The sequence below is a fragment of the Miniopterus natalensis genome, chromosome 8 (genome assembly GCF_054644295.1).
Source record: "Miniopterus natalensis isolate mMinNat1 chromosome 8, mMinNat1.hap1, whole genome shotgun sequence".
Taxonomy (NCBI): Eukaryota; Metazoa; Chordata; class Mammalia; order Chiroptera; family Miniopteridae; genus Miniopterus; species Miniopterus natalensis.
Window position 1 is genome coordinate 46,216,788 of NC_142088.1, and position 144,179 is coordinate 46,360,966.

Genomic DNA, 144,179 nt, shown 5'->3' on the forward strand with positions numbered 1-144,179 from the left:
ACCCCCTCCCCATCTAAATTTCATATCTCTTCCTAAGGAAAAAATCTTGACTATATCTCAAATACTAGCAGGAAAATATTCCACGGACGAGTATGCAGAGACACAGGTTTGTTTTTATTAGAAGTGTAGGTAATGAAAATTTTAAGATTATAAAATGACAGATTCAGGTTGAGGTCTATAAAAGCGAATGATTCATTTTTCTTATCCAACTATCTCTTTCTCTTTCATATGTATGAAAATGTATCTAGTGATATGAATTTAATATTTTACTTTTTCTGAGATAAATTTTCTAAACATTTCAAAGTAAAATGAGATAGATGATTTTTAATAAACCACTTGGCATTTATTTTAAAGACTTGACTTTTTGTTAAATTGTTTACTAGAGAGTTTAAGTGAATATTACTGGAATTGTGTGAAGCTTTAAATACAAAATTCCAGTTATATGATGTGAATGTCATGTAAATATATTTGTTGCATGAAATTTTGAGCTGCAGTGTGTATAAAGGTACTTTTGTTTAAAAGATTATATATCATGATCAGAGCAACTCAAAGTAGAAATATGTTTACTCTGGGTGTTTTAAAAGTAATACATTTGTGGTATAGTTAATGAAAATGACTATTATATCTGTGACTGGATGATTTATTCAGATACTTTAAAAATGATATTTGTATATAATGTTGAAGTCCAATTATATAGTAGTGCGAGAATATGCTGTTTCACCCTGGCTGGGCGGCTCAGTTGGAGCATTGTCCTGCACACCAAAAAGTTGCGGGTTCGATTTCCAGCCAGGGCACATACCTAGGTTGCTGGTTCAATCCCCAGTACAGGGCGTGTAGGAGGCAGCTGATCCATGTTTCTCTCTTACATTTATGTTTTTTCTCTCTCTCTCTCTCTCTTTCCTTCCTCTCTCTCTGAAATCAATAAACATATCCTTGGGTGAGGGTAAAAAAAAAAAAAAAAGATGAAGAATATGCTGTGTCTTCTGCTATTATAGGCCAATCAATACATTTCTGTCTGAAAATGATAATAAATGACAGGTCTCTAAATGAAAGAATCAAAAGTTTCTTTTGTCACTAATTATGTTCTTTAGAGCCAAAAATCTGAAATTTACTAAATGATTAAGTCAGTCACTTAGAGGTAAATGTTATCTTGTCATTGCCCTCTTTGGGTTTTTTAATACTCTAAAACTTGGCTATTTTTTAAAAAGTATATCTTTATTGATTTCAGGGAGATGGAGGTAGAGGGAGAGAGATAGAAGCATCAATGATGAGAGAGTCATTGATCGGCTGCCTCTTGCATGCCCCCGTCTGGAGATCGAGCCCGCAACCCGAGCATGTGACCCGACTGGGGATCGAACCGAGATCTCCTGGATCCTAGGTCGATGCTCAACTGCTGAGCCACGCCTGGTCAGGTGAAAACTTGGCTATTTTTGAAAGACCAATTCATTAATTTTGAGCTCTTATACATTTATATTAGGGTACTTAGAATTTTAGACCACAAAATGCTTTTTATATTAATCATCTGATCTTATAGATGAAGAGTAGGGATCCCAGCATGACCTCCTCAGAAACAAGGATTTTACCATCTAGGAAAAGTTTATTATATAATGTAGAAATAATTCATCATCAGATTTGTTATTTAATAGTGAATATTAATTTTCTTTGTACTTGTGTTTTATCCCAAAATGGTTTATATGAATGATATTAAACATGTCTACCAGAAGTTTGAAATATATAAACTGCATATATCTTTCAATTTTGTGGCTTCTACAGAAATGTGGGAATAGCTGAAGGTTAATTATTTTCTTAAGAGTTATCAAGTATAAATTGTATTCATATCCAATTGAACTGATAGAATTTATCCTCAAGGTCAACAAAATACTGTTTTATACAAGAATGGAAATAAGTGAGTTCTTTAATGTACTGGTATTTTTTGAGGATGGTATAGTTTGATGATTAATTACAAGTGTGATCTAATACTGTCCTCTAATTTACACTGAGACTATTTAGTGAATATTATAGAAAGTACCACATTGTTTAGCTATAACGAGAAACATTGTTCTTACTTTTTAAGACTGTGAGTGAGGCAGCAAACCAGTTATTTCTGGTTGAAACAATTTCACTTTACTTAGTGATAGTCTCTGAAATGCAGTGATGTAAAAAACAAAATACTGTGGACTTTTGTGCTCTATACTTAACACACAATTTCAAAATTTTAAATACAATATTATAGCCCAGCCGGGGTGTGGCTTAGCGGTTGAGCATTGACCTGGGATCCAGGAGGTTGCAGTTCGATTCCCGGTCAGGGCACATGCCCGGGTTGCGAGCTCAATCCCTAGTCAGGGGCTTACAGCAGGAGGCAGCCGATCAATGACTCTCTCATCATTGATGTTTCTCTCTCTCTCCCTCTCCCTTCCTTTCTCTAAAATTAATAAAGATATATTTTTAAAAAATAAAAAATACAATATTGTAGTATTTTTTCTTTTTTTATGTACTTAAGTACTTTAAAAATATTTAAAAATAAAGTACTTAATTAAAAGTATTTTACTAATCTTTACTAAAGTTACACTGTATCTTAGAAAACTGAGAACAAGGAAGTAAGTAAGTAATTTAAGGTCAGAGTAGCTAAAGCAGAGGTCATCAAGTTCAAGCATTTTTTCTGGAAGGGCAGGAACATTCTCCTTATTCAAAACTTATCAGATTTCTTTTAACATTTAATCATATTAGATATGACTACTTGATTTCAAAACTAAAGTCAGGTGCTAGAAGTAGTGATTTAGAAAAACGGAGGTGAACTACTGTGAATGTGACACACTAACCAAGTAGTGTTGGCTGGAAGAGAGGAGACAGAAGATGATTAGAGCTAGACGCGAGAACGCGTGAGGGCTCATGCCTATCAGTAACTCCCAAGGTGTTACAGAATCTAGCAAGACATAGCCTTGAAAAGGATATTTACCAAGTTAAGATCCCGTAGGCATTCAAACTAAGGTAAAATGTGCTTGGTATATTTAAGAAGGATGTAAAACTAACTCTAGCGTGGACCAGAGGAAAACCTAGTTTATTTCCGTAAGTATGAACTGTACAGAGACATTTTTTGACCCAAAGATATTATTTAAAATAAAGTTCAGACAAAAACCACTCAACCATGTAGAAATAATAAATTCTCCTAAATATTAGGGTGACAAAAAAGGAATCAAAATATTAATTATAGATTAAGAAAATTGCTAATATGGTAACAACCTATACTCAGAAGCAAGTACATAATTTTAATAGTTTTCATTACTAAAGTGGAAAAATGAGAGAACATGAACTAAAAAATTCAACTTACGATGAGAAAACCAAACAAATGAAAGGAGGGGGAAGTAAATAATGCATATATAAGCAGGAATTAATGACTTAACAAATATAGAATTGAAAAACAACGTAGTTATTTTTTTGAGGGAGAGGACAACACAGATCTCTTGCAAATTTAATGAAAAAGAAAGAGAACAGAAATGCTGAAAGGAATTTCAAAGTTTTTATGTTACGAGAATAATAGATATAACGTGGTAATAGGTTAGGAATTCCAGATAAAATGGATGACTATCTAGAAAATATAAAAATTAAAAATTTGAATCAAGAATTAGAGCTGTTGAATGAGTCAGTTACAGAAAAAAATACGGAAAAGCTACCCAAGGACTGTCCTCCAGAGCCCCTGGGATCAGTCACGGAGGCCAGCTTTCTCTACAGGTTTAGAGAGCTGGGGAGCTCCTGAGTTTATTTTTACGTAGTGAGCACATCTTTGTTGACATTTTACAAAGAAATTGCACAAAATGAAAGAAGCCATTCTTTCCTATGAGTAGAGCTGGAAAAATACAAAATGAAAAAGGTGCAACAACAAATTAAACTCCTCACTTTATTACTCTTTCATTGAATGGGAGTATTACAGGAATTCAAAAATGGCTCATTAGTAGAAAACTATTCATATATCACTGTATTTTTTAAAATTTATCTTTATTGTTGAAAGTCTTACAGATGTCCCCGTTCTCCCCCCATCGATCCCCTCCACCCTGCATCCACCCCACTCCCAGACCTTTTCCATACTATTGTCTGTGTCCATGTATTCATATATCACTTTAGTAAATCAAAGGAAAAATCATGCTCAAGGTCATATAGTTTATAAGCAGCAGGACTAGGTGTCAAACTCAGTTTTGTGGTGCACAAGTTAGCCAGTGTCACTATCCATGCCTGGGAAGTCACTCTCATTTCTCCTTACAAATTAAAATATTTAACCTAGACTTCTCTGAGGTCATCTACCCTGCCCTGGCTTTGAGTTTTAGCAGATGCCCATCTCAGTCATGCTGAAATGATTCCAAACCAAGGGGCTCACAACCCTCTGAGACAGTCTAGGTCCCTGGCTTTATGGTTGTCCATTCGTGCTGTGAAGTTTACTGAGTGGCTTTATCACTGAAATCAGAAATGAGTCTTAAGGTGCCTACCATTCACCATTATTCTATAACTTCTGCTTTAAAAATTTTAGATAGTGCCATTAGATAATAAATGACATTGTGAGGCATACAAATTTTAAAGACATCCTTTCCCCCCTCCCCTGTCCCCTCCCTCTTTCTCTCTCTCTCTTACCCTTTCACCCCTTTGGTAAATAAACTACCTAACACCCTTGAGAATCAAGGGAAAACTTAAAACCAATAAAAAGTTTTAGAAAGTTGTCTGGATATAAAAGTTAATGTGCACACACCTATTAGAATGACTAAAATTCAAAACACTGACACCACCAAAGGTTGACAAGGATCTAGAGCAACAGGAACTCTCATTCTTGGCTGGTAGAAATGCATAATAATATGGCCAATTTGCAATGCAGTTGGGCAGTTTCTTATAAAACTAAACAAACATTCTTTTTAAAAAAAATTTAAATTACAGTTGACATTGAAATTATATTAGGTTTGGAATATAATATTAGGAATATTATATTAGCATAATGATTAAACACTTATATAATTTACAGAGTGATCCCCAGGTAAGTGTTACAGCCGCCTGACAGCATACACAGTTATTACAATATTATTGCCCACATTTCCTAAGCAGTACTGTACATCCCCATGACTAGTTCGTTATGGCCAATGTGTACTTCTTATTCCTTTCATCGTTTTCATCGAGCCTCCGAAGCCCCCCTTCCATCTGGCAACCATCAGTTTAAACAAGCACATTCTTAACCATATCATCCAGCCATCACACTCCTTGGTATGTACCCAGAAGAATCAAAACCTTATATTCACACAAAAACCTGCACAAGATTATGTCAGCTTTATTCATAATTGCTGAAACTTGGAAGCAACCAAAATGTCCAATAGGTGAATGGATAAACAAATCATGTTATACCCATACAGTGAAATATTATTTAATAAAAACGAGTTATCCTCCCATGAACAGATATGGAGGAAACTTAAATATATATTGCCTGATTATTTGATTTTGGACAACCTCTAGTCATGTTTTCCCTTAATTATTCATTTCTCTTTGCCTCTCTCTTTCCTTTCCTCCCTTCCTTCTTTTTTCTCTCCTCTATTTTAAGTTTGAGTGTGATTTTAAAATATTATTCCCAACTTCTTGGTAGTAAATCTGATTGAGTATTTCTCAGAGAATTGTTCAACTTTTAAAAGGTTATGTATCAAATTGTTGCTATTTCAAAGAATGAAATCATTGGAGTTAAACTTATCTCAGAATTCTACTTTAATTTGTTGCAAATTTCCTATAGTCTACATCCCTGAATGTAATTTATGCTCTGACTTCCTCCAGCCCACCATTCAGTGGACCTCACTTGGAAAGTAAGTCAACACTGTCTGGTGAATGACGCAATGGAAGCTGGGCACACAACCTTCTCTTGACTTCAGTAACCCCCATCCCTTGCTTTTTCCTGCTGCACTGGGCCAAGTGAACTCAGTTTTTCCACATTTAGATCATCCGCTGCCACAAAATTCATTGCTGGCAGGTGCATGCACACGTTTGCATGTATGAATCGTTAAACTTAGCCTTGAATGTAGAGGTACATGTTTGATCTATGGGTCTTATGTTGGATATTCCTGTTTAACCCTATTATGTGATACTTTATGGAATTATGCTGAGTGCTTCCCATGTGCCAGGTACTATGCCGAATGCTGTGAAGTCTACAAAAATACGAGTGTTTTACGTTGTTTTGCAGATTTTTAACTTTAATTTCCCCACAAATTTACTTTTTGTTTTGTCCCTAGCACTTTTTTGTGAATGTCATTCTGTTGTCTAGATAATTGAGTTTTGACTGTAAATTACAAATATAAAAGATGGTAAATTTTTATTTAGTTGCTAAACTCTGTTTTTCTCTAGGCACTAAGCTAAAATAAACTTTCACATTTATTTCAAGTGTAACTATAAGGAATCAGGAAAATACATTATTTTTCTTTTTTCCTCTTGAATGCTCAAGATATAAAACATTATTCAAATGACTCATTGTGTCTGTAGGAGTTTGTACTGTAACCTCCAATCTCCCTTCAGCCTTTGGAGCCCATCACTTTGCTAGAAATATACAGCATGTTCACAGATAGTGGAAATAAATGTGTTATTTATTTGTGCAGTTGTCTGGATATTTTTACTTTAAAGTAGAGTGGAGGCAGGAACAAACAAAATTATGTCACAGTCTGGATATTAATAAGGTCATTCTATTAACATTTTTGATTAGCATAAGTAAAGTGGACTTTTTTGAGTGTATAGTTCTAGGAATTTTGTCTTTTGCACGGATTCATGAAAATTCCACCACAGTGAGGACTCAGAACAGTTAGTTCCATCCTTCCAAAAAGCTCTCTCTTGCTATTTCTTTATAGTTAGACCCTCCCCTATCACTCACACCATGTGACTACTGATCTATAGTTTGGCTTTTTAACAATATAAAAATTGAATCATAGCCTTTCAAGACCACATCTTTCACTTAGCACAATGTTTTTGAGATTCGTCCAACTTTTATGTGCATCAGTGGTTCCTTTTTAATGTTTAGTGTAGTATTTCATAGTATGGATGTTCTGCAGTTTGTCCACTTACTCATTGCATGCTCTTTGGGTTGTTTCCAGTTTTGAGTCATTATGAATAGAATATTCATATACAGGATTTTGTATAAGCACAAGGTTTTCATTTCTCTTGTGTGTAGGAAAGTGATTGCTGAGTCCTATGGTAAGCGTATGTTTAACGTTATAAGAAATTTCCAAGTGATTTTCTAGAGTGGCTGTGCCATTTTCTATCCCACCAACAATGCGTGAGAGTTTTACTTGCTCTCACCCCCACATCACTTGTTGAAAATACTCTCCTTTCTTTGTTGACTTTGAACCTTTGTTAAAAAATAAGTTTTTTATATCTGTGGCTCTATTTCTGGACTCTCTGTGTTCCGTTGATCTGTGTGTCTATCAATTTGTCAGTACCACACTATCTTGATTACTGTAGCTTTGTAGTAAGTCTTGAAATCAAGTAGCGATTTGCATTACTTTATAATTTAGAATCAGCTTGTCAATATCTACAAAATCCTGCTGGGGTTTTGACTGGAATTTTGTGAAGTGTATAGATCAATGTGGGAAGAATTGATCTCTTTACTGTATTGCATCTGCTAATCCATGAACATTGTATGTCTCTCCATTTAGTTAGATCTACTTTGATTTATTTTCTCAGTGTCATGTAGGTTTCAGAATACAAACCCTATATACATTTTGATGGTGTTTTACCCGCGTAGTTCATTTGCGTTGTTCCGAGATTGTTCATTGCGATATATAGAAATACTTTTGGTTTTTGCAAAAAGAAACATGAAAGTCATTTTTCTCCTTCTTTCTGTGGTTTAAGAGACCCCTTCCTGCTCCTTAACCCTGAACTGCAGGGCTTCTCTTTGCATTCTCTCTTTGTATCCATTGTCTGGTTGCAGGTTTGGGGCTGCGTTAAATCCTGACTATACGTATAGTGGAGAGAAAAACAGTTAACTTGCAGTTAATTCAGTGGCACTTTGAATTCTAGTCTTCTCCAATCGACCTGCTCCAGTTTAATTTCAGAGTTGTCAAATTGTTGCTTCATGCACTCTGAATTTTATAGCTGTATTCTATTGGAGAGACAGGGTAGAGTGTTCTTACCTCAGCTCTCCTAAAACTAGACCCAAGACCAATCTAGCTGCACTGACTGAAATTAAGTTTTTTAAATCACATTTCAAATTCTGTTTGGTATTAGAAGGCAGTGCACCTGTGTGTTGAGATCATGTCGCATTTCTCCCTGGTCTACTCCCTGTCAGGAAAATTACATTGTAACTCTTTTTCCCAATTCTGAATACCCAGCTCCTATTTATAGTCTTAAAGTATTTATTAGGGGAAAATATAACATTTTTGGCTTGAGTAATTGTAATTAAATATTTGATGTCTGAGTAACATATTTGTGACAGTTTTCCTTAAATAAAAGTTATGGTTGTATCTGAAACTATGTTTGAGTTAAGACTGCTCCTGCTGCAGCCTGGACAAACTTTAGAGAGGACTGAAGGATTCATATTTTGTTTTCAAAATGTGTGTGTGTGTAAAATAAATTGTGTGAAATTTGATGCTCACACTTAAATTTTTTTATATAAATGATGAAATGTGAAGGCAGATATTTAAAAGAAGGAATAAACTTTCTTATTTTGGATAGGAGTCTCAGATTTTATTTTTTATTCACTACTTTAAAAACTTCTGATTTATCTGGCCAGAAATTCAGCAAGAGAGTTGAAACTTTTGTGTTAAAATGAGGGAAAATACATTTTTAAAAAAATTTGTTGGCCACTTTTGTGTTTAAGGTTTGTTTTAGGTATGCCAGCTCAAAGCCAATATAACCATAGATTTGTAACCACATCTCCAGTAATAACTGATCTTTTCAACATAAAGTTTAATAATTTTGTAGTTCATCATAACAATTTAGAGGTAGAGCTATATAGTTTCAGTTTTAATCTGGTTTCCCCTGAAACTGAATATACTTAGTAGCATTTATATCTGCCATAACATGTTCTCACACAGGGAGAAAGAAAAGGTTAGCTTTGGGGTAGAGGGTAAAAGTACTCACTTGCTTTTTAAAAAGTGGACAGAGTGTTCTATGTTCCCTCTTGCTTTTCTTGGAAGAAAAATGTATCATAGTCCAAAAAAATATAATCAGAACTTCTTGAAAAGACGAGCTGACAAAACATTTAAGTTATGCCTCATTTTGATGAAGGAACAGGTCCGAAGGAAGGAATGGGTGCGTGGTCATGGTAAAACGAAAGAGCATAGAATTTGGAATCAGAAAGATCTGGGTTTGAATCTAAGTTCTGTCACTAAAATGGGGGATATGTTGCTTAATAGCTGAGTTTCTTCTCTTAGGAACAATTGATTTACCTACTTAATTTGTAGACTTGTTCGATGAAGTCCAAGAACATACGTAAAGGAACCCAAAGCCATGTCTGGCATGTGGTGGTACGATCATTAGGAAATAGTGCGTTTATTGTACAATTGCTGTAGCAAAAGAGTACGTCGTTTATAAGTTTTCAGCTCTCTGAAAGATGAGTTGCTAATGTTCAACCTTCATAAATAGCAAGGACATTGATTAGCTTATTTAACTTTTTGGCCAGAGCATCCTGGTTTGCTTACATTCCTTAAGGCTGAGACACATAATTGTAATGGGTTTAGAGTAAGGCTTGGGCAGGATAGGCAGGCTCTTTATTTATTTATTATTTGTTTACATTTTAAATTTTTTCAATGACACTTTACAATCAATATAATTTTGTGTTAGTTTCAGGTGTACAGCTTAGTGGTTAGACAATCATATACTTCACAAAGTGCTCAAACTTTTCTTCCTTTAACTTTTTCTTCTGTGGATACTTGAATGCCATCTCACAGACACAAAGTTCCTGTCTCGTTTGTGTCCCGTGATGGTGTGATTAGTTTAGACACAGAGGATTAATTTAGATATTTTAGTCTTTAAAGTGAGCTTGTGAAGGTACAAGAGTCATAGGTCTGGTGGTGATTATATGAATTTCTCACTTGCATGTACCTGAGGAAACTGACCATCTTATTTGGAGTCTCTAGCTGTATACAGAGTCTAGTCAGGGAGTAGAAAGCACACTGTAGGTTAAATGGGAAATTTAATGTGAGAAATTATTAACTATGATAAATGAGTAATTATAATATATAAGGAAACAATATATGGTACCCTAGGGCTGAGGGAGAGTCACCAAGGAAGGACAAGCTGGCTAAGGGTTCAGACCTCCTTGGAGGAGGTGTGGTTCAGCCCTGGAAAGCAGAGAAGCTTGCTGGTTTTGACAGGCTGGAGCTGGTGGAAAGTTGTTGGGCAAATAGTCCACCCTCTGCAGTGCAGGTGGGGAACAGGCATGGACAGTGGGAGTCTGAGTGCTGGAAGGGCGCAGTAGTTCTTTCCAATGAATGGGATGGCAGGGATGGGAAGGGTGGGGTGGTCAAGGGTTGGGGGGTTGTAGAAGCAGTTACTGCTTGGAGTGTGACATTCTGGGTCACAGGTGACTAGGCGCAGGCTGAGAAGGGCTCTGCTGAGAGCCTACAGACACCACCAGCACAGGCAAGAGGCCTTCAGAGCACTCAGTGGGAGCTCCTGTTTCTGGGTCAAGAGGGCTTCGAAAGATTATTTCCAGGAGGCGGCTGCAAGATCACAGGGATGGTGTGCTATGTCCGTGTTCGGGGCTGGCTCTACTAGATGTCTTCACTCCCACCCCTGCACTGCCTCAGCCCCGGCCTGGCATTCTAGGAAGCCCCTTCCTCTGCAGTGTCCCTCCAGTGCCCTCTATAGAAAAGCTTAATGTCATGTCCACTTTAGAGAGGGCTGCTTAAAGGAATTCCATTGTTTATTACAGGGCCTGCGTTGGAGGGTGCATTCAGATCTGAGAGGCAGTCAAGTGATAACTCACACAGCATCTTTCATTTTGAAAAAGGGAGGCATTGTCCCAATTTATCACATCTATAAACTGTAAAATGGAAACGTGATATTCATTTCGCTTTGCGTAGAACTTCTTATCAACTGAAGGAATGATTGATTTATAAAATGAATGAGAAAATAAATCATACCTATGGTACATGAAAGACTTTGATTATAACATCCTTTATTTTTATTTATTTATTAAATATATTCTTATTGATTTCAGAGAGAGGAATGAAGAGAGAGAGAGAGATAGGAACATCAATGATGAGAGAGTCATTGACCGGCTGCCTCCTGCACGCCCCCGACTGGGGACCAAGCCTGCCACCCGGGCACGTGCCCTGACCGGGAATGTGCTCTGAACTGCAATCTCCTGGATCCTACACAGGACGATGCTGAACCCCTGAGCCACGCCGGCCGGGCAGGTCATAACATCCTTTAAATCTGCTGGAAGCTGTTTAGGTTTGCTGCAGATGGTCTCAAGGTATTAATGGCCATCTTGGTGGCAGAAAGTATTTGGGGTTGTAGTTTAAGGGGAGAAGCTGCAGGTCCTTTTTTCACCCCCTCTTACTCCCACCCCCATTTCCCTCCTCAGCTGGCAGATTTCAACCAGCAGGGACCCAGCATAGCCTACCTTAGCAATGCCTGCACATGAAAGGGCTTTCAGTTAGTACTGACATTTACCTGTAACTGATATCAACAAGAGTCCTAAAAATGCTTCTTTTTACTTCTAGTCTGTGAATAGCATTGACTTTTAGAAGCTTTATGTGAAATAATGTCAATTAATTTTTTTCCCATTAGATAATTTTATTACTAAATCTTTCTCCTTGTTTTGGAAGGCCAACAACTTTCATCTATCATCATGGACTATAAAATTTTATAAGAGATTGGTTGCCTGGACAGAAACCCAATCTATTTTTAGGGTTTTTATTAATTATAATAAATTTATATTAATATTACTTTATTATAAACAGCACATACTCACTGTAAAATGTTAAAAAGATATTAAGCAAAAATAAAGCAACTTTCTCGTATCTAGAGATTATCCTATTTACACTCCAATGTGTAGAATTCTAGATTCTTTTATTCCCATATACATTTGTTTTTGCCAAAATGAAAAGCAGTTGGTTTATCAACTGCTCTTTTCTGCTAATACTCTTCACCTTTCCATGTCAATATATTTTTATTTTATGTAATACCCAGTTCATTCTCACATTGGCTCAATTGCCTGTAAAACATTTACAGGTAGCCCTGGCTGGTGTGGCTCAGTTGGTTGTGTTATCCTGTGCACTGAAGGGTCGCCAGTTTGATCCTGGTCAGGGCACGTGTCCAGATTTCAGGCTCGATCCCTGGTTGGGGTGCATGCGGGAGGCAGTCAGTCTGATGTTTCACTCTCACATCGATGTTTCTCTCTCTCCTCTCCCTCTCTCTCTCCTTCCCTGTCCCTCTCCCTTCCTTTACTTCTCCCTCTCCCTTTTTTTCTCCCTAAAAAATATAAAAATACATTTTTAAAGTAAAACTTTTGCAGGTACTTTATCCTAGTTAGGATCTAATCTGGGACTTTGCTTTGCATCTGGCTATGACCTGTAAACTTCTTTCTCAAGCAATGACAGTGACTATTTGAAGAGACAAAGCCAGTTGTCCTTTAAAATATTGGGCTTTCTGGATTTTTCTGTTGCTTCCTTTTGGTGGTGGTAGCTTGTTCTTAAATCCCTGTATATGGAAAAGTCAGAGCTAGGCAACATGGATTCAAGTTAAATGGTTTTTGACTAGGACATATTGTAGGTGGTGTCATATATGTATTTCATAATATATTATGTCCGAAGTACACTATTCAGAGGAACCACCATTCATGTGGCCCATTCTTCGGACCATAATGTCAGTGCTTTCTAAGTCTGCCAAGCCTGTATTTCTTACATCATAATTTTTCATCCTGGTAAGAACTTTATACATTTCCTGTAAAAGTTTTTTTCAGTGTCTTTTGAATGAAACTTTGAAATAATTTTTGAAGAAAATGCACATTTTAAGGTTGTCAATACACTATTTCTCAAAAATTAAGCAAGTATTATTTTGACTTAGTGTAGAGATCTTTGGTCTCAAGAAAATAAATTATCTTGGATATTTAAATTTTTTATATATATATATATCTTTATTGATTTCAGAGAGAGGAAAGGAGAGGGAGAGAGAGATAGAAACTCCAATGATGAGAGAGTCATTGGAGATCGAGCCTTCAGCCCGGGCATGTGCCCTGACCCAGAATCAAACCTCGATCTCCTGGGTCCTAGGTTGATGCTCTACTGCTGAGCCACACCTGGCTGGGCTTGGATATTTTAGATGTATCCTCTATATGATATGTTTTTAAAAGGCAAAGTACGGCGATTTAAACCCTGTAAGAGGCTGTGTTGATGTTGCATATAATCCTAGAGAGAGTTAATTTAATTGGGATGGTTATTGGTCAGTCTATCTACTCCACAGGCAAGAAATGTTTAGAGGATATTTACAATGATATGTTTAATAACACATAGTGAATAAGTGAAAATGATTAGTAGTAATTCCTTGAAAAAAATTAAGTGCCACTTAATTTTCAAAACCTTGAGGAGATTGCATATTTTTATCGAAAGTAAAAGGTATCATTTTCCCATTGCAATTTCTTTTCTATGTCTCTGTCTCTGATTCTCTCTCTCTCTCCACACACATATATCATAACATTCCTTTCTTGTTGAAGTATTTTTAGTTTATATATTTTTAGCTTTGTGAATGCTTCAAATTCTGTATTGCTTTAAAAAATTTTTTAAAGGCTTTCCTTTTAGAATGTTATAAGGGAGTAACTTTGAAAGAAACATCTAGGGTAGTTTCCCTTTCAAAATAAACATATTTGATTACTTGATCTGTGGAAGCAACTTTCCCCTAGAGATGAAGATGAGAAGAGTCCTAGAAGGAAGTGGGGTTAGTGAAGACTGGCAACTGTGATAAGTATTTCTCACAATTCACTTTTGTTTGTGTTGGCTTGTGCTGTTGGCATTGATTTAGAAGCCTTAACAATTCATATTCTCTGCTTTTCTTAACAATACTAGGTTTAAAACACTGGTACTTGTTGGGTGCGGAAAGGATTTGTGGGTTTAACAATGTCTTTTGCTCTTACATATAAATGGCGCTGACTTAATAGGAACACACTAGAGCAACCGAGGGTGGGGAGGGTGGGGGTGTATGTCTTTGTACCATCGGCCTTTGTGTAGGGGGTGAAATTGCTTTGTGGTTCTGGGGAGCTCAGGTAGTTGTGCCATACATGTGCTGAGCCCCAGTTAGTCCTGTTCTTTCTGCTCCCTCCTGCTGTCTGCATTGTTTTTAGCCGCGTCCGCCTGATTGAACAGTGGAATTTGCCAGATGATATGAAATTTGCTGGGCCATTGCTGTGCTTAGTAACGAGTCACTGAAATGTCAGAATTTTAAATACGGCGTTGTGTAATTATTCATGGTGTGCTGGCATTTTCCCGTACCTGATTTCTGCCTTCCCTCCCCTCCTCACTCCATCCCCCTCCCCCAAATCACCTGAAATGAACTTGTTTGTATACTTCTGAAACTTTTACAGGACCTCCTCCAGGCGTAAGGCATCTCTCACACTCAAGGTCATTCTTTTTACCCTTCATAGGTAGCATTTAGACAAGTTCAGTTTTCTTTGATCTTACCTCTGTGGAATGATTTACGGTGTGCATAATTTAAGCCTTACAATAACCCTGTAAGAATAGGTACTGCTATCGCCAGGATACAGACGAGAAGGCTGTGGCTCAGCTTCCAGCCTTTCAGTTTCGAGGTCTGGATTTTTCCTTTCAAAGAGATTTGCCACCTTAAAAGGCAAACAATTATTTTGCTTAACACAGAGAGCTCTGCTGTTACTTCCCTCAAATTCATTGTTCCTCTTGTAAATATATATGACTTTGGGCTTATAAATAGGAAACCATATCACTTGGGAAGGGGAAGTGTGTCCTAATTATGATTAAGTAATTAAATAACTTACCTAAAGGCTGTTTTAATCATCTGCAAAACTTTTCATAATATGAAGTTTAAGACACATACATACACAAATCTCAAATCTGTAATTGAAAATTGCTTTTCTAATAAATGTCCCTAATGATTTTCATACGACGTGTTTGGTTTTGAAGTGTTGAATGGCTCCTCATACACATGCCTTCCTTATTCTTTGATATACTAGGATAATTTTTTTTTTTTTTGCATTTTATTTCTTGTGACATGAAGACCCATTAATTTTGGAAGAGAATGTCACTTAGAACTTAATATGGAAACTATAAAAACAAAAGTCTCTCAAAGTATGTTTCCAAGTCACTAGTGATTTTAATCATAAGGATCTATGTAAGAACATAGGTAACTTTAGGAAAAGCATTATCTTAATATCTCATTTGCTTTTCCTCTAGTATTTTCTATCAAAATAAAATGTATGTCAAAATTACATGTGAAAATACTTGAAATTTTATTTTCTTCACTAAAATATATCACATTTGTAAAAGGGTCAGTTGTGGTATTGCTGGAAATCTAAGATAGTATGACATCCCCTTTTAAATTTATTTTTAAAGGAAAGGCTGAAACCTTTCTTTAAAAGATTTTTGTAAATCACTATCATATAGCAAGCAGAGTTTGCTCCAGCTGAAAAAACTATTCCATTTATTTTTACAATTTAAGTAGTGTGGAAGTCACCCCAAGAGGAATAAATTGGGTGTTTCAGAGGTCTGAATCACATTCTACTGGGGTAAGCAGGGGTGGGTCTGGCTCAAAGGGTAAATTTAAGAGTTTCTGCCTCTTGGTGGGAGGCTCTAAGGACTTAATATCTCAGGATTGAATTTTGGAAGAAGCAGAAGTTGAGCTTGCTGGTTCTTTTTTCCCAGTCTGAATAGTGACCCCTGATTGGAAATTTAGTGGAGTTTCATGGTGAGAATGTTTATGGGTGTAAACTGTAGGGTGTGTCCTCCAGTGGCATGTCTACTCCCACTGGAGATTCCAGGATATAATAGGACTAGAAGGTAATTAACCTTGGGGTGGAGCCGCAGAGGTCACGTAATCTGCCTAAATTCTGATAGTAGTTTTTGAGGGGCAAGCTCTCCACAGAGAAAGTGTATATGCTCAGAAGTGTTCTCTTTCTATACAAAGCATCAGTAAATAATTGATGTTTCAAATTTTAAATATATATATATTTCTTAATTAAAAAATTTTTTTTTTTGTTTAAAATGTTATAGATGGCCCTTTTTCTCCCCAATGACCTGTTCCACCCTGTCCCCTCCCCCTCCCAAGTCCCTCTCCCCAGCATTGTCCATGTCCTTGGGCTGTGCATATATGCATATAAATTCTTTGGTTGCTCTCTCCCCCTCCACTCACCCGCCCTCCTCCCTCCCTCTGACATTCATCAGTCTGATCTATGCTTCCATATCATTGAATCTATTCTGTTCATCAGTTTACTAAGTTCTTAAATATTTAAGTGTTACTGAGCCAAAAACTTTCAAGTAACTTGAAAAGGGATTCCTCCCTGATAACATCTGATGCTTATTAAGGCACTTTACTTATGTAATTTTCATAAAAGCACTATGTGATCAGTGCTGCTCAATTTGAAAGTTGATGAAATTGAGGCTTAGAGAGGTTAAATAATTTGCCTAAGGTCATATATAGTGAGTAAAGGGGTTTGGCTCTAGGTCTTTTGAACTTGGGTTATATGATTTTTAACCATGATCCTGTCTTGAAAAGCTGACCATTTCTAACTCTGAGATAACCAACATCCTAATTCTGCTCTTTCAGGAGCCAATGGGAATGGTTTCGGAGGAATATTTGCTCTTTATTTAAAATAACATCTCTGATGTGTTTATCAAAGGAGTGTTCAGATTAAAAAATAAAATAATTTAGCACTTATCTGAACCTTTCTGCTATTTTACAATTGATTGCATATTATCAGTTTTTAGTTGCAGAACATAAAAGGAAAATTACCTGTTTAAACAGAGAATGATTTAATACAGAGAATGATATTTGTAAAAATGTTGGCAGTTTGGAGTCTCAGGGCCTCGGCCAGGCCTTCAGGGGCAGGAGTGCCCTTTCCCTGACGCCCTGCCACCTCTACTATCATTAGGAAAGCAGAGAAGCTGCCCTTCAAGCATAGCTGTGATCCAGGAATCAGAAGACATCACCTCAAATGGTGTGGCTCAGATGCCATCCTGTGAACATTGGACTCATCCAGGAGAAACATGATTGTCCCATGCTTTGTTAAAACCCACAAAATTGTTGACTGGACAATGGAGTGCTGCTGCAATAAAACCCAGTGTCTTCATCACTCTGCTCAGCTCACTCTTCCTTCCTAATGCTATGCCTGCTTATCTTAATAGCAGACCCTAGCTGACAGGGAGTCTGCAATAAGAAGTATTTAGGGTTTTGGCCTCTGTCATACAGGAAGGCACATGAGAAGGAAGTGGGTATGGAGATTGAGCACCAGTCCACTATATATCTACAGTACCGTGAAAAAAATCATAGCAATGGACAAGACCTGGCTTTGTTTCCATGGCCACATTTCCTGTCTTTTCTCACCCAGACCTCATTAAATGTCACCTTTGGCCTTTCTGGTCACATGTCCTGTGGAAGATTTTTTTTTACTTTTCCGTTTCAGTGTTTGATTAGGTAAATATATAGGTGACAATATTTTTTTAGAAAACTATGCCATTAGAGGTGTTCTCTGTGAATAAATACTTCAAATATTTGAGTAATTTATGCAGTTACACTTTTTTTAATTTTGAAAAATTGCATATTATAACAGGTGGACCAAGGATGCTAGAGCTAAACTCTGTCTCTTAATCCCAGAATACCAGAAAAAAGTACTTAGCAGATACAATTCTAGGAGAGTGTCCTAAATCTACTATGTCTCTGGGACAGGAAGTATCCTGCATAGTACTTTTTTAAAGGTAAGCTGCAATGAAACAAGTATGTGTATACAATATAAACTTATACATATATTTTTATATACTTTTTTTTTTCTGAATGGGAAGCAATTAAGATATGGATTTTCCTGGAGATTTTTGATGGTAGTTTCTTTTAGATAGTTCATTATAAGGCAGTAGTTCAAATTATGCTGAAGTGTGGGAAGGAAGTAATTTTTAAGCTAGAGTCTTTTCTTTTTGCATTTTCCTTAGGTCAGGTGCCTAAAATTGTGAAAAGTTTAACTGGAGTCTAGAGAGAAGTAGTGTCCTCCAAAGCACTTTTCTTCATTGATTGGGCGACACTGTATCATGTAAACCATATTTTCTTTTCTGGAATTCCTTGTGTAGTTTTTCCATTTTCTTTCTTATCTTTTTAAAAGCTTTTATATTGAGTGAGCAAATACAAGATATCAGCTTATAAGTTAAGGGAAAAAATGAATAAGAAGTCTCTGTTCATGTTTAATTACAGAGTATTTGTATTTCATATTTATCTTGATATTTATATTTTTATCTCCTTAATTTGTTTCCTCTCAGTTAATTTGTGTATAAGGAGAAAAAAAACAACTGGTAAGCTAAAAAATAAAACAAAACACCCAGCTTGCTGTTTTGGAAGTATTCATAGTTATATATTTGGCCCAATAGGTGCAAAACATCCATCAATTTAAGGGCAGGAAAGTAAGTAGTAATCTTAGCGGATAAATTATCCAGTGCACTCAATGATTACTTATTTTTGAAAATGTTCTATAAAAGGGGTAATTGCGGAGGGAATATCTGTAATTACAATCTAGATTTTGATATAAGAAATAGGCTTGCTGATTATAGGTTTTCAGGTAGATATTGAAGTAGTAATTAAATTAATCTTATATTTTCACCTATTCTGAAATCTGAATAGAAATGACACAATGCTAAAAATAGAGACTTTTGAGAATTGACGGAATAGCTATGCACTCGGCTGTATCCCCTGAATCTCTATGACGAACACAACTTCAGCTTCGCACCTCCCTCTGCTCTCCTTGTTCCTCGGGAACACTGCATTTCCTGGGAAATATATTCGTTCTCCTGAGCACAGAGGTCGTATAAATACTGGCTTTTCCCTAGGCCCCACTTTTGCTCCATGTTATTTTATATTCTTCCAAGAGAGCACATAACAATCAAGAACTCTCACTACCTTGGAAACGGACACCATCTGTCCAAACACTCTCCACCACCTTTACCGCTCCCATCGCCCACCAGTTTCTTCTCAGCCCTCTCTAACCTGTCGTCATGATCTTCATTGAGATGGGATATTTGACTCATCCTGTCGCCTATCTTAATGTTCATATTGTTTATTAAACACACACGCACACACTAAAAACCCTCTGTTGTGCTAACTGAAATTAGCAAACCTCTGAAAGGATACATTCAGAAATGCCATTTACGCCACAGATTCCTGTCCTCTCCTACTATTCCTATTTAACTCTTTATATCTCTTGAACATTTTTAAATTTTTCTAGTTGTCTGGCTTCTCATGTACTTATTTCTCTGTAGTATCTAAACTCGGGGTCATCATTTTAACTCCCTCTAAAAGCTGGCTCAATTTTAAGCTTTCTGGTATCCCTAGACAAACATTTGCGCAACATGCTACCAACCATAAAACGAAATCAGCCTGAATGATACTATCTCCCATTTCAGTTCTCCAGCTGATGGGTGCTACTGGAGGGAGAAAATGGGCCTGGATAATCCGGTGCCAGATTCTTTGCATGTATCTCATGTAATTTTTATAGCCTCCATGGAAGCTATTGTTATCACCTTTTTCTAGATTTAATAGAAAAAGAAGAAAGTGCCAAGTTGAGTGTGAACCCAGGCTTTCTGATGCATGACAGCACAATGGATGCAGGAGTTCCAAAGGTCCCATCTGCAAATCAATCTTTTTTTAAAATTTTAAATATATCTTTATTGATTTCAGAGAGAGGAAAGGAGATGGAGAGAGAGAGATAGAAACATCAATGATGAGAGTCATTGATTGGCTGCAGCCCGCAACCCGGGCATGTGCCCTGACCGGGAATCGAACCCCGATCGCCTGGATCCTAGGTCGACGCTCAACCGCTGAGCCATGCCCGGCTGGGCATCAATCCTTCGAGAAGCAAGTCTCTCTCCTCCTGATTGTCAAAGAGACTCCTGGGCTTCACTCTGGACCAGCTTTAAGCCAGCCTCCATAGCATTCTTATGGCCAGAGTCATGCCAGCTTCTAATTGGTTTGAGCTTGAGTTATTGCCAGTCACAGTAGTAAGGTTGTGAGGTTTTGCCACTTGTTTTAGGCCAATTAGGGTCCACTTACCGAGCTAGCTTATGGGCATTGATCCCATCTAGTCACCAGGACTGCTAAACTGTACAAGAAGTATGAAATGGATGCTGGGAAGCAATGAACAGGGTCTGTTTCCGTGGCTGTTATTTTTATTCAATATAAAGGCCTCACATTTTCAAATTCTAATCATTTATTTCAGGTTTGGCCACAGAAATTTAGAAAACTAAATCATAAGAGAAGGCAGTCTGATATTAATAATGGAACAGTTTTGCAGGGTTTACTTTCTTCAGAAGCTTCACATGGGAGTAGAGAAGGTATTGGTGGGTTTATGGGCCATATAAGCTGGAAGATCAAGAATGAAAATAATTGAGACTGTAGGTGAGAGTGTAGTTCAGGTGGTTCACCAAGTAGGCTATGATGGAGGGCAAGTAAATGAGGCTAGGGTATTTATTTGAAAAGTCAAATGCACAGAGTAGGGAATGTGAGAGTGTTGAAAAGTTACAAGTAATAGAGAATGGGGTATCAGTGTTTGATCTTTCTGATGTGGCGATGTGTCAGGCAGTGATGACAAGGTCTTCTGCTGATGGAGGTCAGATTAAGAGGCCATGAACTAGGTGGGATGACCATCAGTATGGGTACTGAAATTTACAGCAATAAGAAGAATAAGTTTACTAATAGCCGGATGTGAAATTCCTCAGTGTTTGTAGAAAGTGAATTGGAGTTAAGTCATTAACATGGATAAAGTGGAACTCTACCTAGATGGTGAGACCTTTGGAGGAAAGGGTGTGGTTGTTAATGAACTAGAGTAATATGTTAGTGCGGAAGGTGTGGAAAGGATTCAGGAAAATGCTGACATTGCTCCCTTTCCTGTTGTGTAGAGGCAAAGAGAGAAAGAACAGGCTTCATTTGAGAAGTTGATGATGGAGATGGTATCATTGAGGAAAAGGCAATATACAGGGTGGGGCAAAAGTAGGGTGTGAGTATGTGAAACACAGTTTATTCTTGTATTATTAGATATTATTATAATTATGCATATTACATATTATAATTATGTGCTTGTATAATAATTGTATTATTTCCCATACAAACCACTGTAAACCTACTTCTGCCTCATCTGTACGTAAGCTTCTTGGTAATCCACAAGTGTAATAGAAAGGGGCATGGGTAGGGTTGGTGAGGAAGAACCTGGGCGACTGATAACCTGCTCTCAGCAGTGACATGGATTGTGGGGCTGAGAGGGATGGAGTTACACAATACTCTTCATTCAAGCTCTCTCTAGTGTACTTCGAGACTTTTTCTTAGTGTTATCACTGGCTATTGCCTGAGCCATTCCCCCTAAGCCACTCAGTAAACTAAGCTGCTGCTAATTTTCCAAGCCCCATATATGCCTGCTTCTGCTCATGCATGCATCTGGTACGTGCATCCAGTTTTCCAGAAATGTCTCCCTTAGTCCATCTCAACATCCAATATCCATGTCCCATAAGACCATGTCGACCTTCATCTCCTCCAGGACATTTTTCTTCATACTTCTGCCCAGACATATACTCTCAGTTTTATTTGGCATGACTTTTAAGATGCTTTGTAGCCGTGTTATTTTATGTGTGTTTATGGCAGGACTGAATATTTTAATACACTTTTTGTATTATCTAGCACAGTACATTGCCTTTTGCGTGTGTAAAATACCCTGTTGAATATGGCAGTCAAAGGGACTTAAATGGAGTGTAGGAAGAATTCCCCAGATTCCTGGAGTTTTAATCCATGTGTTGAAATGTTCCTGATTCATTTATTCCTGCTCAGGGTCAGCTTTGTTAACCAGAATTATTATTATTATTATTTTTTAATATATCTTTATTGACTTCAGAGAGAGGAAGGGAGAGGAAGAGAGAAGAGTTGAAACATCAATAATGACAGAGTCATTGATCGGCTGCCTCCTGCACACTCCATGCTGGGGATCAAGTTCTCAATCCAGGCATGTTCCCTGACCGGGAATTGAATCGCGATCTCCTGGATCCTAGGTTGATGCTCAACCGCTGAGCCACACCCGGCCAGCACCAGAATTATTTTTATACTCAGAAAAATTGTAAATTGAACTTAAGACATTATAGTCATCTGATACTTTTTCAATGTTACAGCTCCATTTCAGTCTCTTTATCACCTTTAGCTGCCTATTTTACACTAGTCTGGCGTGAGGATCCACACACACACCCCTTTTTGGGGAGGGCGTGAGGATTTCCTCTATTTTTTTAACCAAAGATGGCCTCAGCTATGCCCGCATGTATCACATTCCAATTTTCTTCCTGGGGAATAAGCTTTAGATGTTATTTCTCCTTTCTTGAGCTCAAACACCACCAAAACCCCCAGCAAATAGAAAACATAGTTAAATGATGCCTGTGCTATCTGTATAAGGTTTACTTTTGCTACCATAGTAACTACCAGCAGTTTCATTATGTCTCACTTTGGGGGCTCGTTGCTCACATGAAAGTGCTTGGTGTAACTTTCCGTGTTAACCCAAGCTGAAAACTGTGGCCCTCTCCCCGATTCATCATGAAGAGCTTTGCCTATTGTTTTATTCTGTGTAAAAAAAAAACCCAAACCAAAACAAACAAAACCCCCACTCTTTATATCTTAAACAACTTCAATTCATTTGTGGGGCTCTCTAGAAATATTCTTGTGAGTGTCCAAATGCCTTTTTATATCTACTCTTTGTAGCCCTCATTTAAAACATCATTTATTGACTCTGCTAGTACCAATGGAACTGAAAAATGACAAAGGCAAATTTCTTGCCCTAAAGAAATCCACCATGTTGGAACAGAGATAGATAAATGCATAACAAGTATGGTACAGAGCTTTTGCAGTCTGATTACCTGTGAATGGCCTCTGAGTGCTTGCTTAGCGAACATCGGACGGGGTCTAGAGTGTTCCACTGGGAGGAAGGGGGTGAGATTAGGGATGCCTTCTTAGAGGAATTAACATTAGAACTGGCCTTTTAGAGATAACCAGGGCTTTGGACTATGTATATGCACATATTACCAAGGAATTCACAGAAGCAGCCATGCAAAATCATTATGTATATTGATTGAGCACCTTCTATGTGCATTAGCAATGTATGAGGAACTTGGGAGACTAAAGAAATATCTATGAATTATTCTTTAAAGGGAGGGATTTAAATTTTAGTTAGAGATACAAGATGCAGGCCCAAAAATGAACAAGAAGACAATCTAGGACTATGAGCGTAGAAAGTGTTCATGAGTGACTTCTGCATGCTGTGCCTGTGATAACAGACTCCCTTGTTCAAGAATCTTAAAGTCTGTTTGAGACTATAAAACATGCATAAATGAAAACAGCATTTTAGTCAGCCCATTAAGTTACTGTGAGTGAAGTTGGAGATAAGTGCTGTGAACTCTATGGAATGAGAGAAGTCACCATGAGTGGAAGAGAGGCAGCTGAGGAGGTCAAAGTGGTCTATTTGGACCTGCTGCCGCTTCTGTGGGACCCTGGTCTTGCCACCTCCTCATGGCCTGGCTTGGTACCTGCGGAGAAAGCGTGACAATATCCATTCCCATCAGTATCGTGAGATGGTTTTAACTTCATTCTTATTTCGTGTTTAAAATATTAAGATGCCTCATGCCATTTTCTCTAAATCTTAGATGTGTTCGGAATGTCTGGGGTGAAGGAGGGGATTTTTAGTGTTTGGTTCTGGCCAGCCCAGCCAGGACCGATGTTTCTGACACTGCTGACTGACTGAATGGCCTTTGTAAGGGCCCAGCCCGCAACCCAAGATGCATGCGTTTTCCCTTTCTGAAAGACCTTTGGGGTTTGGACATTTATTGTTAGATTATTGCTGTAAAAGTCCAAAAACACATGGTCAGCATAATCACATACTAAAGGCTTACTCTTCCCTTTACATAATATAAGAAAAAAAAAATGTTGGAAAGCTAGACAGTCTCCTGAACTATTACTGATATTTTAAACATAACCATTTTATTTTAAGTGTATTATTCCTTGGAGAAGTTATAATTTTTTCTTTTAATTTTAAGTGATAAAACTGTACTAGCCGTCAAGATTATTCACACTCCTGTAATCTATGGAAATAGCCGAAGTATTGTCTAAATAAAAAATATCCTAAATTAGAAGGATTTTTTTTAAAAAATCCTTTTTTTTCCTACTGTTTAGTCTTCTTTGAGTCTAACGAGAAAAAAAAAAATTAGAAAATAATGCATAGCTTTGTTTGGTTTTAAAAATTATATACATTGATAATAACATTACCAATTACTTATGAAAGCCTTTTTACGTTTTTTCTAAAGAGTAGCAGTGAGGTTTGAATACCTTGATGTCTGTTGAAAACAGGTTTATATTTTGGTTTTCTCTGTGCGTGTAGTTCCCTTTGCTTTTGTTTTTTGTGCTTTGAGTACAGAGTGCATATAGACAAGCTCTTTCACAAGTAAAGCCTTTGAAACAAAACCAGGTTGGAAGGTTTGATTTGGAGCATATTTGCAATTAAATTTGACTTCTTTAGCGGATAAGAATGCAGGTCTAGAGCCAGACAGCCTAGGCTCAAATCCTGCCCCCAGGTGTACTGTCAATTGACTGACCCTCTGAAGGGTTGTTATGCTTATGCACTTTGCAGATAAGCTGAGTACCTGCTCGTGGGTTTGTTGTCAGAAACAATGAAACCGGCGCCTGAGAAGCACTTTAAAAAGAGCCTGGCCTGCTGTTTGAAACTTGATGGTGCCAAAGCATTCTTTTATCTAAAAATTAAAGTGTTAGGACAACATTTCTACAACTTGTTAGTACCAATTTTATTTTTAGTAACACTTTACAAAATCCATTCTCTCTCCATAAATATTCACATACTTTTTTTTTTTTTTCTTTTACATTGGCCATTATTGTGCTATTTTTGCATGTGGATATCAGGCACCTAAAAAATAAAACTCTCTTTGATAAAAATTGTCTAATAAATCAATACAAAGGAGATAAATATCTGTTTTCTTTATGTGGGATTTATTGTGATTTGTATGGTGTCAAATCTTATTTTTGTGCTTTTGGTTTTAAAGTGATGAAAATCACTTAAAATGCAACATGATGAAATTTGGAATTGCAGAGGGAAACATTACTCACCACTGGTAAAACTCTGGAGGGGTGTGTGTGTATTTAAAATTCTCCCAAGATGAAGGAAACGCCCAGGGGAAAATGGGCACAGCACAGGCAAGGTGTTCTCAAAGGGTGTGCGTTCTAGAGTTTGACTAAGTGAAAGAGCAAATTATTGACTGAGAATGGTATTTACTCTTTGCCCAGAGACCTCACAAGGCGACAGCGTGTCTTCATGAAAACATCTCTACTGTGTCTGTTGCTTACTTTGCCTTTTGGATTTCCACTTTGCCTGGCAGAGACTCTGGCAGCACCACCCAGGGCAAACATCATTTGGTTTCTAAATAAAGCTGAAAATGCACAGAAGTGTAGTAGTTGCTAAAGATAAAGGAGTATTGCGGCTCCTGTCTGTACCATGGGGTGATAATGTCTATGTCTTTGTATCATGGGATTCAAGGAAAATAATATTTCGCTTTTTAATTAAAGTTTAATTATTCATTATTTTCTAAGAGGAAGCCGCACTAACCCTGCCGGGTAGCTTAGCTGGCTAGAGCATCCTCCCTATACATCAAGGTTATGGGTTCAATCCCTGGTCAGGGCTCATACAAGAATCAACCAATGAATGCATAAACAAGTGGAACAACAAATTGATGTTTCTTCCTTCCCTCTCTCTCTCAAATCAATAAATAAAAATTAAAAAAACAAGAGGAAGCCACACTAGAAAAAGACCCCATGAAAAATCTCAAAACTTTTCCATGTGACTCACTCAGAAACCTTAAAAAATGTGTATTTTTAAATTTATATGGACTAATAACTTTAAATTTTTAACTGGTTTATCTTTTTTTTTTTTTTTTTAACAAGGGAGATTACATACAATTAATTTCACTTTCAAAACGTTTACTACAAAGGACTGCTATGTTATCCTTGGGGGCACTGGAACATTCAGTGTTAGTTATTTCTTTGCGGCAGGCACTGTGTCAAGGACTTTTTCTATATTAACATTAAATTTTCACAGTCAACCCCTAAGTACACGTCACCACTACCTCATTTTACAGATGAGGATCTGAGATAGAGTGAGGCAAGGACTTTGCCTCAGATCACACAGCCAGTCAATGGCTAAGCTGAGAATCACTCAAGGTAGTCAGCTGTCTTTCTAGACTGCCTCACATTTAGCAAAAGTAGGGCTTTGCTTGAATTGTAGGATAGGAGCGTGATGCTGTAATTATTTATCTAAACTACAAACATAATCAGATCATATTTTATCTTTTAAAATATAGCAAGTGCTTGAGGCAAACTTTGTTCTCAGCAGGCCTCATCTCAGCCTGCCTGCAACATGAGAACGTTCTAACCCATATTTCCTTCTTGCAATCTCTTACTCTCCCTCCAGTGTTTCGTCTACACTAGCAGAACTCAGTCACCTTCACTCTTCTGTCCTCCTACACTGAATTATTGGATAGTGGCTGGGGAAGGAACCCTGGCCTTTGTGGTCTCTGCTGTAGGAGCTGAAGGACCTTGCTGGTAGAGGGCCCGCCCCGCCGTGACCTCCTGCCTGATAGACAGGCCTGCCTGGGCCTGCGTGCCTGTGGGAAGCTGGGAGGATCCTGCCATGAAAAAGCCAACAAGATAGCTCTGCTCAGAACTTAGATTCTGAGGAGGGGCAGAGTTTTGGGAGCCAGACAAACAAAATAGATAAAAGAAAAATAACAGTGCTGAATGCTTTGAAGAGAATTAAGATGGGGTGATGTGATGACTACTCGTTTGCTGCTTTAGACAAGATCCCTGAAAGTCTTTATGAGAAGGTCACATTTAAACTGAGAAGGATTCCAGGTGTGGGGTTGGGCAAAGACAAAGCCCCTGAGACTGAGAGGGCTTATGGATAACAGGCCTACAAGAAAGTCAGTGTTGCTATAGCACCATGGGATAATGAAAGGGGTGTGAGAGATGGTAGGGCCAAGCTGGTTGGGTCTGTTCACCAGGATGAGGCTTTTGGGATTCACTCTTAGAGCTGTAGGAAGCCTTTGAAGGATTTGAAATGGTAATGAATTGGTAGAGTTTATATTTTAAAATGATCACCACTGAAGCTTTTGGAAGAGATTGAGTTGCAGCATGGGAGCAGAGGCAGGGAGATTGTAATGGTGGTGTAGGTAGGAGGGGATGTTGGGTTGACCTGGGATGGTTGTAGTGGAGACTAAGTTTGTGGATGCAGCATCTATTTTGGACTGAATGTGGGCAGTGAGCGAAAGAGGAATCGAGGTTAATTTTTAGATTTTTGGCCTGTGGGAGGCTGTTTTTGAGATGGGTAAGACTAAGGGAGGTGAGGTAAAAATCTCACTTTAGGCATTGTCAAGTTTGAGATGCCTAATAGATAGTCAAGAGGAGATGTAAAAAAAAGAGGGGGCACTAATACCCCACGTAGGGTGACCATGTAATTGGTTATGCAACCTGGGACACCTTTGAGTCTAAAACGGGGGTATTGTGGGATTTGGATTATAAGTACTAATGCAGGGACAACAGAGTCAAATTGGGACTCTTTTGGCAAACTGGAATGTATTACACGTAGGAGACTGTTTCCAGGAAAAGTTTTCAGGATTGTCAATATCAGATGTTTAGAGTACTGCTAAGAAATGAAGTGAGATAACAAAAAGGTCTGTTTTTCAATATCCAGAGGAACATGAGGGTCACTGGTGATAATAAAAATGCAGGACAGTCTCAGTGGGGTTACCGGGTGGCAGCCGGAAGGGAGTGGACTTGTGAGGAGATATGAGGTAAAGGAGAAGAGATGGAAACTATAGATACCTTTTAAAGAAAAGTCTTAGGGTATCTTCAGGGAATTTACCTGTTTACTTTTTGTTTCTACACAATTAAATGCCTGAGGGTTTTTTTGAATTTTATTTTTATATAACTAGTTTTCTTTGAACTCTAATCCTACAAATATTTTAAAGGTTTTTCTTTCATATTATACAGATGTCTTTCTTCTTAACACTAACATCTAATGATTAAATGATCTAGTGAGATGTTGCCCAAAATTTTTTAAAAATTTTGTGTATGTTGAGAATCTGCAAGCATTTCTAACTTTATGAAGGAGATAAAAACATTGAATTCTCTAATATTTTAATTTCTTGATAAGGAACTACTTTTTAAAAACTGTATAAAACACATTCTCTTCAGAAAAAGGACCGGTGGAAGTGTTACATGATCATTCCCGGAATGATTTTGTAAGACTTGTGAATTCTTTCTTTTGTGTATTTGCCAGAGGTAGGAAGTGCCTGGCACTTACACACCTGATAAGCAGTAATAGAACAGGACAGTGGTTTAGCAAGAGTCAATAGCCAATGGAATGGTACCATTTTAGAGAGACTCTTTAAAAGAATTTTAAGTATATATGATTTGTCAACTTAAAAGAATTTAACATTTTTTTCCATCAAAGTACTACTAGATTTGATAAATGAATTTGTCAAGGTAGCTGGATACAAAATCAACATCCAAAAATCAATGGCATTCTTATACACCAACAATGAACTTTCAGAGAGAGAAACTAAAAAAGCAATACCATTTACCATTGCAACTAAAAAAATGAGATACCTAGGAATAAACTTAACCAAGGATGTAAAAGACCTGTACTCGGAAAACTACGTGACACTGAAAAAAGAAATAGAGGAAGACTTAAACAAGTGGAAGAATATACCATGCTCATGGATTGGAAGAATTAATACCATTAAAATGTCCATACTACCCAAAGCACTTTAAAAATTCAATGCAATTCCTATGAAAATACTAATAGCATATTTCACAGACCTAGAACAAACATTTCAAAAATTTATATGGAACCAAAAAAGACCCCAATTAGCTGCAGCCATCTTGAGAAAAAAGAACAGAGTGGGAAGGGATCACATTACCAGACTTAAAACTGTATTACAAAGCCACTATAATCAAAACAGCCTGGTATTGGTACAACAACAGGCGTATAGATTAATGGAAAAGAACAGAGACCCCAGAAATAGACCCACGCCATTATGGTCAGTTACTATTTGACAAAGGAGGCAAGAGTATCCAATGGAGTAAAGACAGTCTCTTCAATAAGTGGTGCTGGGAAAATTGGACAGATACATGCAAAAGAATGAAACTAGACCACCAACTTCCACCATACACAAAAATAAACTCAAAATGGATAAAAGACTTAAATGTAAGTCATGAAACCATAAAAATCCTGGAAGAAAACATAGGCGGTAAAGTCACAGACATCCCATGTAGTGGACTTTTCACTGATACATCTCCTAGGGCAAGAGAAACAAAGGAAAAAATAAACATATGGGACTACATCAAACTAAAAAGCTTCTGTACAGCAAAAGAAAACAGCCTCAAAATACAAAGAAACCCCACAGTCTGGGAAAACATATTTGCCAAGGATGTATCTGATAAGGGGCTAATTTCCAAAGTGTACAAAGAACTCATAGCACTCAGCAAGAGGAAGACAAACAACCCAATTAAGAAATGGGCAAAGGACCTGAATAGACACTTCTCCAAAGAGGACATACGGATGGCCAAGAGACACATGAGAAAGTGCTCGACGTCGCTAATCATCAGAGAGATGCAAATTAAAACCACAATGAGGTATCACTTCACACCTGTCAGAATGGCGCCATCAACAAATCAACAAACAACATGTGCTGGCGAGGGTGTGGAGAGAGGGGAACCCCAGTACACTGCTGGTGGGAATGCAGACTGGTGCAGCCACTATGGAAAACAGTATGGAGGTTCCTCAAAAAATTAGAAATGGAGCTGCCTTTTGACCCAGTGATTCTACTCCTAGGAATGTATTCTAAGAATCCTGAAATATTCATCAGAAAGGATATATGTACCCCGATGTTCATAGCAGCACAGTTTACAATAGCTAAGATCTGGAAACAGCCCAAGTGCCCATCAGTAAATGAGTGGATAAAAAAGCTGTGGGACATTTACACCATGGAATACTACACAGCTATAAAGAAGAATCTCGTACCCTTTGGGACAGTATGGATGGACCTGGAGAATATTATGCTGAGTGAAATAAGCCAGGCAGAGAAAGACAAACATCACATCATCTCGCTTATATGTGGAATCTAAAGAACTTAATAAACTGATGAACAGAATAGATTCAGTGACATGGAAGCATAGATCAGGCTGATGAATGTCAGAGGGATGGAGGAGAGCAGGTGGGTAGAGGGGGAGAGAGTAACCAAAGAATTTATATGCATATATGCACAGCCCAAGGACATGAACAATGGTGGGGAGAGGGACTGGGGAGGGGGATGGGATGGGGTGGAACGGGTCATTGGGGAGTAAAAGGGACATCTGTAATATTTTAAACAAAAATAAAATTAAAAAAAGAAAAAAAAAGAATTTAACATTTTTAATCATCTGCTTTTTATAATAGTCTAATATTTTCCTTATGTACTATTACTACTCTTAAACATTTTATTATGTTTGAGGAGTCTTTCAGTCAGGATTTTATAGAAGAAGCTGAAGAGCTCATGATTTTGTGGTATTTTGTGATGTTTTGGAGTGAAAATTATATATTTTTCCCCCCTTGACACATTAAATGTATGTGCAGTGGTGTAATTTATGCTTGTTAGAGAAGAAAATATTTAAATAATACTTAATCTGTTAAATTCTGTGTGTATATAAAATTAATGACTGCTATTTATTCTTATTTTATACACTTTCAAACTCTTAAGAACTGGTGAAGTTCCTTTCAGATTATCTTGAACATTTTTATAAATAATACGATAATTACACGTATCTAGGGCTTTCATTTTTACCATGTGCTAATCATTATTAAAACACAGACACATACACACATACCCCACACACCACACACAGCCCCTAACACATTGCTCTTAGAGAAGACCCTGCGTGTACTATTAACTCTGTCCGCATGAGTCATGAATAGAGGGTTGCCAGTGGAAATTCTAGCTTGGCTGGTACTTGATTACATATGACTTTGTTTACTTAGCTAACCAAAGAACATAACCTGACTCATCATTTTGCTTATAGTATTATATGCCTTTTGTAAAAATGTGTGCGCTACGACTTCATTCTCTTTTTAATGACCATGCTAACCTCATCCAGTAAGTAGATGCCTGGCACTATGACATGTGAAAATGAGTCTTTTTGTGTATGCTAAAATTTGGGGGTACTGTCCGTGGATAATCAAAATGGCCCCTTTTGAGATTGTTGCAATAGATATATCTGATTGGTTTTTATTTTAAGATCAAAAAGTGAATGTGTCAGTTATTATTTTAGTTCCTTTTTCTCGGCATTCATAATAACAGGACCACACCTATTATACCAGAATTCTTGTGCTAAAAAAGTTGTTCTATTGGCTTTGATTTTCTAAGAGCTATTTTTGAACAAAATCTTTGCTAAGACTTTGTACTGTATTGGCCACAGGTACTTGGCATGTATGTATGCCTTTGTTTCTAGATCCACCTATTTCCTCAGGGAAAGTCTGCATAAATGAGACTACTGTATATTACTTTGTCATTTCCTTCTGGGGTTTCTTGGGAGGAAGAATTGCCCTGGATTTTACAGTATTTGTATACTAAATTAGCTACCTTTCTCTGGAACTGAGAAAAAAAAAGGTAGTTGGGAGTTCTGGGAATAATATTTTAGGTTGCCTAAACCAGGCAGATGACTAATAACTTACTGTTTAGGATGTGGGTGATTTTCTTTGTTTGAAAAGACTAACTATAGTTTAATACATCATGAAAGTCCGATTCTGATGAATTAGCCTTTAGCATACACATGTCTAATATTTATCGTTGTTTTTCCAGTGAGGGTGAGTTGGTGCTTCTTTTAGCTGTTGTTTCAAAGAAAATAATAACAAATTGTATCAATCTGTCTCTTCAAATAGAACTTTAAGATCTCCATTGTTGTTTCATCAGTGCTGGAAATTCAATATTGGCGAAAGGAACTTGGAAATGAACTACCCCGGGTTTAAAACCTAGATCTGCAGTTTACGATCTGTGACTGAGGACACATTAATTATCCTTTCGGGAATTGTTCTTCATACTGTGAAACAGCAGCAACTCACAGGTCGTTGTAAGAAATAACTGTGAGGCATACGTAACTTCTTACCCATTGTAACTTTTCATATATTGCACTGTTGATGTTATGGGTGCTTCACCAGTGCTCATTGATTGATCAAACTAAACAGAAAAGGAAACATTTGGGGCTTTTTATGTGTAGTTGAGTAAAATTATATGATAATAAGTATTAATTTTTCGAGTGCAGGAACTTGTATTTGTTGCTCCACCCAAAGCAAGTGTGGTGCTAATCAATGCTTGCTGTGTGGGAGTGTGTATGGGAGGATGCATGTTTCTTCACTTTCTGGTTCAGTGTTCTTTCCCACATATCATTACCTTTAACTCTATAATTACTCTATTAAGTAAACTCATTTTAATGCATCTATAATTTGGCCTTTTTTTAAAAAACAGGAATATTAAATACGTTCTTATTTGCTGATGGTTGGGTCAGAATATATATAAAATAATTTATTTGAGATAGTTGTCAAACTAACAATGTAAGAAGATATTAGTAAAAGGTAAATGCTTTTATGGAGATTGAGGGGGGGGAAAGAAAACTTTTAATGGGAGATAGATGTTAGGAAACCTAATGGTTGGTTGGTTAATTTTATACATTGCTTAAAGACAACCAGATTTTTGTATGACTGAAAATAATTTATTACTTGTGCAAATTCTTGTTTTCTGAGAATCAGGGTCAAATGGTAAAAAAGAAACTCTCACTTCACACCAAATACATCAAATGTCCTATCCCAGAGTGCTTTTCTTTTTAAAAAAATTTATTGTTGCCACTATTACAGATGTCCCCCATTTTCCCCACCTTTACCCAGCCTCCACCCCTGCTCCCTGGCCTTCACCTCACTGTTGTCTGTGTCCGTGGGCTATGTATATGTGTTCATTGGCTAATCTCTTCACCTTCTTTTAGCCAGTCCTCTCCACCCCCGTTTTAAGAAATAAAAGGAGACCTGGCCAGTGTGGCTCAGTTAGTTGAGCATCACTCTGTGCACCAAAAGGTTGCTGTTTCTATTCCCGGTCAGGGCACATGCCCGGGTTGCAGGCTGGATCCCGGGTAGGCGGCGTGCAGGAGGCAGCCAATCTATGTTCTGCTCTCACATCAATATTTCTCTTTCCCTCTTCCTTCCTTCTTCTCTCTCTAAAAATTAATAAAAAATCTTTAAAAGAAAGAAATAAAAAGGATTTTTTTTAATTGGGAAAACATCTGAGTACCCCCCCCTCCATTAAAGTGCCTGGACTCAACGAGCTTCCATTCACTAATCAGAACTAATCACTAATCAGAATTGTGAACATTTACTGTAAGCCATTTGAACATGATTGTTGCTGTATGAAAAGTATATTGTGTATAAACAGGGATTTATTTGCTTGTATGCCATCATGTGCTTGCAATAAATAAATAAATACCTATAAATAACTAGAAAAACAGGAAGGCCAACTCTTTCACAGAGATCTTTATCTCTTTGTCAATATTCTTTGTCAATAAATATTATTTGGTTTTAAATTTCCTTGTGACGTTTCAGTTTTGATGGCACAAATAAGATTTTTAAATAAAATTTTAAAACTTTTTATTAATTTATTTTATGTGCTATGGGATTGAAAACATTTAATTAATAGAAATGCGACAGTGCCAGATTATTTCTTCCCCAGATAAAAGGGATTATTTCTACAGAAAATAAAAATGATGTTTTTTGGAGAGCTGTACATATATATGTATATCTTAATACTACTTAGATTATTAGATTATTATTCTACTGAGAGAATTATTAGTATAATTTCTGACATGTGTGATCTGATCCATAGTGTGGTTTATTTGTTGTCTTTTACTATTAAAAATAATGCTGCAAGGAATAATTTTAACTATAACTCATTGAATAGTTTTAGCTGGTGTCTTTGGGGCAGCTTCCCAGTAGTAGTATTACTGGGTCACAGGGTAACAGCATGTTTCATTTTGTTAGATTTTGGCAAATTTTTCTCCATTGGGAAAATCCCTTCCTTTTGGCCTCCACCAGCAGTGTATGAGAGTGCTTGTTTTCCCTTTCTCTCCAATAGAGTATGTTGTCAAATTTTGATGTTCTTTTCAAGTCTGATAGGTGGAAAGCGTATCTCTGTAATATGGAGGATTTTTGAATTGTGTACTTACTTCGTCATCAGAGATGTGACCTTTTATGCCAGTGATCAGGACGCTTTTCCTGTAAAGGGTCAGATAGTAAATATTTTAGACTTTATGGTCCCTACAGTCTCTGTTACAAATGCTTAACTCTACTGTTGCTGCATGAAAGCATCCACGGATAATCTGTAAACAAATGAATGTGCCAGCATGCCAATAAAACTTTATTTTAAAAATGAGTGTTGGGCTGAATTCGGCCTACAGAGCAGATAGCTGACCCCTGCTTTATGCCATTTTCAGAAATGTAGACAGTTTAAAATGGCCAGAATCTTGTACCATGCTAGCTAGTTTGTTTGCGTGTAATAGACTGTGCATTTAGCATATTAATTAAATGAGACAGCTGAGGCTCAGTATGTGTTGCACTGATACTAGAACAAAAGTCTACTGTCTCATAATGTGATGCACTTTCTCCCTGGTTCTCCACTGCCCCTTCTGGTTTGCTCAGGACACTATATATTGGGTGTTGTTTCATCCTTAGTAGAGGAGATGGTACTACTGGCTATTGAAAGTACTTGTCCTTCTTCAAACACAAATGCTCACGGGGCTTTTATTTTGCCCAGTGATTATTCTTTGTTGTTGTTTTTTGCCACCTTGGTGGCTGGCATTGTCACCTGTAGCCAAGGAGCATGGTCAGGTTAGATAGCCCTAGAGGGCAGGATTAAGCCTATGACCAAAGATTCCCTTGAAACTATACTAAACAGCTGAACTATTTTATCATAATCAGAAAATGACTATATTTTCACCCCAAAGAATTTATTTTTCCACAGAGCAGAGAGCAAGTGAGCTGGCATTTAGAGCTTGTAGCAACTGTTTAAGATAGAGATTAGCAACCTTTCAGAAATGGTATTCTAAAACTTGATTTACTCTGTTGCATTGCTACATTTCTTCTGTTAATAAGATGGATGGGAGACAGTGGGAAATTGTGATTCATTCCTCTCTGAGGAAATGTAGAAATGGCATAGTAGGCACTTGGCACAGAGACACTCAACATAAACATGAAAGCCATGGGTCTGGGGTTTAAAACGTGCCACTCTTACCCTTTACTGTGAACAGCCCCTTAGGAGGGAATAATTGAAGGAAGTCTCAGTAGACTTCCTGGGTTTTTAACTCTTACTATCTTGTATGTTGAGTAATGTTTAGGTTGATCTTTTAAATGTTTTTTCTAACAAAAGTGTCTTTAAACCAAATGTTTTTATGCCTCTGTGTGTGTGTGTGTATGTGAGAGAGAGTTGCCAACAATAATTATTTTACATGGAAGCACAGGTAAGGACCTTTCATATACATTTTAAAATGTGACCCTTGTTTCTCATTGAGGATATGTTTTCCCTACAAACCTTTTTTTTAATAGTATAAGGTTTTTTTTTCTTATATCAGCATTTTTACTTCTGTATTGATATATCAAGTTCGTGTTATGAATAACAGTATTTGCATTTTTAAATAGATTTGATTTTATTTGAATGTCTTTCACTGTGTTTATAAATGACAATCTCTTCACTCAGTTATATAATCTGTGACTATTGATAGGACTTCTTTAGTAACTAGCCATTAAATAGAACAGTACATATTAATGGGGATCATCATTTTTTTCTTTCTAATACCTTTGTCTTTATTTTAGTCTAGTGGTTCTCAGATTGTAATGTGCTGGATCACCAATAGATATCATATGGATCCATTTATTTTATTTTTATTTATTTGTTTATTTTTAAAAATATATCTTTATTGATTTCAGAGAGAGGAAGGAAGAGGGAGAGGAAGAGAGTGAGATAGAAACATCAGTGATGAGAGAGTCATTGATTGGCCGCCTCCTGCACGGCCCCCACTGGGGATTGAGCCTGCAACCTGGGCGTGTGCCCTGACTGGGACTCTTTAACTGTGATCTCCTGGATCATAGGTCAGTGCTCAAGCGCTGAGCCATGATGGCTGGGCTCATATGGATCCATTTAAACAGGTACAATGGAGGGGTACCCAGGCAAGCCTGTATTAGAAACAAGTTCCATAGGCTATTCTAATACCCATCAAAATTTTTAAAATCACTATCTTAGATATATTTTTATTGTATTTTTAAATTTCAAAATAGTTTTATTTGGAATAAGTTACAAAAATAGTGCAGAGAGTTTCCCTGTGCCCTTTCCCTAAGCATTCCCCAATAATAATATCTCACATAATGATAGTACGTTGCTAAAACCCGGGAAGTGACATTGGTACAATATTGTTAACTTTGACCTTTTCATATATCATCAAGTTTTACATGCATTCTTTGTTATTGTTTTTATTTATTTATTTAGATTTATAATTCTATGGCAGTTTCCTACATGTGCAGATGGGTGTGACAGCACCCTAGTCAGAATATAAAACTGTTGCATCACCGAAGAGACTCCCTTGTGTTACCCCTTAACTGTCACTCCCTGCCTTCAACCTTGGCAGCCGTGATCTGTTTTCTATGACCCTAAGTTTGTCACTTTGGGATTCTTATATAAATAGAACCACCCAGTATGTAACCCTTTGAGACTTGCTTTTATCTTCACTCAGCATAATGCCTTTGAGATCGTCCAAGATGTTGAGCGGATCAAGACTCCACTGCTTTTCATTGCTGAGCAGTGCTCCATGTGCGGCGAGGCCACTCATTCTTTCCCGGGAGCACATCTGGGCTGCCTCCCCTGGGGCCTTGTGGAGTGCACTCATGTGCAGGTTGTGTGTGAACATAAGTTTTCCCTCTCCCCTCTAGCTACCCGTGAGTCGGTTGCTGGGTCATATGATTTGTGAATGTTTAGCTCTATGGTGCGCTGCCAGACTTTCCCAAAGTGCCTTACCATTCTTCATTCTCATGAGGCCCAGTTTATCCGCATTCCCGTCCGCATTTGATATTATCAGTAGTTTTTGACTTAGGTGTGTAGTGGTTTCTCATCATGACTTTAATTTACATTTCCCTAATGGATGGTGATGTTGAGCATCGTTTTATGTGCCTATTTACCATTCTTATATCCTCTTTGGTAAAAATTCAAATATTTTGCCCATTTTATAATTGGATTTTTTTTTTCTTTCCCTCCTTAGTGTTTACAGGGCTCTTTGTGTATTCTGGATATAAGTCTTTGTTGGATATGTGACTTACAAATCTTTTCTTCCAGTCTGTGGCTTGTCTTTTCATCCTCTTAACAGGGTCTTTTCAAAGAGCAAAAGTTTTAAATTTTTGATGAAGTCAAGTTTTTCAATATTTTAAAAAATCTTTTATAGATTGTGTCTTTGGTGTCACACCTAAGAATCTATTGCCTAATAAGTCTCAGTCCCAAAGATTTTCTCCTGCTTTGACCTAAACATTTTGTAAGTTTATGCTTTACATTGTGATCAACTTTAGGTTTTAATATTTCTAAACTCAGAGAAACTATTTCCAAGTAGTTCTTTTAGACCACTATTTGACAAAATCTATAGCTAGGAAAATTAGTGTGGGAAATTAATTTCAAGGACTTTTCTTTATCAGTATTCAGTGAATGTTTATGCTTGAATGTCATTTACTCTAACACACGCCACTCCCCAACAGAGATTTAAAACTTTAACGGAGACTAATGACTCAATACTGTTTAATATTTACCAAAGTACATATTTGAGAGTAGATCATTGAGATCATGACTTAAAAGCAATTTTGCTTTCTTGGCTGCCATACACATACATGCTATTTACTATGAATATGTGCATATATTTTAATAATTATAATACCCACATTTAATGATTTTTAGTTTTTAACCTAGTATGCTTTTAAAAATGGAAAAACATTTCAATTAAGAACATTTTTTTAAAAACTTAATTTTTTTAAGAGCAGTTTTAGTTTCACAGCAAAATTAAGCATAAGGTACAGAGATTTTCCGTTTATACTCTGCCTCACACATGTATAGCCTCCACCATTATAAATATCCCCCACCAGGATGATATATTTGTCACAATTGATGAACTGCGCTAATACATCATAATCAACCAAAGTTCATAGTTTGTAGTAGGGATCACTCTTGATGTTGTACATTCTATGAGTTTGGACAAATGTATAATAGGGACATGTATTAATCATTATAGTACCATATAGAGTATTTTCACTGCTCTAAAAGTCCTCTGTGCTCCATCTATTCATCCCTCTCCCCGCCACCTCAACTCCTGGCAACCACTAACCCTTTTATGGTCTTCAAAGTTTTGCCTTTTCTAGAATGTTATATAGTCGGAATAATACAGGGTTTGGGCAGAAATTATCTTGCAGTTGTCCATACAGAAAATAATACAATAATTACTAATAATCCAAGAATATACTCTGTTTCATGTCCTAACAACTATAAATCTACTTTTGCCCCACCCTGTATAATATGTAGCCTTTTCAGACTGGCTTTTTGCACTTAATGATAGCATTTAAGTTCCTTCCATGTCTTTTATTTGTTTGTTTGTTTGTTTGTTTTTATGATTTGATAGCTCTTTCTAGCACTGGAAAATATTCCATTGTCTGGACGTACCATAGTTTATTTGTTCATTTACCTACTGAAGGTTATCTTGGTTTCAACTAAGGTCTCTAAAAACTTACCTTTAGGAGTGAAAATTTATTTCCTCACATATATTATTTTATTGTTTTAGCGATCATAACAAGATAAAGCAATCCATGTAGAATTTTTGTCTTAAATTTAATCAGTAACTTTTTCTTTTATTTTTGTGTCATAAAGAAGAAAGAGTCCAGAGAAGTTTTGCAAAGTTCTTTCCCCATGTTTTTGTTAATCATTTTTGAATTTTTAAAATGTAATGTCAATCAGATATTTATTACCTTTTCAGACTAATTTCCATAAACTGCTGTGACTATTCCATATATGTTGCCTGCACGGCAACACATACAATGCGAAAGGAAGCTTTCAGTAGATGATACTGAGCCCAGTTGCCACTGACATTCATTACTTGCTGGGCAGAGGGCTATGCACAGAATGAATGGCGCAAGTGAGCACTAGGGCATGGGTTTGGAATTTCAGTTTGTATTTTGATAGAAATTATTTGGTAATTATATAAACATATTAATTTATTAAGGTACTAAAGTATTCCAAAAACAATAATATTTGTTAGGTGATTACCTATGTAAAACACTTGCACAGCAGATAAGCATTCAGTCAATTTAGATTTTTTTGTAGGGTCCATTTAGGGTATCTTTGAAATTGTCTGGTTGGACTCATCTCATTTTTAGGTTACTGGTACCTGGGGATCTCTTATGGTGGGTATTTCTTTAGTCTACCCAGTTTCTTTCTGTAGCACTGAGCACACAGGGGTGCCCAATAAATGTTGACAGTCTTGTGACTCACTGTTTATTTTGCTTTCAAGTCTCTTTTTTCAACTTTGTCATTTGTTTTGATTATTTTTTTATCTCCTCCTTTGATATGCCCATTTCTACTGAAGGCTTTCTTTATCTTTCCTTTTGTTGATGTTTGACTTTCTTAACTGCATAAATAAACATTGCCTATAAGATATTTAGGAAAACCCAGAGACAAGCTGAAATTACAGTGACATTTATGGGGCAGATAGGAGAATTTTAATATTTAATTTAAAAATTTTAGATACATTTTCCTACTCTATATCTTAATCTGTGTGTTGGTTCCTTGAGTGTATACATGTATGTAAAAGTATGTTTACATTTATATATATATTTTTATAAAATATACCTCAGTGAAAAATATCAAGGGCAATTTGTATTTTCTTTCATAAGGGATTTTCTTCTTTAATAAAAGGAAGCCAAAATGTAAGGGAATTTGGATTTGGAAATGTTATTACTAAACTTTTGGACTTCTTTTAGGATTTGTGATATTTAGTGGTTCTGAGACCTTCTTGAATTTATATGACTTGATTAACTTAAGTAGAAACTTCCAGGCAGTGTTTCATAGTTTACAAAGTTTTTATGAAGGTATATCATTAACTCTAATTGAATACCTAACACGCATTGGACATTATGCTAGACCAGTGGTTTTCAGATTTGTCTGCATTTCACTTGGAGAGATTTAAAATATCCCCAAAGCCAGTTAAATCAGAATTTCTGGGAGTATGCCCTAGGCCTCAGCATTTCCTAAAACTCCGCAGGGAGTTCACTGTGTAGCCAAGTTTGAGAACCACTGAGCTAGACAATGAATATACACTATCCATTTCACCTTCTTAGTAACCCTGTGGGGCAGGATATATTATCTAATTTTGTAATTAAAGAAATCTTTCCAGAGAGATTAATAACTAATAAGGACAGACCCAGATGCAAACCAAGATCTCTTGACTCCTTTCCAATATTGAACTTGATCAGTAACCTTGGTGATTAACATGTGGATATTTTTCTTTTTAATTGCAAATATATACCTCTTTTCTATCACCTTGTGCCTTTCTGGAATGTCTTTAATGTTGTCTCTGGAAGATAATACTGTATATATCTAGTGAGCTAGAAATTTTTGTCTTCTACCACCACCTTCCACACCCATCCACAAAAAAAATGTGGAAGCCAAATTAAGCATTTATTATCTAAAGCACTGTATGTGTGTGTATATGTGTGTATTTAAGTAAGATTTTGGCTTAGATGTAAATTGTTAGCCTATTAACTTTCATAAATTGTGATATGTTGTGTAGTTATTTCTCTTATTGGAATAGATATGTGGTTAAAGGGCTTAAGGGAACCTATGCCTTTCTGGGTATATGACAACTAAATCACAACAAAGCTTCATCTACTCATACTAACCTAACCTGGAACATCTAGTGTTTCAAAGAAATTCGGCTATGTCTCTGGACCTCAGTCTACATAATGGGTAAGCTCCTAAAAGGAGGAAAAAGGGAAGATTTGAAAGGGATATAACAGAAAATGAGTAACTGTAGTTAAACAGATTCATTCTTTAAGAAATAATTGAACATACTCTGAAAGAGGTAATGTATTAATCAGAAGTACAAAAAATTATATTCATGATATCCGCCTCAAGAACTTTTGTGGCAGATAAGGTGATGCCCATTGAAAACTATGCCGTAAGACACAAGGTAGCCCCGGGGTACTTCATTTCCTGCCTTGCATTAGTTACTTAGCTACTTCTGTATTCTTTCCACCATCTAAGTGCCAGAGGGGAAGGCCCGTGTCTTGGCTTTGGATTGGCTCCATTTCATCCGCACAGTGTTGAGTATGGTGGATCTTCATAGTTATTTACTGAACAAAAGGATTGGTACAAGAGTCCCACTGTGAACGTAAACAAGATACTGAACGATGTTGAAGTGGAAGGACTTCTATGCGTGAATAAAAACGGTTCTTGAAAGATGAGGCATGCAAACAGTATTTTCACTGGGAGCCTTCAGAGAGGACATCTTCTGTGTGCAGGCGATGGCATGTGCAGAGGGAGCTTTAGAGCACAGCAAGAATATCAAGAGCTTGAAGCTGAAACTGAGGCATAGGGTTTATGTAGAACCTGCCTTCTCTAGCTTGCTGGTTAAGGAAGCGAGGCTGCAATCAAGGTGTCAGCTGGGGCTCCCGTCATTCCTGGGGTGGGATCTGCTTCTGAGCTCACTCTTATGGCTGTTGGCACCCTTAGGTCCTCACTGACTGTTGGCCGGACATAGGGCAGTTCCTAACATGGCAGCTGGCTTCCCTTAGAGTAGGTGAGAGGGTGTCCAAAAGTGATGCCACAGTCTTATGGTCACCTACTCTCAGACAACCCGTTATCTTTGCTGCATTCTCTTCACCGAACATGAGTCACTAAATCCAGTCCACATGCAAAGGGAGGTGGTTACACAAGAAGTGAGGGTCACTGGGGACCATCCTGGAGGCTGCCTGTCACAGAAATAGATTTCATTTAACCCAATATATAAAAAACATTATAATTTAGTATGTAATTAATATATAAAAATTATTAATAGATATTTAATATTTTGTTACTATGTCTACAAAATGCAGGGTGTATTTTACAGTTATAGTGCATCTCAATTCAAGTGCTATATTTTCATTAGAAATATTTGATCTGTAGTTAGATGCCATAAAATTCATAGTTGAAAAATAGATCCACATACCCAAGTTGTTCCAAATATGTGTGTTTTACACACCTTGAGTTGGCTCTGACCCCTGGCGACTCTATGAATGAGTCATGTCCATAGTGTCCTGTTCTTAACAGCCCTGCTCAGCTCCTGTAATCTCATGGGTATGGCTTCTTTTATGGAAGCCAAGTTCCAAATATACTTAAATGTCTTTCAATAAGTGACTCAAGTATCAGTTTAAAAATATAAGTACTTTGTCTGCCATCTTGGAGCCTGCGGAGGCCTGCTGGGAATAGGACTCATATAAGGACAAAAATGTCTGGAAGGCAGTGTTCCAAGGCCATTTTTGCTGCTATACGTGAGGTCTCCCAAATCAGAGGGAGCACACAGCTCTTCTTAAAATCGAAGATGCTTATGCTCAAGATGAAACTGAATTCTGTCTAGGCAAGAGATGTGCTTATGTGTACAAAGCAAAGAACAACACCGTGACTCCTGGTGGCAAACTGAACAAAACCAGAGTAATCTGGGGAGAGATAACTCATGCTCATGGAAACAGTGGCCTGGCTCGTGCCAAATTCCAAAGCAACCTTCCTGCTATGGCCATTGGACACAGAATCCAGGTAATGCTGTACCCTTCAAGGATTTAAACTTAATAAAGAGCAAATAAATAAAATGGATTTGCTTTAAAAAAAAATAATAAAGTGAAGTAAAAATATAGTTCCTCAGTTGCACTAGTTATGTTTCAAGTGCTCAGTAGCCACATGGCTACCAAATTGCACAGCAGGCTCGATGTTTGGCTGCAAAAGGAATGAGTGAAATAAAACTGTACTTGAAAGGAGCAGGAAAGCGGACATTAGGATAATAGAAATCTGTGCATTTTTTGTGTGTGTCCTGAGGAGAAGGGAAGAAATCGAAGATAATGGAAACATAGGGTACAATCAATGTGGCCTTTGGATTATTGGTCAGATTTGAGTGGAGGTGCAAAAAACCTGAAGTGATGAGTGACTTGTGATAGAGACTTTCTATTCCAGGTGTTCGAATGCAAACAAATGGAGTGTGGGAGAATGAAACCAGAAGCCTTTTAAGTTTTTCTTTTGAGTTGTCCCTCTATTCATCATTTTTTCCTTGTGTGCATGCCAAGAGAGAAAAAGGCACTTGGAAGTGGAACCATTTCCTGCGAGCCTCAGAGGAGACCCTTTCCTGACCAGAAGTGTTCTCAGCATAGGAAGAGCTCCCTGGGAGTGGAAGTCCTGTCCATGTCACTCTTTCAACCAATTATTTGTAAATTAGCTCAGCCTCTGTGCCCTCTCAATCCTAAAATGACTTATCTAAGGCCTCCATTTTCAGACTCTAAACAGAAGTATTATGCAGAGTCTCTGTATGCCAGGGATGGAAGGGGCCTGGGATCATCTGGTCCAATACCTGTGTTTTGTGAACGAGGGAATGGAGGGCCAGAGAAATAAAGTTATCTGATTGAAGGTAACCCTAGGGGCCATTTAGAACACTGCCACATTTTGATTCCCAGTACATTGTTTCCAAAACTCCACCTGGGGACGTAGCAGCCTCTGTTGGTGTGAGCGGGGCATTTGCACATTTGGCTTCTGAGTTCCTGTGTAAATACTATCGGATTATTTGGACAGCACTTGTCAAGGTTATGGCAGTGGTGTGGTACCAGGCTCTGTGTGCTTTGGGAAAAATTTTTTAACCTTTGTAACCCCCAGTTAAGTGGTAATGGCAACTGCCTTCTGAGATTAAATGTAGAAAAACAGCACCTGCACAGTGCTTAGCAGGAGATGTTCAGTAACTGCGCAGTTTTTTCTCTACCACTTGACTTTGCACATTCATTTTTTGTTGTTGTTAGTTTATTTTGTGTCAATGGTTCAGCTCTCAAAGGGATGATGTAGTGTAGTGGTGAAGAGACGTTAGCATCCGACAATTTAGGTTTAAACCTCCGCTCTGTCACTTCCAGCGCAGTTCCTTAACCTCTCAGCTTCCTCCCCTGGAACTCGGAGCCTGCGCTCAGTGTGAGGGTGACATAGCACACACCACACACTTAGGACAGTTTTCAGCGTGCAGTCAGCATTCAAGGCGTTAGCTGCTGTTGATAATATATTAGTAAAACGGGGTAAAAGCTATTTGTGTGTGTGTGTGTGTTTCCTTAATGAAACTTTGGAACTCACTTTGGGGAAACAAAGGCACTAGCTAATAAGAATTTAGTGTGATGTGGAGAACACCCCCTGCCTCTGTATTTGGTACATTATGTCAAATGTGCCTGAAAGATGAGTTCCATTTTTATAAGTAAAAATGTAACAGAATTAGGTTATTCTTTCATATTGATCCTGATCCTCATTGGGCAAGGAAAGCTACAGCCAGGACGTCTGAGTTCTGACTCACGGATTGGTTATGTGGCCTTAGGGAAGTCACTGAACATCTGGGCAAAATGAAGGTTTCTTTCCATCTAGAAGTCAGTCTGTCCCAGTTTAATCCCTAGTCCCCCCTCTCCCCAATAGGTAGAGAATTTAGAATCTTCCTGAGGATTGAATCTTTGCTCATGTGGGTCTCTTTGGACTTCCTATCCTCTGACTAGCCACAAGACAGTTTCTGTTACAAAAGTGTTTAATCCTCAGCAACCCCTCACACTCTTAAAGTCCTATGAATTCGTGAACTGATACAACCCTCCCTCTCTCCCTTCCTCAGTGAAGTCAACAGACGCTTGTAGAGCACCCTAACCTGTGCCTGTTGCAGTTCTAGGAGCTAGCAGGGAATGAGACAGGCCAGGCCCTGACACTCATAGAATTTTCATTCTAGAGGCTAAGACCAAGTAATAAACAAGTAAATAAGAGACTGGGATAGTGAGAAGTGTGAGGAAGACAAAGTAGGCTTATGTGGGGGGGGGGGGGCTGAGATGGGTGGCACCTCTTTTGGGTGGTTAGAGAATATCTCTATGAGGAAGAAACATTTGATCTGAACTCTGAATGAGCCCAAGGACCAGACAATTTGAACTGTGGTTAAAAGCATTTTGGGCAGAGGGAATAGCTTGTGAGTCCCTCAGCTCTGAAGGCACTGGGTCTGTTTGAAGAAGGGAAAGAATGCCAGTGTGAATTGCGCAGAGAGATGAAATAGTAGTCATAGGGGAGGCTCAGAGGTTGGCAGATGTTAGTGGTTTCTTAGACTTCAGCATACATCAGAATCACTTGGAGGGTTGTCAGATGTGGGTTGCAGGGCTCTACCCCAGTGTTTTTGATTGTGCAGATCTGGGTTTTAGGGCCTGAGAAGTTGCATTTCTAAGTTCCAAGGTGCTGCTCTGAAGTCACACTTTGAGAACACCAGGCTAGTTTATCTGTAAGCCAAGGAAAGGAATTTGGGTTTTATTTTCAGTGCAGGGGGAGGCCAGTAAAGGATCAGAGATGTGTTGTGACCTGATTATATATTTTAAAGAGCACTCGGATTACTACAGAAAAGACCAGTCAGAAGGCAAATATCCTAGTTGCCAGGCTGGTAGCAGGGGAGCTGGTGAAAAATACACCGAATCTGGATTATTGGAACTAGGAGATAGGGACACGGAGGAATCAAATTATGCCTGAGACTTTCGCTTGAGTTAATGGGGTGGTTAGTGTCGTGTCACTGGCAGAGGTGGGGAAGGTTCCCAGGAGAGGTTCGGATGTGAATAGGCACTGGGAATGGAGAGGGGAATCAAGAGTTTTCGTTATTAGATACTTATGTGACGTACAATTGGAGATGAGCGTGAGATTATTGGGCATATGAATCAGACCTCAGTAGATAGGTCAGGGTTGGAGATGTGAATTTGAGAGCCACCAACTTGTAGATGGCATTGAAAGCCATGGAGTTTGATGAAATCACCTGGGGGTGATGGTGGTAGAAAGAGAAGAGAAAGGGGCAGAGGAGGAGCTCTGGGGCGCTCCCGCATTTGGAATCAGGCAAGGATACGAGGGCATCGCACTGCGGTGTGGCAGCGAAGAAGGACGACAGTGTTGTCACACAAAGAAGTAGAGGGAAGAGAATCCCAAGCAGAGGGCTTGGGCAGCTGCTAAGTGTGTCCTTATTGGAACTTAGGAACTTACTGAAATGTGGCCAAGATTAGACAGATAATGTCTATTACATTGGGACACACGGGTGATTGGAGACCTTGACAAGAGGAATGTCTGTGAGGAGTCATATAATGCCTTGGGCCTCTCCTTGTTGCCTTTCATGATTGCTTATCTTTTAAAGTCACTCGATATAGTCACCCTGGCTTGATTTTAGGCTTATCAAAAAAAAGAGACCTTCTGTTGTTCTTAGTTGCATTCCCTCAAGCACATAGCACAGTGATATGCCCACCTTTGGAACAAATTTTTATTTAATAAAACCTTCTCTTATTTTATTTAACTCAGTGATAGAGAGACTAAGAAATTTCTTTGAGAAATTGGCCTTTACAGTCAAAATGCATAGATTAGGAGCCCTCAAAACACAGCCAGCTATTTTAAACAACTGCCTCATCAACAATGATCGCAAGGCATCTTCTGTTTGATAGTCTTCTATACTGAGAGAAGGTGACTGTTAAATGTACTTTGTTCATTAAAATGTAATGCTTAAAATGCCCCTTGTTTTAACACTTATAATTCCATTCTCTCTCTTTTTTAAAAAAAAATTATATATGTCTTTATTGATTTCAGAGAGAGGAAGGGAGAGGGAGAGAGAGAAAAACATCAATGATGAGAGTCATTGGTCAGCTGCCTGCTGCACGCCCCCTACTGGGGATGCCCTGACTGGGAATCGAACCCCAATCTCCTGGATCCTAGGTTGATGCTCAACCATTGAGCCACGCAGGCCAGGTTATTATTCCATTCTTATATTTTGTTTCTAATACCGAAGCTGTACTTTTGTATAGTACTTCTCCGAGTGAACCTCTAAGAATACTATATAAATACAGCAAACACATGAAATCCCATTGGACCGTAGTAGCTTAGTAAGGATATAAGTATACCTCAAATACAATTTAAAACTTTTTTTTTCAAACTAAGAAGAGGTATTTGAATAGATTTCTGTTACTTTATTCCCACTTTCCATTTATTTTAAGATGTTAATCTTGACAGGGATGGAATAATGATTACCATGAACAAATGATTTCAAAGTGCTTTGTAAATCAAATTGATAAAAAGACAACTCAGTAGTAACATCAGGATGCCAACTGAATTCTGCATTAAAATTAAGTTTTGATATTTTAAGTATATTATTGTGTAACGTGAAATTGTACCTTAATTTTCATTATGCAAATTGATGTAATACTGAGATACTTTTAATGGATAAAGCAATGATTTACTTAGGCAGTAATTTACTGTAGCTGGTTATTTTTAAGGCTTGATTAGTGAATTTTTGCTGTGGCCTAGAGAAGTTTACTGTCTCAAATATCTTTTCAGTGTAGCCTCCTCCCCACCTACCCTTGTGTGAAATTTCCTATTGTTTGCTGTTAAAGGAGGGAGCCTCTGAGGAGCAGAAACTGATAGTTAAACTAGGCCACAGGTGAAGAAGTGTCTATGTGAAAATCCCTCGGGTAAAGGAACTGCTCAAACATTCTTGTTTAAAAGGGGTGCCGGGACTTCAGTGGCAGGTACGGCAATTTAAAAATATTAATGAAACCTAGTATTCTGAAGCAGTAAATTATAGCATGTTGATGTGTTACTTTTTTTTTTTTTTTTTTTTTTAGTTATACCAGTATTACTTACACTTAGATTATGTTATATAGCTTTTGGTTATTTTCACTGTATCTTTGACTTTGGGTGACATTTAGTTTTGTTATTGCTTCAAAGTATAATTAAGATATGAGTAGGCCAATGATATGTTAAAATCTTTGCTGGTGAACAAAATGTCAAATAAGTTAACAAAGTCTTAAAGCTACTTAGGATTCAGGCCGGATTCAGGCCAAATCCAGGCCTCTGCCTGGTATTTTTTTCACTAATCTATTCTAGGTAGTCAGCAAACTTTAGCTAAGTTTCATATAAACTGATTACAATTGGGAACCAACATATAATTGATCCTACAGGCCTCTGCTTGTCTAAGTTCTACTTTTCTTTCAAGAACTGAGTCACACATTTCTTCTCGATACCTGCCTCTACACCCCCACAGAGCTAGTTTCAGCTTGCTCTCATTGCTCTGAATTTTCAGGATTACCCATTCTTTGCTTTGTATTTATTATTTAATTAATAACACATTACATCTTCCCCATGGGTTTTCTAATTCATTGTGGAAAGATCTTGGTCTGATTCACAAATGCTTTCCAATTTTCAGGAGCCAAGGTAACAAATGTTTTATTATTTGAAGTAATAGTAGGGGACATTAAGATGTTCTTAATAGAAGTTCTATGTAAATAATATTTCAACTAGTGCTTTGTTCTGCTTTTTTTTTTTTTAAGGAGGCTTATCTTTAGTAATTAGAGATGGGTTTTCATCACAGACTCAAAGAACGTTAGGAAATGAGACAACCCCACATACACAGAACATTGAAACTCTGACTCAGAGGACACAGTACAGAGTAGGCATGGAAGACAGCCCAAGAAATTGGACCTTGAAGGATAGATAATATATGTAAAGGCAGAGAGGATGGGGAGGACATTCATATGGAGACCAGGATGAGCAACACTTGGAGGTGGGAAGGTGCCTGGAGTGATGAAAGCAGGCTATAGGAAGGTCATGGTGGCAGGAGGAGGTACGTGTCAGACCTTCCTTCGCTGCCATCCTTTTGAAAGCCAAGTCCACCGTGGACAAAGTTCCTGATGCTTTTACCTCCCTGCCTGTGTCGGTTGGGCTTCTCTCCTGCCCTTCCCTAGGAAACTGTTTTAAAGCCCTAAAGTTCCCATTTATCCCTTGCTAATAAATCCAGTATGTATATTTTAACACTTATCTTTTAAAAAATAAAATATAATCAATTAAATAATTCTGATATAGAAATGTATTTTCTTCCATAGTGGTAAGAACTTTTTTTCCTTCTCAGTTATATGCCTAAGTACCTCATCTTGTGTAAAGTACCCATTGAATTCATTCATTCCGTGAATATGAGTGGCTACCGTGTGGCAGGCATTGTTCCAGGTTCTACATATTTGCAAGCATGTGACTCAGAACAGTGGAGAGAAATTCCTATTCTCATAGAATGAATTACTCCCTTTAATGGAAGGAGATAAACAAGGATGTTAGTTGATGGTAAGCCCTAAGACAAAAGTAAAGCAGATAAATAGAGGTGTTATCTTAAGGTCAGGAGGGAACCTTGGGAGGGTCCTGAATCGGTAATGTTCTAGGTGTTTTCAAGGAAAAGGTAAGAGTCACAAGGTTGGAGTGCAGTGAGCCTAGGGAGAGGGTGGAAGAGAGGAGACAGAGGAGGGCAGGGTCAGGGAGGACACATCATAGGGACTCTAGATGTTTCTTTGGGTGAGGTCCCAAGACTTTGGAGAGGATAAGTGCAGTGATCTGATTTACGTTTTAAAAGGATCATTCCATGTGCTGGGCTGGGACTTTGAGAACTGAATGTAATGTGACAGCATTGGGAGCAGGGAGACCCGTTGAACAGAGGTGTTCGGTGAACGTGGCTGTTGGTAGGTTCTGGGTCTATTTATGGTACAGTATAGACCTGGCAAAATTTATCAATGGATTGTGTTGCATGTGTATGAGAGAGGCTGTTTTTGGCCCAAGTAACTGAAAGAATTGTGATGTACCAAGGTGGGAAGACTTGGACTGGAGAAGATTTGGTTTGGAGAAGCTGGAACGAGGAATTGGAAGTTAAATTAAGTTGGAGACTCCGGTTAGTCATCTAAGTCCAGATGTCAAGTAGGTGTTAGATTTACAAACTGGGAGTAGAAGAGAAAGAACTAAGCTGAATATTTGGTGTTTAAGATTTTCTTCATGCAGACTTTCTAAAATGCTTGTTATATTTATTGTAACAATTTCTAAAATTTATTTTGTTGCTATTGTAAAGGAAGCTTTTTAGCTTTCATTATACTTTCTGATTTGTTTTTGCTTGTGTTTACATAGGCTATTTACTTTAGCACATTAATTTTATACCAAGCCTCCTTACTAAACTCTCTTATAAAAAGCATTTTAATTGATTCACTGATTTCTCCTCTCCTTTGACTTCTCAGTGGAATATTACCAAACTGTTCAATTCTAAGAAGTATCACTTTCTCTCACGGCTCCATTTGCTTTCCGCTGCCTGAAATATCAGTTATTTCTTATCTTTTCCTGTGTTTCTGTTCATTCCCCAAAACCCAGCTCATATTTCCCATCTGTAAAACATTTCTGGATTCCTAAGAAAGTTTCTCTTCCTATGAGCTTTAGCATACCTATGTTAGAGTAATCATCAAACTTTATTGTAATTTTGTATGTATCTGTTAGTCCTTTTGGAGCACAAACCCTTTAGGGGTAGGATCTGGGTCATACTGTTACTGGAAAGGGGGCCTGGCCTGGCTGGTAGTGTGAGTTCTTGACTTTGTGCAGGAAAAATTTCACAACACAAATGCAGGTGAATTTCAGAGGACATTTATTGGAATTACTGTAATAGTATAATTAACAGTTGAAAATGTGCTTGTTTTACCATAAATGTTTTCCTGTTCGCTAAATACCCATTATTTTCTTCCATTTTACACCATGGCAGAAAGTATAAAAAACAGGAACTCAAGAATTTATCTGTCTATCATATCTACCAGTAAATCAAGATAAGTTTCTTAAAAAAAGCTGAGGACAGTGACACAAGGGCCTAGGATAACAGGAGAGGGTGGGGAAATGAGCCTAGGCTGGGCTGCTTTGGCTCACTAAGAAGTCAAGAAAAAGGTCCTTGGGGACAGGTTCAGGGGTTTGCCCGGGATGAACTGAAGCTCCCCTTTGCTGCCTGGTTGCAAGCCTCATGGGGTCCCTTACAGTTTATCAATGAATGCCTGTGGGGGAAGAAGAGGCCGAGGGGCGGGGAAAGGCACAGGCCATACTCCTGGGTGGGAGAGCCTGTGCGGGGACCTTCGTTTTGAGGGGTTTTAAAGGCTGAGAGTTTAGAGGAGGAACTCCATAGAATAGTCATCAGTTTTATGCTGATGTGCCAAAATGAGATTTATTCCCTTAACTTCCTCTGCTCTTGGGTGTGGTTGGCACAAATGACACTAATGGGATTTCTCCCTATCTTTCAGCATAGGGTGATTTAAGCTATTTACCCTCTGGTTGGGGAGGAGAAATGCAAACCATTTACTCTTAAGTGTCCTATGTTTAAGGAAGGCAGGATTTAGCAAATGGCTGCAAACTGCTGTTAAACTATCTCTCAGTTTTCCTGTTCCACTTGCCAAGGAGTTTTCCTAGCTTCTTACCCTCCCGCCTCAATATCGTCTCTACACCCCCAGTGTTTGGCTGAATCTACCACATGATTGTTGCAAGATAAATGTTTGTTGAATACATGAGTGGTCAATTTCTGCAGATTAAATATGTTTTGAAATCAGTTAAAGTTTTTCTTCATATAGATTTTAGGAACTTGTTACCTTCATTGTAACACTTTTAAGTATTTATTTTTGTCACCATTATAAAAATCTTTTCTAAAGTTCAATACATTTTTGCAATTATACTACTAAAAATTCAAGCTCTATTATTTTAGAAAGTTAATATAAATGTAGGAAGCTTCTGTTTTTTTTCATGATGCTGAGTGCATAAAGGTGGTTGGATTTGTGAGACCTTACATTTTGAAAATACTGAAGAGTTGGGTTTTATATAGGTACTTACAAAGAAGCCCTTTTACTTGTTTGATTTGTATTATTCCCTAGAAAATGGGGAGTGGGAGGAATTAAATTTCATATTTTTCTGAATGGAAAGCAGTAGTATTTGTTTTTCCAAAAGCAATGAGCCTTCAATAAAGGTAACATTTTCAAAAGCTCTAACTTGTAGTACTTTAAGAAATGTATATACCATTATTTATAGTTATTTTATACTTCTTTTTATATTTCATTTTTTTCAACCCATCAAATCATTGAATTGTCCCATGTGAAATTTTGCAGGATGTCTACTACCTATTCCTGTTATAAATCTGTTATGGGGTTGTCCTAGTAAGGACATACATATATTTCCTAGTAAGGACTGACATACATTTACTTGAATAATTATTTATAACAATTTTCATTGAAACAGAAATATAATTTATCAAATAACCAATCAGTTTATTGTTTATTGCTAAGTGGAGTGGGAAATACAACATGCTTCTTTCTTGTAAGGAGTTATAAATGTAGGCAGAGAAATGAGACTGGTTCCTAGAAAACTGTTGTGCATTTATGGAATCTGTTGCAGGTGCTCTATAGGGAGAGACTGTAAGGAGTGGGAGGGAGCAGGTGGTTTCAGCTAGACGTTGAAGGGTAGGCAGGTTTATCTGGATAGAGAGGTAGAAGACACTGGATTGGAAACAAATAGAATGAAAGGCACAAAGTTAAGAGCTATTATGAAGTATGGGAATGAGATACCGATATCCATCCATCCTGAGACAGTAAGGATTTTTATAATGTATCATCAAAGAAAATACTATACTTTTGCTTTGCTATAGTGAACACACATTAACTGAACTTATGGAGGCAAATATCAGTCTCTTTGTCATCACGTTTCTTTTTATTACCAAGTAATGTAGGCATCTTGTTGAAAACAAACAAAAAAAAATATGCTGATAAAAAAGGCAAAAAACCCCCAAAAAACCCCCACACAAAACACACTTATTTTCATTATTCTTATTAACTAACTGTTAACATTTTGGCACATTTTTTTTCTAGATGTGAAAAACATATGTACACACATTTTGTGTTTTTATTGAATTAGATCACATTAAAAAGTTACTTTGAAAATACATATACTTCATTTTCTGCCTTTTATTTTTATTTTAGGAGAAAACCAAAAGCCAAGGCACCACTTCCTCCAGCGGAGACCAAAAACCCTGATGCTTCTCCAGTTGATGATGCTGTAGAATCGTCTGCGTTCGCCATGGAACAGAAAGAAAGCATGATAGATGAAGACATTGAACTCTCAGTGGTTCTGCCTGGGGACATCATCAAATCTACAACTGTTCATGGCAGGTATGATAGAGCAAATGAAGTGCCTGGACTTCCTCTCTGCTCTCATTGAAACCCTCTGTTCTATATCTCTTGATTTTTTTCTTTTCTTTAACAGAATACTTAATTCATCACTAAGTTGGTGGTTATCTATTTTTTTTAAATGCTAAAAGGTATTAAATGTTTTCTAATAATGTTTTAATATCAATACTATTATTCCACAATCCCAGTCAAGTGACTCAGAATTTAGGACTATTTTATATTTGTTAGTCATTTAATACGTTTTTTTTTTAAAAATAGCCTTTCCTAGAGGAACTATCATCAGTTGTATTGATTTTGTAAGTCACACTAAGTAAAGCAAGCTAGTGACATAAGCTTGCTTTCACTCCAGATGACTCTTTTTTCTTTCAAGCTCTTTCCCCGAATATGATTTTGCAGAAGTTACTAACTACTCTTGAAAATGTAGTGCTCTCTCATTTATCAGAACAGAGGAATCTATCTGTGAAACAAGCAGGATTTTTTTTCCTACACTATTGAGTGATTTAATTAATTTACTAAAAATGTGGATACGTTTACTAGACATATAAAACTAAGCTTTCACCCAGCAAGAAGTGAAGATGTGATTTAGGAAGCTGATATTTTTAATATCTTTATAAATATTGGAAAAATGGAATAAAATCAAGCGTAATTTTCCATTTCATTTTCAAGTGGAAAGTTACATGAGTTGTATGCTTGGTCTTGTTCCACCTCTCACCTTCAACCACCTGTTTGTTATCAGGAATCCTGTTTTAGAAATTTAAGCTGTTTGACCTTAGTTTTGTGTGTGTGTGTGTGTGTGTGTGTGTGTGTGTGTGTGTGTGTACACCAAACGAATACGTAAGCAACATACTGGGTACTGGATCCCTATGATGTGGTTTTATCTAGAAGAAACTCATTCAATATAATCTTAATCTTAAAAGTTATCATCAAGGTTATGCATAACTTGACAAATTATTGAAAGTACGTGAAAATAGAAAAGTTCAGCATTGGCAAACAATACTTACAGTTCTGTATTAAATTCTCATTAGATGTTAGTAAGTTGCACTTTGCTATTTATTTTGTATTAAAATAGCTTGGGAGTCTGCACATTGAACCATATTTAGGGGGTTGAGAAACCTGTGACTGTCCTGGGTGGGCTTCTACCTCCGATGCAGGTAACCACCTGGGTTGTGTCTCTTTTGGGTGAGAAAGGCATCTTGTAAGTTAGAGACTGGCCATCATCTTCCATCCTTGAAATAATACCATTATCCTGGTTTTAAAATAATAATGGCAGTGGATGTGGCTGGGGCAATAAAGCCAATTCCTCTTATTTTTTGTCAATTCAAAGTAAGTTATAAAAAAGTCAACATTTTTCTTAGTTCTTCACTGATGTTGACAGATAACAACAGTTCCATTATCAGTACTCCAAAATTTCTTCCTGGATGTACCACTTAGGTGTTTATTTTGCCATCTTCTCTGCTATCAGCCTTCTGCATTCTTTAGATTTTCTTTTTTAAACTTTAGTGACTTCACTATTAGAATCATGGGTTTTCCTCTCTCTCCTGTCTGCCATTATAATTATTGTAGGCTTTTCCACATGCTACCCAAGCTAACTTTGCTTCTGTTTCCTTAACTCCGGGAACCTACATCAATGGTCTGCATCCCCTGTCCGCCCGGATGGTGCATCTCATCACTGAAAGCTGTCCCATTACTCAGATCTTAGGGTCCCTCTTTGAACACAAACTTTTTGACATCTAGCTTAGCCTTTTTCTCTTCGTTAGATATGTTCTTTCCTCCTTATTAAGTCTAATTTATGGCTGTTTTTTGGTTTGCTGCATTTTTCTTCCTGTTTCACTTGGATTCTGTGTTAGTCATTTCCACTGCATTTGTACTGACAACGACCCCAGATTTTCCTCCCCCTTCTCACCTTCCAGCATGTTTGCCTCCCAGGCCCCTAAACCCCAGTAATTTCCATCAGTCAGCTTTTTGTTTCCGAGCTGCCAAGTCTTCTAGAATTGCCCCAGTTTTCTTATCTATGAAAATGTTTTATAACTAAATTGTTGTTAGGATTCAATGAAATGCTATCCGTGCCTGGCACATAGTGGCTTCTTTCGTTTTCTATTGAGAACTTCTTTCCCTAACCCCAAGCTCTATCTGTTTACCCTCTACCCTCAGCTTAATCTAAACACCCCTTGGTTTGTGGCACTATGTTTGATATTAAAAAACAAAACAAACAAAAAAACCACAAAAACTGCAGGGACAGCGATTCAGTACCAAATTAAGGAAGTCCAAACCACCACGCCTGGAAATTGGGACACCTGATTTGATTTCCCCACCTTCAAAATTGAGTAGGCTTTTGCTTCCTGCTCCCCTTTAAGTATGTTGGACCTCAGCCTCGTGACCCTTTTGTTCTACAGATACTCTACCTTTCCCACCTCCACACCTTTAAGAAAGTTTTTTCATGTGGAACACCATGCCACCCACATTTTCTCCAGCTAATTTCTGTAGCTTTTACATAAAAGTTCCCTGATCTGCCCAGATTGAACTGTTCCCTATGACTTCCAAACTTTTCGAACATTTTATACTGTTGGTTATCATATATTTTCCTATGCTATAATTGATGTATATGTCACATCTTTTTGAATAAACCATAAGATCCATGTGGGCATCATTGCCTTCATAGTGCTTAGCACATATTCGTACAATATAATTGCCATTTAATAAATTCATTAAAATGAATATTGTTTCCCTAATCCTTTGTATGTAGACTGAGGTAGCAACTGAAGTGGTTGGCTTTGAAGAGATAATTAGGTGGGCCCAAGTTGCTTTTCCAGGATCTTTTAAACAAAGGTATTTTCTCCAGGTAGAGAGCAAGGCAAGAATACCCCAAATGGGAATGCCCCAAATTCTGATTGCTTTTTAAATTTTGTTTATGGTTGAAAATTTTTTTCGAGAGTAGAATCTGTTTCATATAGTGTTTTAAAGAAATATTTGTTTATTTTTAGTTTACAGTTGGTGTACAATATTAGTTTCAGGTGTACAACCCTGTGATTAGACATTTATATAAAACTAGGGGACGCTTCATGAATTTGTGTGTCATCCTTGCTCAGAGGCCATGCTAATCTTTGTATTGGTCTAATTTTAGTATGAGTATTGCCAAAGTGAGCACCATATTGGTGTTTTTATGAGGGGGTTTGAGTTAGGGACTTTATTCCTAATAGCTTTATAATTCAGGAACGACTCAGCTTACAGACGCTATGACTAATTTTTTAATATTGTTTATGATTAAAAGTGGTGTGATTTCAAATATTTAGGAGTTAGATTCTGGATGTCTTAGGAATGATTCTAGGTACTTTAGAATGCAGTTTGCAATATCTTAAGAGTGTGATTTGGGGTATCTTGAATGTTGCAGCTACTGCTGGCCCATTGTTTAAAAAACCCTCAATATTTAATGATGACAATAACAAAAATGTTCAAACAGATAAATATATTCTATTTCTGAAAAATGTTAGCTATCTAATATGAAGCCCCGTGACATGGGTTATCATTTAAATTTTTTCTTGATTTTGTTACTATAGACAGAATAGGAAAAGTTTCAACAGCATGATAATAGGAATTGGGCGGCAGGGACTAGGGTAGTTTTAAATGTTTAAGTGTGTAAGATTATCTTCAAAAAGAGTTTTATATGTCACTGAAGGATCGCTAGTATAACTTTTGAGACCATCTTTTCTGAATTTGTTTAAATAGCCTTTGTATATTATATTTATTTTGATAGTATAGCTATGAATTTCCATTGAAGAATATCAATATTAGACTAAAATAAATATTTAGAAGATTTACTTGCCTTTATTTAACTTTTTAGAAATTTTTTTTCCAGAATGTATTCTTGGGGAAAATTTTTAGAAAGTCCCTGTGTCATCTTACGTAAGTCACGCAGAGGTGCGCTCAGACTGTCCCATCTGTGAGAATGTGAGTGCCTGGCATTAGCTTCAGAAGAATGCACTTATTTGCACATTGATTTTTTTTCACCGAAGAGCTTATTCAGATTAGGGAGCACAATAAGGTTGGAGGTGGTAATAGACTTTCTGCTCAGGGGAAAACTAAAAACGTGTTATCTTGAATTAGGTGGGCAGTCTTCTGCTGGCTTACCCATCTTTTGGTTCCAGACCTTAGTGATACTTTGCCATCCTTTGCTTACGCTGAGGGTAGTTGCAGCGCCAGCCTGAAAACTCTTGGGCATATTTGTGTATCCTGACATCAAGGATGACTGGATTGAAGGAAGGAGGGATTAAAATATTTTATTTATACACACAGTATACTGTAGTATAGTATGTATGTGTCTATGTATATTTGTGTGTATATGTATATAGATATAGATATATGCATATACATATAACCTCTGTGTGTGTGTGTGTGTGTGTTTTGCTGGTAAAAAGGACCCTTTTCACCAGATGGAGCAGCCCTGTGCCTTAGTGACAGTGAACATGAAAGGAAATTGTTGTTAGAGACAAGCTGCCTAGGGGTGCCCTCCATCCCCTCAGAAAATGCTATACTCTACAACAGCGTAGGGCCTGGTGTCTACCAGTACTTGGGAAAAGTTAATTGTTAATGAAATGAGCTCATAAGCTAAATGGTTACAGACACTAGAGAGGCTAAGGAGATGTGTGGGTACATTTTTATATCTCTCTAGGTCCTTACCTGATGGTCAGGTGTCTGCCCAGTATATGATTACTCCTCACTGAATAAGTATTCATCCCTTTTTCCTCTTTCCTCTTTCTCTGGGACAATTTTAAATGTTTCAAATTGGGAAACTTGATAAAAGATTGGCATTAATCTTCTCTGTTAGCCTACAGGAGAACATACTATGATCATACTAGCACACCGTCTCCTGCAAGAGGGAGGAGTGGAAGCAACACCATGTACAACAGGAGGCTTCGCTCTTTTATGCTCCTACCATGCAAAGGAATTCATTTTACTTGGAGCAAATCTGAGAGTGCCGTGAAAGAAAACACAAATAAAGAAAGCATAGAACTTGAAGTTAGAAATCCCATAGAGTCCCTATGGTTGACTCTGTGTCTTGCTCTGTGATCTCAAGCAAGTCACATTAACTCTCTGGCCTTTGCCTGTAAAATGACCCAGAGACATGTTGCACATGATTTGTGGCCAAATTAGCCTGTTCTAGTGGCACCGATTTATAGCAGAGTTGAGACTAATAATTCCAAGGTTTTGACTAGCAACTGTAGCTCAGGTGCATTTTACATGGAGTACAGTGCCACCTATTGGAAAAAGGTAGACTGAAAAATGTCAAAATAATACTAGAACGATGTGGGTCATTTTTGTTTAACACACCCTTGAACTCATTATGAATTAGGTTGGTTAGCATAAGATGAATAAGCATCAGTAACAATAGGGAATGTTCTAAAAATCCCCATACGATCATTGGTAAGGTTAATTGGGTTGTCGGTATGCATTTATAAGGGACAGATGGAATCCATTCAACTCAGCTGTTTTGAGGATTTATTGAAAGTTTGTAAAATATTTTATTAGGTACTGGGGCATATTTAAAGAATCATAATAAGGAATACCTTTATTCGTGGAGTTCTACCCTTATCAGATGCTTGAAATCCATCTATTTATAATAAATACTTATCATGCATCCTCACTTTCCTGTGACAGTTCCTATTTGTACCTATTATCCCAGAGTAATTACTAATGGTCCCCTCTCTCACTCTCAAGTGTCCCAGATTGAATGATAAACTACATAGCCACCCTGTTGGTAAGTGACTGTTTAAGCACCTCCAGGGTTTGGAAATTCACCAAGGCAGAAGTTTGTACATCTTGCAAATCTGAAATCTGTTTGGTGAACCGTGACCTGCATTTTTGATTCCCAGTGGGATCTTTATAACACAAAAGTAGAAGTCTTGTCTCATATAGCAGGTACTCAAACTAGAGCAAGATTACCCCTAATATGTGTCACAAATGCAGAAAGCGTCACCAGCAGATTTAGGGGGTGATCTAGTGATTTCATCAATCTATGAAGTAAAATTGTGGCAGATAGCCTATAGCTTGTTGTAAACCATCTGTCCCCTCCTGCATCCTGACTTGGGGTACCATAGGCTAAAATATAGCTGAGTACAGTTTTAGGAATCAGGACATTCTAATTCCGACTGCTCCCTAATTCTCTATATGGTCTTCATTAACTGGTCATGTAACTTCTCTAACCTCCATTTTTTTCACTCATAAAGTGGTAGTAGCTTTTGTGGTGGTTGTGTACTCAAAGGAGATAATAGGTATGAAATTAATACACGGGATTGTTACTTATTTGTAAAAGGAAGTGGGAAATCTCGTGGATTTTTTCCATTTCATAGAAGAGTTTTTAAAGAGTCTTAAAAAAATATATCAGCCCTCTAGAAAATCATTTTACAAGAGAGAAAAAATATATAAATAATATTAATGCAAAGAAGACTGTTAAGTAATATAATAAACCAAAATTCAAAGTGGTTTGGTAGTATAGAGAAAGAAAACTCTGCTTCTTAGCTGAGTGAGGAAGTGATCAAGTTCAACCAGTCCTTTTCAACTTGAAATATTTTGGCTCGTGTTTCAGGTTGATTGCAGGCATGTGTTCCTGCCTTAGCAAACAGGAAGACAAGCATCCTTCCTGTGGTGATCCCGTGGTCAAAACTGCTGGCCAACTTCTGTTAGGCGCATCAGGCCCTGATAATTATCCGCAAACCAAAATCGTTGTTTTTAATAGAAGTAATTTGGCATCTGGGTGGGTAGTTCTAAACGACTATACTCAATAGATGATTTCATTTTCTGTGGGTGTACGTGGTGACTCGTTGATCCTGACAGCAGCCCTGTTGGAGGCAAGGTCATCTTAAACCGCAGTGTCCTACTTCGATAGTTCACTGCTCCTTTATGGTAGAGCTAGGCAGCCAGTTAATTCTCACCCGCAGAGTCATCTAGGTCAGGGTCATCTCTTTTCTGCTTTTAGTACCAAATGCTGAGGTTTCAGTTAAATACTTCATGCATTCTAACTGGTCTAAGGCTGTTTTGGAAAATATCTTAGCCTGACTTAATGCTTATATCCCACCACTGTAAAGATGTCATGGCTATTGATACAACAAAGCTACTAGTCAAGTTTTTAAAAAAAAAAACACCCCCCCACGGCTTTCACAACTATATGTTTTTTAAAGCATATGGACGTCCTTTCAACAACTTTGCCTTTTTGTGTGTCAGATACTGTACAGAGATCTCAGTTATACATTGTCTGCTGTGCGTTTCAACTCATGGATGTTTGAGCAGAATTATCTAGAGATAAATAATCACTGGTTCCTATAAATTCCACATCCAATGACATTGACCTCACTATGTATTAGGTCTGGGAATAAAGGTTGCTAAAGGGTGGTCCTCCTAGAGAAAAGTTCACATCTAGGTATAAATGGAACCAGATAACATCTTGAGGTCAGCCTGCTCCTTAAGATCTAGATAAAATTGGCCTGAACCCCTATTCTACTTTTTGCAGAATGTTCAATCCCCTTCACAATATATATATATATTTAAAATATATCTTTATTGATTTCAGAGAGAGGAAAGGAGAGGGAGAGAGAGAGATAGAAACGTCAATGATGAGAGAGTTATTGATCGGCTGCCTAGCCCACAACCCGGGCATGTGCCCTGACCGGGAATCGAATCGAACCCCGATCGCCTGGATCCTAGGTCGACGCTCAACCGCTGAGCCACGCCCGGCCAGGCCCCTTCACAATATTAATGTAAGTTCCCAAGGGTTTAGCCAGAGGTGGCTCCAACTTTATATATTATTTTTGGATTCTTATTTTTCAGCCTTTACATTTTGAAATTTTCTTTCTTTTTTTGATTTAATCCCTCTCAAATCTACCAGAACTGTAGTGATGGTTTGTAGGTCACCAGGGAGAGGTCGGTAAGCATATCCCATAGCCAATAATTTAATTGTTGTGTCCTTTCAGCAACCCCGTCACTTTGTAGTGTCCCTGCAATCCTGGCCTTTTTCCACCAGCTAGTTTCTCCTTTTGTCTCATGCATCTTCTGACCCGTTTCTCCTTCAGTTGGCTTTAATCTTATCAGCTTCTTACAAAATATATAGGGAATCTGACTAGTTTAAGTCTTCAACCATCTCCCACCTGCAGTTTTGGAATAGCTTTGTGACTGTGCCCTCAAGCTCTTCTGAATACAACAGTCAGAATATAATCCTTTTAAAATGTAAACTAGAACACTCCTCAGAACTCTTCAGTGGTTTTCAAATTCCTTAAAACTCAAGGTTTTCAACAGGCCCTTAGGTCTTCACTGTAGCAAACTGATTTCTGTGTTTCTTTAAACATGTAGAGCACACTCTTGCCTCAAGGCCTTTGTACTTGTCAGCTCTGCCTGGAATGCTTTCCCCAAATATCTCATTCCATTCAGGTCTTTATTCTAATGTTATTTTTCTGTTTAGGACATTTCCTGACCTCCCGTGTTTTGTTTTTCACTATAGTCTTTATTGTGATCTGACATTCTGTGTGTTTCACTTGCTCCTTTATCCTTTCTCTATCACGGTTGCAAAATCTGTAGTATGTGTCAGAATTAGCAGGAGTGCTTGTCTAAGCACATATTGCTGTGCCTCCCAGATTTTCTGATTCAATGATCTGAGGGGGGGGGGGGGCTAGGTCTTGACAATTTGCATTCCTAACAAGGTCCCAGTGATTCTGATCCTACTGGTCCATGAATCACAGTTTGAGAACCAATGCACTAGAACTACTCGGTCCAATATGGTGGCCACTCACCACCTGTGGCTATTTAAATTGAAGCGAAATGAAATGAAAAATTCAGTTTTGTTAGTCCACTAGCTCGATGTATTTCAACTGCTCAATAGTAGTGAGGTAAGAATTTCCAAACCTACAGAAAACTTTGTGAGGGTTTATTTGAGCCAACTGAGGATGTGCCTGGAAGCAAGATATCAAAAATTCTCTGGAGAATTGACAGTATAGCAGATCTTTTTATGCATTTTGGGTCAAAAGAGAGAAAGTAAGGGAGATGACATGAAATCCATTGGTGGTAGGTTAAGGAGGGGGAAATCTTTGGATTGAAAAGTAAAAGGAAAGAACATATGTACAGTAAATAGGGATGGTATATTGCAACAAGAATATATCCAAACTTGAGGATGGTTAGAGGGTCCAGAAAAGAGGATTACTCTGGCATTTTAAGGATTTGTTAATCTAGATGCACAAGAACAATGGACAAAACTTGCTTAGATAAAGATAAAACTTTTATGAAGAAAGTTATAGGCCTGGAGTGTGACAACCCACCATGGCCTGCCCAGTTAGTAATTTATGTTCAGATCACCCTGTGTGGTTACCTTTAGTCACTGAGCTGGGCAGATTTACTTCAAGCTCTTTTCTCATTCACAATAGCTACATGTGGTGAGAGGCCACTGTACTGAACAGCACAGATATAGAAAGCTTCCATCATTGCAGAAAGTTCTATGGGACAGCATGCTCTGGAACATCCACTACATGAAGATGGATTTCTTTTCTGTTTTTTTGTTTGTTTGTTTTTTCTCCCAAAGTTGTATCCTCATATTTGTATATCTGGTCCACTTGGAGTTTGCTTTAGTGTAAGTAATAAAGAAGATACATATTAAGTATATATGTATAAAGGTATATATATATATACATATATATGTATAAAGGTATGTATATATAAAGGCATATATATATGTGTGTGTGTGTGTGTGTGTGTGTGTGTGTATATATATATATATATATATATATATATATATATATATGGGGCATTAATTGATTTCAGTGAGAGAAAGGGAGAGGGAGCGAGAGCGAGACAGAAACATCAATGATGAGAGAGTCCTTGATCAGCTGCCTCCTGCACGCCCCCTCCTGAGGGTTGAGCCTGCAACCTGGGCATGTGCCCTGACCGGGAATCTAACAGCGACCTCCAGGTTCATAGGTCAGTGCTCAACCACTGAGCCATGCCGACCAGGCTATAACTTTTGTTTTAGCATTTAAATATATTTTAATGAGAACACTTTTCACCATCTTTAAATAAAAATGATTTGTACTTTTAAATCTGGAACTACATTAGACTTAAGTGCTTCCTGGTCCACGGGGCTTAGATGAACTACTAACTCCCCCGTCTTTTTGAGGCGTCTGTGAGCCGTGTCCTGCTTGTTGGAGCTTGATTGTTATCAAATGTTTAACCACTTTCCATTTTTGCATTCGCTGAAGGGAAGCTCTTGTGAATTTGAGGACTAGGCACTTTTTCTAATCCAAGCATCTTTATCACATCTTTTTCCCATTATGGACTTCTTTTTATACTTTTTATTCTGGTAACAGTATGCAGTTTATAAGGGTGCTGTGCATCCCCACCATATTTTTCATGATCTGCAGGTGAAGGCTGAGACACTTTATCTGGAATTCTTGCTTTGGTAAGTTTATGACAAATTCAATCTGTACAAATGAGACTCCACACATGTCACAGTTTGCAGTCTGCCTGGGGGCCTCTGAACTATTAGGTGCAAAATCCTGGCCGTCAGTGTGGTAACTGTTCTCTGTAGAGGCTACTGACAGGAAGCTGAGCAGAGGAAAGACCGATATGTAACTTGTTTTCCATCAGATGGCTAGTCAGTTTTCCCAGTACCAGTTGTTGAAAATGTAATTCTTCTTCCAGAAATTTGAAATACCGTTGTTATGTGTGGTATTAAATTCTCACCTGTGTTTGTGTCTGTTCTAGAACTTTCTGGTCTACTGTATTTATCTTTCTGGGAGACTTTACCTAATCCTTCTTCACCTTATTTACTAGCAGAAAGAGAAGGTACCATTTCCAAGTGTAGAGTTGGTGTATCACATCAAATTGCTCACTTAGAATACTATGTTACCATAATATAAACTTCAGTAATACCGTTATGCTAGTCTCCCTCTAGGTGTACTATCCAAAGCCAAAATTTGGGCAATTATAGACAAATTTATGTATGAGCATGTTATGTCAAGAGAAGGACTTAGAACTTCTAAATATTATTGTGAAAGCATCTAATAAAGACATAGGGAATGTATTTTAAGAGCTGGAAAGTTATTCCAGAGAACATTTGTTACTGCAGGACGTCAAGTCTTTTATTCATTGTTCCTGATACCTGTATAATAGGGTACCACGTGTATGTGGGGGAGAAGGGAGGGGAGGGAACCATTGTAAAGCATGCTTCTTTATCCTGTGGAGACCGGGATGGCCTAAGATTGGGCAATAGCCACAAAAGGTGAGCTTGAGGTAGGGAGGTGAACACAGGGTGGTTTGGGAATCTATACGACGACGTATTTTTTACCTCAACACTCCACGTTGTCAGACAACGACCTTCCTCAGCAGGAGACCGCCTCTCTGGAAAAACTCAACCAGAGAAGCTAGAGACCTGGGGACTGTATTTAGGAGAATGGGGGTGAGGTGCATGTGGAACGGGGTGTACTAAATCAGAATTGGCTTACTGAACGATGACATTCTTAGCCTCGTTTTCCTGTCTGAAAGCCAGTAGCCGGCTTCATATCTCCAGTTAAGAGATTGAAGAATTTTTGTGGTTTTTTAATGACATTTGTATCTTAGTGGAAAGGGCCACCTGCTTACCCTCAAGTGAAGCTCAGCACTGTACCTCAGTCCATGGGAATAGGGCCTTTGCACAGTGTTTTAGTGCCTCAGTCAACTTGAACAGTTGATGAAATTGTTTTGTGATCAGCATTACTCTTGTTTTACAGTAAACCTATGATGGACTTGTTGATATTCCTCTGTGCCCAGTATCACTTGAACCCATCAAGTTACACAATTGATCTGCTGTCAGCTGAAAATAACCCCATTAAATTTAAGCCAAACACCCCGATAGGAATGTTGGAGGTGGAGAAAGTAATCCTAAAGCCAAAAATTTTGGATAAGAAAAAACCTACACCCATAATACCAGAGGTAAGAATTTCACTGTAGATTTTGGTATCTTCTGGCTAAAATACTAAGCTGCTTTTTTAGACATTATCCACAGTTCATTATAAATAAAATAGGAATTGCCTTTCCTGGTCAAATTTGATGTGCACATGACTGGCATGTTTCCCTAGGTCACTCTCTTTAGGATTCAGTTGGTTATTGATCCTTGGGCTAAGTAGGCTATGGGGAATACTTTAGATTTTTGATGATCTAAAGTGATCTATATGACAGTATTAGAATCTGACAGTTATGAATGGTCTGTATTTTAAACTACTCTTTTAAAATGTATTTTATATATAAAGGAAGGTTTTAGAACCTTTTAATGAAAATTCGTCTCTCTCTCGTCCTTCAGACATGTCTCTTTGCTTTCTTTCTCCTAAGCTCCAGTGGCCCTACTTTTGCCTCTGTAACTTATTTCCTGAGCTCATGAAGTCCAGCTGGCTCACTTCTTCCATGGCTCATTACTTTTACCCCTATGATTTTCTAAATAAACTTAAAAAAAAATTCATTTAAGAATTTATTAAATTTTTTTTTGGCTTCTTTTACTTAGTAAGTCGTGGTTGTAATGTATTAATTTCTATATTATTTTTTATTTGAGCTGCACACTGGCTCATTTTTCTGTAATATATGGATTTTAAGCAAAAATTTTTAACCACAGTATTCTAATATCATCAATTCTTTATATAATTGTTCTTTTCTATAAGCAATAGAGGTATAGAAGAAATACTCTTATGGGTTTCAAGAAATACTCTTTCATTAGGAACATCAACCATTTTTAACTTCAGAAAATATATAAAGGTTTATATATTAATAGTTCATTTACAAATGACTTGAGTACATATATTCTCACATTCTTTATATTCTTAAAAAGATATTTTACAAATGAGTTAAATTTTTTACAACACTAAAACATTTGCTTTCTATAAAATGTGATTGAATATTAAATATTAATTAGGGTATTCGGTTATATATCTAAATATGTGTGCTAGTTATCTAGGTAGAGATAGTATTATTTATGCTATAGCATGGGTTCATATGTGGTGTCTCAGTTTTATGAATACATGTTAAGCTTTGAGGATCTGCAATCTGTAGATTTCACTTAACATGGTCACATGTTTCAAAGTTCTATTTATATACAGGATTTAATTTAGTTAAAATGATCAGATGCTTAAAAATCTCAATAATTTTGAATTAGTAGCATTAAATATCTAAATAAGGAACACTTTAATATTCTTTACTAATATATCAAAATTAGCCAAAGTAGTAATAATAATAGTGACAACAAGAGGTAGTCACAAAGCTAATGCTTAGTTATTGTAATTTAGTATGTGCCAGACACTATGCTAAGCTCTTTATATGGATTATCTCATTTAACTTATTTCAAATAGAAGTTAAAAATTTTAGTGTTTTAATCAAAATACCCGTTTTTTATTGAGACATCTAACAAACTATTAAAAGATAAATACTCCACAAGTAAAGGATAGACTAAAACATGCATAATTCTGTATACTATTCTGTATGTTTGTTAACTTTAAAGTAACTATTTTAAGGAACAAAGCAAAAATACCCATGTTTCTTTTTGGATTTAAATCTATTTACTACTTTACTATACAAGGGTTGTGAATTTAATCTAGATTATTTAATAAGCAAACTGTTTCTAAGAATTGGATTTGGATTTAGGAGGTAACATCAAAAAGAATTTTACACTGAAATAGAACATTTTGTTTATTCTATGAATATATACTTGTAGATTTCTCCTCCTTCTAGATATCATTGTAGAAAGTTTATCTAAGTAAATTATGGTATAACTCTGGCTTTAATCTGTGTTTCAGAAAACGGTGAGAGTAGTGATCAATTTTAAGAAAACACAGAAGACAATAGTGAGAGTTAGCCCACATGCATCACTTCAAGAACTCGCCCCCATTATATGCAGCAAATGTGAGTTTGATCCATTACATACACTGTTGTTGAAGGATTATCAGTCTCATGAGCCCCTCGACTTGACAAAATCTCTTAATGACCTGGGACTAAGAGAATTATATGCCATGGATGTCAGCAGAGGTAAGACTTTTTGTTTTTTCATTTGACAGTATGTGCATATATGTATATGTGTGTGTATTGTGTTTATGTGTAATTTTTCTCAAGTTCATAATGGCACTTTAATGGATCCTATACATAGAAGTCAATACATGGGATTGGAAATAAGAAGAGCAAAAAATATATAATATAATTTAACTTGATTTCAGTTGTTGAAATTGGAATAAAAACTTGTCTTTTCTTAGCTGTCATCACATTTTACAATTTTCCATCTACCTATGAATAGTTTTATCAGCGGAATTTAACTTAATTCTTTGTGGCTTTGAGACTTAAACAGAAAATAAAAGTTTGCAAATAAATTCACTGTGGTTCTAATCAAGCATGAATTACTATGGTCTCACCATGATTTTGTCAGAGTCTTAATTATCATTCAAGTTTGGAAGTTTCTAAATTTTTTTTTCTAAGATCAGCACCCAAAATCAACTGGCTTATAAAATGAATCATTTTAATTCCCCAAAATTTTTAAATAGAAATAGTTTGCAGTATTAATCTATAGAAAAATTTATTCTCTTGAAATTTGGAAATCTTAGATCTTCTGTACATAGAACTTCAAATTTTATCCTGAGATCGTGGCTTTATGTAAATCCATAGACAACTATTTCAACTCAGTGATGTTATATACTTGAACAAACATCATCTTTAAGTCACTTTACCCTCTTTTACCCCCTCCTCTGTAGCCACTTCTGTTACTGCCTTCAATAAGTCATCTTTACAAGGTAAGATATATGAATCACTAGAAACAAATTATAACTTGAAATCTATTTCTATTGGGTACATGGAAAATAAGTTCCTGACTTTACCTGCTTTGTTTTTTTTAATATTACAAATGTGTACAAAATTTTAACTTCAACAATCTTTGTGTTTTCTTTCCTGAGAAATAATTTATAAGGCTATCCTTGATTTCTGAATTTAATACTGTAATTATATTTTAATAACTGTTTTAAAATTAATATTAACCTAAGAATGTGAGAAATCTATTCTTGACTCTCAGATAAAAAAAAAAAAAGATTTTGCTAGCATCTTTATTGAGTACAAATGCTGATAGTTGGTGGTACCATGAGAGAATCTTAGATTATTTCCACTGAACTGTTATTCGTCCTAATTGGGATATACGCATCAGAGGAAATTTTTGCAGCCATTAAGTTGTTTGTGAATATTTTGTAATAACTTGGAAAACGGCTCATACTAAAATTAGCTTTTAAATCACTTAAATGTGTTTAATACAGTTGTAAAAAAAACTTTTATATGAAATTTCTGAAAGAAAATACATAAAACATTTTTATAGTGGTTACCTTGGGGTGGCAGGGCTATGGGTAGCTTTTCACCCTTTTCTTTATATTACATAATTTTATAATGGGAATGTATTCCTTTCATAGTGAAAACTTTATTAAAAATAGACAATAATAATAAAGTCTGGAAGTCCTCTTTCCCCCATTAAAAAGGGATAGGCTCAGATAGTGGACTACTGTCACAATTACCACCCTACTAAAAAACACACACACAAGAAACTACACATTTTGTGTTACTGGAATCTTCTTTCTTTCCCACTTCCAATTTTTCTAGAGCACAATGAGCCTCCCAATTCCAAGAATTAAGCCCACATAAATAATAGTGTGATTAAGTGCCTATCGTGAATACAAGTTTAATCAAAGGAGTTGAAATTTCCTATGTAAAGTGTATATTGGTTAATCAGAGGGCAGGCATTTAACAAGCTCATTTGACAAGTGGATGGGGCAAATAGCTATCTGTCTGCATCTAACCTTCTGGGATGATAAAGAGATTGGAAAAAGTTGTCTTTGTGGTTCTTTCCTACAACAATATTCTGTTACTTGTACTTGGCTTTGCTCCTAACTTTGCTATTGTCTACATACATAACCCAAAGTGAATCCCGTGATCTTATTGACCTCATTCTGAAGGTGCTGAATGCATTGATTTCTAATACCCATTCCATCCAAAAACATATGTGGTTTATTCAGAGTATTAAATGTTATGATCATAACCATAAGCTATTAGAATAGGAAAATGAAGAAAGCTCCTTTTCCAGTATCAGAATCTTCAGGGTCTGTCTAATTGCTGTAAATACCCCCATCTCCTAACTTTATCTGATGTTGTCAGGAGGTTTAGAATTTTGCATGCCTTTACTTACATAGCCTCTCTTCTGGAAACAGGAAACTACAGTATTTGAGTTGCTTTCTAAGTAAGCTCAAGCCCTTGTTTGTCTTAGTGTTTAACTCTGATTTGCAGTGACCCCTGACATGGAGCATTAGTGAAGATTTAGTGAATAACTGGTGTAGAGATGAATGGGCTCCTGGAAATTACCAAAAATAATTATATGAAATAATCTGGTTATGTTTTATTGCACTACACCAGCATGTGAATTTTCCATCTACGGTAACAACTACATTTAATCGTATATCTATATATTCAGTTAGTGGAGGATTCTATCTTAAAATGAAATAGTGGCATTTCTTTTAAAAAAATTCAGAGGTATTATAAATCATCTTTAAATGGAAACCAGTTTCAGTTGTACCATTTAATGTCCGTGTGTCTTGGTGTAAGTTATTCAAACTCTCTGGTCCCCTAGGTCCTCAGATACGTAATGGGGTGATACCACCTGCTTCCATTTCTTTACATCCCCAAACTTAGAAAAAGGGCTCAGAGTGGTAACTTATGATGTCTACTTCACAGAATTGTTCTAAGAAATAAATTAGGCCTGTAAAAAGTCTTTAACCATAATGGTGCTATCCACATCTTGATTACTGCTAGTGTTTAGCACTGTCAGTAAATTCATTGTACCAAATGCATACTGCTTATTTAATATTTGAAGCATCAGATTTATAGAGTTTTTTTGTGTGAAATAAGTTCTCCTTTAATATGTTATTAAGGCTTATTGCATTAATTTAGCTATTGCTTTCCTGGAATAGCCCCTACTTTCTCATGATTTAATTTTTAAAACATTCCCTTTAAGTAAAAATACTATACATTTACCCCTAAATAATAGGTACATAATTAAGGTTTGAATTTATTTAAGACTATACATTCACCCCTAACTGCTACTTTACCTGTACCCCCCCCCAGTTTCTATATACAGTGCTTTGTTTCCTATGTCACTGAAATTACACTGCAATTTGCCATAAAACCCATGTCACTTAGTAGAGATGTTTTAAAAAATGTACAGATCCCCACTCCTTATCTCTCTAAAAAAAAAAATTCAATTTATTTGTCTTATAGAGTTTCCCATGTTCAGAATGTTGCTATTTACACCCTGTGATGCCACTTGAGACATGTATCTCTATTATATTTCCTATAAGTTGATTGTTAAATCTAGAATCTTGATCAGATTTGGTGAGATATTTTTGGCAAGAATACTTCATATATGGTACTATCTACTTCCATTAGCAGACATGTAATGATGTTCCCTTTTTTGATGTTAGCTAGTTAATTAGGATTTGAAAAATGGTCTTAATCTATTGCAAACATTTCTTTAATTACTGAGATATTTCTAAAAAAAACTAATTTCCCCATGTCAGCTATTTGCCTATCTAGGTAGAATTTATTCATAAAAGGCAGGAAAGTGTGATTCTTTACCTTCATTATTTTTTAAATAATGGTTCCCTAGCATTACACAAAGATGAACATTGAAGACCAGTTACTTTTTTAGTATCATTATGAATGTATGGAATTAAACATTACTGAGTTATTCTTAAGATACCCAAATTGTCCAGACTTTCTCCAGTAGAATCCATACCAGATTGGTTCTTGAATCCTTTTAAAACCACCCCAGTAGATTTGGGTTGCTTTCTCTCCGGTATGAGTAGATATTCTAGGCTATATTGTGTATTCTTTGATATCCACAAAGACTCAACCATTCTTAAGCTATCTTAGGTCTGTTTCGTGGGAAATGGTAGAAAGACAACCTGGGCCAGGGTGACTCAGCACTGCTGGATGTGTCAGTTCGTAGGCCCTTTCGGTTGACACTAGGAAATACTTTTTGGAGAATGAAGAATTACATATGCAACCTTGAGACTCTACATTTGCCATTCTGATTAAAGTGTGATTCCTCAATTTCGGCACTGTTGCCATTTGGGGTTGGATAATCCCTTGTTGTTGAGGGGCTGTCTTGGACATTGTGTGTTTAGCAACATCACTGGCCTCTACGCAGCAGATACCAATAACACATTCTCCTCACTCTACCCCCCAGTATGACAACCAAAGTTGTCCCCAACATTATCAAATGTCCTGTAGGGTGTGGGGGGAATCACCTCTAGTTGAGAACCATTGGATTAAAGAAATAATCATTTATTAAATATGTGACAAAGTACTAAGTAACAATAATGAATCATGTTTTAGAGAATAAAACATTTTATGATAGTTTAGCTCTGACCCAAAATATAGTTCAAAATAAACAAAGGGACGAACTGTATATAGCAATTTTCCATCTCATTTAACTTGAAGCTTTTTACTTTGAAATGTTAGCAATTGTTTATGGGACGCAGACTTTGAGTCACAAAGAATTGAGTTTATCATAGCTTAGTAATGACTTGATTGTTGGTCCTGAGTATTTTAGTTTCTCTAAGCCTCAGTTCCCTCTCTTGTGAAATTGGAGCAATAATACTAAATTTGCCTGTTGCTCTGAGAATTAAATAAGACATAAGGGTGCCTAGCAGAATGCATGGTTCGTAGTAGCCCATCAATAGTAACTTTTATAACTGGATACATTTTTCAAAGGAAAGTAATTGAGAAAAACCTTGGAGGTAAACATACAACCGCGTGTGCAAAAAGTAAGGTGCTTTTTTTTCTATTTTAGAATCCTGCCAAATATCCCCAAACTTAGACATTATGAAGGAGAAAGAAAATAAAAAGTTTTTCAGCTTTTTTCAGCGCAGCAAGAAGAAGCGGGATCAAGTAAGTATTTCCTTATTTAGCATTTTATAAGATTCTTTGAATCTGATTTTAATCACATGTGCTTTTTATCTTGAATTTACATAGAGATTTTGCCTTTTCATTCTTTATTAGACGGCAAGTGCCCCGGCAACCCCTCTAGTGAGTAATAACCGCCCAACTTTTACAAGGTCCAATACCATTTCCAAAACATACGTTTCAAACACCCTGCCGTCGGATGCACCCAAGAAGAGGCGGGCTCCGTTGCCTCCCATGTCAGCATCTCAGAGCGTCCCCCAGAACCTAGCTCACCTCCAGGAGAGGCCAGCTTCTTGTGTCATGAAATCTATGAGTGTGGATGAAACAGGGAAGGTATGTAATTTTTTGTTTTGATTTTGTTTAAGGACATGGGCACAAGACCATCTATTTTCTTCTTACCTAACTTGCCTTTTTCCACATAGGCTACTAATAAGATTGGTAACGATTACTAATATGTAATAAGGTGAATAAATAGCTACTAATAAGATTAATACTGGGAAGAGGTTCACAGTTCTGTGATGCAGTAAAGAATAAATATATAAATTTTATGTAGTTTTCACATTCAAACAAATAAATCATCCATAAACCTTAAAGTGCTGATCTATTAAGGCCCAACCAGAGGCTCTTGCTTGTATGTATTAAGAATGGAAACACTTATTTTTGAACTTTTTTTTTTTTAACAGCAACACAATCTTTGTGCCACTTTCATGAGTTTCTAACTAGATATATCTTTTGACATTAGAGAGTCTCCGGGGGGAAAGGGGGGGCGGAATATACTGGTGCTGGTCTGGTACATAGATATTCTATAGTTTAAAAAAAAAATCTCTCTATATAAATATATTGCAATTACTTTTATATATTTTTATTTCAAAGCACTGTTCTAGGTGTACCTTTCCCCCAAACTTTCTTATTACTGCTCTTCTTTAATCCCACATTTTCCTGGATTATGCTGTTCTGTAGAAATCCATTTGCAAAACTACTTTTCATGCGCATAAAATCTGTACTCTCCTTGCTTTATCCATGTGGACCATAAACAAAGTTTTAAGTAAATGTGATTGAACATGAGGCCATATATTTTGTTGCTTTTAATCAGACAAGTGATTTAAGTAACTTAAGAGCAGATTTTATTAAGATATTTGAGATACTGAGATGTTTTCCTATATCTAGGTGAAGGGTTTGATTTCCCCCTTGGAAGCTTAGCAAACTCAATGCTGAGCTAATGTTACTCTTCCCGACAAACTAATGAATATTTCTGTGCTTCCTTGGTTTAAAAAAATGATACCTGTAGATTTTAATTGTAATCTGTCATATGTATCTTTAGAAAGTAAATGGCTATTTGAATAGATAGAAATGAACAAAAAAAAGTGCTTAAACTCAGTAGTTACTTGGAAAATCATCTAGAAAGCTTTTATTTTTATTAAGATTCTCTTGTCTAATGGTTATGGTATAAAATCTCATTTTACAAATCAGAAGGATAATTATTTTTTCAAATGATACAACCATTCTCTAATAAGTTTTCCAGGGTAACTGCTTGGTAGTTGGGTGAAGTGTCATAGAAGAGGTGATTCTTGGGTTCAGTCTTAAAATATGTGTGGGAGCTCATTCTTCAGGCAGGAGAAACCCTGTTCAGGTATGCAAACGTGAGCCTATGGCACACCTGGGTGGGAGCAAGAAACAGAAACCGAGTGAGCTGGCAGAGGCCAAGTCAGCGTCGCCAAAGACTTCATTTTGTGGCTGTAACCCCTTTACATTTCTTCATAGTCTCATTTTAAAAGGCAGCATTTTCAGTATTGTTTTCCATTTTTAATTACCACAAAACTACATTATGGGAGTATAAATTATGATACTCTTGGGTAACTACCAAAGTCTATCTTTTCCTTCATAGAGAAATAAATCTTAGCTACTCCTCACAAATCTTTATTCCTCTGTCCTCATCAGTCTGTTCCAGTAAACTTCCTTTGTGGTTGGGTACTACAGAGGCCTCCCTTGTCTTTCTAATAGCCTGTTTCTTTTTAAACATTTTTTATCTTTATTGTTGAAAGTATTACAGATCCCCCCCCCCATTGACCCCCTAGTCTGTTTCTTAAAAAATTCTAGGCCACGCTACCAGTGACCTCACCAAAAGCTATTTCTTTTGATTCACACCCTCTGCTCTATGACCAGTTAATGCCCCCATGTTAAGTAATCTTTTATTTTTTAGTATATTGCCTTTGGCAAACTAGACATCTTTATACAATTTTCTAATCAACTTTTTTCTCTTGATCTGGCCATCTGGATAGTTCTTTGATGTACTGTTCAGTAGGACCAAAGATTATTTGTTTTTTTTTCCTGGAAAAGCTGAAGAACCGTATTTTATTTGTTCATTACTAAGATTCTTAACGATTAAGCTGTGGTTCTGTTTGTGAGTGTGTGTGTGTCTGCCTGCACGCATATGTTCATGTGAATTTGTGCCTATCTAGGCCTCTCAGCACATATTTCTTTAACTTCATGGCCTTATTAGATGTAATAGATGAGCCCTTGGACTTGATTTTTTTTTTTTCCTTCTTTGGGCCTAATTCTCTCCCAATAACTCAGCTCTCTTTCATTTTATTTTTTTCTTGACACTACTTTCCTTACCCATTTTCTAGATTTGGAAGTACCTGAATCCATGGTGTTAGCCTATATTTACTGTACTCTTTCAGAGACAACATTTGTTCTTTGTTGAGTTAATAACTGTAATGGTTTTAATAGTGTTCCCCCAAAAGATGTGTCCCAGTCCAAACTCCCGGTACCCTGTGAATGTGACCTTATTTAGAAATAGAGCTTTTGCAGATGTAATCAAGTTAAAGATCTGGAGGTGAGATCATCCTGGATTTAGGTTGGTCCGAAATCCAATGACTGGTGTCCTGAGGGGAAAGGAGACACAGGCACAGGGCCAGAAAGGAGAAGTCCAGGTGACGGGGAGCAGAGATTAGGGCTATGCTGCCACGAACCAAGGAAGCCAGCAGCCGCCTTAAGCTGGAGCTGATAAGTAAGCTTTCAGCACAGCTTTCACACAGCCGGGTATAATATATACGGTGAAAATGTCTGGCACACATAATATCACTAAATTTTAGTATTTTATGTGTGTTTGATAAATTTTCATAAGTGCCTGGATAACTTAAAAATTGCTTATGTTTTCTTAATAGTAATTGGCCCAGGGAATTCTCAGCACTATTTTTCTTAAGCTTCTACAGAAAAGCTAGAATTTTGGCAAGGTTGTATTGAGAAAGATTAAGGACCCAATAAATAAAATGTGGTGTATCTTACATAATGCATATAAATAAAATTGATCCCTGAGTTGAAGTTGTTTATATAGCCAGATACAAATATTCTGGAGATTTAGCAGAACTATAAGTTTATGGGTGAATTTTACCTGCTTCTTGTTTTAACTTTAAAATCAAAGATGGTCATTATCACTATAGACATTTTATATCTATTTTAGCAATTTAGTTTTAAATTTTAAAAAGACACTATTTTAATGATTAAAAATAATGTCAGGCTAGGAAAAATAACTGGAAAAAATGACAATCATTTCCAAGTCTGTAGAGAATATTGGATGCATTCTAATCCTGTAATTTTTATTGTTTAGGAAGTAAACCACAAGGGTGCGCTGTTTAACAGAACTACAGGGTTCTGATTTTTCCAATCCCGCCCCCCCCCCAAGCATCCTTTAATAAAGCAGAAAGAAAATATTGAAAATAGTTACATTATATTAGAAATAGCAAATGCTTTTCTCTTGTGGGTGAAGTGCCAAAAAATAGATCTAGAGAGATAAATAACAGTAATGCATAGCAAAGTGCTTTATAATTAGCACAATTTTACTCATTTTGAGCTGTTATTTCATTTTAGTGTTCTTTTAAGTGGTCATTGGTATTATGTTTGCCTTAGACAGGCTTTGGGTAAGTCAGTCTATGTGTAGTTTAGAAAAAATTCTGTCAACATCTATTCTATACTTTTTGGATGCCTGTATTTAATAATTTGCCTCACTCTTCTAAGGCATTTTCAATACTGGCAAATTAAGGTATTTGGATAGTGATTTTGGAGCTTAAACTGAAAATAAATAAACCAAAACTATTCACATCAAAGGCTCTTGATTTTCTGAGCTAAATTTGGCAGGCGTTTGTGCAGTTTTCAAAGAGGATTTAATGACGATCCAAGTAGAATAATTTATCCTAACTTTTTTTTTTTTAAACATGACTGCGTCTAAAATTATTTTAACCACCTAAAGCATCTGTTTTAAAGAATACAGAGTTTACCATCATGCCTACAGTGTCCTTTCCATGTCCCCAAATTTCTCTGTATTCTTTTTCACATGATTTTAAGCCGTGTGTCATTTTCCTTATAAAGATGAATATACTGTCTTCTATAGAAACATTCACTTGGAGAAGAAAACTATCCAATTAGAAATTTCCTGGCAGTTCTTCTTGGTACTTTTTGAGCATTATGTGAGTATAATTCTGCCTAAAGACTTGAAATGTCATTTGTGTCCCAGCATATGTCCTAGTTGGCTCCTGCTGTTACTTACATGAATCACATCACATGCATTATTATACGAAATGTATATAGTTATGTACAACGAGATTACATGTATACAGCTGTTTACCTAAGATTGCTATTTATTTCACACGTGACATAAGTCAGACACAATGACATCAACTAGAATTGAAAATGACATAGAATTCTGGGATTGAAACCAAGTTCCGAAATCCAGTTTCTGCCCTGTGTGTGTTAACCAAGTATCTGTGAAAAGCACATTTAATGTAGTGTCCTGGTATTTCTGACAAATAAGCCTCTTAACCCTATTTTGCATTTGAAGAACAGAAGATAATTGGACAGGAGCTGGGCATAATCGTGACCTGTAGAATTCACAGGTCCGTTGAGTGAATTCTTCCTTTCTGCACATTTGGTATGGCTTTGCTGCTTGGAGTCATGGGTATATGTACCAGGGAGCAGCTTTCCCCAGCTTACTAGCATGGTGCCTCATTTTCTTTAGGATATTTTTCTTTTGGCTGGAGACACAGTCAGGAATGATCTTGATTGGGCTTTGGCTTTGGTCTCATGTTGCATTCTGCTACAGACAAGCACTCAGATATTGAGAAATTGAAACACTTCGCCATCCAGTATTATGCAAGTGAAATTTAATACTTGGAGTATTACTTTTTTGACAACTGATTTAATTGTTTTTAAAAAATGTTTGACGTTATTCGTCTTTCACCCAATTTTATCTTTTAACACTGGTTTACAAGCAGATGATAGATTGTCATGTTTATGAAATGTGCTAGCAGATATTTGATCTTAGTTTCACTTAATGAGTTTTATTCCTAGTGTTACAGTCATTCAAGTCGTTGTAATAGAGCATGGATTCGGAATCTTTCAGAAACATTCCTCTTTTTAGTTTTGCCTCCACGTAACATTTTATTCCCCCCTCTACTTTCCACTTATATCCATTATATAGAAAGTGGACCACACACATAATTCTCCAATTGCCTAGGAACAGCAGTTGCCATGGCATTTTTGGTTTGATATGTGGGATTACAGCTGTCGGTACTTCCAAATATATGACTTGTTTCATTCAGGAGAGAAAGGCACCAACACTGTACAATATTTAATCTGCTTTCTCTTTTAAGGCTTTCCCAGAGATAAGATAAACTGTGTCATGGTAGTTTTCATCAGATTTCTGAAGGTTCATAATCACAACAGTGGAAGTAATGATTAGTGCTTATATAGCACTCACTAGTGTTTCAGGTAGATTCTAAGCACATTACTCATTTAATGCTCACAAAAATCCTCCCAGCCATTACTTTTTAGGTTCCTGCCAGCTTTACCTTTCACCTAAACGTAAAGGACTATGTTCATTATAAAGTCTTTAAGTTTTAAAGAACAGTACGATTAAAAAAACAACAGCTTAATTTTGAAATGAGAGTGGATTTCTCTTCCTTATAATAGTATACAAAAGCTGTGGCTCTCTGAAGTGCATACTGAGTTAATAGAATATCACAGAAAATGATCAGTGTTAGGAGTCTTTCTTTACAAGTTCTCACAGTATATGAAGTTTATTTAGTCTTTCTACCCTGTGACATTTGGGATCTCATGGAGGACACATAACTTTTGCTGGTAATCGGCATATATTAACAGCGGCCAAAGCAGAGAGAAGCAGACCTGATTTTGCAGCCATAGTGATCAAAACTGTGGAGTCACTAGAGTAACGCCTGCTACGCCGCTTTGACGCCCTTTCTGGGATGAGTTGGTCCGTTTGCGCCTGTGATTGCTACTTTACTCTGGTAGAGGCCCTAAACGGAGTTTACCTGCAGATGTTTGTAGCATTTTCCTACCCTGCCGCTAGACACCTCTTTGTCTTGAACACTATGCCACGGAGAACCATGGTGACCACCATCCTCTGTCCTTTTTACCTGATCCTGAGCTCTGCTCACTCCTGACTCATCTTGTCTTTTTTCATTCAAGATGTACCACTGAATTAGGCCCTCATCTCTGGGCGTTTAGGAAACCTTACAAGTAAGGGCTTACCACTAATAAGACTTGGTTACATCCTATCTCAGAGGATTGCGGGATTGATGAAAGCGTCGATTGCTTCAGGAAAAGAAACATAAAAACCTTGCAAGGGTATAACACAGGTTGTAAAATTTGGGGGTTTCTTTTTTTCCCCCTGATATGAATGAAGAAGGCTGGAAAGTAAGTCTGTGTGACAAGGAGTCCTAGGCTGGCTTGAGAGGTAGTCTTGGGTCCTCCTAACAGGTCTATTAAATTTTTGTTTGTGTCATTTTTCTCATTGTCGTCTTCATCTTCTACCTGGAACAAGCCATTGAGCTTCTTTATGGCTAGGGTTTCTCCTTGATAGAGCAAGGCTTTGTAACTAAACTTCCAAAAGTCTCTTTCAACTCTAGTATTATAAAGTTATTTTATTCTTCCGTTGGCTTTTGAAATTGACCTTTAAGGAATGAAAACATTTTGTTGCGTAGACTTTGGTTTGATCAGTGTTAATCAGATAGTCCTGGTACTACTCTTCTGAGGATTTTTAAACCCTAAAGTACAACAGCAAAATGAAACTTTGACAGTCTTCTACCTCAGCACGGCCTTCTACCTCACCTCCTAGCTGCACGCGATTTGGGCATCACTAAAAAGATGTAGAAGATACGAAGTTTGAGAAAGATATGCTCAGGTGAATGAATTTGTTACCCAGAGGATGCAGATGTTATCATTGACTAGTGATGAGTTTAAAACGAGATGATTTTGAGAGAAATCTAGTGGCAAGCTCGGTCACTTCGGAATCCCCCAGTTAGTAACCCAACAGGCACCGATTACAAGCGGCGGTGGTATTTAGACACCTGTAAGCGAATCCAGCTCTAGTCTCTTTGCTGCCATTCACAGAACTTATTTTGGCAGGTTGATAGTAACACCCTTAAAAATGGCATAACAGGTGAATCGTACATAGTGTGGATTTAAGGGCTCCAGACCCATTTCTCCTTTCTGTAATTATAGTCAACTGGTACCTGACATGTCACCCCTATTTCTTAAACCCCTTCACTTTCATATGATCTGATTTTTCTTAATCTAAGTAGACCTTCTCAGGCTGACTTTTAGTCCTGTTCATGAAAAATCTTAAAACAGGTTGATATAGAGAACAAAAAAAAGAGTACATAAATTCTGGTTTTGGGGGGAGCTGGAAGAAAGTACCACTGAAAGGGGAAAAGGGTATAGAACAAGGCGATTCGGGGCAGCAAAATAAATTGCCCTGCCCCCGCCAAAAGACAGCATTTTGTTTTAAAATCATCATAAGGAAAGAAACCTACGCCTTTGTCTAGTACAAGCCAAAGTATGCATTCATACGTGTGCGTATAAACAGGTATAAAAGATGCGACCCCTTTTAAGTGAAAGGTGGGACACCAAAATGCCTATGAGTAACGGTATTTGTTGGGATTTACAGTGACTTTTTTTCTTTATCAGTGTGTGCATTGTCTGTGTCTCAGATGACATCAGGCTAATTTTATGATCAGGTTAATAATAAATGGTTTTATTGTGACAAAAATCTTGCTTTCACAGCTGTACCTAATTTGCACATTTAAAATAATACCTCATACTTCTATACTGCATTTATTATATTATAATAATTATGTTTTGAAGTGTAAGAAAATTGATTTATCTAAGTTGTAAAATTAGGTTAGAAAGAATTTCTGTTATGTACAAGTTTAGGCACTGGGGTATAATTCTTGGTAAATTAGGTATAGGTAATGTCAATTATAAAATATTTTAATAATATTTCATAGCATTTATTGAGAATGTCCAGGTTGTAGAAGGATAATTTGAGTCTGTTTCTTAAGAAGAAAAAGATATATATGAGTCTCAAGACAATTTTAAGAGATTGCTTAGATTCTTTCCTTTAACCTCACCCCTTCTCACATGTGGAAATCATACTATAAACAGAATTAAAAACCCAAAAGCTTCTAATAGAAACATTTAACAATATCATTGAAGTCGGGCCACTATATTTCCATCTTTGTATTCAAAATTTTTTTCTTATTTTTCTATTTGCATTCTTTCATTTATCTTTTATATCCAGAATATATTGATTTAAATGACCCATATCTTATAATTCACCTGTGATTAATAAGTAACTAGTACAGAGCTAGTACTCAGTAAACCTATTGAATGCCATTCAATTCTATTTTCTTCAGCTAAATTTAGTTCCACTTTGAGCCAGTGAATTCTGGTCTGGGTGTGAGTTCTCGGGATTAACTCTCTGGTATGGTTTTCAACTTGACCTTGCCACTTTGGCTGGTGTGTTCTTTTTCTCTGCACAGTATTTTCCTTTTCACAGACCATAAAATTCAATGATAAGCACTCCTGTTAGAGGTTCAGTTTTTGCTGGTGGCAGGCACATTCTTAGTGACTCTAACTAAAGTAAATAATTGAACATCTCGAATTATTAACCAAAGTGTTTTCCCCTAGTAAGCAGACACCTCTCTTTTCTGGTTTGTCAACCCTTTGGACTTAAAAATACTTGAATCTCAACTCCTTTTTAAAATTTCAGTCATAATCTGACCAAAGGAAATGAATGTATCTTGGTAGGAAAAGCTAAAGACAGTTCTAAACAGTTCTTTCATTTTAGTTGTTCGCATTAAATTTATGAAATATTGTAAATTTGTATACTACTATATACATCCGTGTATCCATCACTAAAATGTAACCAACTGGTGTTAACTATTTAGGCTTTATTAAATTTCTTTAAGGTATTATGAAACTGCCTGGGGTGACTCAAATGTGGAGTTTTTACACAAGTGAATTACACAAAATGCTTAATGCAGTGAACTGATCACAAGTTCCCAGGTGTTGGGTGCTGGGAATTTTAAGGGTTATTTTAACTGAGACTAACTCTAATAGGACTACCACCATCATTGTCACTAAAGAAAAAGTACAATTTTAGAAATAATACCTCCTTTAGCCAAACTTTTTACTCTATATTATAACTATACTCTGCTTATTTTGTTTACAGATCACTTTAACATATTTTAAAATAGGCTAATTATATGCAATAATATTAGCTAATACTTATGGATTGTGTACTGTATGCTAGGTTCTGGGCTAAGTTTTTATGTGCTAGTTCACTGAAGCTTCCCAGCCCCTTCTGAGGTCAGGACTCTTACTTTTTCCACCTTACAGGTGAGGAGGCTGAAGGTTGCAGAGACAATGAATGCCATGCTCCCTGGTTCAAGCCCTGGCATTGTCTCCAAAGCTCATTTGTTTGGCAATCATTACACTGGGCTGCCTTCCAACTTGCAAACCCTCTGGAAGCCTCTCTCCAGTTAGACAAACTCAGGTGCAAAATTACTGGGCAACCAGGTCAACCCTGACTAATGCAAGAGTAGCGCTGTTGGGAGACTATTAGGAGCATACTCCTGTAGCACAGAGAAAAAATCGGGTTTATGGATGCTGCTGGTTAGGCATTGGTGGCCTTCCTTGCCTTTTCTCTTCTTTTAACATTTTATATTGGGAACTTATGACATGTTTATTGAAATAACTGCGGCATTTTAGCAAGCCTGCTATCTAACAGTAGTTATTCTTGGGTTAGGAGCCTCCCCAATAGTGTATGCCAGATAAGTGTATTCTACTCATGCCCCTCAGTACACACACGTGCTCTCAGCTACAATATATTTAGAAACTTTTCGATCTTCTAAGTTAGATTTCCTTTTTCTGCAGGGTCTTGCCCAAGAAAGGGAAGTTTGCCGTAGCTATAGAACATTCCTTTCTCAAAGCTCAGGGATTCCTCCATTTTGGTCTTAATCATGACATTTTGAGTTAACACAAAATAACTCGAAGTTTGATTTTTTTACCTTAACTTTCCTTGGCTGCTGTTTAGCTGGTTGAAATTATTTACTAATGGTCTCTTTCAACATACAGACAAAATGCTTGCTCTCTGTCTTAGGGGGCAATAAGAAATATTAAGCTATTTCCTTGAATGCTAACACTGATATCACTCCTATCTGAGATCAAAACTGATATTCCTGTCATTAATTATCCTGTTGTGATTATCTAAACTCACCATTCTTATTCCTTGAAAACTCCTGCCTTTGACCCATCTTACATCAATTGTTAAATTTAGGTTGTTGTCATAGCTTAATAAGTTTTAAGCATTAATCACAGCATAAGATTCAGTTAGGACAGGTCACGCAGTCTCCCTGGCGTCACTCAGACGCTCATGTTTTCTTCCCCTAATATCTTTGTTCTTAGTCTCCTTGATCCATTTGCAGCTCTAGCAATATACATCCATTTATTTTCATAATATACAAACAACATGCTAAGGGGGATAAATCTTACAGAATAAAGTTGTAGAACATGTGCTCCATTAAAATGTTCAGGGCTTTACCTTTCTAAATGCATTATTTTATCAACTGTCTTCATAAATGCTATTGAAATTTTTTAGCATTTGTGAAACAAATGTTTTTTGTTATTTTCTCTTTTTTGATAAATTTCGAATTCTTTATCCACAGAAATATAAATATCCTGTTTAAAAAGTTAGCTTATTTTAAAACATCTAGGGTGATAAGTGAAATATGAGTCTTTTTTATTCTACCTTGGAGTTATGGATAGACTTATATAAATTTGTGAGTCTTTGTATATAAATATCTCTTTTTTATTTCTATGCTATCTGCTTTATTATATTATAATCAAGATTTAAGAGCTCTAATTCCCAAACAGATACTTTGTCTGAGAAATTCATGTTGTGACTGCTTTTATCAAGTAATAGAAAAGACCAATAAATGACAGTGATTGGGAATCCAACTTAAAAGGGGAAATAGGTTTTCAGCATAGAACTAGGAAGAAAGTCAAATTCTGCCATTACATGCATTCAGCAATTATTTATTGATGACCTCCTCTGTTCTCACCAGTTAGCTTCTTTGATAGGAATGAGGCTTGATTTACATAAGTAGATGCATCTAGAAAGAAAATGACGTCTAACGCTTTTGATGTTTAGATCAGTATTTTAAAAAGTGAAGTGCCACATTGTTTTAGGGGTATTTTTGGTCTTTTCTCTGATGATTGCTAAATTTGTTACTTTTATAAGTAGCAGGGGAAAGTTTCGGAACACAGAACATATCAGTAAGAAGGTTTTTATTTAAACTTTATATTCTACTCAAAATGATATTTAAATACTTTCCATCCATCACTACATTTCTTTCTCAGTTAATATATTGCCAAGAGTCTTTCTTTTAAAAGTCCAAGCAGCAATTGAGGATCTACCCTATGCCCACTGCCGGTGGAGGTGGCCCTGAGATGTCATCAGAATTAGCTTTAGTGACTGAATCAAAAATCCAGGTTTGGGTGGCAGGATTTAACTCTTTTCTTGCTTTATTATGGAGAGGCCTGAAGAGTTCTGAGGGAGGACAAGAATAATGAGGGGAGAGGGGGTTGGTGGCTGCAACAATTTACAACTGGTGTGGAAGAAGGAATGGTTAGACTTCAAGTCAGCGCAGCCTGGAGCCACCCTGTTCTACCTCCATTGTTAAGAGGAGTTAACCTTCCTCAGAGTTGTTTTCCATCAAGCGCCTGCCACTGGAACTCACTCCACTTCTTTTCCCGTGAGATGACCTAACACAATTGGCAATGATGACAACTAACTCACATATTTCTTTTTGGGGTCAAGCTTCCTTTTTCCCTCTGGCAGAAATATTACAAAACAGAAAAATTTGCTACATTTTTCTCAGTGTGAAGCGAGGCACAAAGACTGAAAAAATCCTATGAACTAGTTTGCTTCCCTTGGGTATGCTTGCATTTTCTCATAAATATTGCAATGACCCAAGCTTTAGGTGTGCTCTCCTAGTCCGAGTTTATCATGTCCTTTTACATACAAATGAAGAAGGCAGTATTTCATTCATGACATTCATTCAACAAATGTTATTGAGAAACTTCTATGATCTAGATATTGTTCTGGAGATACAGCAGTGAGCAAAATAGGACGGGGGAAAATCTCCCTGCCCTTATAGTCAGCCCCAGTGGAAGCAAGCAATAAACAAGGTAAATAAGCCAACTATATGTTATGTTAGATAACTATTCAATGCTGTTCATAAAGATCAAGTTGGCCCTGCCGGGCATGGCTCAGCGGTTGAGCATTGACCTATGATCCAGGAGACTGAGGTTTGATTCTCAGTCAGGGGTGTGCAGGAGGCAGCCAATAAATGACTCTCTGTCATCATTGATGTTTCTATCTCTCTCTCTTTCCCTCTCCCTTCCTCTCTCTGAAGTCAATTAAGATATTGACTCATATTTGATATTTGAAAAAAGAAAAACAAAAGATCAAGCTGGGAAATGGAGGGGGTCAAGGAGAAACTCATTGTAAAGGAGGGATTTGAGAAATGACCTAAAGAAAATGAGGGAGTAATACATTAAGTTATTAGAGTACTCCAGGCCCAGAGAGCAGCAAGTGCAAGCATCCTGAGGCAGGAACACTCCTGCCCACGTGAGGAGCTGCACAAAAGCTGATGTGTCTGGCGTGGGGTGAGACACTCCATTCCAGGAGAAGGTGGTAGTCAGAGGGAGCCAGGGGCCAGGCTGTCAATTGCCTCAGAAGTCATTACAAGGACTTTGGCTGTTCTCTGCCAATTGGGAAACCATTAGCAGGTTTTGAACAAAGTGACCTAACCTGACTTATGTTTTAACAGGATTCTTTTGCTGGTATGTTGAGAAAGAACTGTAAGGAAGCAATGGGGAAGCAGAGTCTGGTTAGCAAGTTCTTGATGATGATAATTTGTACTATATGGTAGCTGTCAAGCTGGACAAACCAATAGGGTGTTCTTAATGTGAAGTGTGAGAGAGGAAATGAGGGTGACTCCAAAGTCACCGGCCTGAACAAATGGAAGAATGACTTGCTCTTTATTGAAACAAAGAAAACTGTAAGAACACCATTAGTTTTAATAGAAGAGGGGACGGAGGGATTCTCAGGATCTCAGTTTTAGACCTGTCAAGTTTGAAATGGTCTTAGACATTAGTGGAGATCAGACAGAGGCCCAGGATGGAGGCCTAAGTTTGGAATTCATCAACATTTATAGAATACATAAAACCAAGGGGACAGAAGAGATTACCAAGAGAGTGAGTAGAGAGACTAAAGACAATATGCATGTCCAAGAACTGAGAGGAAAAGCAACCAACAAAGAAGACAGTTCAGATCTGTGAGAGTGAGGAATGTGGTACCCTGGAAGTAAAGAAAGAAAAAGAGGATTCTAAGAGTAGTCAGCTCTGTTTAATGCTGCTCATAGGTCAGATAAATTAGTTCTAAGAAGGAAACATGGATTTAGTTGTAGTGAAGGTCATTGATGACTTTGATAGAAATAGCTTTAATGGATCAAAGGTTGGGGTAATCTGATTGGAAGGGTTGAAGCGGAAGATGAGAAATTGGAGACAAAAACTATGAATAACTCTTTTAAGCAGGTTTGTTGTGTAGAGAGAGGAAAGTGACATGACTGTGGCCCGCCTGATGAGGCAGGATTGTCGTAGGATCTGCTGAAAGTCACATGCTAGGAGTGTGAGCATTAGCTGTGCAGAGAGTCAGCGACCTCAAATGACCTTGCCTAGGGTAGACATAGATTTTTGAAATGCTTGTCATGAATACGTTAGTTCTAAAAAGAGAAAGATTAATCAAGCCAGCTCTCTTCATATACAAATATTCCCCCTTTTTACTTATTTTATGTCCAATATTTTCTCTAGAGTTTTCTTTGAAAGTTTTTAACTGTGTTGCTTAGGACTTGTACATTATAATTATGTGTTTGCATGTCGGTCTTCCATCCTGGCCTAAGTTTCTTGAGAAGGAGTGTGTTTTATTTTTCTTTGCACATCCATCTCATAGCCCAGCTCCTGGCCCACGGCAGACGCCCCACGTAAGCTTTGCGAGTGAATGACTTTTATGTTCCATGTTGCCCGATGATGGGTTTGCGGTAAAGCCCGTGTCTCCCTGAGTTGGCTCTTCACTTCTAAGTGGAGGCCGGTCTGGGCGTTTTGTTCCCTGGTTCCCGTAGGCGCCCTGTGGAGCGGGCGTGGAGAGGACGGGCTCTCTGAAGCTCAGCGGCGCGGCCACCGGGGGCTCGTCTTTGAAAAGAACCAAGCGAAAGGCACCGTCCCCACCCTCCCAAGGACCCCAGCATCAGAGCGATGGAAACAGTCACGTGGCCGGTAATGTTACTGTCCCCATTAGCGTCACATTTGTATTGTAGTTTGTTTAATATAGACCGTAGAACTGATACGGGTTATAAATCCTATCTTTTTATTAACAATAATACTTAGGCTTTTAGTTCATTAATTTTAATAATAACACTTAGTCTCTAATTATTTTCACTTAACTACCTTTTAAAAATCTGCAACATGACAAAATGAAACAATTCTACAGCACCATTATCCTAGTATAAGTCTGTGATGATTTGTAAATCTGTTCAGAAAGATCCAGCCATTCCAGGATTGACCGCATGTAGGGATGGAAATCTAAGTAGGTTAGTAAAATGCCTGTCTCTTTTGGAATTATATAAAAATCAGTTAAGCTACAAAGGAATTGTTCCTTTTGTGAGTGTGACCTGTTACCAGTTTGTGTCGCTCCTGTGTTCTAGCCCCGCAGTCAGCACATGCAGTTCCCACAGACAGTGTTTCAGAAGCAAGCTCTCCTGAGGGGCTGCCCAGCCCAGGTACGTGTGGCACCTTTACCCCATATCATGGATTTATGGAAAAAGATCTTTCATGACAGCTGAGGAATGAATCTGGTTATAATGTTCTGTATATGAAAGGGATGCAGATGCTTTGACTCCATTTCACAAATTTTATATTATGAAATGAAAAAAAAATTAGAGTATGAAATGGGCACACTCAAACTTTTAGCTCTGGTACCTTGAGTACTTTCCCTACTAGGTCTCCTATTTTTTCCTATGTGGAGTCAGGTTATCAGTTATTAATCTCCTTCCCAAGAGTAATGACATATCTTCGTGTGTTCAGAAGAAAACTTACATGAAGGTTGTAAAGCACCATTCTTCATGCAATGGTCCTAGGTATGAATTTAACATGCAAAGTGTCCTAATCTAATGGTAAAAATTTGTTATTATGAAATATTTTCTATTATATGTTCTCATTTTGGATTCTTTCTCAGTAAATGAAATTCCAGTAAAAATAAAATAATGCAATCTAGTACTGTTTCCTAATATTTTTAATGATAGCTACTCATTAGCTATTGTAAGAATGCGTATGATTAAATTTCTTAATCCTTAGACTTAATTTAAAGTTAGATATAAGTGGCTATGATGGGCTAATGATGTCTAATCAAAAATAGAATATTATTATGCCAGTAGTATAATTTGATAGATATGAAAATTGCCTAATATAACCTTACCTAGTTTTTACAATTCTGATTCACAAATATAAGGAGAACTCTGAAGCACCCAAATGCTCCTAAATCTTTTATATTTAAGTGATATTTAGGAATTTGAGGCTTTGACATATCTTACACAAAAAAATTCTCCTTTCCTCTATGATTAAAAGTGTTACCATTAGATAACTAGTAATGATTTTTCTTAACTTTTATCCAAAATGATATTAACAGTATCATCTATTTCAAAAAGGAAATTTATTAAATTATATCCAACTATATAAGTGAAATAAGAAGATTATGAAGTATTAGAACAAAGGTGTAACTGCTACTCCAACTTGACGTGGTACCTATTTTTCTTTCTCTCCCTTTTTCCCTTGTACCTCTTCTTGTTTAACGCATGGGGAGCTAGCACATCTGACTCATTCTGAAGTACTTCTTGGTCTCTGCCTGCCTTAACTCTGTTGTCCAAGTGCCATTTCCACAGATTTTACTTCTTTGGCAGAAGCCTCACTTGGCCCTGGGCTGCCCAGTCGCGAACAGTGCGCTGCGCCCAAACCGGCAGATGACGCCGCTCTCTCCGAGCGCCCTGGGACGCCCGAGGCAGCCGTGGCATCCCTGACATGTAGGTGACGGCGCCTTTCTTGAGGCGTAAGATGAATAAAATCAGTGGCTCTCAAGAATTTCAGTTTCTCTTCCATTTGGCTTTCTCCTGTTTTGGCAAACTTTTTGAACTTTGTTATTTCCAATGGGTAGCTATGTAATTATTATATATACATACATTATATGTATAATTCTATATACATACATATGTGTATGTATGTGCATTATATATACATTATATATGCATGCATATATTATATGTACATATATATTTCTTGAAGTTCTCTTTTGTAACGTAGGCATGGCTTATTTCCTATAGTATTGCTTTTGATTGGGATTTTTATTTTAAAGTTGTTGGAATTATTTTGTGACCAGATGGCAAAACTTTATAATCAATACTTGAATGTTATCATAAGTATTTTGCTCAATTTTTCAGTGACTCAGAAAGAATCCTTATCACTTCAAACTGGTTATTTAAAATTAGTATATTATCACACACTGCTTATAAGAATGGAAACTTGCCTGGCCAGTTTGGAAAATAGTTTGGCAAGTTTTTGTTTGTTTTGTTTGTTGTTTTCAGATAAAATTAAAGCACTTGTTTTCTATATGACCTAACAATCCCACTCCTAGGTATTTTCTCAAGAAAATGAAACCTATGTCCACACACAGACTTCCACGTGAATTATTATAGGCTTTTTATTCATAATTGCCACAAATGGGAAACAATCCAGTGTGCTAAACTGAGGAATGGATTAAAAAACTGGTTGGTCCATACATTGGAATACTACCACCTACCCATAAAAGGGAACGAGTAGTTAGTTTGTGCAACAACGTGGCTGAGTCTCAAATATATTATGTGAAATGAAGGAAGCCAGACTTAAATGGCTAGAGGCTGTATGAGTTCATTGATAGACAGTCTTGCAAAGGGAACACTATAGGGGTAGTGGTTACCAGAGACTGGCTAGGAGGAGGGCTGGCATGGGGGATTTAGGAAGTTGATGGAATTGTTCTATATCTTTATATATCTTGATTGTGCTGGTGGGTCACTTAACTATATATCTGGATATATATAGTGGTCAAAACTGGATATTCCAACATGTGTTCCAAAAATGATGAATTTTGCTGAATGCAAACTGTACCTCAATTTCTAAAAATGAAAAAGAAAACAACTCTGCCTGGCAGCAACTATGATAATAATGTCTGACCTAGTCAACGTTTTTTGAATGAGTGAATTTTAAAGAAGTAATTCACCAGACTAGATTTAATGTAATATAACTCTATTTTATGCAAAAAGAGGTATTTGTCAGACAATTTTGCTATTTTTATCATCTCCAGGGAAAATATACAAGGTATCCTAAAAGTCTCAGTGAAATTTTAAGCCTTAATAACTTACAAGTAAAATGCTGCAAACTTACAAAAACATCTTCTGAAGATTAATATTTAACTTTTATTTGCATATATTATATTTTATGAATTTTAAAGAATTTTTAATTTTATTTTTTGTTTCAATTTTATCTTTAGAGGGACTGAAAAGCTTTAAAAATATTTAAATGATATAAAGCTAAGTAAGTGTAAAAGAAATTTCAACAATCATACTTTTAAATTATGTTTTTATAATTTTTTAACATTTATATTTTGGAAGCTGTTAAATCTTAAAACTTCACTAAGAATTTGAACACTATTCTTTCCAAGTGAATATTCTTCCTTTATACCTTTTGAAGCTGAAGTACAATAGTTGTGATATGTTTGTGAAAATTATTCTTTTTTCACAGCCCTTGCCCCAATTTCTGTATTATAGTCCTAAAGTTTAGCCATCATATAAGTCTGTTAAACTAAACAAAACAAACCTGACTTAGTATTTTTCAAAGCTTGGGGGAATTTGTATTAGCCAAACAATGAACTGGGACAGCTCTCTTGGATTAGAAGTTTTAAAGGGAATCACAGCCTTTTCTATGACATTTAATTACAGGAATACTTTCCAGGCTAGTAAAAAAATATCTATGTATTTAAACAAACCTATAAATGAATCTTGCAATGACCAAGTTACAAAATCCCAGAAAAATAATTTGAGAATATTTTTGAAACATGTAAGTCATCCTTCATACTTTAATTAATTGAGTTCGGTTTCTCAGTGAGGGCACCATACTTAATAAAAAGTTGTGTGTTTCTGACACACTTGTGATGGGCAAGAAAGAAATAGAGCTAACGATCAGTGATTTGGTAAATGTCACCTCAGTTAATCTAATGTCCAACAGAGCTTAATGTATACTGAGGACCCATTTATAAAACATATTTGCATCTAAACCAAAATGGCTCTTCATTTTCTCAATATACGGTTTTCAAATTACATTAATGTGCTCTTCATAGATGTAGCATGCTATCATAGACATAATATTGTAGACACATTGGCATCATGATTATTTCATATTATATAATAAAGCAACATTTGCCAAAATACGTATATTTAAAAATTTACTCGTCTTTAAAATAGTGTTCTGTTGAATAATCTATTTTTTAATTTATAGTAAGAAATTATTAAAGTTCTCCGTATTTGTTTATTAGAGTATAAATAGAACGCTTTTTTATTTGCCTAAAGATAAAATTAAAGAAATACATTTTAAGTACATATTCTTCAAATACAATAAAGTTTTTATTAAATTTTCAAGTACATTAAAGTTTTTATTAAATTTTGTGGATGTACTGATCACTATAATTCAATGCTACCCCACCTTTTCCACCCTCTTTTGTGGTAACAATTAAATTTTGTCCAGCTGCTATTGTGTAAGCGAAAATGTTGAGTTACATTTAAATAAGCAAAGATCCAGAGCCTCATGTTTTAGTTGACATTAACATTCCCAGTGAGTGTGGACACTAACCGCTTAGGCTGCTTCCTCTTCTGCCCTGCTGGCCATTTGTTCTTCGTACAAGAAAGCAGCGCACACATGCACACATGTAGCATTGATAGCGACAATCTTTAAGATACAGTGAGTGGAGAAAAAAGTTAGGTGAAAAACGTCATGTATAATCTTCCATTTGTATTAAACCAACAAAAGAGAAAGAAACATGAGAGTATGCGTATCTGCTTATATTGCTCTTTATTCTTTCTCTTAATACACAGGAAAAAACTTAAAGTTTGCCTCAGAATCAGACTGGGTGGGAATAAAAATTAATATTCATTGTATAATACTTATTCTACTTGTATTTTTAAAAATTGTATTAAGCATCTGCATCAGGGGCTGTTAATTCTGGTTGCATATAGAATCAGTTGAGAAGCCTTAAAAATTCTTGGTCCCACCCTTTGGAGGTGGAGTAGGGTGTGAGCAGAAGTAGTTTTAAAGGGTCAGATAATTCTCAGTTCTTGTAGTTAGAACTGACCACTACTGAGCCATTTTACAAGTTCACTTATAGACAATATACAAATATCGTTCTTTTCATTTACATTTAGAGCTATCATATGAATGTACAAATCATTAAAACTGAAAGATATTTTCTTCAATGAAATATACAACTTGAAGTTTGAGTTTAAATAATGCCTTTTTTCTACCATGAATAAAGCCTAGAGTGATACCATATTATTTTTAGAATTATATGTGTCTGAGATAATCTGATTATATATTAATATGATTATTCACTGTTAGAAAAGTATTTCACTATTAGTTTTGAACCAGAATTTAAAAGAGTCCAGTTAATTATTATTTTAAAAATTCCTTCTTTGCCAGTATTGTATAGCGTGAATGAGGCAAATTAATACTGAAGATTATATCTTCATTTCTTTGTAGCTGGAATAAGCTCTGATTATAGTCTTGAAGAGATAGATGAAAAGGAAGAACTGAGTGAAGTGCCTAAAGATGTGGCTGAAGATATTTCTGGGAAGTCACAAGATATTCCTTTTGGATCTACTGATATAATAAATACACTGAAAAATGATCCCGACTCAGCCCTTGGCAGTGATACTGGAGAGTCCTCACAAAACTCCAAAGAAGAAAAACAAGGAACTAGAAACACAGATGCACAGTAAGTAGTCAATCTGCCAGAAGTGGTGGCGGCGGTTTGTTTAATACTAGTCTCCGGAAATGTAGATCTGATATTTTACATGCAAATACAGTCATCCCTTTAGTTTAGACTCTATCCCTTTTACCGTCATTATAAAAATGTTTAATAAAGTATCTATTTACATGTAATTGTTTTTAAATCAAATTCAGTGGTTCTGGTATCTTTGTGTCAGAAAAACCTTAACATAGTTAATCTATATGACTCAAATATAAATTTTTTTTTTTAATTGTATGTATTTTGTCTGTTACCTATTTGACCTAAATGATACATTTAATTTTCAATTTCACCAAATGCTCCTTGAGGATTTTCACTGACTGGTATATAAAACAATTCCACATGTTAGATTATAATATTCAATTACTAATATTATTTTTACAGTTAACTTTATGATCTAGAGAATACACTTACCACTTGATCCCAGGAATTGAAAACTATAGTACATACACTTCTTAACTGCTAAATGTTAAAAATGCCACACCATGAATAAAGATGAAATTGGTTAGGCAAAATAAACCATCTTCATCAAAGTTTTACTATAATGTTCCTGGGATTGTCTCCAAATTACACTCTTCTATTACCAATAAAATCCAGTGAGGTCAGTCCACATCCTGACTTGCCAGAAGTTAACCATGCCATGTTATGCTCAGTGAACTAAACCAGTCAGAGGAAGACAAACACCATATGATTTCACTTATATGTGTAACCTAAAGAACAATAGAAATGAACCAGCCAAGAAATAGACTCACAGATACAGAGAACAGACTGATGGTTGCCAGAGGGGACAGGGGTTGGGGGACTGGATGAAAAGGTGAAGGGATTGAGAAATACAGATTGGAAGTTACAAAAGAGTTCTCGGGGATGTAAAATACAGCATAGGGAACATAGTCAATAATATTGCAATAATTACGTTTGATGCCAGGCTGGTACTGGCAATATTGAGAGGAAACACTTTGTAAAGTATATGATTATCTAACTAGTATGCTGTACACCTGAAAGTAATACAAAATAATATTGAATATAAACTGAAAAATTGAAAAATAAAATTTGGAAAAAAACCCAGCTGACCATGTCAAATGCAAGACTGAAATGTTTCATTTATATCCCTTTTCTTTAAAAGACAAATAATAATAACGAAAAGACACTGGGGGAAAGTATCCATGTTACAGTCTTTTTACATCTTTCTTTGTAATAGGACCCTCATATGAAAGCTAATGTTTCATAGCAGCATTTCCTCTCATTTGCATTTTTTTCTTTGCTATTAAATTTTCAGTATTTGGCAGAAAAAGATGATTATTTCAGTCCATCTGCCTTTGGAAATTGCTGCCTGTTTTCTCATCGTGTGTGTGTGTGTGTGTGTGTGTGTGTGTGTGTTTGAATACTATCGATATATAACATACAATATCATATTCTGCAGAGAACCACACTTGATGGTATATAATGCAAGCAATGAAGAGCGTGTCATTGACAATGTAAGAAGCTTGAAGTCATTGGGTCAAAACCAAGAGAATGGTGAGTTCTGTAAACACTAGTAGCCAACACTTTTATAGCACTTACTATGTGCCAAGGGCCATTCTTAACACTTTGTATATGTTAACTAATTTAATTTTATATTTACTCATTTATGGACATTAGTATCTTTAGTCCCATTTTATAGATGATTGAACCACAGAGGTATTATGGGACTTACCTGAAGTACCACCATTATTAAGTAGTGAGCTTCAGATTTGAACTCAGGCAATATTACTCCAAAGTATGTTTTTAACTACCATGTGTACCCTTTTTGTCATTGTGGTTAAATGTTCGAGGTTATCTGACCTAGGTCTTAAAGGTGTATAGTCTGTGCACCTACTTGTGATCTATTTCTTTTTTTCCCTTCTATTGACTCCTTAGTCCAAGCCTGTTTTACTTCATACTCAGGTTCCTACAACTTGGGTGAAACTTGTCTGTCTGGCTTACATCTAATTATGTAATATTATTTACCAGTATTTCCTATGACCCACCCCCAAATCAAGACAATGCCTTCTCTTTCTCATGATTTATTTCTCTTAGTTCTACCATTAGGCCCATGCGCATTTTTGTCTTTGCATGGAAAATAATTTTCAGCCCATCTTCACCCATTGGACTACTATTCAAATCCTGCTGCTTCACTTATTTTGCTACTTGATTACTTGAAGGCATCTAGTTCTCTGGTCTTGACTCAACAAAATTGGACAGTCTTGGATCAGAGAAATTATATCTGATACTTTTCGAGTTCCTCATAGCACCTAGCAGAATACTGAGATACTGTTAAAATATATACTTAGGATTGAATTTCAGAAAAATAGAACATCGAACATGCAAGGAATGCATAGTAGTATTTTAAGGGGATATAAGGAAGTAGCTTATGAATTCTCATAATCCAATCTATTATGTTAACGGAACTAGGTTAAGAATCTTAGCAAACAGGGATAAAACACTGATTATCCTAATGACATAGAGAGATAGAGATGTATGTCATTTTATAAATGTCATACATGTTGGTTAATTTAAATATTTAAATCTCTAATTCATTTTCCTCATGGTCTATACCATCCTCATACAATACAGAGAGGATCTAAAAGTATATAATTTCCCCATTCTTTTACTCTTGATTCAGTTTTTCGTCACATATACTATGATGGTGATAGCATTTCTATTGAGAAATCATGAATTTTAAAGCTGCTTCCTTTTTAAAACCATAATCAAATTAAATATTTTTTGCTAAAATTTTGGTATCAAGTTAGTAGTAGGGTCACAAGTACACTTCTATAATAATATTTTTTTGCATTTGCAATAATGACCTTTGTCAACTCTACGTGCTTTTTCAAATAAATAATTTCTGTTATCCTTACAGTAGTTTTATTCTGTTTTCCTCTTTTTTTTTTTTTCCCTACCCTGCATACTTATCTAAGTCATCTTTTTCATTAGGCCATAGACATTGGTGTCAGCTTTGAGTAGGGGAAGGCCAGGATAGCACAAAATATACCTTCTCCCTCTACTGGCTATTCTTGAAAAAATGGCCTAACCATTCATTGACTACTTGGTTAGCATCATTATCGGCTATGTTTGACGATGGACTGGGTAATACAATCAGTAATGATTCTAGGTATCCAGGCCTGACAGTCATTTGGAATAATTGTGAAATTTTGATAAGAAAATCAGTTAGACAATAGTAAAGTAGGTATAACTTACTAAAAATGTGAAAAATAGAAATTTGGATTTCTAAGCCAATAAATTAGAGTTTGTTATAGGGGATTTAACTTAAAATATAGTTTTATGTTGATGTACTTTCTTTTGGAAAATGTTTCTATTGTGTAACTGGGATATATCTATATTCAATGGAAAGTAAGAAATAAGAGAGAAGGAAATACACTGAAGCTCATTTCCTAGTGCAAGAGACCATTTCTTATATACTTCTGCGCTCATAGCAGCATTAAGATTAGTACTTTTCATACAGATATTAAAAATACTTATGAACCAAGTCAATAAGAGCATAGGCAAGTATGTGACTCTTCCATGGTTCCTAATCACATGTCCTTAATTTTATAAATCACGAAAGTAAATAATTAGTTGTCATGGAGGAAAGTCACTCATATAGACAATACATATTCTTATAATCAGTTGCATTTTGTTTGGGAAGAATAAAAATTGAAATTATGTATTTAATATAGGAACCTTGCAACATAATATTAGATATAACTGCTATGACCAATAAATTGTACAATTAGGTAGGCTTTAAAAATATGAAGACATTTTGAAAAATTGTATACAAATTTACCTGGAAAACATGATTTTCTTGCATATATATCTTTCTTTTTTCTTGCTTTTGTTTTTCTTTTTTTTTTAACGGGGAACTGCTTCCAATATCTCATGGCATTTTAGGCAGTGATATTGATGTTTATCATATACATTAAAGTGAGTGATGATAAAACTTTAGAGAAATACTTGACATCCTTTCACAATTTGGCTGCCAAGGCTCACATTTCGCTTGTGCTGAGCATAGTACCATATTGAAAGAGGAGGCCTCTGAGGATTGAAGATGAGGGCTAGTTGGTCATTCAGGAGAAATGATTCCTCTGGGCATTTGACTAGAGGAGCAGAGTGTGTGAACCAGTCAGTCAAGTCGCTCAGTACTAGACACACTCAGAAACACATTTCCGTTCAGATGCCTCATTCCACTTCTTTGCCACCATGTCTTTGGCTGGTAACTGTTGCTTTGTTACCCTAGATACCGGCAAATGATATTTGTTTTGAGGAAGTCTGAATTTGAATTAAGAGGAAAAGTAGCACAAGGGGAGAGAGGGAGGTTGTTTTCTCTACTTGAACTCTGTCCTGAGAAGAACAGGATGTCTTTTCCCAAAGAGAAAAAACAAAACAAAAAACATGATTGTTTTTATGTAGTTGAAATCACTAGTATGACTAAAAACAGTCTTCTTTAGTGAAGATAATTAAGAAGACATACAATTTAGATTCGGTTTTTACTTCAACCCTTACAGGTAATATTTCTGTTGTCTGCCTTATTTTAAATGGGTAACATTTACTGAGATTGCTTCCCCTTTAATGTTATGTATAAAATATAAATACACTGGGGCCTATAAAAAAGACAGAAAGAGAATCAAAATGGAAAAAAATAGAACAATAAAAAATATATTTTGAATATGTCAATTTCTTTTGTCATTCCTAAAAATGACTGAAATATGAAATCTTTATCTTAAGAAACATAGCTATGTTCTATGAAGTGCTTGCTCTGGGCAATATGCTGTCCTAATAAGCATGTCACATAAATGATATATAAAATATGTTGTTGACCCTTGAACAACATGGGTTTGAACTCCACAGGTCCACTTATGTACAGATATTTTTACAATAAGTACTATAAAAGTATGTTCTCTTCCACATGATTTTCTTAATAATAACATTTTCTTTAGCTTACTTTATTGTAAGAATACAGTATATAATACATATAACATATATAATATGTATTAATCCACTTTTATGCTATCTGTAAGGCTTCTAGTCAACAGTAGGCATTAGTAAAGTTTTGGGGGAGTCAAAAGTTATATCTGGATTTTTAATTGTATACTGAAGTCGATTCTCCTATCCCCAGGTCCTTCAAGGGTCAGCTGTAATATGCATTTTCACATCTGAGCAAACAGGTTCAGAGGGTTAAGTAATAAGTTGTGGTCATAGAGATTATAATCAGTCAAGCCACGTTACAGATAGGTTCCAGACTCAGATCTCCATGACACCAGAGCCCATGCTGTTTTCTCTAAATGCCATTACCTGATTTAGTATAATTAGTGAGCTGAAAAATTTCCTATCGAATTCAAACCAAGCTATTTTACTTTGGGGGAGGGAAGCATTGCAAACTGAGGTTTTTCTGCTTTTTTTTTTTCATATACTTGATGATTTTTCTTTTTCTCTCAGTAGATCAAGATGAAATAACTGTCACTTCAAGGAACACGGAAGATAATAAAAAAAATGGAGTGAGGAGAAGAGAAATCAATGTAGGAGGTGTTGCCAAAAATAACAGTGTGGACATGCAAGTTGACAGACTTCAGGCGCATAAAACTGAAACCACTAGAAGTTACAAGGAAAATCATCTAGCTGCTTCATCAGTACCAGGCCCCAAACTGAATCAACCCAGTGCAGAAAAGACAAAAATGCAAGATGCAGCAATTCAGACAACTCCTTCCTCTAAGAGTTTTGATGAGAATCACCAACATTGTCATTATTTGTCTGACTTCAAAGTTGATGAAAGTGTGCAAACCGCAAGTAACAACAAATCAACTCAACATTCATCTTTAAGTCCACACGATTCCCTAGGTACCTCAAGAGAATTCAGGAGTCAGGGCCCCCTAACTGTACATGCAGAAGATCAACTCACCATAAAAGATCCAATTTATGCACATGGTAATGATGCTCTTTTACCTCCCTTGGAGGGGATTAATAAAAATTCAACTGCTTCTTATATAAAGAATCCACTTTACAGACAGGACTACAATCCCAAACCAAAGCCTTCAAATGAAATTACAAGAGACTACATACCCAAAATTGGGATGACTACTTATAAAATAGTGCCTCCCAAGTCCCTGGAAATATTAAAGGACTGGGAATCGGAAACCTTAGAGTATGAAGATGACCAGGATATGCATGCTTTAGGGAGAAAGCACATGCACGAGAGTGTGAAAGAAACTGCAATCCAAACAGAAGATGTTGTCGTTGCTGACAGTCCGAAGGCGCCGCCGCCAGGCCTTAACCCCAGGCCTGCGCCGAGGCCCCAGCCGCAGGCGCGCAGCGCGGAGCCGGCGAAGCCCGCGCCCAGGGTGATGAGAGACCCGGGCACGGCCCCTTTTGTGCCCAATCTGGAAGATATAAACAATATTTTAGAGTCCAGACTGAAATCTCGGGTTTCAAATCCCCAGACCAAACCAAGTTCTTTTTTCTTGCAAATGCAAAAAAGAGCTTCAGGTCAGTACGTGACATCTGCGGCTGCCAAGAGCGTCCACGCGGCCCCTAATCCCGCTCCAAAGGAGCCGGGGAAGAAGGAGGCCGAGCGGGAAGCCCCACCGCCTCCGCGGCAAACCCCTTCTCCCGTGAGCGAAACAGCGCACCCCGCCCCGCAGCCCCCCGAGGAAAACGCCGATGGGGACACCAGCAGCCCGAAGCCGCCCGAGGGCGGTGGCACCGGCGGGTCCAAGCCTCCCGTGGACGGTGGCACCGGCGGCCCGAAGCCGCCCGAGGGCGGTGGCACCGGCGGCCCGAAGCCTCCCGAGGGCGGTGGCACCGGCGGCCCGAAGCCTCCCGAGGGCGGTGGCACCGGCGGCCCGAAGCCTCCCGAGGGCGGTGGCACCGGCGGCCCGAAGCCTCCCGTGGACGGTGGCACCGGCGGCCCGAAGCCCCCCGAGACCCCTCCCCCTGTGGCTCCCAAACCCGCGCCCCCGGCCGCGCTCAGCCTGAGGACGCTGAGAGCCTTCGGCGCCCCGCGCCCCTTCTCCAGCGCGGCGCCCTCGCCCTTCGCGCTGGCCGTGGTCAAGCGCTCCCAGTCTTTCAGCAAAGCGCGCCCCGCGCCCGCGCCCGGCCCCGCCGAGGAAGGCGGGGTTCCTTCTGCGCACGAGCCCGTGGGCGTCCCGCAGCTGGGCGCGAGTAAGAAGGTAAACGGGGCCTTTGCTGAGGACACGGGCTCTTCTTCTGCAGCGTGGCTTAAGGGGGGGTTACGCGTGTAGCCTGAATTCCCATTAATCTAATATCAGACGACATGCTGTAGAATAAAAGTATAATACATAGAATCTGGTGTTTACTCTCAGAATTATTATAATTTATTTTACTTTTTTTGTTGATCCTCGCCTGAGGGTATTTCTTCCATTGATTTGTTTTAGAGAGAGTGGGAGGGGAAGAAGGAGGGGGAGAGAGAGACAGAGACAGAGACAGACATCAGTGTGAGAGACACATCCATTGGTTGCATCCCATAGGCGACTAACCCCTGCCAGGGACTGAACCTGCAATCCAGGTACGTGCCCTTGACCGGGAATGAAAGCCAAGACCCTTCAGTGTGCTGGGGTGAAGCTCTGTCCACTGAGCCACACCAGCCAGGGCAGAATTATTATAATTTATATAACCTGATTGGGTATTACTATAAGGTCACCATATAATTATATCATCAGCAAATATTTAAAATTTCTTTGCTCAGACGTTTGTATAATGTACTAGTTTATATTTCTGGCTATATTTTCCTGTATTTTGCTTTTCTTGATTTGTTCATAACTTTCTGGGTTTTCTGGTTTACTTTATATGTTCTCCAATTCTACATAATTGCAAAATAGTTTTAATTATATAGAAATATAAACAGTATCAAAGCCTAGGTAAAATGACCAAGTGTGCTCAGCTATGCATTTTCTGTCACATACACTTAACCTCAGCTTATCAAACATGCTTACATATAAATAATTTAAATTAAAACCAGAGTTTAAATATGTCATTTTCTTAATTTCCCATTTTGTTCACTCAGAGCCAGCTTTTCCAGTTACGTGTATGTTAACCAAAATATCCTTCAACCACTAAATATATAACCTTAACGATTTACCACAAAGGAGGTATTTGCTGACCTTGTGTTTGCTCACCTGTTGTAATTTGCCGGATTCAAATAGTCGAAGGAGAGGATGAGTCTCACAGGATGAGTGATGAGAATCCCCACGCAATGTTTAAAAAATACTTTATGTGCTTCCACTCTGATAGTGTTTGAAGAATACTTCCATATTTGTATGACAGTTCCAGATGTATTTTTCAAACATTCCGAGAGTAACAGAACATGAACCATATTGCCAAGTAAAGATTTTTCCAAAATTTAAACACAATATTTATATTGAAGAATACTTATTCATGTATTTCACATTTATGTTTATTACTTTGCTATAATGTTGAGAAAAGATATATGATATGAGATTAATTCTTTACTTCGGAACAAAGCCTGTGTTTTTTCTTAGAATGGAATACCTTTCCTAAACAACAGAAGCTTGATTTAGATAATACAGCCTTTGAGCCACTGCCTGAGCTCTGTTTAGCTCATCATTTGTTAAAGATATTTATTTGGCAGTTTGAGAAAGACATATTTAAATTTTTTTAATAACAGTTGCCAGTTAAATTGGTTACTAAATATTCATTCCTAAGAAGTTTAGTTAAAATTTTAATTCTTAAATTGGAAATTCCTAATATTTCTTTTTAGTCTCATGGGAAAAATAAAGAAAATATTGCCGTCACTTAGTCCCTCTGGCTTCCAGAAATACTAAGCCATTACATGTAGCATAATCATTAATATTTAATTATTAGGTGCTGTGTTAGGTTCAACCAGTATGAATTTGCCAATATTTGTCTATTTTGTGCCATCAAAAATAATAATTTCACAACCTAATATGTTGGAACTGTGAAAATGAGTTGTTAGTCTGTGGAATATTTTCTCAATTCACTTGGCGCTCTTAGCCAACTCCATTGGAGAAATCAGCCTTATTTGTCTCAAGGACAGTAAAATTAGCCTTGGGTCCATGAAACACTTTTTTTCCTTAGCACCCTCCCTATTCAAGAGAAGGGAAATTAATGCCCTCTTTCCAACTGGGCTCTGGCAGTTGAGATAATTCAGTGGGCGAGATAATAGAGCCATGTCTAGAAAACCAATGTGGTAAATGGTGATTCTTAACTATTGATAAGGAAAAATATTGAAAAGTCACCCATTCTTCACTTGGTATTCATATAAATATTTTGCATTTATTGTTTTAGGAAAATAACCCTGCACATAATGAGCAGAATTCCCAAATACCATCTCCAACGGACTGCCCATCATTCACCCTTAAGAGGCAAAGTTCTCTCACATTCCAAAGCTCTGACCCAGAAGAGATCCGGCAGAGTTTGCTGACTGCAATCCGTTCTGGAGAGGCTGCTGCCAAATTGAAAAGGGTACGTTTTCTTTATCAGATGGGTGACAGTGGGTTAATTTTCAACACTGTCAAACTATTACTTAGGGAAAGTTGTTTTCTGACATTTAAACTTGAAGAGGGAAGATGTTATAAGCTACTCTTATGTCATGTAATTTTTTTTGTTAATCGTCACCCAGAGATATTTTTTCCATTGATTTTTTTTTAGAGAGAGTGGAAGGGAGGGGGAGAGAGAGACAGAGAGAGAGAGAGACATTGATGTGAGAGAGACACATTGATTGGTTGCCTCCCACACGCACCCCGACCGGGGCTGGAGATCGAGCCTGCAACGGAGGTACATGCCTTTGGCTGGAATCAAACCCGTGACCCTTCAGTCCATGGACTGAAGCTCTAACCACTGAGCCAAACCAGCTAGGGCTCGGGTCATTTTCGAAGTATAATCTGAGAGTCCAGAGTCTTACACATACTTAAAAATATGTCAGGTCTGTTTTCCGTAACATGGGCCAGGTGCAGAATATGTGTTTTGGAAAGTACCTGGACTCTTATTTTAAGAAATTGTTAGCCCAACAAGAAAGATTCTTTCAGAAAGAAAATCCCTCCCTATTTCAGAGAAGCTGCACTAGTAATAGTAACCTATGAGTTTTCATCATGGTTACTAAGGTAATCAAGTCACTGCCACGAATGGGATTAGACGGGGTCGGGGAGGGGGAGACAGTTTTATGAGTTAAACCAAGAAAATGTAGTGAAAAAACTAGAGAATTGAGATGAGACCTAATGTAAAAATTCAGGTCCTGATAATGCCCTGCTGGAGTTGTTCACCTCTGTGCTGAGCTTAGGAGAGCTTCAGGAGCGGAGGTGGCTTCTCAGGGATTCAGCGCAGATGGTGTCCTCCCCCTGCCGCCCTCATCTGCTGAAAGAGCACATGGAGGAGCCTGAAGCCTGGCTTCATCACTTGGACTCCCCAGAGGCTGTAGTCTCCCTAAATGTCTTTCTTGTTGTCCCCATAGTCACCTTGGTTCCTCAACACCCAAAACAAGAAGAACACTCATTATCCCACTGACTCCCCGGGCATTTCCTTTTGTGAACTTCTCTAATCATTTTAGAAGCTATTTAGAGAGAGTAAGAGACTTGTTGAGTAAGACACTGAGCTCAGCAGAAATGAAATCTGAAGCAACAGGAATGCTGCGGAGTGGGAAGGAGAAGGGAAGGCATCTTGGGCTGTCTCCTCAGTGTGTTGCAGAGGAGCTGTGAGCGACAGCCATTGTGATGGGGCCTTGGGGCTCCCATGTGGGCACACTGCAGACAAGGCAAAATGCTGTGTGCTGTGAGGAATGGAGGAAATGTGAAGGAATAATTCAGGGAGTTAGGGTTGAAATTTTTAGAACATTTGTAGCATGAATTTAGGTGCCAGGCAGCAAAAAATTTGGTAGAGCTTTGCATATTAAAATGGGTACTTCATGGGTCATGACATTTATATTTTTGTGGGGAAATGTACCCCTATTAAATTGTACATTCTCATTTATGAAAATATTCTTATTTTTATCTTGTAAATTAAGGGTGTGTCTCAGATATATCATTTCCAATGTAAAGCTTTCTCAGTTCAAGAAATTTGACAGGCATGTTTTAAGCACATATCAAACATTACACTAGATAATAGGGAGACAAAAATGAGTAAAATGAAGCCTCTGTCTTCTGGGTGTTCACTGCCTGGGACCGAGAAACAGTGATACATCAGGCCCAAAAAGGACCAAGTAACTTACACAGGAAATAATTGCAGTGTCTTTCTACTAAGCTAGTGGACCTATTAATCAGTTTCAATGAACTAACTGTAGAAAGCAGTGCATTAAGTTGGAAATGCCTTTTAGGCCAGCAGAATTGTACAGGCAAGTAGCTGTATACTTGGCGTGTTATGGGCCCTGATTTGGCAGCCTCCTCACACATAAAACTCTCATTGCTTCCAGAATGAGCTGGATGTGAATCAACACAGAGAACAGGCCCAAAATGATGATCCTATAATTGTGTGCTGTTTATAACTCATTACTTTAGGTTCCGTTGAGTCTAAATTTTATCTCTCTCAGTAGGAGGTTATGGATAGCCCTGAATCTACATAGTGCCAGCTCCTAAATTGTTTAATGAAAAGACCTTACATAATCCATTTTATTCTACTAGGAATGGACACAGGGTCTAATAAAGTTCACAGTACCCACACTTCATAATCAGGTTCCACTTCATGATCACTTCTAGTTATACACGCTAAAAATGTGCATACCAGGACTCACATATAAGAATATTTGTGGAATATTGTTTGTAAAAACTTCCAAGAAATAGAACCTTAGTATCCAAAAATAGTAGAATAAATGGTATATTCAAAGCATGGACTATGGTATAGCGATAAATCGGACAAAATTCAGCTAAATGCAACAGTATAGATACATTTTAAATATGTATGTGTAAAGCTTGACAGCATGCAAAATTAAATTATGTTCTCTAGTGATATATGGTAGGTGGCAATTATTTTTAAAAGCAAGGAAGTCATTATAAAAATCCTGATAGTGGTTACTTTCAGAGGGGAAGCCAAGAGGTTGTCAGAGCTTATTGGAGTAGGACAGACACACGATTTAAGAGGGAACCAAAAACTAAACAATCAAGATAAATATCTTAAAGCAATATTTTTAAAATGTCCAAATTAATGCACAAATCCATGATGAATAAAATGTCAAAATGTTAAATAAAGACGAGGTCAGCAGGGAGGTGGAGCTATTTAAGTTCAGTGCCCTTTTCTGTAAATGTATTATATTTCAAAAAATTGCCTAAGGTGGTAAAAATGGGCACAAGAAGGCTCTAATTTCTTGTGATATTTGCTTAAGTTTCATGTTTCTGTCCTGTATGAAACATTTCTCCTGGTTTGTTTTAAATTCTAAAATTTTTAAATAGAACAACAGTTATCGTGCCAAATGCAGTCTCTAGTGATTTTGACAGTAGGTTTAGATCGTTCATCAGAAAGTTGGCTCAGGGTTTGCCTTTATTTTGGCACCCACATGTTCAGTTTAACTCCAGGTACCAACCTGCCTTATGGCTCTGGTTCACACAGAGCAATTAACCTTCATTATAATAGTTGGTTCACATTAGAACAATTATCTAGTTGATTGCTCTAGTGTAAATTTAGTCATGAACATGCTAGGCTTTTTCATGTTTCTTAAGGTGTTTTTCATACCTTACTCCCCCTCAACCGCATGTAGTCATAGAAATTTCTCTTCAAATGAAGCATTAATAATTCTGCTCAGTGTTTTACAAAATGTGTTTGATATTAAGAGTTACATATGAGTCAGCAGATTTTTTTCCAGAGAATAAGACAGATTAAGTAATTCATTACTGTTGACTTGCGTTGACACAGAACTTCTTCAGTAGCCTTCAGTTCCTGATGGTGCTTGAATTACTAAAGCTTATTACACTATTACAAGTAGAATATAGGTTTGTAAAAATAAAGTCTGAAAATAAACTGACAAATGATATTTAGTGCCTGATATTAAGTATTTCCTCAGAATGTACGTAAAGCTTGTCTTGGGCTAGATAGAAATCTGGAGGGAAGGAAAAACTGGAAAAGTCACTCAGAATCCTACTGGCTTGTTTCATTTATTTAACTGGTTTGCTTTTATTCATATTCCTTAGTTTGAATTTGAGCTATCAGAGGTTTCAGGTAGGCAGCTCTTTCCATATAAAGTAAAAATAAATGATAGTTTAATAGTTAACTCTCTTTATGGGAATAAGAAAGCTATGTGAAAATTCCTGAAAATTCTTGAAACTTTGAGGGTAGCCAGTCAACTAGTACATGCTCACATCAGTAAATTCTAAATGTTACTTTAAAAAAATATATTTATTATAAGTTTCATATGTTCATTGCTTAAAAATTAAGCAATATTTTTACCATAACTTTTTGTAAAAAGTTACCATATTCCATTCAAGAAATATTCATTGTTCTACCATGTGCCAGGCACTTAAACAAACATGAGTATAAAGTGGCATTAAAATAGAAAAGGTCTCTGACCCCACAGAATTCACAGATCAGAATTCTAATGGTGCCTTCTCATGTTTGACAGCTCAGTAAACAAATTTTTAAATAACAAACAAAATACAGTTTCCTTCCCCAGAGTAAGTGCTCTAAATAGATAGATTACAGTGTAATCTTCCAGACCACTTTTGTACTATCTAAACATATTTAATTTTTTTATAAAATAGAGTCTTCTAGCCCAGCCAGGCATGGCTCAACGGTTGAGCATCGACCTCAGATCCAGGAGATTGAGGTTCGATTCCCGGTCAGAGCACATGCCCTGGTTGTGGGTTCGATCCCCAGTTGGGGGTGTGCAGGGGGCAGCTGATCAATGACTCTCTCATCATTGATGTTTCTCTCTCTCTCCCTCTCCCTTCCTCTCTCTGAAATCGATAAAGATATATTTAAAAAAACAATAAAATAGATTCTTCTATAAAACATTCATAAACATATTTTTGAAGCTCTCCATCTTATTACACATATATCTATGGTCTTCTTTTCAGACTACATAGTATTTGTGAATGTAATAAGCTTACTTGCTCCTTATTGGTGGACCTTTAACTGGATTCTGGTTTTCACTAAAAATAGTGCAACAATGAGCGTCTTTTACTTGTAGACATTTGGAGCCATCAGTATGTTTTATAAATGCTTAAAACAAATTTTCTCTTTTACTTTACAAAGAATTATGTGAACTGCAGTTTTGGCAAAAATTACAAGAAATAGCTTTTACACACAGAGACTTTTTGGACCAAGGTTACATAATCGCAAGTCAGTACCTTGGTGTTTGTTGGCTACGGCTACACTTGGAAAGAAATCCCACGTGGGTACTGAGCTGTGTGCAGATGAGTTTTCTTCCCCTAGTGGCAGCTTTCTTGGCTGTTTTCTTTCAGGTGGATAGTGTAACCATCCTACTCCACTCTGGATTCATGAGAGAGTCCAGAAAATTGACTAGTTTAGATGACCAATCTTTGCTTAGTAAAAGGCAACAGAACGCGGTACAAGGAAACCAAATCGCCAATTTTATTTTCCCTTTCACTAACTTCTGTTGTTAGGGAAAATCTGTGGCCTTTTGTACTTCGGTTCTCTTCTTTTGAGAAGATGATAATGTTTGGTTATGAATCTAAACTAGTCAAATTATAATCTAGAGATAAACTATGTTTCTTAAATACTGTCATATTTGATGTATTTCAAAATATTATACATATTTACTATTTAAAATCCAGATGATTTTTTTACATTTTTCTAAATAATGTTGGAATTTCAAACTATTTAGTAAATTCTTATTATAGTGTTTTTCATTCACTTACACTTTATAAATAGAAAACTTTGCCATACAGTTTTGGAACTCTTACGAGTTTATTTAAAAAAACACAAAACACCACAAACTTTTTATTTTGTAATTGTTTTGGCATAACAGTCATAGATTTGATTTTTTTAACCCTTTATAAGAAAGCATTTTGAAAACCAAAACCAAAGCTCTTTTTTATCCTTATAAGTAAGGGGTACTTGTGAGGAGAGCTTCAAGGTAATATATACCATCAATACAAAAACTGTAAAATGCATTGATTTGTGGAATTCACTTTATTTTCCTACATTCTCCAAGGCACTTTTGAGGAACCAGAATTAATCTAGCTAAAAATGCTCTTTAACAGCTTGGCCTGCAGTCTGTTTGTGCTCTTGTCCTTTGAGTTGATTTGGCAATTTTGTAAAGACTAAGATGTGTTAATGGATTATTTAACTTGTTTGTTGTGGAAATAACAACTCTTTCATTTTTAATTTCACGGTGGAGTGAACACTTATTCTTGATTATTTGTAATTTATTGCATAATAAATACTAAATGTTAGCATTTACAATTAAACAGAAGTCAAATGTAGTAATTGTTGAAAACTGAGTATCAGACAGCTGCCCCATTTTAAATTGATGGGTATAAAGTGTGTTTCTTTCTCTTAGGTTACGGTTCCGTCAAATACAATCTCTATGAATGGAAAGTCAAGACTCAGTCATTCCATGTCCCTCGATGCCCAGGACGGCCATTAAATGTTGCCCTGCCATGCTGCACCACCTCCTCTTCACACACAGCTTCATACTAATGGAGACTGTTGGCAAATGTATATTCAGATGTACACTAATATATTATCTATTAAAGTGTAAGAATTTGTGCTGTGGCTTTTAATGCCAAAAGAAGAATTACTAGAATTTATAATTTATAATAATATTTTTTACCTTTTTTGCCTTAAGAGTTGAATCTGCTACTTTAGAGCTTTGAGACACAAGATGTTAATGACTTTAATTTCTTTCAGATGAGAAACAGTCATGTTTTTTGTTTTTTTTGTTGTTGTTTTTTGATCCCACTTACTTATTGACACATTCTCTGCAATGTGACTTAGACAAAAGGATAAATGAAGAGACATAGACATATTTGTATGATACATGAAACACTAGGCAAAACTAGATCTGACATTGCCTCAGTGTCACAGTTTAATTGCAAATGTTTATAAGTTATATTAAAGTCTGCTTTGCGCTGAAAGTATGATGTAGAAAATGAATGATATCTAAGTATATTCGGTTCAACGGTTAATTTCAGTGATGAATCATTTAGTGTGCAAGTCTTGAGTGTTCTTTGTGTAATTACAAAATCAGTGTCAAATTTATGGGAAGCACATTATATTTTAATATTTTATTAACATGAAACACTTGTTTTTTTAATCTTTAGGACTTAAAATTGCACAAGGTAAATTTTAAATATTTTCTGTATATAATTATGATATTATTGTCACACAGATATTACAAATTTTATGTGCCAGAAGCCTTAAAACTTCCTGTGAGAATGTTGATATATTGTGACAGTTATTTCACATTTAATATGTAGAGAGGAATAGGGGTTAGTTTATGTCCATATTGGAAAACTTTAAAGACTACTTGGAGGTTCCAGAAATCTTGGCTTTAATTAAAGTAAAATGATAAAGTCATTATGTAGTTCAGATGCAGATATTTTAAATAATAATATATATTTACATTTAAGCTAAAACTGTTAAGTAAAACAGTGCCTAGTTTGTTGGCTTACAAGTGTTCTGGAGTCTAGAGCCTGTTAATATTCTATTCCTACTTTAAGAATTTAATCGCTCACTTATTCTAAAAGCTTTGTCAAACAAGCTGATATTAAGTTGGTTTTCACTAAAGCTACTGAGATACCTGCCTCTGGAAAATTTGTTGATTTTCCCCCACCCTGTGTAATAAAAGCAAGTTATATATTTGGGATGCAGTTTGTGTACCAGACTATTTGTGTACTTCACCTGATGAACACATCTCTGTTAACCAGTAAACAAACAAGTAGAGTAATACTTACCATTTATTAGGGCTCACTAGCCTACATGTAAGCCCAGGCATTATAAATCTAAAATGCATGATCAAAGCATGTAAAATGTTTAGCATAGTTCCCGACACTTGACAAGTGCACTTAAGTGTTAAATGTTGCTATTTCTTTGAATCAGACTTGGAGAGACCTTTATACATAAAAACTTAAGTTATTTCATTATAAACAAGTAGGGAAAGGAGTGACTTTTTGAAAACTTGTGTTTATATATAGAGTGTCCCAAAAAATGTATACGTACCCTTTGAATAATTATGAAGGCAGTGTTTATTAAAATACATTTCATTTTTTAAGTTGAGCTCTCAGATGTTAAAGTGTGTATACATTTTTTTGGGACCACCCTATATTTGATTTTCTACTTGAAAAAAATAAATAAATTTGGATCCCTACCTCAAACCATAAACAAATATATTTGAGTTGGTTTAAAGGCAACTTTTAAAAGTAATATTAAACTTAGATGAATATATTCAACATTTTCAGCATGGGAAAAATTATTTAAATAAGATAAAGAGGCATAGTCATAAAAAATATAAATTTAAATATATGAAAATTTAAAACTTATATTAAGTACTATAAAAGCAAAAAATAAGCCACAAGATATTTTTAACATATAAGGGATAATTTATTTTTTAAAATGTCAAAATTCCTAAAACTCATAAAAAAACCTACCCTGTAGAAATATGAACACATTGAAAAAACAAAAGTATTTCTTACAAGAGAAAATCTGAAAGACCAGCAAACATGGAAAAATAGTCTTCACTAATCAAGGAAATACATGTTTTAAACACATGGGTACCACATTACACCCATCAAATTAGCAAAAATATGTGTCAAGGACAACGAAGCTGTTGAAACTCTTAATGTTGGTAGGAAAATACACAGCACAGCCATCAAATCAGCATCTAGTAAAATGAAAGATTTCTTGCCATGTTACGTTAAAAAAGTACGTATACAAGTGTATGAGGAGACATACAAACATGTTCCCGGCAGCCTTGTGTGTAACAGCAGAAAGGAGTCCTAACCGTCACTCAGCATTGGCAGTATATTCATATGTTGGAATTCTGTACAACAGTTAAAATGAACAAACTAGAGTTATGCCTGTCAGCATAGGTACATCTCAAAAATAATAAGAAAAAAAGCAAGTTGTGGAACAATGTATGTTCTCTGATAGTTTATAAAAGTATAAAATATGTAAAACGATACCATATATTATGGGCTGTGTACATATAAAAAATAAAATTCATGGCTTTTCTGATGCGAACCAAGAAATTAATATTGGATTGGGGAGATTTATAGGAAGCATCAGTTGTGTTTGTAGTATTTTATAAACTTCTCTTTGACAACAAATACTGGTTTTATTCTAAATTCTAGCATATTTGAAATAGTTCATAACTAAAGGATTTTAAAAATGTTTTTTAAAGATTACATGGGACTTGGGGGGGGCTATGTACATGACCATTAATACATGTGCATTCTGAAAAGGTTGCCTTATCTTTACTATTTCATGAGAAAAACATGTGATACTCTCTCGACTCAGGAAAGAAATTTGACACCAGTAGTTTTTACCAGTCCTCTCTTCAAGCAACAGCAAAATTAAGATACAGGAATGATCAAGAACCAACTTTCAATTTTCATATTAAATTTTTGATATCTAGGCATGTTGCTTTTCCTCCCCCCCCATCAGATTATTTTTGTAATATTTTAAAATTATCCAGATTCAATATAGATTATAGGGTATGAAATGGAATACCCTATTTTCTGTCTCTAGCATCCCATTCCCCTCTCCAGAGGTAACCACTGTTAATACTTTGATATTTTTTAGAGCTATCAATTTTTATTATTACTAGTAATGAAGAGGTATTATTTAATATACTCCCCATCCTTCTGAAGAGTGACCTTCCCTCCCACTTTAAGGCCATATCTGGCCTTGGCCACCAGGGATGACGACAAAATCCACACTCTGCCACCAGATCCAAGTTACCCCCTCGCTCTGCCACCGAGGTTTCGTGGTTGATTGCTAATACAGCATTAGTGCGGAATAGACGAGCCCTTAAATGAGACCAGACTTTTCCCTGAGACCTTAAGTTGCTTGTACAGTCCGCTCTTGAACAATGCAGGGTCAGGGGTCCCTCCCCCCCCACAGTAAAAAATTTGCCTATATCTTTTGACTCCGCAAAAACTTAACTCCTAGTAACCTGCTGTTGACCAAAAGCCTTACTGATAACATAAACAGTTAATTAACACATAGTTTGCATGTTCTATGTATTATATACTATATTCATACAAAAAACTAAGGGAAAAGAATTATAAAAACCATAGCAAAGAGCAAGTACATGTATAGTACTGTATGTATTTATTGGAAAACGTCTTGGTATATAAGTGGACTCGTGCAGTTCAAACCCATGTATTCAAGGGTCAGCTGTACTTGAAACTGAGAGCCCCTGTTGATACAATTATTTGTCTAGGGCCATTTCATTTTCTGCCTACTACCAGTAGAGACAAATACAAAGAGAGCTAAGAATCAGACTCATAATTTTTTACAGTCTGCTGCCTTTCATAAATGACTTGAAATAAAAGGTGACTTGCAATTAGAGGTCACAATATTTCCACGGACAGAGACTTTTGTTTTTTCTTCTGAGATGACTTTTGATGTACACATAGCTCATATTTATTTGGTGCTACAGAGTTTACACAGAATTTTTATTTGATCCACACATAGAACAAAAAAGTACACAAAGAGATTGCTACTTTACAAAGATCACACAAACCAGATAAATGGCAGAAGCCCAAACTTGATTTCCAGTCTGCTTTTCCCAATGGTCAGATTTTGCAAATGATGGAGAGGGTGCTGGATTTCAAGGGACCAAAATCGTCACGTACTTATTCTGGATCTTTAGTTGGTTTTCTTTTTCTCTTAAATGTTACTGCTTTCCTGCAAGTTTTCATCCTTAACACCTCAGGCTCCTCATATGGATAGATCTATTTTGTTGATGGCAAGAAAAAATGCCACCATGTGCTCCCTCTAAAGAACTTTTCTGACAGGTATTTCTAGAAGAATTGTGAAACATTCTGGTAATTTGTGTAGAACTGTTGGCATTTCTGCTTCACAAATTGAAGAAATTCATTTGGAAGTCTTGCAAATTACTCATCTTGGGGAAGAAAAAGTGCTATAATTTCAAACAAATTTCTAGTTTTTAAGCAACTTTTTTACTTCCCAATTTATTCTTTTATTCCTACCCACTCCCTGTGATAGATTATAACGATGGCCCAGATTCTTTACCTCGCCTGCATTAACACCTTTTGCTATGTGACTGCAGTTCTTTCACTAGAGAGACAGCCCATTTCCTCACCCATAGAAGCAGGTTTTGTGACTAATAGAATGAATTGAAAGTGACACAGGGCCAGTTCTTAGACTAGGCCTCAAAGTTCTGCATGTGTTTGCTTGCTCTCCCTGTGCCTGAAATGTTGTGAGAAAGACATCTCTGGGCCAGCTGAATGAATGTTTCTTAGCAGAGGATGAGAGATGTGTGGAGCAGAGCTCCCAAATGAGGCCAGCCTAGAGCATCTGACAGACCCTCAGACATGAACAAGTTCAGCCAAGATCAGCAGCCCCACAAAGCCACCCCCTAAATGACTCTGATGTGTAAGCAATAAATGCATACCTCCTAGCTACGCCACTGAGGTTTCACGGTCAATTGTTACACAGCATTAGTGTGGCAATAGATGCAATACCCTCTTAAACTTGTATACATGTGACTCTACCCCAATTACAAATTCATTCAATGTGCTCAGATTCACAGACCCTATTTCCCCCAGAGTCCCACAGACCATTTGTTAAATCCAACACAAATTCACCCCAAATACTCTTGTCAAGCTCCCAACTAGCTCAAAACTATTCAAACTTAATTCCTTTGATATTTGTGGTGTAGAAATACTTTCCCTTTCTCTAGCCTTCTCTCTCATATTGTTTTCAAACTTGGGAGCATGAGAGCTCCGATATCAAAGAGCTCCACAGCCCCCTCAGAAGTTCTTTCGACTCTTGTCTATTTTATAGAGTTGCCAGACAAAATATAGGATTCCCACTTAAATTTGAATTTCAGATAAACATTGGATTACTTTTTTAGTATAAGCATGTCCCATGTAACCTTTAGACATACTTATACTAAAAAAAATCACTTATAAAATTCAAGTTTAAGGGCATGTCCTCTTTGCTAAATCTGACAATTCTATTTCATTAAAAATCTGGTAGGAATAAGTTGAAGGAAGAAGAAGCACTCACCATGCATGGAAAAAAGAAAGCAGGTCCAGGCCCAGCTAAGCCAAGGTCTCAAGTGCATTATGGGAAAGAGTAGCTCAACCTTTGGTTTCTTTAGTCATTCATCGTGAGGAAAACCCTCATGTAATGAATGGAAAAAGGTTCACTGGAGAGTTCACAGTGAAGAAACCCTTTGGATGACTTCTGCTGGTACATTTTAGATACCTTCAAGTCATTGGGAAATAATACTTAAGAAATTCTACTATTGGCCTTATTAACCTCTGCATTATTATGATGATAATTGTAACAATTGTTGAATTTAGGTGAGAAGTACATGGGTTATAATTATACATGGTTTTAAACTTTTCTGCATATTTGACATTATTTATAATAAAGTGGGGAATAAGTTATTGAGACACTCCTATCACAGCAACCAGCTGCACTATACACATGTGGAGAGAAAGAGACATAATTTGTAAGTCATTTCTTTCCCTTCCACCAATTAAGAATTCTATGCAAGTCAGGGGAGATGATGTGATACAAGTATTAATTTGCAAAAGCAACTTGATGTCAGCAAAGTTTATTGAAATGTTTTATGGTTCAGTCTTAACTAAAAATAATACACTCCAAAATCTGATTGAGCACAGAGTTATTTGTAAAGGGTGGAGAAAAGTAAGGAAAATAAAATTTAAGTATGACCTATGAACCATTTACTCTGCTAGGTGGCATTTGAGGTAAGTTTTGTCATCCCATTTCACACATGAGCTGGGAGCACCCAAGGAACTCACCTAGAGTGGTGCTGAGGTTGAAGACAGGTATTTTGTTCCATGGCCCTCATCTTCCCCACTGTACTCTGCTGCTGCTTTCCAATCTTAAATGTGTACTTTAACGATCAAGCTTCAGAAGGGTATGGGGTTGTTTTTTTTTGTTTTTAATTGTTGCCATGAGGATTTCTTATAGAGCACATCCCTAACCTTTGTAAACCTGATCTCCATGGCCCCAACTTGGGAAAAATCAGTGTGTGACTGATATTTCCCTGACACCAGTTATTCTGCCATTTTGAAACATGAAGGATGGATGTTAATTTCTACTGGGTGTGGTGACACATCCCCAGTGAATATTAATTGGGCAACTCAAAGAACTGTGCTAGGTACTTTTAGAAGAGGATGGCCCCTGCCCTTAAGAAGGTTATAGTATAAGCCTTCAAATAATGTCAAATATGCACTTTCCCCAGTGACCTATCACATCATCTCTACCATTTTTCAAGTTCCCTAAATTAATAAGTATTTGAGGGCTCTCTTTTTCTGTTCCATCAGTTAAAATGTATATTCCTGCACTATCACACGGTCTTCATTGCTGTAACTTTATAATAAGCCTTTATTGAAGCGGAATCATTCCTTTTTCTTCTTTCAAAATATTTTAGCTAGTCTGGACTCTATACCCTTCTATATAAATTTTAAAATAAACTTGTTAAGTTCCACAACACATGTATGAGAATTTTACAGGCAAGTTAATGTTTCAGGCTAATAAATGAGAAGAACAGCTCTGCTTCATCAGCAATCATGGGGATGCGAATCAAGACCACAGGGAGCTATACCATTCGAGCCTACTGACAAAAATTCAGAAGTTTAATAATGCTAAGTTTTGGAGAGCATATGGACCAACAGAATCTCTTATACACTGCTGGTGGGAGTATAAGTTGGTACGAACACTTTGGAAAGCAGGGCAGAATTATGTAATATTTAACTCTTGCATATATTCTTTTATCTCTAGATCCAGTCTCCAACCCTCTTCAGCCTGCTCTGTGTTCTTGGAAGCTTACCTTCATAGGCTTCGCCGATGGTCTCCCTTGCATTCTGGCTTCTGGTTAGGCTCAGCCAATGAGAAAGACCCTGGAAAAACATTGGAAAGAATGTTAAGCTTGAAATTAGGGTTTTTAGTGAGATGAGCTCCCTCTCTGCCAGGCTGTTGACTGAGTTTTACTGAAAGCTGGAGCTCTGTTGGGTAATCCTCTCCTGCAGCTGTAGTTGCCGGCTTCAGGTTCCAGTAACTGCTCCCTTCTTTTCAGGGATAGGAATGGTTATGGCTCCTTGCCCTTGCTATGTTAGTGTGCTACATTATCCTGTAATTGTTCCTTTATTAGGCTTTCCTCAGTTACACAACTTGACCTTGTTCCTGCCAGAACCCTTATTGGTACAACCTAAAACCTAAAACTCAACCATTTTACTCTCAGGCACATACCCAAGAGAAACCAAGGCAAGAATGCTTCCCAGGAGACATGTTCAAGAATGTTTGCAATATGCTTTGCACACTCTGGTAATAATAGCAAACTCAAAAAAGCAAAGAAACAACCCAAAAGTCAATTGTGATATATTTGTCCAACATAATATTATACAAAAGTGAAAATTAATTATAACCACATGCAGCAATATAGATGGATCTTAGTAACCAAATGTTAAAGAAATATTTTGAGCCCTGGCTGGTTTGGCTCAGTGGTTAGAGCACCAGCCTGCAGACTGAAGGGTCTCGAGTTTGATTCCCAGTCAAGGGCATGTATCTTGGTTGCAGGGGTTTTGTTGTTGTTTTTAAATAAAATCTATTGGGTGACAATAGTTAATATGAACATATAGGTTTCAGGTGTGGGTTTCTATGTTATAAGATCTGTATATTGGTCTGTGTGCCCACCACCCAAAGTCATATCTTCTCCCTTGGTTGCAGGTTTGATCCCCGGCCTGGTCAGGGCATATGCAGGAGGTAACCAATCAATGTGCCTCTCTCATGTCAATGTCAATGTCTCTCTCTCTCTCTCTCTTTCTCTCAATCTCTCCCCCCTCCCTCCATTCCACTCTCTCTAAAAAAAAAAAAAATCAATGGAAAAAATATCTTCAGGTGAGGATTAAATATATGTGTATATAAATTAGATAGATGATAGATAGATAGATAGATAGATAGATAGATAGATAGATAGATAGATAGATAGATAGATAGATAGATGATAGATAGGTGATAGATAGATGATAGATATAGATGATAGATAGATAGATAGATGATAGATAGATAGATAGATAGATAGATAGATAGATAGATAGATAGATAGATGATAGATAGATGATGATAGATAGATAGATAGATAGATAGATAGATAGATAGATAGATAGATAGAAAGATAGATGATAGATAGATAGAGATGATAAATAGATGATTGATAGATAGATAGATAGATAGATAGATAGATAGATAGATAGATAGATACATAGATACATAGATACATAGATGATAGATAGATAGATGCAAGTCATAGAAGGCAAAGTATAACAATAACCTTTTTACAAAATTAAAGATCTATCATTTATATACACATATGTGAGCTAAAACTTTTAAAAAGTGAAGCATGATAAACCACATTTTGGACAGTGGTTATCTCTGAGAACAAAGTAGCAGCATAGAATGGATTAGGATAGACAAGAAGCACATGGATCGATTATTGGTAATGTTTTATTATTCTATGTTATAAATTATCTGGTGGATTCAGGGGTTAAAATTAATTAATAAATCAGTTAAACAAAAACAAATGTATAATTGATTACTGTTAAAAATAAAAATAAAAAAACAGGTTTAGAAGGTCTAGAATTCCAAGCTAAGAATTTAAACTGTAAGTCATGTGAATTTTTTAAGTTAATCTGCCCAAAGTGGACGAAAGCAGAAAATCCTTTGCCAAATCCAAGCGTGAGGTGATGGAGTTCTGGCCCTAGAGTCATGGCCGTGGCACAGGAAGAGAACTGGAAGAAACAAGAAGCAAGGCTAATAACCGATAGCATTTTTGATGGAAATACAAAAGGCCAAACCAAGAGAGAACTGAAATAGGAGGCCAGGAGTTAATAATCTGGGACAAATGTTTCCATAGCAGATTTTTGAAGCTATCATTTAAAATATAATCTTTTAAGGATATATGAAGAGTTTTGAACCATTTGATGCTATCTCCATAGTGACTAAATTTATACTAAGTGATACTGAATATCTTCATTTCTAGGGCTCTTCCCAGTCCTTAGTATTTACTAGGAATTGAACACAAAAGCAAAGCAGTGACACTCCAAATCATGGTTAGGTTTTAGCTACGTCTGCTAGATCAGTTATATCTATCCAGCTGATAGAAATTGTCCAAAGTTGCTGTTTTTTGTGTCAGGTTTTTTGTATTTTTGTTTGTTTTTATAGGGGGAGGAATACCATTAAAAAATATATAGGGTTGGTCACCCAGCCAAAAAGGTTAAAGAAGCCCTATTCCAAACTAGAGTGTAAATTGTCACTGTTCAAATGTCAATTACTCTTAAATTTAGAATACATTTTTGTAACCAAACATTTCTCTGAAATAGTTAAATGGTACCGTTTCCTGCATTCAATAAAAATAACAAATCTCATTAGTGAATTTAACCCTGTGGGTTGAGTTGTTAGTCCTAGTACTCTATTTATACAATTATTTTTCAAGTTGATTTCCTATTTTTATCTTGTCCTTCAACTGCAGTATAGTTCAGGGTTGCCTATTTTTAGTGCCCTCAAGTACCACACGTCAGAAATGCTTTAACACTTCACTGTGTAACGATGGCAGCACTGGACGGCACCTTCTCTCCAGCAGGCTACTTGTGCTTATGTTATCTTCAAATTTAAAGGGTGAGTTTAAAGTTTCCTATACACCTACCGTAAAGAATAGTCATGTTATTGCAAGATGAAAAAAAGAAAAATAAAATATTTTGATTACCCCTGTATTTTAAAAGAAACCTCAAAAACCTTGTCTACAAATGGGATATTTAATACAAATATTTAATACAAATGCCAAAGCTGAAGTAAATCATTTTAGTAACCCATGGACTTGTGGCTGACTCTGTCCAGTGTTGATTTTGGGAATCCTAATGTGAAAATCGTCTTGTTTTATTTTTAAAGGAGAAAAAAAAAAATCGGACAAATAAACTTGGCTTCTTGAGGATTCTTTGACAGCTTTCTTTTCTTTTTAAAACCCTTGTCTAGATGAGCTGTTTGTGGAAAAAGCTGACATGCACTTTAATATGAATTTAAAATCTGCTTCAATCATCTTTGATACTCGAGTGGGGGCCAAAATGACAAGTGTGTTTATGGATATCTAGTTAATATTTTTGCAGATTATCCAAATCGCCTTATTTCTAGAAGGCTGAGAAGCAGGATCAGAAGGCGAAATGGCTTGAATTATGACGTGAGGCTAACCGGCTGGGTAAACGGGATGCACGGTCCCTCCCCCGTAGCCCTCAGCCTGTCGGTGCCATCTGCTGCATAATGTGGGGAACAACTGAGCTCCTCTTCGACAAACACGGCCTGTTGGTCTTTTCATTTCTTCCCAGAGCGCTCGTTTCATCAGGACAAAGGTCTCCAGAGCACCATAGAGATTTTTACTTTAAGGAATGTGACAAAACAAAATTAGGATGGCTTTCTTAAAACTTTAAGTGGTCACAAAGAAATGAGAAGAAAAATGTGAAAACAGATTATCCCAACGGTGTCTGCCCAACACAATGCTCCTGTTGTGAAATCCCACTTGCCAATCCAATGAAAGGGTATGATTTGCCCTGGAAATACCGCAGAGTTCGAGACTCAGTTGCCAGGGTGTGGAACAGCAAAGGCAAGTATGGTTTCACTGGGTTGCAGTAGCAAACGGTGACACGTGAACATCTAGAGAGATGTAACATCCCTGTTAAATTATTCACGCTGTACTTCCCTTAGCACTTAACACAATTGTAGTTTTTATTTATTTATTTATTTATTTATTTAATTAATTAATTAATTAATTAATTTATTTATTTATTTATTTTTAATTATATCTTTATTGATTACAGAGAGAGGGAAGGAGAGAGAGAGAGAGAGATAGAAACATCAATGATGAGAGAGTCATTGATCGGCTGCAGCCCGAAATCCGGGCATGTGCCCTGACCGGGAATCGAACCCCAATTGCCTGGATCCTAGGTTGATGCTCAACCATTGAGCCACGCCCAGCTGGGCCACAATTGTAGTTTAAAAGTTATTTGTCCAGTTATTTATTTAATGACTGTTTTCCCTACTAATCTTTATTCTTCATGAGGACAGAACCATTTCTATCTTATCTACCCTCATCCAGAGTCCATAAGACATGATAATAACAGCATCTAACATCTATTTTCCCTTACCATATGTTCTTCTAAATGCTTTACTGATATTAATCACTTAAATCTATAATAACAATAGGTATGTTATTACCTCCATCTTACAAATGAGGAAACTGAGGAAAAAAATTACCCAAGATCTCAGGTCTAGTAAATAGAAATATCTAGTAAATAGGAACCCAGGTACTCTGGCTTCAGAGTCCCCATTCCTCCATATTGCCTGTCAGACTAAGCCCACAATATAAATATTTATTGAAACAATGGATGAGCAATTAAGTAAATTACTTTTTTTAAAAAGTCTGGCTAAGTGAGAAATCATTTAAATTTTTCTTCTACTCTCTCATTAGAAATATTGATCCACGCCCCTATGATTGTAAGAAAATAGTGATAGTCAATAGTACTGATAGGACAATAATATGGTGAAGGTCAAGCTTCAATCTTGATACAACTATTGCAGAATTGAAAGAAATCTTGGTCATTTACATTAAATTTGCTCAAAGTTGTCTAGATTTTTATCTAAACATATTCTGCCATAAATACACATAAATATGTTAGAAAGCACAGAACTCTTTCATAGGACTTGTAAAAGTGGCTTACAAATTTAGAAATTCCTGTAAATGAATTCATTTATCGGTTTTAAAAACATTCATTAAAAGCCAATAGTGTGGTGAAGGCCTGGAGTGAGGCGGGCAAGTGTGGGGGAGAAGGGGTCAAAGGGGGGACATCTGTAATACTTTCAGCAATAAAGATATATTTCTGAAAAGTTGGGAATGTTAAACCTAAAATAAGTAAATAAGTAAATAAGTAAATAAGTAAGTAAATAAATAAATAAATAATAAAAACATTCATTAAGTGTCCACTCTGTGAAGTGCTCTGGCTTGTAACCCATTTCCCACTTCTCCCCAAGGCATTTTAGCATCCCTTCTATAGAGGAAAATAACTCTGAATGGCCACTTTCTCCAAATTTGTATTCATTGTGTATTTTGAGCTTGGGTTGATTATTACTAGTCTCTATTTTAATAGATTTCTACAAGGGAGCAGACAAATTTCAGTTTCATAAATAATAAAATTCTCTAAGAATCATAGATATGTATACTAATAAATACATTTGCTTATTCCAAAATTCTACTTTATGATAAGTTAAGTAATGGTTAACCGAGGAGAGACTTTATTGCTTTTGCTAGGATCAGCTTCATTCAGGAGTGCAAGGGGTCTCGAGTAAGGCAGTGAGGTTTGCAGGGAGCTGGTGATGTCACCCATTTACCTGGCGGTTCTAGCTAAGCCACTTAATTTCTCAGAGCCTCGCTTTCTTCATTAGTAACACTAAGCTGCTGTTAAATGACCCATGTCTCTCCAGAAAACACAGAATTTAATGAATCATCACACCAATACTGTGAATTTAATAGTAATATGTTTTAAAGTAGCCATTTTTAAGGGCATAAAGGCCCTGTCCTTTCTGGAGATCTAGATTCCATCAGAGTGATACTGTTTCTCTATGAAGAAATAGAATGAGCTATGGAGAAGCGCCTTGTGCAAATGATCTCATTCGGGAGGCACCAAGGGGACAGAGACTTGTCATTGCCAAGTAAGTCACATTTAAATTCCCTCAAACCTTGAGAAATAATGTGAGGGAAAGTGCAAAAATAGCACAGTCATTCCTTTGGATCAAGTCGACTTCCAGGCCTCCTGAGAGCACCACAGCTGTGTATTCATCTACATGCAAAGAGAAATAATAGAATCGTCTATATTTGGCACATGGCACTTTTCTATGCACCAGTGTGCTCATCTATCAATATATTTTATGCTGAGCCTTTCAGGGAGGGAAGATCCACCGTGCACATGGCCTGGTGCACAGCTACAGACATATATTGAAGATGCTTTTCCCCCCCTGCAATACGGAAAATTGCAAGAGCACACAGGCCCACTAAGCCAACCAGAATGAAACTAGAGGCAGCCGTATCTGCTTGAAACCGTGGAAAGAATTGAGATTGACAGAGTTGCAGGGCTAGGAGGTTAATGAGTCCATAGTCCTGCCTCCAGGCAGAACTGTCCTGAACCATTCCAGGCAAATGACAGCTCAGCCTCTTGGGGGGAAAAATCTTTATAACGTGCTTCGGTAACATATTCCATTGTCTAAATGTCCTCGTCGTCATGAAGTTCTGAAAGCAATGTAAGTCCACCCCTCTTCTCTGCGTAATCTCCATGTTGACAGATTCAGAGAATAAATTGACAGAAACGTCAAAGATGATGAGAGCCTTAGAGATGGGTCCCAGAATTGATTATAGTCACCTTTCCAGACACCTCAGGGGAGAGAATAGTTAGTGAGTCTGCGGATTGTGGTTCTAGTTATGGTAATAGTATGGGTCCAACTATTTGTTTTTATAAATAAGATCTGTTTATCATGAGCCACTAAATGAAATTTTGCTTTGCACTTCATAGCAAGGACCCATGGGTTTAGCAAACAGTATGTTGCCCTAAAACATATAATCTAAGAATAGTTCCTTACATAAAAAAACAAAGGAAGTACAGAACAGCTGCACAAAAGGGCCCATGCACTTTATTTCTCAGTTCTTTCTTGTCACAGTATTTGAATCTATGGGTACTTTCTCACATATAATGCTTCTAATAACAAATTACTGCCTTCTTTCACTTCGTTCATTGAAAACTGGCGTACACTTCTAGAAATTATGAATGGGTTGGCAGCATTGTATAGAGAAAAGAGTAGATTTTGGAGACCAAGTTCAAATTCCTTGTCTACTACTTATCATTTGCATGGTGTGTAGTAAGCTGCTTGATCTCTGAGCTTTATTGGCCTCCGCTGTAAGGTGGAACTACTAACATCTATTTCACACTGGCCTTGGAGGGTAAAACAGGATAATACAGTCCTGGTAAAAGTATCTAGGGCCTCGCCAGCCCCAGAATCAAAGTAGTTGACCATGAATCTGACCTTTCTGACACCCACTGCCTTTCTTTCCTTTTCTCCATTCCTTGTAAGATCTGAGAAGCAATTGAGTGGGGGACAAACCAGCCCCCTCTGAGTGTGTCACCAGGCTGTGTTTATGCCTCCGTTAGGCATCTTCTCTCTGTTGCTGATCCCCATGCAAACTCATGGGAGATATCCCTTAAGGTCATAAAGGGTAAGGGCAAAGAGACCTTCTAATGCCAAGCTAAACCCGATGCTGGATTTTAACTTGAATTTAAAAATAAAAAAAATCTGTGATGTTACATTTGTACTTTGAACAAGTAGATGGAATTCAAATTCTAAAACACTATATTCATTTTTAGAAAGCTGAAATAGAACTGCTTTGTGCAAAGGATAAAAAGACTGATTCAAAGATAGACTACAATTTAGTTCACAGGAATGAGCAATAAAGTAACTTATTTATTGTGAAGTGGAAATGCTAATATCTGCATGATTAGAAACAGATTTAGGTAAATTCTTATTATCAAATAAATATGTTCGTATTACAAAAAACAGATAAATGTAGATGTTTTAAAATATCACTCCTAATTTTATGATCCAGAGGCAACCACTGATAATTTTGGGTACCTATTCTATCTTTTTCTGCAAATATTCTTTTTTTTTTTAACTAATAAAATGTTTTATTTTATTTTTCTCATATATTTTATTTTTTTATCTTTTTATGGAATTTTTTTTGGTGACACTAGTTAACAAAATTATACAGGTTTCAAGTGCACAATTCTACATTCTACAACACATCATCTGCAACACTGTATTGTGTGTTCACCACCCCAAATCAAGTTTTCATTCATCACCATTTATCCCCCCTACCCCCTCCTCCCCCTCCCACTCACCCTACCCCCTCCTCCGACAATTACCACACTGTTGTCCCTGTCCATGAGTTTTCTCTCTCTCCCTTTTGTTCTCAATTCCCCCAACCCCCTTACCTTCTGCACATATTCTGACAAGCAAGAACGCTTTCAAGTTCAAGTTTTGTCACTTATTAGTTGGTCTTGGGCAAGTTATTTAGTTGCTCTAAGCATCTATCACTGCAACTGAAAACTGGTATCAGCTCCATAGTTACTGTGATGATTGGTGCATTAATGCCTATAAGCACTCAGTATTGTGTATGGTGCATAATAAGAGTTCCATTATGTCAGCTATTGTTCTTATCCTTGCTGTGTATTTTAAATGAAAAAATGGTAATTCAAGGAAAGGAAATGAAGGTCACTAGCAAGCTACCGTGACTTGGGTTTTTGGAGTCTGTGCAGTACAGAGAGATTTCTCACGTAACAACAACATAATGGACAATTTATTGAATGCATTACTCTGTGGTTCCAGACATTATGATGTCATGATTCATTCCATCCTCACAACAGTCCTGAGACAAGGTAGTATTAGTATTATCCCCATTTTACACATGAGTAAACTGAGTCAAAGTCAGGGTAAGTAGCAAAGGCTCACAGCTAAGTGGCAAAGCTGGTATTTGAACGCAATCTGTCTGAGTTCGAGTTCATATTTATAAGCAGACATAGAAGAGTTTAATATTGAGCAGGGATTTTTGGAAATATTACAGTTTAAGTCAAACATTCTACAAAGTACATGACTTGCAATTAATTAGAAAAGAACCAAAAAGATTAATACCAGGAAAAGAATTAAATGGGTGTCCTATTCTTTTAGCTAGAACAGTTTGCAATGTTTCCAATTGGCCCGTTACGCCCATCCAACAAAGTTACAGGGCCTCACATTCCATCCATTTCTTCTGAACTTGGTAGGTAGTTAGAAATGGTGAGACAGCAAGCAGTGTTCTTGGAAAAATAGATTTGTATTACCTGTGGCAACAGACTGCGCTGCAAGAAATTCTTTGGCATAAAATAAGGCTGAGTATACACAGTTGATCTCTCAGATGGTGTGGGTTTGGAAACATAAAGTGGACAAGCCAAACCCTTTAAATCTCCCTTTTCCTTTGAACTGAATTCCAGAATGCGTGTGGGTTTTTTGTTTTGTTTTATGTCACTAGGTAGCATTTGTGTTTATTCTTATTTATTCCTGCGTAATATATTACTGGGTGGATGTAACAATGGCTATGGAATGAAAACAAGATTTCTCAGTCATTCCAAAGTAAGTTAAAAGTTCTGTGCTCTCCCAGCTTATCTACTCATCTCTTTTGGATAGTGATGAAAAAAAGACAAAGCAAAGCATCCCAAAGCACAGGTATGTATAATGATAAAGCAAAATTGCTCTTAACTTTTGGGTAAAACTGTATATTCAGATATGGCTGATGGAAGTGTAAATTGGTATATTCCTTTTAGAAAACAATTTGGCAACACTTAACAAAGTGTACTAGAGATGTTCAAGCCATTTGGCACAGTTCCCCCTATTCCTAGGAATGTCTCCTAAGGCAATAATTACAAAGAAGAAAAAAAGTAGAGAGAATTCAAATGTTATGGTAATTATAAATAAAATCTAAGGAGCAAACTGATTGCTCAACAATAGAGAAATAGATAAGTAAACATCCATGGAATACTTTGTTCCTCCAGAGAACTAGAAACATGAACTGTAAATAACCGAAAAACAAAAAGTTTAAAAGCAGAGCACTAAATGATTTGTGTATTTAATTCTAAGATATAATGTAGATAAACTGGAAGGTAACATTGAATAAAAGAAGCATCGCTGTTAAAATAGGAATAAAGTCTATATAATTTTTCTTCTTAAATTTCTTTAAGTGTTGCTTGAATATGCAAGAGAATTAACAAATGAAATGAATAAATGGGTGGAGAGGTTTCTTTGTCATTAGAAGAGCAGGTAACTCTTCCTCCCCCCACCCCAAAGAGAGTGAAACCAACCACCCAAACACATCAACAATTCAACTCCTTGACACCCACCTTCAGGGAGGGCTGCCGTGTTTAGTGCTTCCGTGTGAAATAGCCACTCCATCGAGAAAGAGACTGAATGAACTTTTGGACTAGGGTCTTCAATTTGCAGTAAGATTTCACTTCGAAAATTAGATTATAGCCATTCTTCCTCTCGCGCTCTCTCTTTTGAAAACTACAGCAGAGAGAGCGAGATTTCTCCTTTCCTCCTTCCTCTTACCAAATTGTTTTCCCTGATCATCAACATAGCTTTAAGGGTTCCTTCTATTCACACCCCCCCTTATCTTATATCTTAATATGATTATTTTACCTTTCATTTCTATTTGTTATTCATAGTGGATTCTATAATGCGCTTTATTCTCACCCTGTTTTGTGTCTTTTTTAAAGACACCCTCCTGGCTGACTGGCTATGTTTTTATTTTTAGTAGTGGACATAAAGAAGGTTAACTCAACTCCAGCTCTTTCTTTTGTTACATAATTTCTCAGAACTAAATGATAATGGCTTTGTCACTAAGAACCTCTTATTACTCCTGTCTTTGATTCAAATTCTCTGTTGCAAACAGAGAAAATGCTTTAAATTTCTTTACATTTATCCAGTATAAATAGATGCTTTATGGGGAAAGTTAACTTTTTTTTTACCTGTTATTAAAACATTTTTTGTCTCTTAGTTTTTATAGTTTGTCTTAAAGTTGATTAGTATTTCTATTTTTTCACTCATGTTGGAGTAAACTAGGTAGGCATCTACTGACTTTATCTGCAATGATTAAGCCTTCATTTTGTGTTGCTAGTCATTTATTTTCTGAGTTACTCAGACTGAAACATTTTCTTTCCCAAGTGGATCATTGCCGTAAAGCACTTTTAAACATAATAAATATAAGTATAAACTGGGCTTTTCACTTTGTCGTGAAGTCTTGCTGATAGGCAAGGACACTAACTTTACTCTATTCTTTGCATTAGGTCTTTTAGCATTTGAAAGTATTATATATAGGCACATGCTTCTCTAAGTGGGAGCGTAACACCATGGGACGACTTCTCTGTTTTCACAAGTGACATGCAATGCACTCCTGAGGCTTGCTTTAACCATCAGAGGTGAGCGCTCGAGCAATGTCATCATGGAACAACATGCACATACTTAGCACTCATTTAACAATACTCACTGAGAACCTACTGTGTGTTAGGCAAAATGTGGGGCCCTGGGGTACAACAGGATGCAAAACTTCACCCTTGCCACGTCCTGCGCTCTTCACCTGCAAAATGGGAAACCGATAGTTTGTCTTTAAGGCCCCTTTTAAATGCAAAGTCTCTACCAATTCTGATTGCTTGTATTTCAAGAATCATAGGAGATTACACATTTCAGTAAAAGTAAAATGTGTGTGCGTGTTGTTTTTTAAGATTAAGTGTACATGGCTCAATATTTAGTTTACCATGGTAGACATTAACTGGTGAATGCTTGGATTATCTTTGAATATGGCTATTTATGTTTCCCAAGTTATGTGTATTGCATAAAGAAATTTAAATGTGCCTGTTGACCTTTGCCCTCAGAAAACTGAGCAAAGGCAATGAAACATGATAGGCACAACACCACGCAACAGGAGAAGGGGTTTTTACATACAGGCTAAAACCATTCCTTGAAAAATTCAGTGCAGACACTGAATACTTCTACTACCATGATACTGAGATGAAAGGATGGTCCCATATTAATACACTGACTCTTTAGAAAACTCAATATTAAAATTTCTAAGTGCATAGCAGAAGTGTATTAGTTTCATGTTATACCACAAGTTATTTATAGGTTTTCTTAAGAAAAACCATTTATGATCTCTCCAACTAGCACATTTATAACATGATTTCATGTGCAGATTTTTCAGCTCTGTGCGATTTTTCGAAACAAATCTATTGTGCAGAGCATGGTCTACTTGCAATGTTGTTCCGCTGCACTAAAGGAGGCTGAGTAGCCTCAAGGTCATTCAGAATGGCGTTTGGCTTCTGTGCGAAGACAGCCCCAAGCTATTTAAGGAATAGCTGGCTGCTAGAGAGCTTGGAGCAAATTTATGGCCCTTCTCTAGGAAGTGTATGTTTCTTAGATGTTAACCTCACTCCTGGCTCCATTTAACTTTTCCACTCTTATTTTTTCCTTTACTTTGTTTTAAAACACTTCTTAAAAATTAAAAAAAATCTTTCTCTGTGAAAAAGAACTCCACAACCTTTCAATAATCTTCCTTAAATTGATGTTGGTGCACATCTAGATATAAATAAACAAACAAGGGCTAAATAATTTGTGTGATTATTAGGAAACCAAAAAGATCAAAATTCAGGAATAGCCATTGACTTTATTAGGTTTATGCTAAAGTAGGAAATGAATAACCATAAAAATCATCACTTTTTAACAAACAGTAACTCACATGCTGATAAACACAAAGAGCGAGCATGGAAAACTGACCTATTTAAATATGTGGTTTTCCTTGAAGGCATCCTATCACACTTATTTATAAATTAAATTCTACAGAGTATAGGAGTCTACATAGACTAAGGCATTTGAAAATTCTACTTTAATCCTTAAAATGTTACATTAAAGTTGATTTACAGCATGACCTTCATGCAAATACCTAAGGTATCTACATTAATACACAGTGAAAGGATAGTAATCAGTGAAACTTCTGCGATTTCCACATGAATCAACAGTGGTAGATTGCTCAATGTAACAATTACATCATGCTTAATTTATGTGGAAATTTTTGGATATGTTTTACATGTCTGTGGTAAATCAGTTGGGAATCTTAATTGAACATTTTTCTGTGATAAATTTCTTTGTAAACACTGAAATAATATTCTTACATAACTACCAGTTTATTTTGAAAGACTCCAACCACCCCAAATTATTGTATTATTTTCTTGTATGATCTGAAGCTTGTATCCTTCTGGAATTTATTTTCCTTTTCTGTAGCAAATAATTCTAACCTTTATTACATTTTATTTCCATCCCATAGCTGGTTAGCATTTTTAATTTTATTTATTTATTTTAAAAAATATATATATCTTTATTGATTTCAGAGAGAGGAAAGGAGAAGGAAAGAGAGAGAGAGATAGAAACATCAGTGATGAGAGAGTCACTGATCGGCTGCCTCCTGCACGCCCCCAACTGGGGATTCACCCGCAACCCAGGCATGTGCCCTGACCAGGAATTGAACCTTGATCACCTGGATCCTAGGTCGACACCACTGAGCCATACCCGGCAGGGCCTGGTTAGCATTTTTTAAAACTCAAAATATTTATGTATTTTTTAACATATTACTTATCATGGTGAGCTATCATCTCTTCAATAGTGAAAAATGTTTAGAATTAAAATTTTACAGTCTTTTCCACAATAATACGCTCCCTATTTCCAGACTCAATTAAATCATTATCAAGAATATTTAGGAAAGGAGTTCAATTTCATGGTAGAGACTAGTTGAAATTTCATGCTTATGGTTAGTACAAGGAAGAGTTTCTGTAAAGCTGAGAAATAAATATTTTTAATCATAAAAGTACTTTCTAAAAATCAGTAACTCTCTCCATAGTCTTTACATCTATAAAGTCTAAGAATGAGAACCTCTCTAAGGCTTAAATCAATAACTGATGAAATGTTTCAATCAAATAAACTCTATTTTGAAATTTTTTATATGCCCATTTACTTGAAATATAATACTTCTTTCTAGAGCTCTAATTCCTTTAATAATGTAATTTAACTTAAATAGATGCAAATTTATATTATTCCAATAGTTATAAACTAAAATTGGACTATTATATTTTCCAGAAAAATGAGTCAACAACAAATTAGAAAACTGTTTCAGCCAGAGCTCTTGTTTGCAAAGAAACAAGGTAAATAAATAGCAACAACAACAAAGCAACATGATACAGCAAAAGGGGATGTGGGTGCTGCTGGGCTTGCTCTTCAGCTGAGGCCTTAACAGGATTTTGTGACTCCCCTTATCCATTACACTTCCCTTTGCCTTCATCGTGAACCTCAGTGGGTCCTGATTTTTCACCCATTGTGGTGAGGGGTCCGAGCCCCTGGTGGCCTTGCTTAAACCAGGTTGCAGTATGCTGACATTTTCTTCCTGCCCCCAAGTGTGGCAGTAACCCTACCTTCCCTCAAGGGGAACAAGCAAACATAGTAATAAAATACCAACGGTAACAATCTTTTCTCTGTTTGTTTTTGTTTCTGCCTGTTCATATAGGGCGCGAAGAGCCCAAGCTGATTCGCTGAAGCCTTCGCTGGAATTCCTATTCTTATGGTACTATTCTACCAGAAAGCAAACAGTTGGCAAGTGAGTCGGTAAGTAGAATCCTGAGAACCTCCACCCCAGTTTTGAGCCCTAGGAGTCCAGACTTGTATATTCTGGCCAAATGGAAGCATAACTCCATGTGGTAGTCATTTGTTTTGAGCGTAAACCGTATTCTGAAGGACAGTACCTCAAATCCCAGGTTGCTGACCTTGGCTAAACGCATCTGAATCTTCAATGCCTAGTTCATTCTGAGGAATGGGGTATGCAATAGTACCAGTGAATCCCTTAGACAGCAGCCCATTGCCTTGTTTGTCCTTTAGAAAATGAGTTCCATTAACTGAATCTATTTTTCATGGGATATCATGGCCTTGCATAAGGCAACCAATTAATCTATAGATAGTGCAGTGACAAAATGACCAAATCCAGAATATTTACTGTAATAAGAAAAAAATGGCTGCTGCCCATTCCCCATTCCCCCAAAGATGATAGGCGTCATGCACAGACATATTAGCACCAAATAGTTCTTTGGTTCCTCTAGATATAATGCTTTTCAGGAGCTCATGATCTGTCTCTGATAAAAGAAAATGCAACATTCATCAAAGCTGTAGCCAGATGGCCATTGATGAGAAATCCATGTTTTTGAAACCGAGATAATCTTCATTTCCTCCATGATGAATATTGGTTTCATGAATCCACTGGAATTGCTGAGCAAGGAGGTTGACTATACCTACCGAGTGGGCCACCTTATCCTAGAGGCCTTGTGGTGAACATATAGCTTCCTGAGAAATATACTCACATTTTGAGCTCATTCTCACAACATAACTTTCCTCCAATCCTGCTCTTCCCAACTGCCGAGCCATCAACTGAATTGGTGTAGGTTCCTGTTCTGTTATCTTTGCTGCTTAAAAAATCAATCCACAGCTTAGCAGCTTAAACAATTTTATTATGATCATGGACTCTTCAGGTAAAAAATTCAAGTGGAATATAGTGGGGGTGGCTTTTGTCTGTTCTATGATGTCTGCTGCCTCACCAAAGAAGTCTTAAAGCTTGGGGATGACTTGATGACTAGGGGCTGGCACCATCTGAAGCTTCATTCACTCATATATATTGTACCTAGATTGGGCTACCTCAACGACAAGGACTGCTGACTGGAGCATGACCACACAGCATGAGGACCACAAGGTAATAGGATTTTATTCTAGGTGACCACAGGGCATAATTTAATTAGCTGTTTCACATTTTGCATACTAGAACCAAGCAGATCTAAATTCCATCCCTGAAATGACTAAGTAGGATTTTAAATTCCTTTAACCTCAACTAAGCCAGATAAAAGCCCTGAATTCTGCCAATTTCAAAGAGATTCTGTGCTGCAACTCTCAACTGGCATTAATTTCTGTTTATGTCAGGGTCTTAGTTGCACAACAGAAACTGACTCTGGTTTCTACTAAGCAGAAAAGGACTGCATTGGAAGAATACAGGTTGGCTCATAGTCCATAGAAGGGCTAAAGAACCAAACTCAGAAAATGGGCCTGAATTGAGACTGGGAAGCAGAGAATGTAGCTAAACTAAGCTAATGTCTCAAGATTAGCCTGTATAGGACATTGTCATTAGCAGTGCCACCCCTGGATCCTTGCTGTTGCTGCTGCTAGCATGAGTACCTACCACCACTGTGACTTAATTACTCTGTGGCCTCCAGAACAACCCTTAACTACCCCTGATTCTCACTTCCTACAGATCCAACATTTCTGCATGGAGCCTCCTGCTGGCTCAACCTAAGAGACATGCCAACATTGCAGATCTCTGGGTGAGAAGAGAGGGTAAATGCTCTTCCACCTCCCTAGAAGGAGGTGGGGTTTTGCTTCACCACATTCACGCAACAGAATTCCTACCAAATAGAAAGGGGGCTTAGATTATGCACCGACAAAAAGTAAAGCAAATACCCATTGAACTTGCTTAATCTGATTATTTAATACTTAAAATGAATGAATGGGTGAATTGACAGTAAGATTTAATTAGTTTAAGCAAATACTTTAATAAAAAGAGTCCCCCCAAATCTGGCCTTGGTGTTGTAATGGGACTGGGTAAATCATTTAACCTCTCTAGTTCTCTTTTGTCATGTATAAAATGAGGGTTTGCTCTGATCTCTAAGTTTCATTATAACTATCTTCTGTTTTAAAATTGTCAGTGTTATTTGCAGGGGCTCATCCACATGGTGGAGCTATATGCCTAGGACTTGGCAGTACCCACTGTACTAGTTTTAAAACATTAAAGAAACACTTAGTTGTTGTTTTTAATTAAAAATTTTTAATGTTGACATTATTGCAAGTGTCCCCTTTTTCCTCCCCTTTGCCCACACCCATCCACCCCTCCCTCCCCCTCCCTTGGCCTTCACTAAACTATTGTCCTTGCCCATGGGGTATGCATGTATGTTCTTTAGCTAAGCCCTTCACCTTCTTTATCCAGTCACCCCCACCCCCCTCCCCTCGGGCACTGGCCAGTCTGTTTCAGGTGTCCATGCTTCCGGTTCCATTTTGTTTGTCAATTTATTTTGTTCATTAGATTCCACATATTAGTGAGATCATAAGGTATTTGTCTTTCTCTGACTGGCTTATTTTGCTTAGCATAGTAGTCTCCAGGTCCATCCATGCTGTCCCAAAGGGTAAGAGTTCTTTCTTTTTTACAGTCGAATAGTATTTGTGAATGTCCCACAGCTTTTTCATCCACTCATTTGCTTTTGGGCACTTGGGCTGTTTCCAGATCTTGGCTGTTGTAAATAATGCTGCTATGAACAAGGCGATGCATATATTCTTTCTGATTGATGTTTTGGGTTTCTTAGGATACATTTCCAGAAGTGAGATTGCTGGGTCATAAGGCAGCTCCATTTTTAATTTTTTGAGGAAACTCCATAATGTTTTCCACAGTGGCTGCGCCACAGTCTGCATTCCTACTGACAGCGGTAAACCAAGTTTTGGGTTTTTTGTTTTGTTTTGTTTTTAAATCACAACAGATTGCTTTTATGTTTGCCTATAAACATATAACAAAAGATTATTGAACAAAGTTGATTAAATTTAATGAGTATGCATCTAATTTTCCATTGTGTGTGCAGAAATTTGGGAAATTTTTTTGGCACAGTCTCATTTTACTTTTTGAACTCCAACACAGCTTGATTGTCTGGAGATAGCCATAGTCTGGAGAACAGGAAACTCAGGAACCAAGAGAGTGTGGGTTCTGGCACAGAAACCTTCATAAGAGACATTGCTCCAAAGTTCTCCATGAGAAAATTTGGGGACTTTCCATTTAATTCATCTCATCTGAGTCATTCCTTCAGTGCCCTAAATGTCGTCTCCGAGGACGACCCAACCATTTCACAATAACACAGGATCTCTTCTCTCCCCTTTGGGAAAGATCACACTATTCTTTAGAAGAAAATATGATGGTGCTCCGGAGTTGCCTGCCTTCCCTTTTCACAGTGTGTCTATTAGGAAGTTTCTTAAGCTTACAGGGAATTCCCCTGAATCCATCTTTTGGCAGCTAATACCGAATCAAGACTAAATCTTCAGAGATTTCATTTGTGGTGGTTCTCTCAGTCCTCCTATGTGAATGGCACAGAACTTTTGAAACGGAGCAAAGTCTTATGAATTCAGAGAAGCACATTTGCCTTTTGGACAAAAATATAATTTGCCAAAATGTTCACAGTTTGCTATGCAGTTCAGTATAGAATGAATCCAAATTTCCAAACAGGATTATGACAGAGAAATCAGGCCATTGGAAAAAGCATTCAGAGTGGTTGCTCATTTAACAACATGAAATTCCCATACTTGAGGATTTTGGGTTTTATTTACCTACCTGTGCCATGCCTATGCTAAAGAGAAATTCCCAGTGAGGTCCTGGATATGACTACTGGGTGTGCTTGTCTCCTCAGGCCAACACCAGGTCAAAACAGGACCTCATTCAGGGAAGCTTACAGTCAGACTGGCTTCCACAATCTTGCTGCGGTACTGACTCCATGGTTACAGGGATTTTCACTCACAAGTTGCTTATACAGCAGGAATATGCACTCGCAAGTTGCTTTTTGACTAGCTACACTAAATCCCTAAGTTATGGCAACCAATGGTGTATTTTATCACACGGACCAAACTAAAGATTACTGGTTAGTTGAATATTTAATACATACAGATGGTGGGTAGTTTTCATAAGTGACAAAATGTTGTTTGAAGGATTTTAGTTGTCTCATAGTGCACAAAAATTACCAAAAAAAAAAATCAAATTAAATAAATCACAATTGAAGATACCAATACTAATGATCTGCTTAATGAGCCGATGGAGGGAAAAATTAAGAAGATAGTAAATGTTCACATTGTGTTAAAATTCTAGCACAATATGATCATAACAGAATTAATATATATGTTAGTTAACTTTATACCATGGACATATTATTGCATCTACTTCCTGCAGAGAGAAACTGAGGTGCAAAAAAAAAATAGTTATATTGCCTAAGTCCACCTTGCTAGTTAGAGATGGGACTGAGATTTGAACTCAGGTATTTTCCAACCACAGCTCATGTGCTTAGCCACACCACTGCCTGTGATAAATGCAGGCTGAATAAATAATGTAGTTTTAACAAAACAAATACATTAAACCCATAAATGATAGAACACGTAACTCCTCTTGGAATATCAGTTCTTAAGCCTTTTCTTAATTCTTATATAATTTTATTAATTTATTTTATCAGTGTCTTAAGTTTAGCAAAAGATGTTCTGAATTTTAATAAAATCTGTTCGTTAATATAGACATGGCCTACCTTGTGTTAACTTTTTATATATGTGTTTACCTATGATGTATACACTGCAATCATCTTAATTTTGAAGTTTTATGAATATGTAAACAAAAATGAAAGTTTTTGCATTCTTTAAAAGGTTAAATGAAGTTATAGAGTACATTGATGACCTATGTAAATACAATAGATTTGCTGAAGGAACTGTTTCAGTGGCCTTACATACTGCAGCAAAGTCCAACTTGTTCCAGAAATACATGTCATTACTAAGGGTCCCACCTATTGGTGAAGGAACATTCTTACATGCTGTACAAATGACAGTCATCTTATGTAGATCCCTTTATTCATTTGTCACAATTCTCTGTTGCTTTTCAGGACTTTTGAGGATTTTTATTTTCCAAACCAACCTCTTAATGTCCCTTAAAAAGTACTATACAGAGAAGTATGCAGGAGTCAATAAACAAGCAGTAAAATATTTTAGATAAGTTTTTATATTGTTCAACTCTCATATAAGCCACAAAAATCACTGTTTCTGTACAGACTGGAATGAATACTTACAAAATCTGTTGGTTCAAAGGTCTTTGTCAAATAAGATGAAACTTATTTTAGCTGCAAAATCAGAGGTTGGCAAATGTTTTCTATAAAGAGCCAGATATTAAGTATTTCAGGCTTTCCTGGCCCTATGGTCTCCTGCAACTACTCAACTCTGCTCTTGTAGCACATACGTAGCCACAGACAACACAGACACAAATAGTGTGGCTATGTTCCAATTAAACTTTATGGACACTACATTTTGAATTTGATTTAATTTTTATGTATCATGAAATATTATTCTTTTTTTTTAACTGTTTAAAAATGTGAAAAACATTCTTAGCTTGTGGGCCTGTGGCTATAGTTTGCTCACCCCTGCAATTAACTGTGAAATCAGATGTAGGTTAAAAATAATAAAAACCTCCCAATGTTATTTTTTTTTAAAGGAATAAAACAAGAAAAACATCGGATTTGTTTGTATGGAACCACAAAAGACCCTGAATAGCCAAAGTAATCCTAAAAAAAGAATGAAGCTGAGGTATCAAACTACCTGACTTAAAATTATACTACAGAGCTATGATAATCAAAACAGCATGGTATTAGAAGAAAAACAGACACGCAAACCAATGGGACAGAATTACTAGCCCAGAAAAAACAACAACCATATATATATGGGCAAATAATTTTTGATAAAGGAGCCAAAAACACACAATGGAGAAAAGAAAGCCCCATCAATAAATGGTGCTGGGAAAATTGGAAAGCCACATGCAAAAGGAAATAAAAATTAGATTACAGTTTGTCCCCTTGTACAAAAAATAACTCAAAATGGATCAAAGACCTACATATAACATCTGAAACAATAAAGGACATAGAAGAAAACACAGGTACTAAACTTATGGACCTTGGTCTGAGAGAACATTTTATGAATTTGACCCAAAGACAAGGAAAGTAAAGGCAAAAATAAATGAATGTGACTATATCAAACTAAAAAGCTTCTAAATAGCAAAAAAAACCCCATAAAACAAAACAAAAGGCAACCAACAGAATGGGAGATGATATTTGCAAACAACAACTCTGACAAGGGGTTAATATCCTAAATATATAAAGAACTCATACAACTCAATACCCCCCAAAAAAACAAGCAATCCAATTAAAAAATGGGAGAGGACCTGAACAGACACCTCTTCCAAGAAGACATACAAATGGCCATCAGATATATGAAAAGTGTACAACTTCACTAGCTATTAGGGAAATGCAAATCAAAACTACAATGAGATACCACCTCACACCTGTTAGAATGGCTATGATATACAAGACAGGTAGTAAGTGTTGGAGAGATTGTGGAAAAAAAGGAGCCCTCATTCACTGCTGGTGGGAATGTAAACTTGCGCAGCCACTATGGAAAACAGTATGGCAATTCCTTAAAAAATTAAGAATAGTTACCGTATGACTTAGGAATCCCTCTTCTGGGGATCTACCCAACAAACTCGAAAACATTAATTCACAAAGATATATGCACCCTTATGTTTATTGCAGCATTATGTACGATGGCCAAGGCAAGGACACAACCAAAGTGTCCTTAAATAAAGATGTGGTACATGTACACAGTGGAACACTACTGAGCCGTAAGAAAAGATGAAATACTGCCATTTGCGACAACAGGGATGGACCTTGAGAATATTATGCTAAAGGAAATAAGCCAGTCAGGAAAGGCTAAGAACCATATGATTTCACTCATATGTGGGATATAAAGCTGGAACTCACAGACATAGGCCGCTGTATGTTGGTCTCCCGAGTGAAGGGGGTAAAGGGAGGGAAAGGAAAAGGGGCCAAATTTATGGTGACGGCAGATAATATGACTGTGGGTGGCGGGCACACAATGCAATATACAGACGATGTATCATAGCAATGTACACTTGAAACCTATATGACCTTATTAACCAATGTCATTCCAATAAATTTAATTAAAAAAATAACAAAAATCCACAATGGAATGATTTTTCAAATGTTGATGATAAAGATACAAAGATAGTGGCATTGTGATCATTCCAATTTATTTTTAATTTTTATCTCTGGTGGGAAATTTTATCTTAAACTCATAATTCACTTTTTTGTTGTTGTTAATCCTCACCTGAGGATACCACTGATTTTTAGAGAGACTGGGAGGGAGGGAAAGAGTGGGGGTGGAGAAAGAGAGGCAGAGAGAGAGAAACACACTGATCGGTTGCCTCCTGCACACGCCCAGACCTGGGCCAGGGATTGAACCTGCGACCCAGATATGTGCTCTTGACCAGAAATCGAACTTGCAGCCCATCGGTGCTGGGGGCCGATGCTCTAACCACTTAGACACACCAGCCAGGGCTCTCATTTACTGTTTTTCTCCCCTGACACGGCACTTAGTTCAGGTCTTCAGCTTATTTCACTTGAATTGTCTTCTCAAATACTTTTTTCGCACTTGAGCCAGAATGATCTTTACAAAACAAAAATTACATCATGCCTCTTCCCATTGCCTTTCAGAGCCCAGCTCCATTACAGCCTAGCTGTGCAACTTTGGCAAAGTACTTTTAGTCCATGCGCCTGCCTCAGTTTCATTACCTACAAAATCAGGAGGAGTAACTGTACTTAAAATTTAGTTGTGAAGACTAAGTGAGATAATTTCAGAACAATATGGAGCCCATAGTAAGCACTAGAAGTGTATTACAAGCACTCTTACTATTTAGAATGACACCCACATTCCTCCGTAGGGCATTCAGCACCCATTATGATCTTGCCCTCATTTTCCTGTCTGGCATCAACCCTCATCACTCTATGTACCATTCCCTCCTGGCATCAGCAATGCTGTGCTCTAGCCATTGAACTATTTGCAGCTATTTTGAACCTTCCATTCTTTCTCTTGGATTAGGGCCTTTGCACGCACAGCTGTTCTATCTGAGAAGTCCCACCCCACAGAATTTGCCTGATTAAATTCTATTCTTCTTTGAGACTTAGCTTCATAGTCGTCTTCTTTGCAAAGACTTTTCTGGTTTCCCAAGCTTGCCCCAGGTGCTTTTTCTGCCTAGATGCCCTGTAGTACCTGCATTTACACCTGCCTTCATAAAATTCATTGTAACTGCTTGCTGCTTTGGCCTTCTCCCCCATCGGTCCATAAGATTCTTAGAGGCAGAGTTTTCTTAGGGCAGAGCCAATGACAGTGGCTAGCATATAGTGTACATGTAATAAATATTTCTTGCCTTCATGAATGAATAGGTTTCTTATGGCATAATACCATTGTTATTTCAAAAGTGATACAAAGCAAAGCAAAACATATTGGTGGCAATTATATAAACATCCCATTTGTTTCCTTCCCCAAATATTCAAGAACACTGGAAATACATCAAGAAATGTGGCATTTGGAGTATAATATGTCTTAATCAAAATGGAAGTTTGTAAGCATCATAGAGCACATTTTTAAATGTATTTTAACATTCACTTAATGTTGCAAGCTACAAATTATTGTGCCAGATAGAAAACATCAAATTGACAAATTGGATAAATATATTTTGATTTATAATTATTTCTTACTCTTCTTGTTTTTCAGTTAGGACCCCTTCTCTAACTTTGAAGTAACATGTTCAGTGAGTTTGGCTTGTTGGACTGAAACCCAGGACCCACTGAATGAGACCACACTGGGAAAACACAAATATATATTTTTTCATCATGGCAGATGCTCTTTGAGACTTGAATTGTGAGAACAGAAGTTCAATTATTGTGTTTCCCATTTGTTCTTCTGACAGATAGAGGCCAAATGACAGACAGAGTGGAAAGAACCTCAACTAAGTGTCAAGAGAGAAAGTCATGTTCTAGAGTCCTCTTTGCAACTTAAAATAGCCTTGTGAGCATATGTGCATCATCCAACATCTTTGAGGTTTAGAAATGGAAAATAAAGATGTTTTGTAACGTCACAGCATGGGTGGTAGAAAGGCTCTGGTACGTGGTGCCCAGGAAGTCCTGGTTTTGCCATTACTCCTTGGGTGACCACTGACCCATCTGTTTCCATTTTCTCTTTCACACATTTACATACTGTAAATGCTCAGTATACGCTGACACTGTGTTAAAGGGTTCAAAATGAAATATGTGGCTCTCATCTGCAAGAGCTCAGAGTTCAGTGTAAAAGAGAAATCCAAACCTCTGCTAATATCTCTAGCCACACATCTCAAACTTTTATGTGCGTAAGCATCACCTGGGGATCTCCTTAAATGCAGATTGTCATTCAGTATATCTGGGGTATCATCTGAGATTCTGCATTTCTCACAAGCTCCCAGGCTGTGGAGACTGCAGACCAATGGACCACAGTTTGAGGAGCGAGTACATTGAGATATAAACAGAGAGAGCTAGAGTGGCGCAGACGAAGGGAAACTAACCAGGAAGGCTTCACAGAGCCAGTGAGACGGCATTAGGGGATGAGTAATGGAAGGTGAAAAGGGAGGTATTAAATGCATTTGAATAGGCAGAATATTTTATATAGGACACAGAAGTGGGCATGGCTGTGGAAAAAGACAGCAAATTGAAGGAGCAAGTGACAGGCAGACCGATTTCTAGGAAGTGCAATTGTCCATGTGGGAGGTGATGAAGACCTAAATTATTTTAGGGAATTCATCTGATTATTCATAGCTCAGTTTCATAAAAGATGCGCGGTGGAGTAGGCCTAATGAAGGCAGGGAAAGGGAGATGGAAAACAGAAACAGGCTTTTCTCAATACACAGGGTGGGCAAAAGTAGGTTTTCAGCTGTAAGCACGCAAAACAGAGTTCATTCCTGTGTTATTTATTAGTTACTGTATTGTTTTCCACACAAACCACTGTAAACCTACTTTTCTCCCACCCTGTGTTTATGGGGTGAAAAATGACAGAACCGGGTCCCTGACTGAGTGTGGCTGAGGGTAAAGGAGGAGGCATGCAGGGGTGTTTGCAGCTCAGGAGGCAGAAAAACAAAGATTTTTGTTAACTCGGGGAACCCATCGGGGGAAACAGGCTTGAATTTGGTGGTGGCAGTGAAAAGTGAAAATGAAATAAGTTTTGAACATATAAAATTTGATGATTGAGGGACAGAGATCTATGTCCATTCAAGTCTAAAAGTCTCTTATTTCCTCCCTTTTGTTAAAGCACTGTCCTTGAATGCTGTCTCGAGTCACCACTTCCCATTTAGTAATGACTAAGACAACTTTAAGAATTCATGTTTTATCTTTGTTTCATGAGTCCCTTCAGAGACTTCCTTTTGCCACCTATAAATTCACTTCGTGTGCTCCTTAAAAGTTGACTATGTATGCCTTTTAAAAGTATTAATTTTTTTTAATACAACATCTTTTCATCTTGCCCATGACAGGTGATACACTACATTTCATTTTCTGTGTTTCTTCCTCTTAATTATTGCCAGCATCACTTAGCTGCTTCTGTTGAAAAGTGATTATTGACCTGATTTTCTCCTTTGACAACACCTTTTCACTTCTCATGGCTCCATCTGATCATATTCCAGACTCTAAATAAGTCACTCTGAAACCATTTGTCATGAATAAATTCTTTTTGGTAGTAAATAATATTGTTAATCTTAAAGAGAAAGACTATACAGTAAGTTAAATTTAGTAAACTTTATCTGTGGAGTTGATTTTTTTTTATAACAGGAGTTGCAAAATCATAAATCATCAGGGCCAGAGAAGTAATGTAATGAATGAAGTGGGCTGAGTTTAAGTATTCTGGCATTTCAATGCTGTCATAATTAATGTTTAGTACTGTAGTTGAAACTTGGCCAGGGAGACATTAGTGATCAGTGGGGAGTGCGGCAAACTGGAGAGCATAGTTCTCATATAAAGGGGAAGATAGCCGTTAGTTCCAGGGGATTGATGCCATGTGGGAAGGCAGATCCTCTCTTTCAAGATCTTCTGATTTTTCAAGAGAAGTAGAAATCTAGATTTTTATTTGAAGTCTATTGGTCTTATTAATGTTGTCTCAAATATTTTAAAAATACTATTCATAGTTGTTATGGGTTAAAGTATGCCCCCTAAAAAGACATGTTGAAGTCTTAACCCCCAGTACCTGTGGATGTGACTTTATTTCAAAATAGGGTCTTTGCAGATGTAATCAAGTTAAAATGAAGTCAACAGGGTGAGTCCTAATGCAATATGACTGGTGTCATTATAGGAAGACAGAGAAAAACACAGGGAAGAGGCCATGTGAAGGAGGCAGAGATTGTAATGATGCACCTATAAACCAAGAAATGGCAAGGACTGCCAGTCATCACCAGAAGCCAGGAGGAGAGGTATAGGTCAGATTCTCCCTCACAGCCTTCAGAAGAAATAATTGTTGCCTTCTAGCCTCCAGAACTGTGAGACAGTACATTTCTGATGTTTTAAGCCACACAGTTTGTGTATTTTGATATGGCAGCCCTAGGAAACTAATACAACAGAAATTAACATGCCTGTAGGTTTTATATATAGTTTGGCACTAAGTAATATTAAATAATTTCGTTAAAGTTTTTTTTTTAAAAAAACAGGAATTTGTAAAAATACATATTTTTGGCTATGCTTTTCTGGAATATGGAAAGTTACTTCATGTCATTATCAACATCTTCCTTGTCGTCTGATGACTTAATACAATAGATGACCAGAAAGTGAAGTATTTGAATTTATTCCTTCAATAAATATTAAGCACTTAGCAGGTGCCAGATAGTGGACTAGACAAAAGGGGTGAAATTAGGAATAAGAACAACTCTTTTCCTCAAGGAATCTACCATTATAACAGTAGTTATCATGCAATATTATGATAGCAGGAGAGCAGCGGAGATTGCTATGGGAAGACAGAGGAGGGGCACCTAATACTAGCAGGAGGTCAGGAATAACATCCAATTGGGATGTGCACTATTTAACTGTGAAGAAGGAGTGACTTGCCAGCTAATTTGTCTTACAACTAGTATACAAATGAGCTGAGATTCCCAGCACAGGACCTCCGACCCTAATCTCATTCTATTACACCAAGCTATTTTGTATTTTTTTTTTAATCTGCAAAACTGAGGATAATATTACTCTTTAAAGCACATGGGCCCAATACCTGGTCACGGCAGACCTTACTAGTGTCTGCTAGTACCTGGTTCTCCTACCTTCCTGGATCCTTAGAAGACTATTTCCCAGACTCCTTTGCAGTTAGGTGCAGCCATGTGACTAGTTCTGGCCAATGTGTCAAAGCACATAAGAGGCAGCATGCGGTTTTCCATGCTCTCGTTCCCTGACGCGAGGACCAAGTATACCACGTGTTCTAGATGGTGGGGCTGCAGATGATGAAGCTTCTGTCAGCTGGGGTCTCTGAGCAACTATTAGAACAGCACTTCTGCCCACCTATGACAGAAATAAATATTTGTTTTGTTAAACTACTGGGATTTGAGAGCAATTTTTTTACACCTATTTATCTTAGTCTACCATTACTGTCCATAATACACTGGTCCATAATACATACTCCACAATTTTTTTTCTTTCCTTTCGTAACAATTTAGGTCACAGGGTGACAGAAATAAGCTTTAAATTTAAAAAAAATTAAAATGTAGGGCAAGTATTACCCAGCTACATAGAATATATTCTTACTACAGATTCTGAGACAGACTAAGAACAGATTATGACAGTTAAGAAAGTAACTGTGTCCTAAGACCAGCTGAAATGAAAAATCCATTTGCTTTCAGAAAAAAGTCACCTCTCATTAGAGATCATTTTTCTCTTTCCTCCAAACCAAATTATTTAAGTTTAAAAATAGCAAAAAGACCTCATGAAAAAACATATAAATGCTAAAAATCCCAGCTTGAGGTTTCAGTCACTATTAACATACCTTCAGAAGATTTTTGACTGCTGTTAATACAAATAGAAGACTTCCAGGAAAGAATTATTCAACAAAAAAAGTCTTTTATTTCCTCTACATATTCAGGACATGGGAGAAGAGAAGAGAGTAAATATAATTTCGAGTTTTCTGCTCAAACAAATCTAAATGCTTCTGCCTAGCATTCAACATCTTGATGATATGTTCTCATTTGCTAACCAACCACATTTACCACATTTTTTCCAACATAGACTTCATGTTAACCAAGTCTCCTCAAAGTCCACAAACAAGCCATATTTATCCTTTCTTTATGCCATTATCCATTTGCCTGAAGTGCCCTCTCTCTTATTTGGAGAAAAAGCTTTAAGTGTGCTTCCTGTAGTTGTAACTTGTCCTCTGCGATTAATGTGTTGTTTCTTTTACTTGTTGCTTTTATTTTATTATTTTATTTTACCCTTGCTTTTTAAAAAACTTAGATATAACTGACATATAACATTATATTAGTTTAAGGTGTACAACGCAATAATTCAATATATATATATATTGAGCAATGATTACCATCATAAGTCTAGTTAACAT

The 144,179-nt window shown here is 36.9% G+C and overlaps 1 protein-coding gene, 1 non-coding gene and 2 pseudogenes across 2 annotated transcripts; 2 read left to right on the forward strand and 2 right to left on the reverse strand.

Moving 5' to 3' along the window:
• Nucleotides 1–42,819: 42,819 nt before the first annotated feature.
• On the forward strand, nucleotides 42,820–43,151 carry LOC107525804 (large ribosomal subunit protein eL33 pseudogene; annotated as a pseudogene).
• A 9,799-nt stretch (nucleotides 43,152–52,950) lies between these two features.
• On the forward strand, nucleotides 52,951–109,843 carry COBLL1 (cordon-bleu WH2 repeat protein like 1). Its single transcript, XM_087819396.1, has 16 exons — nucleotides 52,951–52,995; nucleotides 53,319–53,572; nucleotides 65,329–65,530; nucleotides 67,378–67,606; nucleotides 68,320–68,358; nucleotides 72,450–72,547; nucleotides 72,659–72,895; nucleotides 87,106–87,259; nucleotides 87,688–87,762; nucleotides 88,939–89,058; nucleotides 92,816–93,050; nucleotides 94,504–94,598; nucleotides 98,535–99,814; nucleotides 100,016–100,261; nucleotides 102,378–102,554; nucleotides 108,532–109,843. Exons 1-16 carry the CDS (start codon nucleotides 52,951–52,953, stop codon nucleotides 108,616–108,618), a joined length of 3,573 nt encoding a protein of 1,190 aa, XP_087675522.1. The 3' UTR covers nucleotides 108,619–109,843.
• Nucleotides 56,632–56,735, reverse strand: LOC148092615 (U6 spliceosomal RNA). The gene has a single exon (XR_015714968.1). It is a non-coding gene; the product is annotated as a U6 spliceosomal RNA (small nuclear RNA).
• On the reverse strand, nucleotides 63,565–65,312 carry LOC107544408 (large ribosomal subunit protein uL30m pseudogene; annotated as a pseudogene).
• Nucleotides 109,844–144,179: the final 34,336 nt, after the last annotated feature.

Coding starts and splice junctions, on each gene's coding strand:
- COBLL1 (XM_087819396.1), top strand. CDS start 52,951: ATGAAGTATGGGAATGAGATACCGATATCCATCCATCCTGAGACA. Junction 67,607..68,319: donor TGCCATGGATGTCAGCAGAG/GTAAGACTTTTT, acceptor CCTCCTCTGTAG/CCACTTCTGTTACTGCCTTC. Junction 72,548..72,658: donor GCAAGAAGAAGCGGGATCAA/GTAAGTATTTCC, acceptor ATTCTTTATTAG/ACGGCAAGTGCCCCGGCAAC.